The sequence below is a fragment of the Dryobates pubescens genome, chromosome 19, assembly GCF_014839835.1.
Source record: "Dryobates pubescens isolate bDryPub1 chromosome 19, bDryPub1.pri, whole genome shotgun sequence".
NCBI classification, from domain to species: Eukaryota; Metazoa; Chordata; class Aves; order Piciformes; family Picidae; genus Dryobates; species Dryobates pubescens.
Genome location: NC_071630.1, coordinates 2,351,667 through 2,482,774, shown reverse-complemented (window position 1 = coordinate 2,482,774; position 131,108 = coordinate 2,351,667). Strand labels below are relative to the sequence as shown.

The following is a 131,108-nucleotide window of genomic DNA, read 5'->3' as shown; positions in this document are numbered from 1 at the left end:
CCCTCCCTCAGCCCTGGATCCCCTCCCTCAGCCCTGCAGACCCCAGCTGGAGCCCTGGATCCCCTCCCTCAGCCCTGCAGACCCCAACTGAAGCCCTGGATCCCCTCCCTCAGCCCTGCAGACCCCTGCTGGAGCCCTGGATCCCCTCCCTCAGCCCTGCAGACCCCAGCTGGAGCCCTGGATCCCCTCCCTCAGCCCTGCAGACCCCAACTGAAGCCCTGGATCCCCTCCCTCAGCCCTGCAGACCCCTGCTGGAGCCCTGGATCCCTCCCTCAGCCCTGCAGACCCCAGCTGGAGCCCTGGATCCCCTCCCTCAGCCCTGGATCCCCTCCCTCAGCCCTGCAGCCCTGGATCCCCTCCCTCAGCCCTGGATCCCCTCCCTCAGCCCTGCAGCCCTGGATCCCCTCCCTCAGCCCTGCAGACCCCAGCTGGAGCCCTGGATCCCCTCCCTCAGCCCTGCAGACCACAGCTGGAGCCCTGGATCCCCTCCCTCAGCCCTGCAGACCCCAACTGAAGCCCTGGAGCCCCTCCCTCAGCCCTGCAGACCCCAGCTGGAGCCCTGGATCCCCTCCCTCAGCCCTGCAGACCCCAGCTGGAGCCCTGGATCCCCTCCCTCAGCCCTGCAGACCCCAGCTGGAGCCCTGGATCCCCTCCCTCAGCCCTGCAGACCCCAGCTGGAGCCCTGGATCCCCTCCCTCAGCCCTGCAGACCCCAGCTGCAGCCCTGGATCCCCTCCCTCAGCCCTGCAGCCCTGGATCCCCTCCCTCAGCCCTGCAGCCCTGGATCCCCTCCCTCAGCTCTGCAGAAAGCAGAAATCTTAGCCCCCCAGAACCATTTCTGCTGGCAAAGAGCTCCAAGAAGCCTGGAGCCACCTGGGCTGCTGGGAAGGGTCCCTGGCCCTGGCAGGGAGGTTGGAGCTGGATGATCTTTGAGGTCCTTTCCAACCCAACCCATTCTGTGAACTGGTGAAGTCTGAGTCCAGCTTCAACCTAAACCTCCCCCGCTGGCCACCAGCCCCTGGCCCCCAGGGCCATGGCCACAGGGCTCTGGGACACCTCCAGCCATGGGGACTCCACCACCTCCCTGGGCAGCCTCTGCCAGGCCCTGACCCCTCTCTGGCACCACAGGAATTGTTCCTCCTCTCCAACCTCAGCCTCCCCTGGCACAGCTCCAGGCCAGGTCCTCTCCTTCCATCCCCTGAGCCTGGGGAGCAGAGCCCAAGCCCCAGCTGGCTGCAGCCTCCTCTGAGGGAGCTGCAGAGAGCAAGGAGGTCTCCCTCAGCCTCTTCTGCCCCACACCAAACCCCCCCAGGGCCCTCAGCTGCTCCTCCCAGCAGAGCTGCTCCAGCTCCCCACTCCTCTCTGTGGCCCTTAGCCCCACACTGCTGCTGCCACCTGAAGGGTTGCCACATCCCCCTGCCCTCCACCTTCCTGCTGGGGCCAGGGGGATGCTTAGGGGACTTGAGAGCCCTGGGGGGGTGCAGGCTGCAGAGGAGAAGGCTGAGAGGGAGCTGAGCAATGGCCATCAAGAGCTGAGGGCTGGGGGGCAGGAAGGGAGGGCCAGGGCCAGCCTCTGCTCACTGTGCCTTGGGGCAGCACAAGAGGCAAGGGCTGGAAACTGCAGCCCAGGAGCTTCCAGCTCAGCAGGAGGAAGAACTTCTTGGCTGGGAGGCTGCTAGAGGCCTGGAGCAGGCTGCCCAGAGAGGCTGTGGAGCCTCCTGGTGTGGAGAGCTTCCAACCCACCCCCCCCTGGATGCCTTCCTGTGTGGACTCCCCTGGGTGCCCCTGCTCTGGCCAGGGGTGGGGCTTGGAGTGGATGATCTCTGCAGGTCCCTTCCAAGCTCTACCCTCCTGTGACTGATTCCCTGTGCAGCTGCCCACCCCAGCCCCAGCTGCCAATCCCCCTGGGAGCCTCACAGAGCATCCTGGAGGGTTCCCCTCCCAGGCCAAGCCCCCCATCCCCCCCCCAGCCTACAGGGTGCAGGAGAGGCAGCAGCTGCCTTACCCTGCCAGAGAGCTCCTTGGACCTTCAGCCACCACCACCCATGGGCAGCCCTGCCCTTGGCAAACACAGCCCTCCCCCTGCCAGGCCCTGAGCAGGCTGGGGCCCTTCCTCAGGTGCCCCTAGGGCTGGCAGAGGCTGCAGAACCTTCTCCCTGAGGGCAGCTGCCAGCATGTGTGGGCAGTGCCACCCCCTCCAGCAGCCCAGGCACAGCCCTGGGCAATTCCTGCTCTCAAGGCTTCCTGTAAGGCTCTGCCCAGGCTGGGAGAGCAGCCCTGGGGAAGGGGCCAGAGAGCATCCCAGGGGCTGCAGCTGCCTGCTCTGCTCCAGCTGCACCCCAGGGACTCTTTCCTCTTCTCTTTGGTTCTGCTTCCCTGCACTGGGATGGGAGCTGCTCCTGCCAGGGCTGGAGTTGACAGCTGGGGGATTTCTTCCCAGGCTCAGGGGGCAGCAGGAGAGACAATGGCCTGAGGCTGTGCCAGGGGAGGCTTAGGCTGGGGAGGAGGAGCAGTTCCTTTGGTGCCAGAGTGCTCAGGGACTGGCACAGGCTGCCCAGGATCCCTCTCAGCCTTCTCCTCTGCACACTGAGCACCCCCAGGGCTCTCAGCCTCTCTCCACAGGGCAGAGGCTCAAGTCCCCTAAGCATCCCCCTGGCCCCAGCAGGAAGGTGGAGGGCAGGGGGATGTGGCAACCCTTCAGGTGGCAGCAGCAGTGTGGGGCTAAGGGCCACAGAGAGGAGTGGGGAGCTGGAGCAGCTCTGCTGGGAGGAGCAGCTGAGGGCCCTGGGGGGGTTTGGTGTGGGGCAGAGGAGGCTGAGGGAGACCTCCTTGCTCTCTGCAGCTCCCTGAGAGGAGGCTGCAGGGAGGTTGGGGCTTGGGCTCTGCTCCCCAGGCTCAGGGCACAGAAGGAGAGGACCTGGCCTGGAGCTGTGCCAGGGGAGGCTGAGGTTGGAGAGGAGGAACAATTCCTGTGGTGCCAGAGAGGGGTCAGGGCCTGGCAGAGGCTGCCCAGGGAGGTGGTGGAGTCCCCAGGGCTGGAGGTGTCCCAGAGCCCTGTGGCCATGGCCCTGGGGGCCAGGGGCTGGTGGCCAGGGCGGGGTTGGGTTGGAGGTTGGGTTCAGTCTTAGAGGTCATTTCCAACCCAATCAGTTCTGTGGTTCCATGACAAGAGCAAACAGGCCCAGGGTGGGTGAGGGGCTGGGGAGGGGAGGGGCTGGAGAGGTGAGGGGATGGAGAGGTGAGGGGCTGGGGAGGGGATGGAGAGGTGAGGGGCTGGAGAGGTGAGGGGATGGGGAGGTGAGGGGATGGAGAGGTGAGGGGATGGAGAGGTGAGGGGATGGGGAGGTGAGGGGCTGGGGAGGGGATGGAGAGGTGAGGGGCTGGGGAGGGGATGGAGAGGTGAGGGGCTGGAGAGGTGAGGGGATGGGGAGGTGAGGGGATGGAGAGGTGAGGGGATGGAGAGGTGAGGGGATGGGGAGGTGAGGGGATGGAGAGGTGAGGGGATGGAGAGGTGAGGGGATGGGGAGGTGAGGGGATGGAGAGGTGAGGGGAGGGGGAGGTGAGGGGCTGGAGAGGTGAGGGGCTGGAGAGGTGAGGGGATGGGGAGGTGAGGGGATGGAGAGGTGAGGGGATGGGGAGGTGAGGGGCTGGGGAGGTGAGGGGCTGGGGAGGGGCTGGGGAGGGGAGGGACTGGGGAGGGGAGGGGATGGGGAGGTGAGGGGATGGGGAGGGGAGGGGATGGGGAGGGGAGGGGATGGGGAGGGGATGGGGAGGGGATGGGGAGGTGAGGGGCTGGGGGTGTGAGAGGCTGGGGAGGGGAGGGGATGGAGTTGTGAGGGGATGGAGTGGTGAGGGGATGGAGAGGTGAGGGGCTGGAGGGGTGAGGAGCTGGAGATGAGCTCTGCTGTGCAGCAGGGCAGGCACAGGAGGTTGTGGTCAGTCCCAGGCCATGAGCCCAAAGCACAGCACCCAAGCAGAGGGAGCCAGGGAAGCCCTGGAGATAGCCAAGGTGAAGCTCAAGAGGGCTCTGAGCACCCTGAGCTAGGTGAGGATGTCCCTGCTGACTGCAGGGGGGGGGAGGGTTGGCCTGGATGACCTCTGGAGGTCCCTTCCAACCCAAAGCCCTTCTGTGAAGAGCACTTCTGAGGAAACAAAGGGAAGGAGAACTGAGCAAGAGGGAAGCAGGCAGCACAGAGGGTGCTGAGGAACTGCATCAGAATGAAAGCAGGCAGGGCAGTGAGGAGGGCCTGACCACCTTGGAGGTCACATCCTGCCTCTGCAGACTGGGGGCTGGGGCAGCCCCTTCCCCATTCTGCCTAAGGAGGACCTGGGAGGAGGCTTTTGGAGGTTCCTCCTAGCACCCAAAGCTGCTCTGGGGTAGAAAAGCAGAAGATACCAGGAAGAGGGTTGGGTTGTTTGGGTTTATTCTCATGCTGTACCTTCAGCTGTAGCAGGAATGAGGAAGGAGCTAGGAGCAACCTGAGCCAAGAGTCACGGTGCTGAGCTGCAGCCAGAGCAGGGAGAGCAGCAGCACAGGGAGGGGATTCTGCCCCTCTGCCCTGCTCTGCTCAGAGCCCCCCTGCAGCACTGCATCCAGCCCTTGGGGGTGCCAGGGGGTGCCAAGGTGCCCAGAAGCCAGCCCTGGGCCCTGGCAGCCCAGAGCCAGCTGAGTGCTGAGCTGCAGCCAGAGCAGGGAGAGCAGCAGCACAGGGAGGGGATTCTGCCCCTCTGCCTTGCTCTGCTCAGCTGCTGCAGAGGCTCCAGAGGAGGCCACAGAGATGCTCAGAGGCTGCAGAGCCTCCCCTGTGAGGCCAGGCTGGGAGGGTTGGGGCTGTGCAGCCTGCAGCAGAGAAGGCTGCAGGCAGAGCTCAGAGCAACCTTGCAGGAGCTGCAGGGCTGCAGGAGAGCTGGGGAGGGACTGTGGGCAAGGGCTGGGAGTGCCAGGAGCAGGGAGAATGGCTTGGAGCTGGCAGAGGGCAGAGGGAGAGTGGAGAGGAGGAAGGAATGGTTGGCAGGGAGGCTGGGGAGAGCCTGGCCCAGGCTGCCCAGGGAGGCTGTGGCTGCCCCCTGCCTGGAGGTGCTGAGGCCCAGGCTGGATGAGGCCTTGAGCAGCCTGGGCTGTGGGGAGGGGTCCCAGGGCATGGCAGGGGGCTGGAGCTGGCTGAGCTCTCAGCTCCCTTCCACCCCAAGCCAGTGTCTGAATGAATCCCTGCCTGAAGCTGTGCTGCAGCCACTCAGAGCCTTCTCTCTGCAGCTCTGAAGGAGGGCAGGCAGCTCACCTGTGAGGAGGTTGACCTGAGCAGCATCAGGGCCATGCTGAACAGCAAGGATGGCAGTGACTACCTGCAGATCTCCCCAGCTGGGCTGCAGGTAGGCTGCCACTGCAGCATCTCCACCTGCAAAGGAGTCTGAGCTGAGGCAGCGGCAGAGCCCTGGGCAGCTGCCAGCCGGCGTGGGCAAGAGGGACCACACAGAGGCCACTGTGCAGAGCTGGGGCTGGAGCCCCTGGGCCCTCACACACAGCTCCAGATGTGAGCCTCAGCACACCCTCAGTGGCTGCTGGTGCCCCCAGCTGGGTGCTGAGCCTGGCAGGCTGGGAGCTGTGGCTCTGCCTCGCCCCCAGAGGGGCGTCCTGCTGCCGGCTCCGCCGTGCAGCAAGCTGCGGGGGTGCAGGCAGCCTTGGGGACAGCTCAAGGCAGGCTCAGCAGCCTGGCCAGGTGCCAGACGGGTGCCATGGCCCCAACCTTTGGCTGCTCACTGCCAGCCATCAGCTGGCAGCTCGGCTTGCTGCTCCAGATCAGATTGCAGGGGCCAAAGGGCCAGCTCCCAGCCTCCCCGGGAGCAAGCGGCTCCCACCCACTGCAGCTCTGCCTGGGCTGAGCTCAGGCAGGAGCCTGAGCTGTGCACAGGGGCAAGGTCCTCTCAGGTGGAAGGAGCCCACATGAGTCACGCCAGGAGGACTGCTCCCAGGCACACAGCAGCACAAACAAGGTGCAAGGAGAGCCAGGACTGTGCCCTTGGCTGGCTGGGAGAGCTGGGGCTGTGCAGCCTGCGGGGGAGAAGGCTGCAGGCAGAGCTCAGAGCTGCAGTTCAAGGGCAGCAGCACAGGGAGGGGATTCTGCCCCTCTGCCCTGCTCTGCTCAGAGTCCCCCTGCAGCACTGCCTCCAGCCTTGGGGGTGGCCAAGGTGCCCAGGAGCCAGCCCTGGGCCCTGGCAGCCCAGAGGCAGCTGAGTGCTGAGCTGCAGCCAGAGCAGGGAGAGCAGCAGCACAGGGAGGGGATTCTGCCCCTCTGCCCTGCTCTGCTCAGAGCCCCCCTGCAGCACTGCCTCCAGCTCTGGGGCCCCCAGCACAAGGAGGACCTGGAGCTGCTGCAGAGGCTCCAGAGGAGGCCACAGAGATGTTGAGAGGCTGCAGAGCCTCCCCTGTGGGGCCAGGCTGGGAGGCTTGGGGCTGTGCAGCCTGCAGGGGAGAAGGCTGCAGGCAGGGCTGAGAGCTGCAGCTGCAGAGCTGCAGGGCAGCTGCAGGCAGGCTGGGCAGGGACTGCTGAGAAGGGGCTGTGGGGATAGGCCCAGGGGCAATGGTTTGGAGCTGGAGCAGGGCAGAGTTAGGTTGGAGCTGAGGAGGAAGCTGTGCAGAGGGAGGCTGGGGAGAGCCTGGCCCAGGCTGCCCAGGGAGGTGGTGGAAGCCTCCTGCTCAGCCCTGGAGGTGTTTGCAGCCAGGCTGGAGGTGGCTGTGAGCAACCTGCTGTGGGCTGAGGTGTCCCTGCCCAGGGCAGGGGGCTGGGAGCTGGCTGAGCCTTGGGGTCCCTTCCAGCCCTGGGCTTCTATGACTCCAGCTGTAGACATCTGCTGAGGTTCTCTTGCCCCTGCTGAGGCTCCCAGCTCCAAGCTGCCTTGTGGGAGCTCTGCCACCTCTCCTCAGTGGGGCTGGCAGCTCTCACACTGCTCTGATGCAGTCCTCCTCTCCTGGGGAGCCTTGGGCTCACAGAATCACCCTGGTTGGAGAAGGCCTTTGAGACCACCAGGTCTGCCAGGGCCATCCTACCACAGAGCCTTCAGCACCGCCTCTGGATGGCTGTTAAACACACAGAAGCACAGGACCAGAGGAATGCTGAGGTTGGAAGAGACCTTGGAGGTCACCAAGCCCAGAGCTCACACTGCCAGCCCTGCTGCTGAGCCAGCACCACTGAGCCACCTCCCTCAGCACCACATCCAGGCAGCTTCTAAGCCCCTCCAGGGCTGGGGACTGCACCACCTCCCTGGGCAGCCTGGGACAGGCTTTCAGAACCCTTGCTGGGGGGGAGGTTGTTCCTGATGCCCAACCTCAGCCTCCCCTGTGCCCTCTTCTCCTGTCACTTGTTGCCTGTGAGGAGAGACCAACCCCTGACCACTCTGGCAGCAAAGGAATTGTTCCTCCTCTCCAACCTCAGCCTCCCCTGGCACAATTTAAGGCCAGTTCCTCTCCTACCATGGCCCCCAGCCCCTGGCCCCCAGGGCCATGGCCACAGGGCTCTGCAACCCCTCCAGCCATGGGGACTCCACCACCTCCCTGGGCAGCCTCTGCCAGGCCTTGACCCCTCTGGCACCAAAGGAATTGTTCCTCCTCTCCAACCTAAGTCATTTCCTCTCCTGTCCCCTGAGATCAGAGAGCAGAGCCCAAGCCCCAGCTGGCTGCAGCCCCCTCCCAGGGAGCTGCAGAGAGCAAGGAGGTCTCCCTCAGCCCCAGCTCCCTCAGCTGCTCCTCCCCAGCCCTCTTCCTCAGACCCTTCCCCAGCTTGGTTGCCCTTCTCTGGCCCTTCCCAGTGCCATGGCACTGGTTGGTATGGCCCAGAGCAGTCCAAACCTCACCCAACCACCTCCTCTCTCCTGCCCAAGGCAACCAGTGCCAGCCTCAGGAGCTGGCTCCTTGGAGCCAGAAGTGACCTCTGGCTCTGGAGATGGCCTCAGCCTCCCCTTGATGCAGAGGTCTTGGGCCATGACTGTACTGAGGGAGAGAATGAAAGGGCAGGGGAGGAGGAGGAAATGTGTTTGGCACTGCAGGAAGCTGAACTTTCTCACATGGAAAGCAAAGCAGCAGGAAATGAGGAGCAGATGTGTGGCTCCCAGGGGGCAGGCAGCAGCTCCCGGCTGGGAAGTCCCAGGGCAGCCTGGGCCTCGTGTTTGTGAGGTCATCAGAGGGGGCAGAGAACATCAGCCCAAGCTTTCACTTCTCTGAGCACCACAGCTTCCTCCTCCCCAACATCCCCCCCCTCTCCCCAAACCCCCCCTGCTGGAGAGCAGCTGGCACCCAGCGCTGCCAGCCCAGCCCCAGCCATGCCCTGGGCTCAGCCCCAGCAGGGTGGGCAGCAGGGGCAGGGAGGGGATTCTGCCCCTGAGACCTCCCTGCAGTGCTGGGGCAGCTCTGGAGCCCTCAGCACAGACAGGGACCTGCTGGAGGTCCTGCAGGAGGTCACAGCAGCACTGGGAGGGCTGGAAGGGCTCTGCTGTGAGGCCAGGCTGAGAGAGCTGGGCTTGGGCAGCCTGCAGAAGGCTCCAGGGACACCTTCTGGTGGCCTTGCAGTGCTACCCCTGCTGGCATCCCCTTGCTGGCATCCCCTTGCTGGCATCCCCTTGCTGGCATCCCCTTGTTGGCATCCCCTTGCTGGCATCCCCTGGGCTCCTGACACAGAAGCTGTCAGATGCCTGAGAGTCTCCTATAGAAATGTCTCAGTTCTGGACTACTGCATCCAGCCCTGGAGCCTCTGTGCCAGGAAGGCTCTGGAGGGGCTGGAAGGTGTCCAGAGCAGGGCCAGGAGGCTGAGCAGAGGGCTGGAGCTGCTCTGCTCTGAGCACAGCCTGAGAGAGTTGGGGTTGTGCAGGCTGCAGAGGAGAAGGCTCCAGGGAGACCTTCTGGTGGCCTTCCAGGAGCTGCAGGGGGCTGCAGGAAAGCTGGGGAGGGACTTTGGAGGGGGTCAGGGAGGGATAGGGCTGGGGATAGTAGAAGTGGGGAGCTGGAGATTGGCTGTGAGGAAGAAGCTCTTCCCCAGGAGGAAGACAACCCTGACAGCTGTGTGATTCTATGGCACCCCAGCCCTGCAGAGCATCCAAGCAGCTCCTCCTGCCAAGCCCTGGCCATGGGCACAAGCCAGGGACGCAGAGCAGCGACAGCAAACAGCCCCAGGAGCCCACAGGCTGTTCCATGGAGTGGCCCAAAACCCACAGCAGGGATGGGCAGGGCAGGGCACCAAAGCCAGGCAGACACCTGAGGCTCTCAGCCCTCCTGAAGCCTCAGCTGAGAGGGCAGGGGGTCCCCAGGCCTCCTCCTTGTGCCTCAGGCTCTCTGCACCCCACGCTGCAAAGAGGAGGTCTCCTCAGCCTCTGCTCCTGCCCAGGCTCAGAGCACCAGGGGATGGGGTTGGGCTTGGAAGGGAGCTCAGAGCTGAGCCAGCCCCAGCCCCCTGCCATGCCCAGGGACCCCTCCCCCCAGCACAGGCTGCTCAGGGCCTCATCCAGCCTGGGCCTCAGCACCTCCAGGCAGGGGGCAGCCACAGCCTCCCTGGGCATCTAATAGCTGATATCACCTAGCATCTAATAGTATCATCTAATAGCTGATATCATCTAATAGCTAACAGTATCATCTAATAGCTGATATCATCTAATGTCTAATAACAGCACCTAATAGCTGATATCACCTAATATCTAATAGTATCATCTAATAGCTAATATCATCTAATAGCTGATATCATCTAATATCTAATAGTATCATCTAATAGTTGATATCATCTAATATCTAATAGTATCATCTAATAGCTAATATCATCTAATAGCTGATATCATCTAATATCTAATAGTATCATCTAATAGTTGATATCATCTAATATCTAATAGTATCATCTAATAGCTAATATCATCTAATAGCTGAAATCATCTAATATCTAACAGTATCATCTCATAGCTGATATCATCTAATATCTAATAGTATCATCTAATAGCTGATATCATCTAGTATCTAATTGTATCATCTAATAACCTCATCCTACCCTCTAATATCTAACCTCCCCTAACCTCTAACAAACCCAACACTACCTAACGCCATCTAGTTGCTAATAACCAGTGAGCTCCCCTCTCCAGGCTGCCACACGCCCCCTGAGAGCTGATGTCTTCCAACAGCTAATAATATCTCCGCCCCACCCCCACCCCCATCAGCTCATAGCTGATAAGATCCAATGTCTGCAGCGTCTAACATCATCTAATGTCTCCTCCTACCTGACCACAGCCGATGAGCTCTCCTAGCTCCAGCCTCAAACCCACACCTCCGACCCCCTCCCCAAGCTGCGCTGCTTCAGGCTGAGCTGGGGGCTGCCGTTCAGGGCAGAGCCCAAGTGCCGGAGCCAAGCCCCCCCTCAACCAGGGACCCCCTCCCCAAGCTGCGCTGCTTCAGGCTGAGCCGGGGGCTGCCGTTCAGGGCAGAGCCCAAGTGCCGGAGCCAAGCCCTCCGCCTCAACCAGGGACCCCCTCCCCAAGCTGCGCTGCTTCAGGCTGAGCTGGGGGCTGCCGTTCAGCGCTGAGCTCAAGTGCCGGAGCCAAGCCCCCCCTCAACCAGGGACCCCCTCCCCAAGCTGCGCTGCTTCAGGCTGAGCCGGGGGCTGCCGTTCAGCGCTGAGCCCAAGTGCCGGAGCCAAGCCCCCTCCCCCTCAACCAGGGACCCCTCCCCAAGCTGCGCTGCTTCAGGCTGAGCCGGGGGCTGCCGTTCAGGGCAGAGCCCAAGTGCCGGAGCCAAGCCCCCTCCCCCTCAACCAGGGACCCCCTCCCCAAGCTGCGCTGCTTCAGGCTGAGCCGGGGGCTGCCGTTCAGCGCTGAGTCCAAGTGCCGGAGCCAAGCCCCCTCCCCCTCAACCAGGGACCCCTCCCCAAGCTGCGCTGCTTCAGGCTGAGCCGGGGGCTGCCGTTCAGCGCTGAGCCCAAGTGCCGGAGCCAAGCCCCCTCCCCCTCAACCAGGGACCCCCTCCCCAAGCTGCGCTGCTTCAGGCTGAGCTGGGGGCTGCCGTTCAGCGCTGAGTCCAAGTGCCGGAGCCAAGCCCCCCACCACCACCAGGGACCCCTCCCCAAGCTGCGCTGCTTCAGGCTGAGCCGGGGGCTGCCGTTCAGCGCTGAGCCCAAGTGCCGGAGCCAAGCCCCCCCCCCTCAACCAGGGACCCCTCCCCAAGCTGCGCTGCTTCAGGCTGAGCCGGGGGCTTCCGTTCAGCGCTGAGCCCAAGTGCCGGAGCCAAGCCCCCTCCCCCTCAACCAGGGACCCCCTCCCCAAGCTGCGCTGCTTCAGGCTGAGCCGGGGGCTGCCGGTCAGGGCAGAGCCCAAGTGCCGGAGCCAAGCCCCCTCCCCCTCAACTAGGGACCCCTCCCCAAGCTGCGCTGCTTCAGGCTGAGCTGGGGGCTGCCGTTCAGCGCTGAGTCCAAGTGCCGGAGCCAAGCCCCCCACCACCACCAGGGACCCCCCCCCCCCAGCTGCGCTGCTTCATACTGAGCCGGGGGCTGCCGTTCAGGGCAGAGCCCAAGTGCCGGAGCCAAGCCCTCCGCCTCAACCAGGGACCCCCTCCCCAAGCTGCGCTGCTTCAGGCTGAGCCGGGGGCTGCCGGTCAGGGCAGAGCCCAAGTGCCGGAGCCAAGCCCTCCGCCTCAACCAGGGACCCCTCCCCAAGCTGCACTGCTTCAGGCTGAGCCGGGGGCTGCCGTTCAGCGCTGAGCCCAAGTGCCGGAGCCAAGCCCCCTCCCCCTCAACCAGGGACCCCTCCCCAAGCTGCGCTGCTTCAGGCTGAGCCGGGGGCTGCCGTTCAGGTCTGAACCGCGGGTTGCCGGTCAGGGCAGAGCCCAAGTGCCGGAGCCAAGCCCCCTCCCCCCCAGGGACCCCCTCCCAGGGGGTTAGGGGAGCAGCGGCAAGCGGCAGAGCAAGGGCTGCCACCAGGAGCGTGCAGGGCAGCGGGGCAGCTGCCGCCGGGAAGCGGCGAAGGATGTGCTGCTTCCCCTGGGCGCTCACAGGATGCCTGAGCAGCAGCAAACCCACCCAGAGAGCCGCCAGGGCTGGCCCCTCGCTGCCCCCCAGCCCCAAGGTGACAGGGGACAAGAGGAGGAGCCACGGGGCCCTGCCTGCTCTTCCCACACCTGGAGTCCTGTGCCCAGCTCTGGGCTCCTCAGGTTAGGAAAGAGGTTGAGATGATGCTGGAAGGTGTCCAGGGAAGGGCAACAAAGCTGGGGAGGGGTCTGGGGCACAAGGCTGGGGAGGGCTCTGGGGCACAGCCCTGGGAGGAGAGGCTGAGGGAGCTGGGGTTGCTTAGCCTGGGGAAGAGGAGGCTCAGGGGAGACCTCATTGCTCTCTGCACCTCCCTGGAAGTTGCTCTGTGAGCAGAGCTGGAAGGGCCTCCGTGCGCTGCTGCAGCAGACATTGCCATCCTGTGGTGGCTCCTTCCCCACTTCTGCTTCTGCCCTGCAGTTCCTGAGCAAAGCCTCTGCCCAGCTGGAAGGGATTCCACACCTCGGGGGGATGCCCTGGCTGTGGGGAACCTGCACCTGGTAGAGGTGGAGCAGGGCTACCAAACAAAGAGCTGGGAGGCTTGGCTGAGCCAGCTGCAGGCTGTGAGGCCATGCAGAGCCTTGGGCAGGGAGGAAGCTGCTGAGGCTGAAGCAGGAGGAGAGCAGAGCCCTGCAGCTGGGCAGGAAGAGCAAACTGCAGCAGCAGAGGCTGGGAGGGGATCTGCTGCAGAGCAGCCCCCAGGAGAAGGAGCTGGGAGTGCTGCTGGGCAGCAAGGGCTGCAGGGCACAGCAATGAGCCCTGGGGGCCAGGAAGGCCAAGGGGGTCCTGGGGGGCACTCAGCAGAGTGTGGCCAGCAGGGCCAGGCAGCTTCTCCTCCCCCTCTGCTCTGCTCTGGGGAGGCCTCAGCTGGAATCCTGCCTCCAGCTCTGGGCTCCCCAGCTCCAGAGGGACAGGGAGCTGCTGCAGAGAGGCCAAGGCAGGGCTGCAAGGCTGCTGAAGGGACTGCAGCACTGCCTGGGCAGGAGAGGCTGAGAGCCCTGGGGGGGTGCAGGCTGCAGAGGAGAAGACTGAGAGGGAGCTGAGCAATGGCCATCAAGAGCTGAGGGCTGGGGGGCAGGAAGGGAGGGCCAGGGCCAGCCTCTGCTCACTGTGCCCTGGGGCAGCACAAGAGGCAAGGGCTGGAAACTGCAGCCCAGGAGCTTCCAGCTCAGCAGGAGGAAGAACTTCTTGGCTGGGAGGCTGCCAGAGGCCTGGAGCAGGCTGCCCAGAGAGGTTGTGGAGTCTCCTGCTCTGGAGCCTTCCCAGCCCTGTCTGGATGTGTTCCTGTGCCCCCTGGGCTGGGTGCTGTGCTCCTGCTCTGGCAGGGGGCTGGCACTGGCAGCTCTCCAGAGGTCCCTTCCAACCCCACTTCTCCTGAAATGTCCTGTCCTGATGGTGTGCTGGATTACAGCCCCCAAGGGGCCAAGCTTGTATCTAGAGTCAGTTAGAATGAAGAAGTTGTTGGCCAGGAGGGTGGTGAGAGCCTGGCCCAGGCTGCCCAGGGAGGTGGTGGAAGCCTCCTCCTGATGCCTGGAGGTGTTTGCAGCCAGGCTGGAGGTGGCTGTGAGCAACCTGCTGTGGGGTGAGGTGTCCCTGCCCATGGCAGGGGCTTGGAGCTGACTGAGCCTTGAGCTCCCTTCCAGCCCTGCCAGCCCTGGGGTTCTGTGATCTCCAGAGGTCCTTTCCAGCCCCTGGCATCCTGTGAGCCCCAGAGGCTGGGCTTCTCCCATGGGGCAGCAGCAGGCACCTCCTGGGGGAAGGCTGATGGGTGGAGGGAGCAGGCTCGGAGCCATGTGGAGGAAGATGACTTCAGCTCTGGGCTGCATGGAGGACTTCAGGGCTGCTGTGGTCCCTTCCTGCTGCCTGAGCACAGGCACACAGATAACCATCTCCACCCTGAGGCCCAGGGACTTTCACTGCAGGACAATGAGCTGGCTGAGAGCTTCAAACAGGAGCTTTCCCCTGCTGCCTGTTTGTGTTGCTCTGCAGGGGGATTTCCCCCTCTCCATCCCCCCCCTCTTCTCTTTGCCCACAGCTGGCTGCTCTCCAGGCTTGTGCTCCCCAGCAGGACAAACAGCTCTGAGCTGTGCCCAGGGGCAGGCTGGGGAGGAAGCTGCAGCAAGCCTTAGGAAGAGTTCCTTCTCCTGACTGCCAGCTGAAGGATCTTGAGGCAAGGCCATTTCTGGGAAGGAATAAATCAAGCCCCCAGGAAGTGCATGGCCAGCAGCCAGCCCTGGGCACCCAGCCACGGTCTGAGGCTCAGCAGCAGCTGAGGGGGTTCAGATGAAGCACCTCCAAGAGCAACCCTGTCCCACCTCCTGCACTGGCATGTCCTGGTCTCTCCTTCAGGCCCCTAGCAGGTCCCACTTCTCCAGAGCACATCACACCACATTTCATGGATCCATGGATGGGGGTTGGGTTGGAAGGGACCCCAAAGCTCAGCCAGCTCCAGCCCCCTGCCATGCCCAGGGACCCCTCCCCCCAGCCCAGGCTGCTCAAGGCCTCATCCAGCCTGGGCCTCAGCACCTCCAGGCAGGGGGCAGCCACAGCCTCCCTGGGCAGCCTGTGCCAGGCTCTCCCCAGCCTCCCTGCCAACCATTCCTTCCTCCTCTCCACTCTCCCTCTGCCCTCTGCCAGCTCCAAGCCATTCTCCCTGCTCCTGGCACTCCCAGCCCTTGCCCACAGTCCCTCTCCAGCTCTCCTGCAGCCCTTCAGCTCCTGCAAGGTTGCTCTCAGCTCTGCCTGCAGCCTTCTCTGCTGCAGGCTGCACAGCCCCAAGCCTCCCAGCCTGGCCCCACAGGGGAGGCTCTGCAGCTTCTCAGCATCTCTGTGGCCTCCTCTGGAGCCTCTGCAGCAGCTCCAGGTCCTCCTTGTGCTGGGGGCCCCAGAGCTGGAGGCAGTGCTGCAGGGGGGCTCTGAGCAGAGCAGGGCAGAGGGGCAGAATCCCCTCCCTGTGCTGCTGCTCTCCCTGCTCTGGCTGCAGCTCAGCACTCAGCTGCCTCTGGGCTGCCAGGGCCCAGGGCTGACTCCTGGGCACTTTGCCACCCCCAAGGCCTCCTCCTGCAGGCTGCTCTCAGCCCCTCCTGCCCCAGCCTGGCTCTGTGCTTGGCATTGCCCTCAGCCAGCTGCAGGACCTTGACCTTGTTGGACTTCCCTAGGCCAGGATTAAATACACTGCAGAGAAGCAGTTGGGAGCTGCTGGGAGCTGTTGAGAGCCTCTGTGGTTTCCTGTAGAGATATTCACCCTCTGACTTCTGCCCCCAAAGGGCTGTCCAGGCCTGGCCCAGGCTGCCCAGGGCAGTGGTGGAGCCTCCATGCCTGGAGGGCTTCCAGAGCCATGGAGCTGTGGTGCTGAGGGCCAGGGTTTGGTGGTGCCCTGGCAGTGCTGGGGTCAGGCTGGGACTCCACGGTCTGAAAAGCCTCTTTCAACCTAAACAGTCCTGTGAGTCTGAGACTTCCCTGCAGCAGGTCTGTGCAGCACAGAGCTGTCCCTGTCCTGCCCTCAGGGGAGCAGTGCTGGCTGCTCCTGGGGCTGGTTGTAGCAGGTGGGATATAAATAAGCAGGGCTGTGACCTGCGCCCGGCGCTGGCAGGGTGCAGGACGCTGACTCTGACTCACGCTTCCCAGCATTGTCTGGGGCAGACCTGTGGCACTCTCAGGATCCTCCTCAGCCTCCTGCCTCTCTCCCTGAGCTTTCCCCTAGCCTGGAGGGACTTCCCCAGGGAGATTCCAATCAGAGCTGGAAGTGCTGATGCACTGCCCTTCCGACGTGCCCTGCTGCATCCCTGGCAGAGGATCACAGAGCTGGCAGGGCTGGGAGGGACCCCGAGGCTCAGCCAGCTCCAAGCCCCTGCCCTGGGCAGGGACACCTCAGCCCACAGCAGGTTGCTCACAGCCACCTCCAGCCTGGCTGCCAACACCTCCAGGGCTGAGCAGGAGGCTTCCACCACCTCCCTGGGCAGCCTGGGCCAGGCTCTCACCACCCTCCTGGCCAACAACTTCTTCCTCACAGCCAATCCCCAGCTCCCCACTTCTCCTTTTGCTCCATCCCCCCCAGTCCTGGCCCTCCCTCACCCCCTCCAAAGTCCCTCCCCAGCTTTCCTGCAGCCCCCTGCAGCTCCTGGAAGGCCACCAGAAGGTCTCCCTGGAGCCTTCTCCTCTGCAGCCTGCACAACCCCAACTCTCTCAGGCTGTGCTCAGAGCACAGAGCAGCTCCAGCCCTCTGCTCCCCCTCCTGGCCCTGCTCTGGGCACCTTCCAGCCCCTCCAGAGCCTTCCTGGCACAGAGGCTGCAGAGCTGGGCACAGAGCTGCAGCTGTGGGCTCAGCAGAGTGGAGCAGAGAGGCAGAATCCCCTCCCTGGCCCTGCTGGCCACACTCCTGCTGCTGCAGCCCAGGCTAGGGTCATGCTGGGCAGGAGGAAGTGAGCTGCTGGAGTCCCAGAATGGGAGAGCTTGGAAGGGACCTCCAGAGATCATCCAGCCCAAGCCCCCTGCCAGAGCAGCATCACCCAGGGCAAGGCACACAGGAACACATCCAGGGAGGGTTGGAAGCTCCAGCACCTCCAGAGCTTGCCTGTATCAGATCTGGACCCGGCCAGGCAGTTTTCTCTGCCTCAGGGCAGCACAGGCTGATCACTGACAGCTGCTCTATGCCTTTGGGAAGCTTTTTGCCCCCCAGAAACTCATCTCAAGCCCCTGAGGATGTGACCAAGGGAGACAGAAACAACCTCGGAGTGATGCCACTGCGGCTTGAGCACAGATGGGCTGCCAGGACCTCGTCCCGGACCCTTCACCCTTGGCTCCCGGGGGCGGGCAAGGAGCAAACCCCGCAAGCCACCGAACCACCGCGAGAGAGCCGGGCGGGGAGCCGGGGTGGAGAGCCGGAGGGGGTGTGGGGAACCGGGGGGCGAGAGCCAGTGAGGGAGCCGGGGGGGAAGGAAGGAGCCGGGGGGGGAGAGTCGGGGAGCCAGTGAGGAAGCCGAGGGGGAGCCAGTGAGAGAGCCGGGGAGTGAGCCAGTGAGAGAGCCGGGGAGAGAGCCAGAAAGCCGGGGGGGGGGGAGCCGAGGAGCCAGTGAGGGAGCCGGGGAGTGAGCCGGGGAGTGAGCCGGGGAGAGAGCCAGAAAGCCGGGGGGGCGGGAGCCGAGGAGCCAGTGAGGGAGCCGGGGAGTGAGCCGGGGAGAGAGCCAGAAAGCCGGGGGGGCGGGAGCCGAGGAGCCAGTGAGGGAGCCGAGGGTGCCCAGGCAGCACTACCCAACACCCTCGGCCCTGGCTCGGCAGCGCCATGAGCGGGGAGCGGCGGCGGCGCCGGGCCGGGCCGGGGCGCTGAGCCAGGTTCGTGTAGCGCCGGGCGGAGAGCGGCGCTCAGCGCTGTCAGGATGGCCGAGCGGTCTAAGGCGCTGCGTTCAGGTCGCAGTCTCCCCTGGAGGCGTGGGTTCGAATCCCACTTCTGACAACCGGCGAATCTTTTGCGGCGCAGCCCTCTGCGGGCGTTAATTAGTTAATTGCCGTTAATTGCTTTTAATTACGGGAGGGTGGGGGGTGGATGGGGCCCCGCCCGCTCCGAGCTAAAACGAAGCCCTGTGGGGGCGGCGCAAAACAGAGCTGTCAGAAGTGGGATTCGAACCCACGCCTCCAGGGGAGACTGCGACCTGAACGCAGCGCCTTAGACCGCTCGGCCATCCTGACCCGCCGCGTGTGGGGTCCCTCGCCGCCCGCCCCTCACCGCGCTCCGGTCGCTCCCCGGGGGCCTGGGTGGGGCTGGGGCGGAGCTGGGCCCGGCCCGGGCGGGGCTGGAGCCCTCCGCCTCTGAGCGCCGCCGGGGAGCTGCGAGGGAAGCAGCCTCGGCCGTGCCCGCGGGGAAGTGCTGCGATCCCTGGAAAGGCGGCGGAGCGGCTCGCTCTAGAGGGCATCTCCAGGCGCAAGGACGAGAAGAGGCTCCTGGGGAGCGGCCAGCACGGCTGTACCCAGGGGAGATGCTGCCTGCTTCATCCGAGAGCCTTCCGCAGGAAGGAGCGGGGGATGCCGTCTGCCTTGGCTTCAGGCGGGCTTTTGACGCTGGCTCCCGCAGCATCCTGCTGGAACAGCTCAGGAAACGTGGCCCGGAGGGGTTGCTCCCCGAGGCGGGTTGCAGAGCTCAGAGGGTTGGGGTCGGTGGCACAGAGTCAGCCTGGGAGGCCTGGGGCCGGTGCTGTTCCCCAGGGGGCAGTGCTGGGGCCCGGCTTTGTTCATTGACGACCCGGAGGAGAGCATCGAGGGGGACCCTCGGGGAGCTCAGTGACGATGCCGCACTGCGGGGGGAGGGGGTCTGGCACCCCCCCCAGGCTGTGCTGGCAGAGCTGGGTGCAGGCAAACCTCCTGAGGTTCAATAAGGACAAGGGCAGGGTCCTGCAGCTGGGGAGGAATAAGAGCAGGCAGAGGTCAGGGGCTGCCCTGTGGGGGGGAGTTGAAATTGCTCCCCAGCTAGTTTGGAGCAAACTACATCCCCACCCCACCCCAAAAAATAAATCACCAGGCTGAGCTCAGCTCGGGGTGGAAGCAAATGAAGCTCTCCTGGACAAGCAAACTAAAACCCAGAGATGTGACAGGCAGTGAGTGTGTGCAGAGTCCAGAGCCAGCCAAGGCTGGGAGAGAGCTCAGAGCTCATCCAGTCCAACCTAGCAGCCAGCACCACCCAACCAACCCAGCTGGGCCTGGCAGATAAGGGCAGGCAGATGTCTGCTGGGGCTTGGGGAGGGCCTTGGACACAAGCTCCAGACCTGCCTGGATGTGTTCCTGTGTGATCTGCTCTGGGTGACACTGCTCTGGCAGGGGGGAGCTTGGGCTGGGTGATCTCCAGAGGTCCCCTTCCAACCACTGTGCTCCCCCTGGAGAAGCTGTGGCTGTCCAAGCACAAGGTCCCTTCCCTTCCCTTCCCTTCCCAAACCTTCCCTTCCCTTCCCAAACCTTCCTTTCCCTTCCCAAACCTTCCCTTCCCAAACCTTCCCTTCCCTTCCCTTCCCAAACCTTCCCTTCCCTTCCCTTCCCTTCCCAAACCTTCCCTTCCTTTCCCTTCCCTTCCCAAACCTTCCCTTTCCTTCCCAAACCTTCCCAAACCTTCCCAAACCTTCCCTTCCCAAACCTTCCCATCCCAAACCTTCCCTTCCCTTCCCAAACCTTCCCTTCCCAACCTTCCCTTCCCTTCCCAAACCTTCCCTTCCCTTCCCAAACCTTCCCAAACCTTCCCTTCCCTTCCCAAACCTTCCTTCCCAAACCTTCCCTTCCCAAACCTTCCCTTCCCAAACCTTCCCTTCCCAAACCTTCCCAAACCTTCCCAAACCTTCCCTTCCCAAACCTTCCCAAACCTTCCCAAACCTTCCCTTCCCTTCCCTTCCCTTCCCAAACCTTCCCTTCCCTTCCCAAACCTTCCCTTCCCAAACCTTCCCTTCCCTTCCCAAACCTTCCCTTCCCAAACCTTCCCTTCCCAAACCTTCCCTTCCCAAACCTTCCCTTCCCAAACCTTCCCAAACCTTCCCTTCCCTTCCCAAACCTTCCCAAACCTTCCCTTCCCAAACCTTCCCTTCCCAAACCTTCCCTTCCCTTCCCAAACCTTCCCAAACCTTCCCTTCCCTTCCCAAACCTTCCCTTCCCAAACCTTCCCTTCCCTTCCCAAACCTTCCCTTCCCTTCCCAAACCTTCCCTTCCCAAACCTTCCCTTCCCAAACCTTCCCTTCCCTTCCCAAAACTTCCCTTCCCTTCCCTTCCCTTCCCTTCCCTTCCCTTCCCTTCCCTTCCCTTCCCTTCCCAAACCTTCCCTTCCCTTCCCAAACCTTCCCTTCCCAAACCTTCCCTTCCCTTCCCAAACCTTCCCTTCCCTTCCCAAACCTTCCCTTCCCAAACCTTCCCTTCCCTTCCCAAAACTTCCCTTCCCTTCCCTTCCCTTCCCTTCCCTTCCCTTCCCTTCCCTTCCCAAACCTTCCCTTCCCAAACCTTCCCTTCCCAAACCTTCCCAAACCTTCCCTTCCCTTCCCAAACCTTCCCTTCCCAAACCTTCCCTTCCCAAACCTTCCCAAACCTTCCCAAACCTTCCCAAACCTTCCCTTCCCAAACCTTCCCTTCCCAAACCTTCCCTTCCCAAACCTTCCCTTCCCTTCCCAAACCTTCCCTTCCCTTCCCAAACCTTCCCTTCCCAAACCTTCCCTTCCCTTCCCTTCCCTTCCCTTCCCAAACCTTCCCTTCCCTTCCCTTCCCTTCCCTTCCCTTCCCTTCCCTTCCCTTCCCTTCCCTTCCCTTCCCTTCCCTTCCCTTCCCTTCCCTTCCCTTCCCAAACCTTCCCAAACCTTCCCAAACCTTCCCTTCCCTTCCCAAACCTTCCCTTCCCAAACCTTCCCTTCCCTTCCCAAACCTTCCCTTCCCAAACCTTCCCTTCCCTTCCCTTCCCAAACCTTCCCTTCCCAAACCTTCCCTTCCCTTCCCAAACCTTCCCTTCCCAAACCTTCCCTTCCCAAACCTTCCCTTCCCAAACCTTCCCTTCCCCTTCCCCTTCCCCTTCCCCTTCCCCTTCCCCTTCCCCTTCCCCTTCCCCTTCCCCTTTCCCTTCCCCTTCCCCCCTTCCCTTCCCCAGTGGTGCACTGCAGGGGCTCAGTGCTGCTCCATTCCTCCTTAACATCTCCACTAATGGCCTGGAGGATGAGCAGGGCACAGCCTCATCAGACTGGCACAGCCTCAGCGTGTGAGCAGCAGCAGCTGATGCTCCAGAGGGTGGTGCTGACATCCAGGGGGAGCTGGGCAGGCTGCAGGAATGTGCCAGCAAGAACATCCCCCCAGCTGAGGGTGGGGAAACACCAGCACAGGTTGTCCAGAGCTGTCCTCCCCCTGGATATACTCCAGTGCCCTGAGCAACCTTGATGGAGTCAGAGATGGGAAGGCTCTGGAGGGGCTGGAAGGTGTCCAGAGCAGGGCCAGGAGGCTGAGCAGAGGGCTGGAGCTGCTCTGCTCTGAGCACAGCCTGAGAGAGTTGGGGCTGTGCAGGCTGCAGAGGAGAAGGCTCCAGGGAGACCTTCTGGTGGCCTTCCAGGAGCTGCAGGGGGCTGCAGGAAAGCTGGGGAGGGACTTTGGAGGGGGTGAGGGAGGGCCAGGACTGGGGGGGATGGAGCAAAAGGAGAAGTGGGGAGCTGGAGATTGGCTGTGAGGAAGAAGTTGTTGGGCAGGAGGGTGGTGAGAGCCTGGCCCAGGCTGCCCAGGGAGGTGCTGGAAGCCTCCTGCTGATGCCTGGAGGTGTTTGCAGCCAGGCTGGAGGTGGCTGTGAGCAACCTGCTGTGGGCTGAGCTGTCCCTGCCCAGGGCAGGGGCTTGGAGCTGGCTGAGCCCTGGGGTCCCTCCCAGCCCTGCCAGCTCTGGGGTTCTGTGTCCCTGTTCAGTGCAGTGGGGTTGGCCTGGATGACCTTGAGAGGTCCCTTCCAAGCCTAACCAGTCTGGGATTTGATTAAGCTGCATTCTGCTCCAGGGCCCTCAGCAGAAGCAGGACATGGACCTGGCTGGGGCTGGAGGAGGCCATGAACGTGATCCAAGGGCTGGAAGGGCTCTGCTGTGAGGCCAGGCTGGGAGAGTTGGCCTTGGTCAGCCTGCAGAAGAGAAGGCTCCAGGGTCACCTTCTGGTGGCCTTGCAGTGCTGGAAGAGGCTCTAAGGAAGCTGGGGACAGAGTATGGGGCAGGGCCACTTGTGCCAGGCCAAGGGAGGATGGTTTGGACTGCAAGAGGGAGATGGAGAGTGAGGAGAAGTGAGAAATGTTTGACCCTGAGGGTGGGGAGAGCCTGGCCCAGGCTGCCCAGGGAGCTGGGAGCTGCCCCCATGGCTGCAAGCAGCCCAGGTGAGGTGGTTTGGGGCTGTGAGCAGCCTGGGCTGGGGGGAGGGGGTCCCTGCCCATGGCAGGGGCTTGGAACTGGATGACCCTCCCACGAATCTGTGGTGTGCAAAGTTCTGCCCCTGCAGAGGAAGAGCTGGGACAGCCCCTGGGGTGCTGCCGGGCTCCAAGATGGACAGGAGCTGCAGAGAAGCCCGGGGGGGGCCTGGGCTGCCTGGGGCAGAGCAGGGACAGGAGGGGGTCCTGGCAATGGCAGGGCTGCCCCAGGAGCGCTGGCCGCGGAGCTGGCTGCCGTGCCCGGCTCCCCAGGGCTGATGGAGAGGCCCCGGGCAGCCCAGCGGGGCGGAGGGACCGCAGCATCCCCGGGAGGAGGCGCCGGGTGCCAGCCCGGTGCGCCCCGCCCGGGGAGGGCAGGCGGGGAGGAGCCCCGGGGCCGCGCCGTGCCCGTCCCGCCGCCGATGCCCCGCGGCATGGCAGGGCTGCCCGGAGCGCCGCGCAGCCCCAGCGGCTCCCCGCCAGCCTCCCTGCCCGCCCTGGATGTCGCCTTCCTCCTCTCGCCCCTCGGGGGGCTGATGGTCGCCCAGGTGGTGAGTGCCGGGGAGGGGGGCAGCGGGAGAGGGGCACCAGGGGCCGCCGGAGCGCGCCCCCGACTCTGACTCTTCACTGCCTGGGCTGGAAAGAGGTTACCCTCTGGCTGCCGTCCCCATCCCACCCTCACTGCCTCACCCCAGCTCATCTCTAACCCTGGGACACTGCAGCCCCTCCCCTCCCCTCCCCTCCCCTCCCCTCCCCTCCCCTCCCCTCCCCTCCCCTCCCCTCCCCTTCCCTTCCCCTTCCCTCCCCCTCCCCCTCCCCTTCCCTTCCCCTTCCCAACCCTTCCCTTCCCAAACCTTCCCTTCCCTTCCCTTCCCTTCCCTTCCCTTCCCTTCCCAAACCTTCCCTAACCTTCCCTTCCCAAACCTTCCCTAACCTTCCCCTTCCCTCCCTTCCCTTCCCTTCCCTTCCCTTCCCTTCCCTTCCCTTCCCTTCCCTTCCCTTCCCTAACCTTCCCTTCCCTAACCTTCCCTTCCCTTCCCTTCCCAAACCTTCCCTTCCCTTCCCAAACCTTCCCTTCCCAAACCTTCCCTTCCCTAACCTTCCCTTCCCTAACCTTCCCTTCCCAAACCTTCCCTTACCTTCCCAAACCTTCCCTTCCCTTCCCAAACCTTCCCTTCCCAAACCTTCCCTTCCCTTCCCAAACCTTCCCTTCCCTTCCCTTCCCAAACCTTCCCTTCCCTTCCCAAACCTTCCCTTCCCTCCCCTCCCCTCCCCTTCCCCTGCAGCCTGTGCACATGAGGTGGGAGTTGAGCTGCAGGTGGTGCCACAAGTGTCCTGCGCTGCTGTGTGCACCCCCACGGCCCTGGGGACCCTCTTTGCTCATCCCCTCAGCCTGGGGGGCAGTGCTGGGGGGGTGTGGGGGGGCAGTGGGATGTGCCCTGAGCAGGGTCTGGCTGCCTGCTGCAGCAGATCCCAGGCCTCGGGCAGGGCTGAGGTGGTTGTGCCCTGGGAAGCCCTGGGGCAGGATGCTGCCAGGGGATGTTCTGCAGAGCACAAGAGGCAAGGGCTGGAAAGTGCAGCCCAGGAGCTTCCAGCTCAGCAGGAGGAAGAACTTCTTGGCTGGGAGGCTGCCAGAGGCCTGGAGCAGGCTGCCCAGAGAGGTTGTGGAGTCTCCTGCTCTGGAGCCTGTGCAGCCCTGCCTGGATGTGTTCCTGTGCCCCCTGGGCTGGGTGCTGTGCTCCTGCTCTGGCAGGGGGCTGGCACTGGCAGCTCTCCAGAGGTCCCTCCCAGCCCCTGGCACCCTGGGAGCCTCTGCTGCCTTTGCTGTCCTGCTGGTCTTGGCTGCTGTGCTGGATTAAAACCCCCAAGGGGCCAAGCTTGCTTCTAGAGTCAGTTTGGATGAAGAAGTTGTTGGGCAGGAGGGTGGTGAGAGCCTGGCCCAGGCTGCCCAGGGAGGTGGTGGAAGCCTCCTGCTCAGCCCTGGAGGTGTTTGCAGCCAGGCTGGAGGTGGCTGTGAGCAACCTGCCCTGGGGTGAGGTGTCCCTGCTCATGGCAGGGGCTTGGAGCTGGCTGAGCCCTGAGCTCCCTTCCAGCCCTGGGGCTTCTGTGATTCTTTGGTGTGAGGCTGCTGGAGCCTGGGGCAGGCTGCCCAGGGAGGTTGTGGAGTCTCCTTCCTTGGAGAGCTTCCAGCCCCCCCTGGCTGTGTGCCCTGCCCTGGGTGCTGCTGCTGTGGCAGGGGGCTCGGACTGGGTGAGCTCCAGAGCTCCCTTCCAGCCCCTCATACCCTGGGAGCTGGGATCCTGTGATAAGGAAAGGGAGACCACAGAGTGGGAGAGCTTGGAAGGGACCTCTGGAGGTCACCCAGCCCAAGCCCCCTGCCAGAGCAGCATCCCCCAGGGCAGGGCTCCCAGGAACACATCCAGGGGGGGGTTGGAAGCTCCCCGGAGCCAGGAGTCTCCCCCAGCCTCCCTGGGCAGCCTGCCCCAGGCTGCAGCAGCCTGGAGGGGCAGAGCTGTTCCCTGCTCCCTCCGTGGAGCCTCCCCTGCCTCATGTGGAGCCCCCCTGCCCCCTGCCCCCTCCTCTGCCCTCACCTCCCCAGCTCCCAGCTGGGGCTGTGCCATCCGCCGCCCTCCCCCGGCTCCTGCCCGGCGCTCTCCGGGGGAGCTGCGGCTCTGCTGCCCCCGCGGGCGGCCGCCTGGCACGAACCACCTCCCGCTGCCAGGGCGCTGCCAGGGCGCTGCCAGGGCGCTCCCGGACCTGTTTCTGCTCCCTCCCCCTCCTTCCTTCCCGGGGCATGTTTGCGATCACGAGCGCTGGGAAGGGGTGGGATGGCACAAGGAGGCTTTGTCGGGGCCGCCCCGCAGCAGGGCAGCACAAAGGCTGCGCTGTTTGCGCCGTGCCAACGAGCGGGGCGGGATGGCACCGGGAGGCGGCAGCCCCCCCGGCCCGGCCCCGCTCCCCCCCCCTGCCCGCGCCGCGGGCACGGGGAGCTCTGCTCCCGCTGCCAAGGGGGCAGGAGAGCTCCCGAGGGGGCTGGGGGCTCGGCTTGGCGCTGCCCAGAGAGGTGCCAGGGCCGGCTGGGCACCGGAATGCGGCGCAGCTGCGCGGGGGGCAGCTGCCCACCCAGCACCCTCCCACTCAGCACCTGTCCACCCAGCACCTTCCCCACCCAGCACCTTCCCCCCCAGCACCCTCCCCCCCCAGCACCCTCCCCCCCCAGCACCTTCCCCCCCAGCACCTCCCCCCCCAGCACCCTTCCCCCCCCAGCACCTTCCCCCCCCAGCACCTTCCCCCCCAGCACCTTCCCCCCCAGCACCCTCCCCCCCCAGCACCCTTCCCCCCCCAGCACCTTCCCCCCCCAGCACCCTCCCCCCCCCCAGCACCCTTCCCCCCCAGCACCTTCCCCCCCAGCACCTTCCCCACCCAGCCTGGCTGTGGGCATCTCCTGGTGACATTGGGTGGTGCTGGGGGCACCTTCTCCCCCCATGGGCACCTCCTGGTGACATTGGGTGGTGCTGGGGACATGTTCTCACCCCATGGGCATCTCCTGGTGGCATTGGGTGGTGCTGGGGGCACCTTCTCAGTCAGCCTGGTTGTGGGCACCTGCAGGAACCTCTCCACCTGAATGCTTTCTCCATCTCCCTCATGAGGAGAGCCTGAGGGAGCTGAGGGCTCTGGGGCTGGGAGCAGCCTGAGGGAGCTGAGGGCTCTGCAGCAGCCTGAGGGAGCTGAGGGCTCTGGGGCTGGGAGCAGCCTGAGGGAGCTGAGGGCTCTGGGGCTGGGAGCAGCCTGAGGGAGCTGAGGGCTCTGGGGCTGGGAGCAGCCTGAGGGAGCTGAGGGCTCTGGGGCTGGGAGCAGCCTGAGGGTGAGCTCCTTGCTGGTGCTGAAGCTGTGCAGGGTGATGCCCAGAGCCAGGCTCTGCTGGGGGCTGCCCAATGCCAGCACCAGGGGCAGTGGTGGAAGCTGAGGCAGAGGAAGCTCCATGGCAAGAGGAGGAAGAATTCTTTCCCTGGGAAGGTGCCAGGGGCCTGGAGCAGGCTGCCCAGGGGGGCTGTGGAGCCTTCCTCTGCGTGGAGCTATCCAACCCCCACCTGGATGTGTTCCTGGGGGCCCTGCCCTGGGTGCTGCTGCTCTGGCAGGGGGGGGGTTGGCCTGGGGGAGCTTTGGAGGCCCCCTCCAGCCCCTAACCCTCTGTGCCTCTGTGCTCTGCCCCCCCAGGTGCTGGGCTTGCTGGTGTGGGCCCTCATCGCCGACACAACCTTCTACCTCCACGCTGCCTACGGCTGGGTGATGTTTGTCTCCATCTTCTTCTGGGTCCTGACTCTCCTCCTCTTCATCACTTACCTCCTGCAGCTTCAGCTCAAGTGCTATGTCATCCCCTGGCCCCTGGTGGTATGTGGCCAAGAAGGGGCAGGGAGGAAAGTGGGAAACATCCTGGGGAGCTCCTCAGAGAGGAGCAGCAGGGCTGCAGGGTGTCCTGGGCTGGTGGAACAAAGCCCTCCCTGCCCTTTGCTGCTGGGGAGATGCTCAGAAGGGAGCTGCAGGGTGTCCTGGGCTGGTGGAATAAAGTCCTCCCTGTCCTTTGCTGCTGGGGAGATGCTCAGAGAGGAGCAGCAGGGCTGCAGGGTGTCCTGGGCTGGTGGAACAAAGCCCTCCCTGCCCTTTGCTGCTGGGGAGATGCTCAGAAGGGAGCTGCAGGGTGTCCTGGGCTGGTGGAATAAAGTCCTCCCTGTCCTTTGCTTCTGGGGAGATGCTCAGAGAGGAGCAGCAGGGCTGCAGGGTGTCCTGGGCTGGTGGAACAAAGCCCTCCCTGCCCTTTGCTGCTGGGGAGATGCTCAGAGGGGAGCTGCAGGGTGTCCTGAGCTGGTGGAACAAAGTCCTCTCTGCCCTTTGCTGCTGGGGAGATGCTCAGAGAGGAGCAGCAGGGCTGCAGGGTGTCCTGGGCTGGTGGAACAAAGTCCTCTCTGCCCTTTGCTGCTGGGGAGATGCTCAGAGAGGAGCAGCAGGGCTGCAGGGTGTCCTGAGCTGATGGAACAAAGCCCCTCTCTGCCCTTTGCTGCTGGGGAGATGCTCAGAGAGGAGCTGCAGGGCTGCAGGGTGTCCTGGAGCTGGTGGAACAAAGTCCTCTCTGCCCTTTGCTGCTGGGGAGATGCTCAGAGAGGAGCAGCAGGGCTGCAGGGTGTCCTGGGCTGGTGGAACAAAGTCCTCTCTGCCCTTTGCTGCTGGGGAGATGCTCAGAGGGGAGCTGCAGGGTGTCCTGGGCTGGTGGAACAAAGCCCTCTCTGCCCTTTGCTGCTGGGGAGATGCTCAGAGAGGAGCTGCAGGGTGTCCTGGGCTGGTGGAACAAAGTGCAGAGGACTGATTTCCATCAGTCCAGGACAGCCTGGAGCCTTGGGAGCTGCTCAGAGAGGAGCAGGTGCCTGCCCCTGCACACCTGCACTGCTTCATCCTACTCCTCCATCACTCAGAGGATGCTCAGCACAGAGAGCTCTTTGTCAGGGCAGAAGGCTGCAGCCACCACGTCAGTGCTGCAGGCCTGCTGCCAGCCACAACCCCTCAGCACAGCCTGGGGGGGCACTCAGTGAGATGCCAGCCTGGGGCTGGGCACTGCCTGGGGGGTAGAAGAGACACTGAGGTGGGCTGGGAATTGGTTACAGAGTGCTGAGAGTGGTGGTCAGTGGTGCCAAGTCCAGCTGGAGAGCTGTGACCAGTGGAGGCCCCCAGGGGTCAGTGCTGGCTCTGGGCCTGTTCAGCATCTTCAGCAGTGCCACTGGTGAGGGGACAGACAGACAGACAGAGGCTGCTCAGCAAGGCTGCTGAGGATCCCAAGCTGGGAGGCTTGGCTGAGGCAGCTGCAGGCTGTGAGGCCATGCAGAGCCTTGGGCAGGCTGAGAGCTGGGCAGGGAGGAAGCTGCTGAGGCTGAAGCAGGAGGAGAGCAGAGCCCTGCAGCTGGGCAGGAAGAGCAAACTGCAGCAGCAGAGGCTGGGAGGGGATCTGCTGCAGAGCAGCCCCCAGGAGAAGGAGCTGGGAGTGCTGGGGGGCAGCAAGGGCTGCAGGGCACAGCAATGAGCCCTGGGGGCCAGGAAGGCCAAGGGGGTCCTGGGGGGCACTCAGCAGAGAGTGGCCAGCAGGGCCAGGCAGCTTCTCCTCCCCCTCTGCTCTGCCCTGCCCTGGGGAGGCCACAGCTGGAATCCTGCCTCCAGCTCTGGGCTCCCCAGCTCCAGAGGGACAGGGAGCTGCTGCAGAGAGGCCAAGGCAGGGCTGCAAGGCTGCTGAAGGGACTGCAGCACTGCCTGGGCAGGAGAGGCTGAGAGCCCTGGGGGGGTGCAGGCTGCAGAGGAGAAGGCTGAGAGGGAGCTGAGCAATGGCCATCAAGAGCTGAGGGCTGGGGGGCAGGAAGGGAGGGCCAGGGCCAGGCTCTGCTCACTGTGCCCTGGGGCAGCACAAGAGCCAAGGGCTGGAAACTGCAGCCCAGGAGCTTCCAGCTCAGCAGGAGGAAGAACTTCTTGGCTGGGAGGCTGCCAGAGGCCTGGAGCAGGCTGCCCAGAGAGGTTGTGGAGTCTCCTGCTCTGGAGCCTGTGCAGCCCTGCCTGGATGTGTTCCTGTGCCCCCTGGGCTGGGTGCTGTGCTCCTGCCCTGGCAGGGGGCTGGCACTGGCAGCTCTCCAGAGGTCCCTTCCAGCCCCTGGCACCCTGGGAGCCTCCACTGCCTTGAACTTCCCCTCCTCATGGTGGTTGTGCTGGGTTAAACCCCCGGCCAGGGGCACAGCTCGCCTCCAGAGCCTGTGCCTTTGCTTGCTCAGCTTCTCCCTGGGGTGAGGGTGGGGGGGGGGACACACACCCCACCACCACCCTGAACCTTCATCCCAGAGCTCAGAAGCTGCCCTCTGCCTTCCCCCAGCTGATGATCTTCAACCTGGTGGCCACGGTGCTGTACCTGACAGCCTTCGTGACCAGCGCGGCCGCCGTGCAGCCAACCTCCTGGCGCCAGTGGGACTACAACCGCAGGGCTGCCGCCGCCGTGAGTCACAGGGGGGCGCCAGGCCAGGCCTGCCGGGGCAGGGGGGGCTCTGCCAGCCTGGGCAGAGGGGCAGAGGCCAACAGGATGGCACCGATCAAGGGGGAGCTGCTGGAGCCCCCAGCCCTGCAGGCGGAGCCCAGAGGGTGGTGGTGAATGGTGCCGCAGCCAGCTGGCAGCCAGGCACCAGTGGGGTGCCCCAGGGAGCAGTGCTGGGCCCCAGCCTGATCAATATCCTCATTGATGAGCTGGAGGAGGGCATTGAGTCAGCCATCAGCAAAGGTGCAGCTGACAGCAAGCTGGGGGCAGGAGCTGAGCTGGGAGAGGGCAGCAGAGCTCTGCAGAGGGACCTCAACAGGCTGGGCAGAGGGGCAGGGGCCAAGGGCAGGAGATTGAACACAGCCAAGTGCCAGGGGCTGCACTTTGGCCACAGCAACCCCAGGCAGTGCTGCAGGCTGGGGGCAGAGTGGCTGAGAGCAGCCAGGCAGAGAGGGACCTGGGGGGGAGTGGTGGAGAGCAGCTTAACAGGAGCCAGCAGTGTGCTCAGGGGGCCAAGAAGGCCAAGGGCAGCCTGGCCTGCAGCAGGCAGAGTGTGGCCAGCAGGAGCAGGGAGCTGATCCTGCCCTGTGCTCAGCACTGCTCAGGCCACACCTGGAGTCCTGTGTCCAGCTCTGGGCTCCTCAGGTCAGGAAAGAGGTTGAGCTGCTGGAAGGTGTCCAGAGAAGGGCAACAAAGCTGGGGAGGGGTCTGGGGCACAGCCCTGGGAGGAGAGGCTGAGGGAGCTGGGGTTGGAGCCTGCAGAAGAGGAGGCTCAGGGGAGACCTTCTTGCTCTCTGCAACTGCCTGCAGGGAGGTTGGAGCCAGGTGGGGGTTGGGCTCTTCTCCCAGGCCCCCAGCCCCAGAACAAGAGGCCACAGCCTCAAGCTGTGCCAGGGGAGGTTTAGGGCTGGAGGGGAGGAAGAAATTCTCCCCAGGCAGAGAGCTTGGCCCTGGGGCTGTGCTGCCCAGGGTGGGGGGTGGTGGAGTCCCCAGCCCTGGGGGCGTTCAAGACGAGCCCGGGTGAGGCACTCAGGGCCAGGGCTGGGCTGTCCGTGGGTGACCTGGGAGCTCTGTCCCGGGCCGGCTGATTGACTCCGCGCTGCTTCCCCCCTCCGCCAGTTCTTCGCCTGTGTGGTGATGATCAGCTATGGGCTCAGCAGCTTCTTCAGCTTCCGTGCCTGGAAGGGGCTGGGCAGCAACGCGGCCAGCAGCCAAGTGAGCGACCGAGCCTGAGGGCAGCGCCTGCGCCGCGGGCAGCCGGGCTCCTGCCTGCCCCCTGCCTGCCCCCCGGGCAGCCGGGCTCCTGCCTGCCCCCCGCCTGCCCCCCGGGCAGCCGGGCTCCTGCCTGCCCCCTGCCTGCCCCCCGGGCAGCCTGCCCCCTGCCTGCCCCCTGCCTGCCCCCCGGGCAGCCGGGCCCCTGCCTGCCCCCCGGGCAGCCGGGCTCCTGCCTGCCCCCTGCCTGCCCCCCGGGCAGCCTGCCCCCTGCCTGCCCCCTGCCTGCCCCCCGGGCAGCCGGGCTCCTGCCTGCCCCCCTGCCTGCCCCCCGGGCAGCCGGGCCCCTGCCTGCCCCCCGGGCAGCCTGCCCCCTGCCTGCCCCCTGCCTGCCCCCCGGGCAGCCGGGCTCCTGCCTGCCCCCCTGCCTGCCCCCCGGGCAGCCGGGCCCCTGCCTGCCCCCCGGGCAGCCTGCCCCCTGCCTGCCCCCCGGGCAGCCTGCCCCCTGCCTGCCCCCCGGGCAGCTGGGCTCCTGCCTGCCCCCTGCCTGCCCTGCCTGCCCCCCAGGGCCCGCCCGTGGAGCCGGCAGCGCTGGGCAGCGGGGAGGCAGCTCTGTGGTGCCCGAGGATGCTCCCAGCCGCTGCGCCCCGCGGGTGGCACCGGACCTGGACTCAGCAGCTGGAGGCTGAGGCTCAGCACCTGGACTCAGCAGCTGGAGGCTGAGGCACAGGACCTGGACTCAGCAGCTGGAGGCTGAGGCTCAGCACCTGGACTCAGCAGCTGGAGGCTGAGGCTCAGCACCTGGACTCAGCAGCTGGAGGCTGAGGCTCCTGCTCCTCCCCTGGGGGTTTGCTCCTCCAGCTCCCTGCCCAGAGCAGCTGTGCCCAGGGCACCTGGCCAGCCTGGCAGCCTGCCCCCACTAACACCCGCTAACCCGAGCCTGGGCTCCTGCCTCTGCTCCTCTGCAGCTGCAACTAACAGCATTCAGGGACAAGGCTCTGGGGAGACCTCCCTGGGGCCTCCCTTCTGCCCAGGGGGGGCTGGGAGCCTCCCTTCTGCCCAGGGGGGGCTGGGAGCCTCCCTTCTGCCCAGGGGGGGGGTTGGGAGCCTCCCTTCTGCCCAGGGAGGGTTGGGAGCCTCCCTTCTCCCCAGGGGGGGGGTTGGGAGCCTCCCTTCTGCCCAGGGGGGGGTTGGGAGCCTCCCTTCTGCCCGGGGGGTGCTGGGGAGCCTTCCCCTCTGGAGGTACTCAAGACCTGCCTGGCTGAGCTCCTGTGTGAGCTGCTCCAGGTGACCCTGCTGGGGCAGGGGGGGGGTGGGACTGGAGGAGCTCTCCAGCTCCCTTCTGTGACTGCAGAGGGGTCAGGAGGGTTGGGGCAGGGGGGCACAGCCTGCTGCAGCTGGCCCTGGCCCCTGCAGAGGGGTCAGGAGGGTTGGGGCAGGGGGGCACAGCCTGCTGCAGAGGGGTCAGGAGGGTTGGGGCAGGGGGGCACAGCCTGCTGCAGCTGGCCCTGGCCCCTGCAGGGGGCTTGGGCTGATGACCCTTTAAGGTGATAGAGGCAGAGGATGGGTGAGGGGGGGGAAGGGACCTTAGAGCTCATCCAGTCCCACCCCCACTGCCAGGGGCAGGGACCCCTCCCCCCAGCCCAGGCTGCTCAGGGCCTCCTCCAGCCCGGCCTGGGAGCACCTCCAGGCAGGGAGGTCCCTGCCGGCCCCAGCCCTTGGGTGAGGCTCTGGAAGCCCAGCAGAGGAAGCAGCCCCAGCTCCTCCTGCCCTGGCTCCTGACACTTGGAGGCACACATCTGAGGCTCTCAATAAAAACCTCTCCCTGCAGCCAGCCCTGGAGTCTCCTGAGGGCAAGTTTGTCCTGGGGGGAGGTGGCACTGAGCAGGCAGCAGAGGGGCCCCTGGCAGAGGGGACTGTGCCCACTGCCACCACCGTGGGGAGGGGAGGGGGGGGGGGGAGGGAAAGGGGAGAGGAGGAGAGGGGAGGGAGGAAAGGAGAGGGAGAAGGGAGGGAGAGGAGGAAGGAAGGGAGGGGAGCGGAGGGGAGGGAGGAAAGGGAAGGGGAGGGAGGAAAGGGAAGGGGAGGGAGAAAAGGGGAGGGAAGGGAGGAGAGGGAAGGGGAAGGAGAGGAGGGAGGAAGGGGAAGGAGGAGAGGGGAGGGGAGGGGAGGGGAGGGGAGGAGAGGGGAGGGGAGGGGAGGGGAGGGGAGGGAAGGGGAGGGGAAGGGAGGGGAAGGGGAGGGGAAGGGAGGGGAAGGGAGGGGAAGGGAGGGGAAGGGAGGGGAGGAGAGGGAGGGGAGGAGAGGGAAGGGAGGAGGAAAGGGAGGGAGAGAGGGGAAGGGAAGGGAGGGGAGGAGAGGGGGGGAGGAAAGGGAGGGAGGAAAGGGAGGGAGGAAAGGGAGGGAGAGAGGGGAGGAAAGGGAGGGAGGAAGGGGAGGAAAGGGAAGGGAGGGTGAGAAGGAAAGGAAGGGAGGGAAGGAAGGGAGGGAGGGAGGGAAGGGAGGGAGGGAGGGAGGAAAGGGAGGGAGTAAGGGGAGCAAAGGGAGGGGAGCAAAGGGAGGGGAGCAAAGGCAGCCCCCAGGGACTTGCTGTGGCCATCCCCCCCCTTGCAGTGCTTCACCTACCCCCAGAGAGGGAAGCAAGCAGCACACAGAGGCCGCAGCCCAGGCTGCAAGAGCAGGAGGGAGGAGCCCAGGCTTGGCTGTGCTGCTCCCCAGGGCTCAGCACCACACACAGCACCACCTCTGAACCCCCTCTCAGCCAGGGCCACAGTGCAGAGGACTTCCTTCCAAAGGGAAGAGAGTTTGCTTGGCCCCCAGAGCTCCCCAAGGGCAGGGAGGACTTTGTGCCAGCAGCTCAGGGAGAGCCCTGAAGCCCTCTCTGAGCCTCTCCCCAGGAGGGTTCCTCCTCCCCCCCCTTGGCTCTGCACCACAAGGGGCCAGGGGATGGAGGCAGAGGCTCAGCTGAAGCTGCAGGAGCTGTGAAGAGGGTGTGGAGGAAAAGAAGGGAGCAGCTGGGCATCAAGACCCCCCCCCAGCCCTGCCAACCCCAAGGCCTTTCTGCCTGGGGGCCAGGGGTGGCCTTCAAAGGCCAAACCCAAGCCTGCAAAGGGCCCTGGGGAAGGCAGCCAGGGGCAGGGCCCCAGGAGAAGGGTCACAGGCTGGGGGTTGGCAGAAGCAAGGGCCAGGCAGGCACAGCAGCTCTGCCCTCCACACCCTCCTGGCAGCAGCTAGGAAAGAGGTGAGAGGCTGGCAGCAGCTCATGAAGAGAGGAGAAAGGAGCTCATAAAGGGAGGTGGAAGGAGCTCATAAAGAGAGGTGAAAGGAGCTCATAACCAGAGGTGGAAGGAGCTCATAACCAGAGGTGGAAGGAGCTCATAACCAGAGGTGGAAGGAGCTCATAGAGGTGGAAGGAGCTCATGACCAGAGGTGGAAGGAGCTCGTGACCAGAGGTGGAAGGAGCTCATGACCAGAGGTGGAAGGAGCTCATAACCAGAGGTGGAAGGAGCTCATAGAGGTGGAAGGAGCTCATGACCAGAGGTGGAAGGAGCTCGTGACCAGAGGTGAAAGGGGCTGGCAGCAGCTCATAACCAGAGGTGGAAGGAGCTCATGACCAGAGGTGGAAGGAGCTCATGACCAGAGGTGGAAGGAGCTCATGACCAGAGGTGGAAGGAGATCATAACCAGAGGTGGAAGGAGCTCATGACCAGAGGTGGAAGGAGCTCATGACCAGAGGTGGAAGGAGCTCATAACCAGAGGTGGAAGAGGCTGGCAGCAGCTCATAACCACAGGTGGAAGGAGCTCATAACCAGAGGTGGAAGGAGCTCATAACCAGAGGTGGAAGAGGCTGGCAGCAGCTCATAACCAGAGGTGAGAGGCTGGCAGCAGCTCATAACCACAGGTGGAAGGAGCTCATAACCAGAGGTGAGAGGCTGGCAGGAGCTCATAAACAGGTGAAGGGAGTGCAGGAGCTGGGGAAAAAAGAGGTGAAAGAGCTCATAAAAAGAGGAGAGCAGGGCTGCTGCCAAGTTCCTGCTGGGCAGAGTGCCCTGGGGCTCCAGCAGGAGATGTTTCCCCCTGGGCACAGCCAGGCACTGGAAGCAGCTCCCAGGGCCAGCAGTGGAGCTGCCTGGGCTGGGCCCTCCCCAGCCCCAGCTTGCCAGGCTGCAGGGCAGCTGACTGCAGCTCCCCCAGCCCCTGGGGAGCTTGGCCCAGCTGCTCCTTGGGGTCCCTTCCAGCCCTGCCTGGCTCCCTGGGGCACAGCAGCCACCAACATGCCCCTGGCAGGCTGCTTAAACCCAAGGCAGCTTCACCAAGCCCCAGGGGCCAGGGCTGGAGGAGCTCTGCAGCTCCAAGAGCCCCAGGGAGCTCCTCTGAGCTGCCCCAGGACCTGAGCTGTGCCCTGGGAGCAGAGCAGCCTCCTGCAGCTCCTCTGTGCTGCCCCAGGACCTGAGCTGTGCCCTGGGAGCAGAGCAGCCTCCTGCAGCTCCTCTCAGCTGCCTCAGGACCTGAGCTGTGCCCTGGGAGCAGAGCAGCCTCCTGCAGCTCCTCTGTGCTGCCCCAGGAGCTGAGCTGTGCCCTGGGAGCAGAGCAGCCTCCTGCAGCTCCTCTGTGCTGCCCCAGGACCTGAGCTGTGCCCTGGGAGCAGAGCAGCCTCCTGCAGCTCCTCTGTGCTGCCCCAGGACCTGAGCTGTGCCCTGGGAGCAGAGCAGCCTCCTGCAGCTCCTCTGTGCTGCCCCAGGACCTGAGCTGTGCCCTGGGAGCAGAGCAGCCTCCTGCAGCTCCTCTGTGCTGCCCCAGGACCTGAGCTGTGCCCTGGGAGCAGAGCAGCCTCCTGCAGCTCCTCTGAGCTGCCCCAGGACCTGAGCTGTGCCCTGGGAGCAGAGCAGCCTCCTGCAGCTCCTCTGTGCTGCCCCAGGACCTGAGCTGTGCCCTGGGAGCAGAGCAGCCTCCTGCAGCTCCTCTCAGCTGCCCCAGGACCTGAGCTGTGCCCTGGGAGCAGAGCAGCCTCCTGCCCCAGCACAGAGGGTGTCAGCAGCAAGCTGGCAGAGGACACCAAGGTCTGGGGAGGGTTGGTCTGCACCAGGGCAGGGAGGCTCTGCAGAGGGCCTGGGACAGCTTGGAGCCATGGGGCAGTGCCCAAGGGATGAGCTGCACCAGGGCCAAGGGCCAGGGCCTGCACCTGGGGCACAACAACCCCAAGCAGTGCTGCAGGCCTGGGGCAGTGTGGCTGGAGAGCTGCTGGCAGGAAGGGACCTGGGGGCTCTCATGGCCAAGCAGCTGAACAGCAGCCAGCAGTGTGCCCAGGGGGCCCAGAGAGCCAAAGGCTTCCTGGCTGGGCTCAGCAATGCTGTGTCCAGAGCAGCAGGGAGGGGATTGTGCCCTGGGGCTCAGCTCTGGGCACCTCAGGGTCCAGCTCTGGGCACCTCAGCCCAAGAGAGCTGTGGAGGTGCTGGAGCCAGGGCAGAGCAGGGCAGGGAAGCTGGGAAGGGCCTGGGGAAGAAATCTGCTGGAGAGAGCCTGAAGGAGCTGGGGATGGTCAGGGAGAGACAGAGGAGGCTGAGGGGAGACCTCACTGCTGCCTGCAGCTCCCTGAGAGGAGGCTGTGGAGAGGCTGCTGCTGGGCTCTGCTCAGAGGGACCTGGTGCCAGAAGAGAGGCAATGGCCTCAGGCTGCAGCAGGGCAGGGTCAGACTGGGCAGGAGGCAGAGTTGTTCCCAGCAGGAGTGCTCAGGGCCTGGAAAGTGCTGCCCAGGGAGGTGGTGGAGTCCCCAGGCCTGGCTGTGTTTCAGGGTGGTTTGGCTGTGGTGCTTGGGGCTGTGGTGCTTGGGGCTGAGCCTTGCAGAGCAGGCTCCTGGGTTGGACTTGGGTGCTCCTGAGGCTCTGCTCCAGCCTGGGTGGTTTTGTGCTGCACTCCTGGCTGCACCCCAGAGCCTGCCAGCCAGCACCCAGCTCTCCAGCAGCACAGAGCAGAGCAGCTGAGGACCCCCTGAAGACCTCTGTGGCCAGCCCCTCTCCCCAGGGCCAAGGCAGCTGTGGCACTGCAGCAAAGGCAGGCAGCAGGGCAGAGCCAGGCCAGCTTTGGGCTTCTCCTGGTTGCTGAAGGCAGGGGGGGGAGGCCTGGGGGGTGAACAAAAGGCAACCAGAGAAGTGTGCACAGCAAGGAGCAGTCAGGTTTATAGAGCAACCAAGAGCTGAGTCAGCTGTAGGGGGCTGGTGCCCACAGCACAGCAGGGCTCCCAGCTGGAGAGGGGAAGCAGTGCACAGACTCTTCTAGGAGGAGGATACTGAGGATTTGGTTAATGAAGTCACCACCAAGCCACTGCTCAAGTCCAGGCTTCGACCTTCTTTTTCCTGCAAGGGGAGGAGAGGGGAGGAGAGGGGAGGAGAGGGGAGGAGAGGGGAGGAGAGGGGAGGAGAGGGGAGGAGAGGGGAGGAGAGGGGAGGAGAGGAAAGAAGGAGAAGGGAGGAGGAAGGAGAAGGGAGGAGGAAGGAGAAGGGAGGAGGAAGGAGAAGGGAGGAGGAAGGAGAAGGGAGGAGGAAGGAGAAGGGAGGAGGAAGGAGAAGGGAGGAGGAAGGAGAAGGGAGGAGGAAGGAGAAGGGAGGAGGAAGGAGAAGGGAGGAGGAAGGAGAAGGGAGGAGGAAGGAGAAGGGAGGAGGAAGGAGAAGGGAGGAGGAAGGAGAAGGGAGGAGGAAGGAGAAGGGAGGAGGAAGGAGAAGGGAGGAGGAAGGAGAAGGGAGGAGGAAGGAGAAGGGAGGAGGAAGGAGAAGGGAGGAGGAAGGAGAAGGGAGGAGGAAGGAGAAGGGAGGAGGAAGGAGAAGGGAGGAGGAAGGAGAAGGGAGGAGGAAGGAGAAGGGAGGAGGAAGGAGAAGGGAGGAGGAAGGAGAAGGGAGGAGGAAGGAGAAGGGAGGAGGAAGGAGAAGGGAGGAGGAAGGAGAAGGGAGGAGGAAGGAGAAGGGAGGAGGAAGGAGAAGGGAGGAGGAAGGAGAAGGGAGGAGGAAGGAGAAGGGAGGAGGAAGGAGAAGGGAGGAGGAAGGAGAAGGGAGGAGGAAGGAGAAGGGAGGAGGAAGGAGAAGGGAGGAGGAAGGAGAAGGGAGGAGGAAGGAGAAGGGAGGAGGGAGGAGAAGGGAGGAGGGAGGAGAAGGGAGGAGGGAGGAGAAGGGAGGAGGGAGGAGAAGGGAGGAGGGAGGAGAAGGGAGGAGGGAGGAGAAGGGAGGAGGGAGGAGAAGGGAGGAGGGAGGAGAAGGGAGGAGGGAGGAGAAGGGAGGAGGGAGGAGAAGGGAGGAGGGAGGAGAAGGGAGGAGGGAGGAGAAGGGAGGAGGGAGGAGAAGGGAGGAGGGAGGAGAAGGGAGGAGGGAGGAGAAGGGAGGAGGGAGGAGAAGGGAGGAGGGAGGAGAAGGGAGGAGGGAGGAGAAGGGAGGAGGGAGGAGAAGGGAGGAGGGAGGAGAAGGGAGGAGGAAGGAGAAGGGAGGAGGAAGGAGAAGGGAGGAGGAAGGAGAAGGGAGGAGGAAGGAGAAGGGAGGAGGAAGGAGAAGGGAGGAGGAAGGAGAAGGGAGGAGGAAGGAGAAGGGAGGAGGAAGGAGAAGGGAGGAGGAGAGGAGAGGAAGGAGAAGGGAGGAGGAGAGGAGAGGAAGGAGAAGGAGGAAGGAGAAAGGAGAAGGGAGGAGGAAGGAGAAAGAAGAAGGAGGAAGGAGAAAGGAGAGGAAGGAGGAGAAAGAAGAAGGGGGGGGGAGAAAGGGGGGGGAGAAAGGGGGGGGAGAAAGGGGGGGGAGAAAGGGGGGGGGAGAAAGGGGGGGGGAGAAAGGGGGGGGAGAAAGGGGGGGGAGAAAGGGGGGGGGGAGAAAGGGGGGGGAGAAAGGGGGGGGAGAAAGGGGGGGGAGAAGGAAGCCTTGACTCCTGAAGTGCTTGCCAGAAGCAGAGTGAAGCTCACAGAGGACACTGCAGGCACTGCTTGCCTGGGGGCTGAGTTACCAACTGGCCAGGCCCAAAGGCTGGGGAGGACTGGAGGTAACCCCAGCTGGGCACCAGAGGTGCTCCCCAGGGCTCAGTGCTGGGGCCAGGTCCATTCTGTGTCTCCATCAACGATCTGGGGGATCAGTGACCCTCCTGGCCCTGCTCTGGGCACCTTCCAGCCCCTCCAGAGCCTGCCTGGCACAGAGGCTGCAGAGCTGGACACAGAGCTGCAGCTGTGGGCTCAGCAGAGTGGAGCAGAGAGGCAGAATCCCCTCCCTGCTGCTACCTACTGTCACAGCACAGCATGCTCCTGAGCAGCCCTGCTTCAGCACAGGGTTTGCAGATGGCTTCTAGAGGACCTTTCCCCCCTGGGCTGCTCAGGGAGTCTCAGAGCTTGCTTTGGGCTTTAGTTATTTTTCTTTGGGGTTTAATGACTTTTTTTTCCCTCTCAGCCAATCCAAAATGAGAGGAGGCCACAGAGAGGCTCAGAGGCTGCAGAACCTCCCCTGTGGGACCAGGCTGGGAGGGTTGGGGCTGTGCAGCCTGCAGGAGAAGGCCCTGGGGGTGCCAGGGGGTGCCAAGGTGCCCAGGAGCCAGCACTGGGCCCTGGCAGCCCAGAGGCAGCTGAGTGCTGAGCTGCAGCCAGAGCAGGGAGAGCAGCAGCACAGGGAGGGGATTCTGCCCCTCTGCCCTGCTCTGCTCAGAGCCCCCCTGCAGCACTGCCTCCAGCTCTGGGGCCCCCAGCACAAGGAGGACCTGGAGCTGCTGCAGAGGCTCCAGAGGAGGCCACAGAGATGCTCAGAGGCTGCAGAGCCTCCCCTGTGGGGCCAGGCTGGGAGGCTTGGGGCTGTGCAGCCTGCAGGAGAGAAGGCTGCAGGCAGAGCTCAGAGCAACCTTGCAGGAGCTGCAGGGCTGCAGGAGAGCTGGGGAGGGACTGTGGGCAAGGGCTGGGAGTGCCAGGAGCAGGGAGAATGGCTTGGAGCTGGCAGAGGGCAGAGGGAGAGTGGAGAGGAGGAAGGAATGGTTGGCAGGGAGGCTGGGGAGAGCCTGTCCCAGGCTGCCCAGGGAGGCTGTGGCTGCCCCCTGCCTGGAGGTGCTGAGGCCCAGGCTGGATGAGGCCTTGAGCAGGCTGGGCTGGGGGCAGGGGTCCCTGGGCATGGCAGGGGGCTGCAGCTGGCTGAGCTCTGAGCTCCCTCCCAACCCAACCCCATCCATGGCTCTCTGAATGTGAGGCTGGTGCCAGGCAGAGCCTCACCACCCCCAGAGCCCCTGTGCCAACCAAGCCAGAGCAGGGGAAGCCAACTCACAGCTCTGTAATCCAGGAACATCTCCTTGAAAGCCAGGAAGTCAGTGAAGGTGAGCAGCATGTCAAAGATGTCTCCTGCCATCTCCTCCTGGTGCTGCCTGCAGGGGGGAGGCAAGCAGCAGAACAGAGAGGTGGCAGAGACAGCTGGCATGGGGACAGGGGGGGAGGGGAGAGGGGGGAGGGGGGAGGGGGAGGGAAGGGCAGGGCAGAGGGAAGGAGGGCAGGGCAGAGGGAAGGAGGGCAGGGCAGAGGGAAGGAGGGCAGGGCAGAGGGAAGGGAGGGCAGAGGGAAGGAGGGCAGGGCAGAGGGAAGGAGGGCAGGGCAGAGGGAAGGAGGGCAGAGGGAAGGAGGGCAGGGCAGAGGGAGGGAGGGCAGGGCAGAGGGAAGGAGGGCAGGGCAGAGGGAAGGAGGGCAGGGCAGAGGGAAGGAGGGCAGGGCAGAGGGAAGGAGGGCAGAGGGAAGGAGGGCAGGGCAGAGGGAGGGAGGGCAGGGCAGAGGGAGGGCAGGGCAGAGGGAGGGCAGGGCAGAGGGAAGGAGGGCAGAGGGAAGGAGGGCAGAGGGAAGGAGGGCAGAGGGAAGGAGGGCAGAGGGAAGGAGGGCAGGGCAGAGGGAAGGAGGGCAGGGCAGAGGGAAGGAGGGCAGGGCAGAGGGAAGGAGGGCAGGGCAGAGGGAAGGAGGGCAGAGGGAAGGAGGGCAGGGCAGAGGGAAGGAAGGCAGAGGGAAGGAGGGCAGAGGGAAGGAGGGCAGGGCAGAGGGAAGGAGGGCAGAGGGAAGGAGGGCAGGGCAGAGGGAAGGAAGGCAGAGGGAAGGAGGGCAGGGCAGAGGGAAGGAGGGCAGGGCAGAGGGAAGGAGGGCAGAGGGAGGGAGGGCAGGGCAGAGGGAGGGGAGGGCAGGGCAGAGGGAGGGGAGGGCAGGGCAGAGGGAGGGAGGGCAGGGCAGAGGGAGGGAGGGCAGAGGGAAGGAGGGCAGGGCAGAGGGAGGGAGGGCAGAGGGAAGGAGGGCAGGGCAGAGGGAGGGCAGGGCAGAGGGAGGGCAGGGCAGGGCAGAGGGAGGGAGGGCAGGGCAGAGGGAGGGCAGGGCAGGGCAGAGGGAGGGCAGGGCAGAGGGAAGGAGGGCAGGGCAGAGGGAGGGCAGGGCAGAGGGAGGGCAGGGCAGAGGGAGGGAGGGCAGGGCAGAGGGAGGGAGGGCAGGGCAGAGGGAGGGCAGGGCAGAGGGAAGGGAGGGCAGGGCAGAGGGAAGGGAGGGCAGGGCAGAGGGAAGGGAGGGCAGGGCAGAGGGAAGGGAGGGCAGGGCAGAGGGAGGGCAGGGCAGAGGGAAGGAGGGCAGGGCAGAGGGAGGGCAGGGCAGAGGGAAGGAGGGCAGGGCAGAGGGAGGGAGGGCAGGGCAGAAGGAAGGAGGGCAGGGCAGAGGGAGGGAGGGCAGGGCAGAGGGAAGGGAGGGCAGGGCAGAGGGAAGGGAGGGCAGGGCAGAGGGAGGGAGGGCAGGGCAGAGGGAAGGGAGGGCAGGGCAGAGGGAAGGGAGGGCAGGGCAGAGGGAGGGAGGGCAGAGGGAGGGCAGGGCAGAGGGGCAACAGCAGCATTTGAAGAGCAGTCCCTGTTACTGTGGAGAGCTCAGGACATGCAGAGAGCTCTAGAGGGAGCTGTGAGGGCCTGGAACAGCTCTGGAGAGAGGCTGAGAGCCCTGGGGGTGTGCAGGGGAGAAGGCTGAGAGGGACCTGAGCAATGTCTGTCAAGAGCTGAGGGCTGGGGGGCAGGGTGGAGGTGCCAGGCTGCAGGTGCCAGGCTCCCTGGGACCAAGAGGGAGGAGCTGCAGCCCAGGAGGTTCCACCTCAACATCAGCAGAAGCTGCTTTGGTTGTGAGGCTGCTGGAGGCCTGGAGCAGGCTGCCCAGAGAGGCTGTGGAGCCTCCTCTGGAGGCTTTCAAGCCCCCCCCCCGGCTGTGTCCCTGTGTGCCCTGCCCTGGGTGGTCTCCAGAGGTCCCTTCCAAGCCCTCCCATGCTGGGACTCTGATGTCTGGCTGTGGGAGAGGCAGAGGGGGGAGGTCACTCAGCTGCCTGCAGGCAGAGCTTTGGCTCTTCCCCCCCCCTGAAAGCAAAACCTCCTTGCAAAGGGAGAGCTGCCAAAGCCTGGCTGGCAGCCCCAGGAGGAGGCTTGCAGGGGGCAGGCCTGGGGCAGGAGCAGAGCAGGGACTCACTGCAAGGCCATGGTGAAGGCAGCCATGCTGAAGCCAGGGAGCCAGGCCAGCAGCTTCCCCTCGATGTACTTCTCCACCAGAGAGATCTGAAAGAGCAAAGCAAGCACCCAGGCAGCAAACCCAGCCCCTGGGGGACCAACCCAGCCCCTGGGGGACTAACCCAGCCCCCCCCAGGGGCAAACCCAGCCCCTGGGGGACCAACCCAGCCCTTGGGGGACAAACCCAGCCCCTGGGGGACAAACCCAGCCCCTGGGGGACTAACCCAGCCCCCACCTAAGGACAAACCCAGCCCCCCCCCAGGGACAAACCCAGCCCTTGGGGGACTAACCCAGCCCCTGGGGGACTAACCCAGCCCCTGGGGGACAAACCCAGCCCCTGGGGGACTAACCCAGCCCCCACCTAAGGACAAACCCAGCCCCCCCCCAGGGACAAACCCAGCCCCCCCCCAGGGACAAACCCAGCCCTTGGGGGACTAACCCAGCCCCCCCCAGGGGCAAACCCAGCCCCTGGGGGACTAACCCAGCCCCTGGGGGACTAACCCAGCCCCCCCCAGGGGCAAACCCAGCCCTTGGGGGACAAACCCAGCCCCCCCCTAGGGGCAAACCCAGCCCTTGGGGGACAAACCCAGCCCCCCCCTAGGGGCAAACCCAGCCCCTGGGGGACAAACCCAGCCCCCACCTAGGGACTAACCCAGCCCCACCTAGGGACAAACCCAGCCCCCCCTAGGGGCAAACCCAGCCCTTGGGGGACAAACCCAGCCCCCCCTAGGGGCAAACCCAGCCCCCCCTAGGGGCAAACCCAGCCCTTGGGGGACTAACCCAGCCCCCCCCTAGAGGCAGACCCAGCCCCCCCTAGGGACAAACCCAGCCCCCCCCCAAGGGACAAACCCAGCCCTTGGGGGACTAACCCAGCCCCCCCCTAGGGACAAACCCAGCCCCTGGGGGACTAACCCAGCCCCCCCCAGGGGCAAACCCAGCCCTTGGGGGACAAACCCAGCCCCCCCCTAGGGACAAACCCAGCCCCCCTAGGGAGCAAACCAAGCCCAGCCCCCACCAGGGAGCAAACCAAACCCAGCCCCCCCTGGGTGCAAACCCAACCCAGCCCCAGAGGAGCTGCAGGAGGCTGCTCTGCTCCCAGGGCACAGCTCAGGTCCTGGGGCAGCACAGAGGAGCTGCAGGAGGCTGCTCTGCTCCCAGGGCACAGCTCAGGTCCTGGGGCAGCACAGAGGAGCTGCAGGAGGCTGCTCTGCTCCCAGGGCACAGCTCAGGTCCTGAGGCAGCTCAGAGGAGCTGCAGGAGGCTGCTCTGCTCCCAGGGCACAGCTCAGGTCCTGGGGCAGCTGAGAGGAGCTGCAGGAGGCTGCTCTGCTCCCAGGGCACAGCTCAGGTCCTGGGGCAGCACAGAGGAGCTGCAGGAGGCTGCTCTGCTCCCAGGGCACAGCTCAGGTCCTGGGGCAGCTGAGAGGAGCTGCAGGAGGGGGTTGGGGTTACTTTGGGGTTGCAGGAGAAGGCAGCAGGTAGGGAATCTCTGCTCCACATCCACTCAGTGCTTTCAGCTGGGGGGAGGGGAACCCAGGAGCTGAGCCCAGCCCTCAGCCACAGAGAGAAGCCAAAGCCAGGGGCAGGCTCTCACCCCCAGCCCAAGCCCCAGAGGAGGGCCCAGGCTCTTACATAGTCATTGAAGATGGCTGTGTAGATGAGCTTGTTCTCCTCTGAGTCATCAAACTCCTGGTAGTGCTTCTCCAGGAAGCTCCTCTGCAGCATCTGGAAGTCCTCATCTGGGCCACAACAGAAAGGGCAGCAGCCCCAAGGCAGAGTTTGCTGCCCCACACAAAGCCCCCCCCCCAGGCAGCAGCCCCCCTCTGCTGCCCTGCTGGCAGCCCAGGGGCAGAGCTGGCACAGCCCCACTGCAGCTGTGCTGAGGCAGCACTGGGAGGCTGCTCTCCCCCTCCCTGAGGTGGAAAGTGAAGGGAAAGAGCCCAAAGCAGCCCTCAGGGGGCAGCTCCCAGCTCCACTTGCAGCTGGCTGAGGACCCTTTGGTGCAGCTGTGGGAGGGAGGGAGCCAGGAGGAAGGCTGGGGGAGAGGTGCTCAGCTTCCTTGATCCCAGGGGTGAGCCTTCAGCAGCCTGACTGTGAGAGGGAGCCTGGATGAAGGCTGGGGGAGAGGTGCTCAGCCTCCTTGCCCCAGGGGTGAGCCTTCAGCAGCCTGACTGTGAGAGGGAGCCAGGAGGAAGGCTGGGGGAGAGGTGCTCAGCTTCCTTGCCCCCAGGGGTGAGCCTTCAGCAGCCTGACTGTGGGAGAGGACCAGGATGAAGCTGGATGAAGGTTGGGAGAGGACCAGGATGAAGCTGGATGAAGGTTGGGAGAGGACCAGGATGAAGCTGGCAGCTCAGCACTGAACACAAAGAGGTTGGGGGAGAGGTGCTCAGCTTCCTTGCCCCCAGGGGTGAGCCTTCAGCAGCCTGACTGTGGGAGGGAGCCTGGATGAAGGCTGGGGGAGAGGTGCTCAGCCTCCTTGCTCCAGGGGTGAGCCTTCAGCAGCCTGACTGTGAGAGGGAGGCAGGAGGAAGGCTGGGGGAGAGGTGCTCAGCTTCCTTGCCCCAGGGGTGAGCCTTCAGCAGCCTGACTGTGAGAGGGAGGCAGGAGGAAGGCTGGGGGAGAGGTGCTCAGCTTCCTTGCTCCCAGGGGTGAGCCTTCAGCAGCCTGACTGTGGGAAGGAGCCAGGAGGAAGGCTGGGGGAGAGGTGCTCAGCTTCCTTGCCCCCAGGGGTGAGCCTTCAGCAGCCTGAGCTTCCCAAACACCACCCTCCCCAGAAGAGAATCAGCTCTGGGAGAGCTGCTCCAGGCTCAGCTACAGCCCCCAAGGCTGTGAGGAAAAGCACAGCCCCCCTGGGAAGGAGGTGCTCAAAGAGGGGGCCTGAGGCTCAGGGAGCAGGGGGCCTGTGCTGGCAGCTTGGGAACCTGCCAGGGGCTGCTGATCCCCAGCTGGCAGCAGGTGCCCTGGGGGCCCAATGGCTGAGGGCCTCCTGGCCTGGGGGGAGAAGAGTGGAAGCAGCAGGACCAGGGAAATGATTGTCCCTCAGGGCCAGGCACTGCTGAGGCCACAGCAGCAAGGCTGAGTCCAGGCTGGGGACCCTCACTGCCAGCAGGAGCCTGAGGAGCTGAAGCAGGGCAAGGAAGGTGGGGAAGGGGCTGGGGAGGAGCAGCTGAGGGCCCTGGGAGGGGTTGGTGTGGAGCAGAGGAGGCTGAGGGAGCCCTGACAGAGTCATGGAATCATTAGGGCTGGGCAGAAGCTCTGCAACCACTGAGTCCAACCTTAAACCCTGCCCCCAGGGCCATGGCCACAGGGCTCTGCAGCCCCTCCAGCCATGGGGACTCCACCACCTCCCTGGGCAGCCTCTGCCAGGCCCTGACCCCTCTGGCACCAAAGGAGTTGTTCCTCCTCTCCAACCTCAGCCTCCCCTGGCACAACCCCAGGCCAGGTCCTCTCCTTCTGTGCCCTGAGCCTGGGGAGCAGAGCCCAAGCCCCAGCTGGCTGCAGCCTCCCCCCAGGGAGCTGCAGAGAGCAAGGAAGTCTCCCTCAGCCTCCTCTGCTCCACACCAAACCCCCCCAGGGCCCTCAGCTGCTCCTCCCCAGCCCTCTTCCCCAGCCCCTTCCCCACCTTGCTTGCCCTTCCCTGGCCCTGCTCCAGCCCCTCAGGCTCCTGCTGGCAGTGAGGAGCCCAGAGCTGAGCCCAGGGCTCAAGCTGTGGCCTCCCCAGTGCCCACTCCAGGGGCACCATCCCTGCCCTGCTCCTGCTGCCCACCCCAGTGCTGCTCCAGGCCAGGCTGCTGGTGGCCTTCCTGCCCCCCCTGGCCACCCCCTGGGCTGCCCTGCAGCTGCTGCCCCCCAGCACCCCCAGCTCCTTCTCTGCTGGGCACTTTGCAGCCTCTCTGCCCCCAGCCTGGAGCCTCCCTGGGGTGGCTGGGAGCCAAGAGCAGGACCCAGCCCTTGGCCTGGTTGAACCTCACACAGCTGCCCTCAGCCATGGGTCCAGCCTGGTCAGGTCCCTCTGCAGAGGCTTCCTACCCCCAACCCTGCCACCCAGCTTGGTGTCACCTGCAAGCTGAACCTGAGGGAGCAGCCCCCAGGCTTCAGCCTGGCCAGAGGGCCCTGCAGAGCCCTCCAGCAGAGTCAGCTGCAAGAGTTTGGAGTCCTCTGCAAGCTGAGGCTGCCCTCAAGCCCCTCAACCCCTTGAAGGGAGCTGCAGGAGAGGCTGGAACAGCCCCAGACAGCTCCCTGGGAGGCCTCCCAAGCCTCTCCTGCTGCTGGGTTAAGTGGGGGCAGAGAGCTGTGGAGCCTCAGCAGCCCTCTGCTGTGCCTGCAGCACTCAGCAGCCCTGGGGGCTGCCAGGAAGCAGGCTCTGGGGCTCTGCAGCCTGCACTCCTCCCCAGCCCCCCACCTTGAGGGCTCAGAAGCCCCTGCAGAGCTTACCCATGATGATAGCCTCCAGGTAGCCAACAACTGCATCAAACTCTGCCTCAGAAGGGGGAGAGCTGCCAAGGCAAGGCAGAAAGGGAAGCATCACCACCTGGGCCAGCCCCAGCAGAGGCCCCCAGCAGGGACAGCAGAAGTGCAGAGCTGCCCAGCTGGGAAGGGAGCTCCAGAGCTCAACCACTCCAACCTCCCCCCCTGGCCAGAGCAGCACCACCCAGGGCAGGCTGCCCAGGAAGGCAGCCAGGGGGGGGTGGATTTAAAAGGCTCCACAGCAGGAGACTCCACAGCCCCCCCCTGGGCAGCCTGCTCCAGGGCTCTGGGACTCTCCCTGGAAGGTTTCTCCTCAGGCTGAGCTGCAACCTTCTCTGTCCAGGCTTGAAACCACTCTTCCTTGGCTCACTGCTGTGCAGCACCCAAAGGAGCTTGGCCCCCTCCAGCCTGCCCCCCAGCCCTCAGCTCCTGAGAGACATTGCTCAGATCCCTCTCAGCCTCCTCCTCTGCACCCTGCACACCCCCCCAGGGCTCTCAAGTCCCCAGATCATCCTCCTGGCTCTCCCCTGGCCTCTCCCCAGCAGGTCTCTGCCTCTCTGGGACTGGGGAGCCCAGGAGTGGACACAGCATCCCAGGTGAGGTCTCCCCCAGGGCAGAGCAGAGGGGCAGCAGAACCTCCCCAGCCCTGCTGGCCACACTCTGCTGAGTGCCCCCCAGGCTCCCCTTGGCCTTCCTGGCCCCCAGGGCTCATTGCTGTGCCCTGCAGCCCTTGCTGCCCAGCAGCACTCCCAGCTCCTTCTCCCTGGGGGCTGCTCTGCAGCAGGGCAACCTCCAACCTGCCCTGGGGCCTGCTGCTGCTCCTTCAGCCTGCAAAGCAATCCAGGCACTGAGGAGCCTCAGGCCTGCAGCTTTGGAAGGCCAGGCTGGAGGTGGCTGTGAGCAGCCTGGATGCCCCTGGAGGCCTTTGCCAAGCCAAACCCTTCTGTGTGTTTGGGGAGGAGCAGAGGAGGCTGAGGGAGACCTCCTTGCTCTCTGCAGCTCCCTGGGAGGAGGCTGCAGCCAGCTGGGGCTTGGGCTCTGCTCCCCAGGCTCAGGGCACAGAAGGAGAGGACCTGGCCTGGAGCTGTGCCAGGGGAGGCTGAGGTTGGAGAGGAGAAAAGAGATGAGGTGGGAGAGAGGTCAGGGCCTGGCAGAGGCTGCCCAGGGAGGTGGTGGAGTCCCCATGGCTGGAGGGGCTGCAGAGCCCTGTGGCCATGGCCCTGGGGGCCAGGGGCTGGTGGCCAGGGGGGGGTTGGGTTGGTGCTGGCCTGGTTGCTCCTGGAGGCCCTTTCCCAGCCCCCTGCTGTGGCTGCAGTCCTGAAGCAGTGCCCATCCCATGCTTTGCCTGGCAGGCTCAAAGCAGAGCCTGGAGGAATTGCTGCCCCTTGGCCTGTGCTGGGAGGCTGAGAGCTGAAGCTCAGGGCAGCTCTTCTTTGGAGGGGGCCAAGGAGAGGCAGCTGCCCCCAGCCAGCCTCCTGTCCTTGCAGGGCAGTGGAAGCCCCTGGGGCCTGGAGGCCTCAGTGGGATGCTCAGGGGCTGTGCTGCTGCTGCTGTGCCCTCTGCTGCCAGAGCAGCTTTGCCAGGCCCTTGCCTGGGGTCTGCTGCCCTCCCAAGGCTGAACAGATCAGAGGTGCTGCTGGAGCACCCCTGGGTGATTGGGCTCCTGCCTGCCAGCCAGCATCTGACACCCAGAGCAGCCTGCCAGGGGCTGAAGGGCTGCAGGGGAGCTGGGGAAGGACTCTGGGCAAGGGCTGGGAGTGCCAGGAGCAGGGAGAATGGCTTGGAGCTGGCAGAGGGCAGAGGGAGAGTGGAGAGGAGGAAGGAATGGTTGGCAGGGAGGCTGGGGAGAGCCTGGCACAGGCTGCCCAGGGAGGCTGTGGCTGCCCCCTGCCTGGAGGTGCTGAGGCCCAGGCTAGATGAGGCCTTGAGCAGCCTGGGCTGGGGGGAGGGGTCCCTGGGCATGGCAGGGGGCTGGAGCTGGCTGAGCTCTGAGGTTTGGGGTGGGAAAGGCCTCCAGGAGCATCCAGCCCAGCACCAACCCAACCCTCCCCCAGGCCACCAGCCCCTGGCCCACAGTGCCATGGCCACAGGGCTCTGCAGCCCCTCCAGCCATGGGGACTCCACCACCTCCCTGGGCAGCCTCTGCCAGGCCCTGACCCCTCTGCCACCAAAGGAATTGTTCCTCCTCTCCAACCTCAGCCTCCCCTGGCACAACTCCAGGCCAGGTCCTCTCCTTCTGTGCCCTGAGCCTGGGGAGCAGAGCCCAAGCCCCAGCTGGCTGCAGCCTCCTCTCAGGGAGCTGCAGAGAGCAAGGAGGTCTCCCTCAGCCTCCTCTGCTCCACACCAAACCCCCCCAGGGCCCTCAGCTGCTCCTCCCCAGCCCTCCTCCCCAGCCCCTTCCCCACCTTGCTTGCCCTTCCCTGGCCCTGCTCCAGCCCCTCAGGCTCCTGCTGGCAGTGAGGAGCCCAGAGCTGAGCCCAGGGCTCAAGCTGTGGCCTCCCCAGTGCCCACTCCGGGGGCACCATCCCTGCCCTGCTCCTGCTGCCCACCCCAGTGCTGCTCCAGGCCCCCCTAGGCACCCCCTGGGCTGCCCTGCAGCTGCTGCCCCCCAGCACCCCCAGCTCCTTCTCTGCCAGTCAGGCTCCAGCCTGGAGTGCTCCTGGGGTGGCTGTGAGCCAAGAGCAGGACCCAGCCCTTGGCCTTGTTGAACCTCATCCCCTTGGCCTCAGCCTTGCATCCAGCCTGGCCAGGGCCCTCTGCAGAGCCTCCCACCCCTCCAGCAGATCACCACTGCCAGCCAGCTTGGTGTGCTCTGCAGAGAGCCTGAAGGTGCCCTGATCCCCTCAGCCAAGTCCTTGCTCAGGGTATCAAGGGGAGCTGCCCCCAGCACTGAGCCCTGGGGAACACCACTGGTGCCCAGCTGCCACCTGGAGTCCACTCCAAGCCCCACCACTCTTTGGGCCTTGCCATCCAGGCCCAGTCTCTCCTTCAGCTCCAGGATGGGAGACCAGAAATGCTCTTGAAAAGGAGAAACCCTGAAGTGAAAACAAAGCCAACCCCTCCCCAGCCTCCTCCCAGGCCTTTGTTCTGCCCCCTCAGCCAGAGCTGCCTGGTGCTGCCCTCACTCTGGCTGTGTGTGGCTGGACTTCACCTTAACCCTCATCTTACTCCTCCCTGGAGCTCTTCAGCTCCTGAGAGGCAGAACCTGCCTCCTGCAGCATGGTTTGAAGCCACTGGGATGCTCACATGCCCCTTGAGGTGTTTAAAGGAGGCAGCTCCCAGCAAGCCTGGCAGAGGAGGTGCCATACTCACGTGGCTACCACCAAGTTCTCTTCCTCAGAGGCTGCCATGGTCACTGCATCAGTGCTGGAGGGGAGGCAGACTGCTGTCCTGCTGCTCTCAGGGCTTACTTCTCGCTGGAGGAAATGCTAAGGAACACAGAACCAGACAATCATTGATGATGGAAAAGGCCTCTGAGGTCAGCCAGGCCAACCTCCAGCCCAACCCCCCCCGGCCACCAGCCCCTGGCCCCCAGGGCCATGGCCACAGGGCTCTGCAGCCCCTCCAGCCATGGGGACTCCACCACCTCCCTGGGCAGCCTCTGCCAGGCCCTGACCCCTCTCTGGCACCAAAGGAATTGTTCCTCCTCTCCAACCTCAGCCTCCCCTGGCACAGCTCCAGGCCAGGTCCTCTCCTTCTGTGCCCTGAGCCTGGGGAGCAGAGCCCAAGCCCCAGCTGGCTGCAGCCTCCTCCCAGGGAGCTGCAGAGAGCAAGGAGGTCTCCCTCAGCCTCCTCTGCTCCACACCAAACCCCCCCAGGGCCCTCAGCTGCTCCTCCCCAGCCCTCTTCCCCAGCCCCTTCCCCACCTTGCTTGCCCTTCCCTGGCCCTGCTCCAGCCCCTCAGGCTCCTGCTGGCAGTGGGGAGCCCAGAAGTGCAACCCCTCCAGCCATGGGGACTCCACCACCTCCCTGGGCAGCCTCTGCCAGGCTGGCACCAAAGGAATTGTTCCTCCTCTCCAACCTAACCATGGCACTTAGCACTCATGCAAATTCAGCTGTTAAACTGCCCTGCACTTACAGAACACAGAATCAGCCAGGCTGGAAATGTCCTCAGAGCTCATCCAGTCCAACCTAGCAGCCAGCACCACCCAACCAACCCAACCATGGCCCTGAGTTCCTCAGCTAGGCTCTTACTGAGCACCCCCAGGGATGGGGACTCCACCACCCCCCTGGGCAGCACATCCCAAGGGCCAAGCTCTCCTCACCTCCAGCCTAAACCTCCCCTGGCACAGCTTGAGACTGTGTCCTCTTGTTCTGGTGCTGCTTGCCTGAGAGAAGAGCCCAACCCCCAGCTGGCTGCAACCACAGATCAGGAGGGACTCCTTGTTCCATTTCAGTACCATGCTCTCCCAAAGTTACTGCTGCTTCTTTCCTGCAATGACCCAAACTCTCTAGGGGCTTTACCTCCTCAGAGGGCAGCCTCAGCACTCCCATCCCCTGCAGCCAGCCTCTGTGAAGGGGTTTCAGGTGACCCTTCACATCTTTCCTCCTGAAGCATCTATGCCTGACAACCCTACCACGCCACAAGGCAACGCTGAAGATGCCAGCCGGGTCCACTACGTGCTGGCGAGCTCTCAGGCCGGGCTTTGGCCCTCCCCTGCGGCCCTGCTGGGCTGTGTGCGGCCCAGGCCCCCAGGCCGCGGCGGTGAGCAGCTGCAGCCAGGACAGGGCCCGCAGCGCCCCGGGGCCGCTGAGGCAGGCCAGCTGCCTTAAGGGACACCCTGCTGCCACCACCCTTCCTGGGTTCCACCCGGCCGGGGGTGGGAGCGAGCTCCAAGGCATCAGCCGGCGGCAGAGGCGCAGCCTCCCCGCGCTCAGCCCCGGCTCCTGCGGGACCCTCACCAGCCCCTCCTCAACGCCACGCAGACAAGCGGGCCCTCCCTGCCCCGCTCCGGGAGGCGGCGGGCGACGCGCCCTCGGCAGACCTCCCGCTTCCCGAGGAACAGGAGCCTGGGGCTTGCCTCACCTCCCGCCGGGCCCGGAGCTGGGCCCAGGCCTCGGCCCTGCCCGCGCCGCCTTCCCCGCCGCCCTGGGAACGCTTTCCTCCGCCCCCTCTCCCCTCGCAGCCAATCGGAGAGCAGAGAAGGCCGCGCGGAGCCCGCCCACACGCCCGAAGGCCCAATGGGAGAGCGCGGCCAGGCTGGGCGGGAAGCCTGGCGGCTGGGACGCCTTAACCCTCGCCCCGGCGCCATGGCTGCAGCTAGGCCTCCTCTCACGGAGCGGGGCCGGAAGGGCTGAGTGCAGCGGGGGGCTACCCACCTAGCTGGGCCTGATTTGGGGGCACCCCAGGCATCGGCCCTTCCCGGCGCCTTGGAAACGCTTTCCTCCCGCCCCCTCGCAGCCAATCGGAGAGCGGAGGCGGCCGCGCGGAGCCCGCCCACACGCCCGAAGGCCCAATGGGGGAGCGCGGCCGGGCCGGGCGGGAAGCCTGGCGGCTGGGACAGGTTAACCCTCTCCCTGTCGCCATGGCTGCAGCGAGGCCTCCTCTCACGGAGCAGGGCCGGGAGGGCTGTGGGCAGCGGGGGGCTACCCACCTAGCTGGGCCTGATTTGGAGGCACCCCAGGCCTCGGCCCTGCCCGCCGCCCTGGGAACGCTTCCTCCCGCCCCCTCTCCCCTCGCAGCCAATCGGAGAGCAGAGACGGCCGCGCGGAGCCCGCCCACACGCCCGAAGGCCCAATGGGGGAGCGCGGCCGGGCCGGGCGGGAAGCCTGGTGGCTGGGACAGGTTAACCCTCTCCCTGTCGCCATGGCTGCAGCGAGGCTTCCCCTTACGGAGCAGGGCCGGGAGGGCTGAGGGCAGCGGGGGGCTACCCACCTAGCTGGGCCTGATTTGGAGGCACCCCAGGCCTCGGCCTTGCCCGCCGCCCTGGAAACGCTTTCCTCCGCCCCCTCTCCCCTCGCAGCCAATCGGAGAGCGGAGGCGGCCGCGCAGAGCCCGCCCACGCGCCCGAAGGCCCAATGGGAGAGCGCGGCCGGGCTGGGCGGGAAGCCTGGCGGCAGGGACGCCTTAACCCTCTCCCTGTCTCCATGGCTGCAGCGAGGCTTCCCCTCACGGTGCAGGGCCGGGAGGGCTGAGGGCAGCGGGGAGCGACCCACCTAGCTGGGCCTGGGAGCCTCTGAGCCTGGGAAACTCAGTACCCTTGAGTTAGCAAAGGCAGAAGGTGAAAGGAGTCCATCTGGAACCCTCTCACAGCTTCTCTTTAGGTTGGGAGGAAGCAAATAGTGCTCAGCAGGAAGCAGCAGCCTCAGCTCTGCTCTGTTCATAGCACCAGAAGGATAACAAATGGTTTTGAAAGCATCCATTGGAGCTTGAGAGTTCCCTACCACAGCCTCTGTTTGCCTTGGGAGCAGCTCTGGAGGAAGAGACTTCGGTGAAGTGATTGCTGAGCTGCTCCCTAGGAGCCAGCAGTGCCTCCTGCAGGCCCCAGGCAGCTGTGTGCTGGGCTGCAGCCAGAGCAGGGTGGGCAGAGGGCAGCAGAGGGCATCCTGCCCCTGGGCTCTGCTCAGCCCTCCCCTCCAGCCCTGCCTCCAGCTCTGCTGTCCCCAGCAGCAGGAGGCCACAGAGCTGTGGAGGGAGGCCAGGGGAGGCCACAGAGATGCTGCCAGGGCTGGAGCAGCTCTGCTGGGAGCACAGGCTGAGGGAGCTGGGGCTGTGCAGCCTGGGGAGGAGAAGGCTCCAGGGGGAGCTCAGAGCTGCTGCCAGGAGCTGAAGGGATCCTGCAGGGAGGCTGCAGAGAGACTTTTGCTGAGGGGATCTGGAGCCAGGCCAGGGGGGAAGGGTTTGGAGCTGAGGCAGAGCAGGGTCAAGAGTGGAGCTGAGGCAGAAGTTGTTCAGCAGGAGGGAGCTGAGGCTCTGGCCCAGGCTGCCCAGGGAGGCTGTGGCTGCCTCCTGCCAGGCTGGATGAGGCCTGGAGCAGCTGAGCCTAGCTGGGAGCTGGCCCTGGCCCTGGGGGCTGCTGCCAAGCAGGGGAAGGGTTTGGGGTCGCAAAGCTTTTCCTTTGTCCTACTCTTAGTTTCTCCAACCCAGCACCACCTCTGCAGGGTCTTGGACGAGAGAGGCTGGGAAGCTGGTGCCAAAGCAGCAGAAACCTCCACTGCTGCTTTTTGTGCTCCTTTGGCTGCTGTGGCAGGAACCCAGGGGCTGCCTGCTGAGAGCTGCATCCTCAGCAGGACAAAACCATCCCAGGAGCTGCACTTCCACTGGGCCAGAGGTCCCTACCCTGGGAAAAAAACCAACCCCCAACAAACCTCCCACCCCCACCATCCAGTGTGGCCCCAAACCTGCTGAGAGCAAGGGGGGCAAGCAAGGAGGTGAAGGAGCAGGGCAGGGGGCAAGCAAGGTGGGGAAGGAGCAGGGCAGGGGGCAAGCAAGGTGGGGAAGGAGCAGGGCAGGGGGCAAGCAAGGTGGGGAAGGAGGAGAGCAGGGGGCAAGCAAGGTGGGGAAGGAGCAGGGCAGGGGGCAAGCAAGGTGGGGAAGGAGGAGGGCAGGGGGCAAGCAAGGTGGGGAAGGAGGAGGGCAGGGGCAAGCAAGGTGGGGAAGGAGGAGGGCAGGGGGCAAGCAAGGTGGGGAAGGAGCAGGGCAGGGGGCAAGCAAGGTGGGGAAGGAGGAGAGCAGGGGGCAAGCAAGGTGGGGAAGGAGGAGGGCAGGGGGCAAGCAAGGTGGGGAAGGAGTCACAGCAGGGGCAAGCAAGGTGGGGAAGGAGGAGGGCAGGGGGCAAGCAAGGTGGGGAAGGAGGAGAGCAGGGGGCAAGCAAGGTGGGGAAGGAGGAGAGCAGGGGGCAAGCAAGGTGGGGAAGGAGGAGAGCAGGGGGCAAGCAAGGTGGGGAAGGAGGAGAGCAGGGGGCAAGCAAGGTGGGGAAGGAGGAGAGCAGGGGGCAAGCAAGGTGGGGAAGGAGCAGGGCAGGGGGCAAGCAAGGTGGGGAAGGAGGAGGGCAGGGGGCAAGCAAGGTGGGGAAGGAGTCACAGCAGGGGCAAGCAAGGTGGGGAAGGAGTCACAGCAGGGGCAAGCAAGGTGGGGAAGGAGGAGGGCAGGGGGCAAGCAAGGTGGGGAAGGAGGAGAGCAGGGGGCAAGCAAGGTGGGGAAGGAGGAGAGCAGGGGGCAAGCAAGGTGGGGAAGGAGGAGAGCAGGGGGCAAGCAAGGTGGGGAAGGAGGAGAGCAGGGGGCAAGCAAGGTGGGGAAGGAGGAGAGCAGGGGGCAAGCAAGGTGGGGAAGGAGGAGGGCAGGGGGCAAGCAAGGTGGGGAAGGAGGAGGGCAGGGGGCAGGCAAGGTGGGGAAGGAGGAGAGCAGGGGGCAAGCAAGGTGGGGAAGGAGGAGAGCAGGGGGCAAGCAAGGTGGGGAAGGAGGAGGGCAGGGGGCAAGCAAGGTGGGGAAGGAGGAGGGCAGGGGGCAGGCAAGGTGGGGAAGGAGGAGGGCAGGGGGCAAGCAAGGTGGGGAAGGAGGAGGGCAGGGGGCAAGCAAGGTGGGGAAGGAGGAGAGCAGGGGGCAAGCAAGGTGGGGAAGGAGCAGAGCAGGAGGCAAGCAAGGTGGGGAAGGAGTCAGAGCAGGGGCAAGCAAGGTGGGGAAGGAGTCACAGCAGGAGGAGGCTGAACCCAAATTGCTTCAAGTGAACAGAACTCTCTCCCCCTCCAACCCCCCCCCCAAAATAAAACACACAACCACAACCAAACCCCCAAACCTGGTTAAAAAAACAACAAAAGAGCTTTGATGAGACTTGAAAACAAACCAGCCAAGGCCCCAGAATTATCAAATCAATTCCAGGCCTTGCCCTTAAGGATTGAAGTTGTGAGGAATTCCCTCCTGGAAACGAGATCCACGCCACCCCCATCCCCCCCCCCCCCCAAAAAAAAAACCCACCCCAACCCCTCCAAACCCACTCCAACCCCCCCCCAAAGATGGGGGAGGGGGGGCTTCTGAAGTTTAAAAAGCATCCTTAATGGAAAAGAAAAAACCAACCCGGCCCAGAAGGGGCTTCGGGATCCCTCCCCACCCCCTGCCCCCGGGGGCAAGGGAGCTGGGAGCCGGCTCCGCGCCGCCCTCCTCGGGCTGGCTCCGGAGCGGCTGCCACCCCGCGGGAGGCTTCCAGCGAGCGGGGGAAGATCTTCCATCAGCCCTTCTCTTTGTTCGGTTCAAGGGGCCGAGCAGAGAGGCCGGAGAGCAGGAGCTGCGGGTGGCTGCCCCGGAGCCGCCGCTTGGCTGCGCCGCAGCCGCCGCAGCCCCGGCGGGGGCGATGCTGGGGGGCGAGAGGGAAGGGGCAGGAAGAGAGACGCCGCTCCCGCGCCCGGGGCTGGGGGGGAGGCTTGCTCGGAGGAACCGAGAGCCGGCAGCACAGGCTGAACCTCTGGCACCAGCTCCTCCTCGCTGGGGCCCCGTGGCTGGCAGGCTGAGGTGGCATCGCGGAAGGGGGCAGCCCGCGGCTACGGGAGGCAAGAGAGGCTGGGGGTGGGTTTGCCCCCCACCACCACCACCCCGCCGCCCTCTTTCTGGTTGGAGTTTGCCTCAAAACAAAACCAAGAAGAAAAGGAAAGCAAAAAAACAAACACCACCACACCCCAACCCAACCCCCTCCCCAAGGAGGCAAAGTCCTGCGGTGTTCCTCCTCCCCCTGTGTCATGAGATGTGGGAGATCTGTCTGACGCGGGTCTGGATCTCCTGGCGACACAAAGGGCAGGTCTCCAGCTGCAAGGCACACTCCATGCACAGGTCACTGCAGCAGCAGGGGGAGAAAAAGCAGCTGAAGGGGGCTGCATTGAGAGCAGGGCAAATTAAACCCCCCCACCCCCCACCCCCAGCCCCTGCCTCCCCTCCCCCCCCAAGCATCGAAGCAGCTTGCTTGGCCGGCTGGACACACTCTGCAGGGAGCTCTGTCTGTCGCCCGGGGAGGGGAGGGGAGGAAATCTGCTCAGGTCTAGGGGGAGGGCAGCAGTGGGAAGCTCTTCACCTCAGCCTGTCAGCTCCTTCCAAGCAGGGCTGCTGCCCTTTCTGCTGGGGCAGCTGAGCAAGACAAGCAGGGGCTGCATCTGCTCTAACCTCCAGCCTACGCCTGCCCCTCCTTGGGGAGGTTGAGGCTGGGAGGATGGAAACACATGGGGCACAACTTGTTGCTCACATCCAAACTCAGCCTGCTCTGCTCTCACTTCAAACCACTGCCCCTGGGCCTGGCCCTGCAGGGACAGTTCCTCTGCAGCCTTCTTGCAGCATCCTTCAGGTCCTGGAGGGCTCTCCCTGGAGCCTTCTCTTCTCCAGGTTCAACAACCCCAACTCCCTCGGCCTGGCCCCACAGGAGGGCCACAAAGGGCCAGAGGAGGCCACAGAGATGCTCAGAGGGCTGCAGAGCCTCCCCTGTGGGGCCAGGCTGGGAGGCTTGGGGCTGTGCAGCCTGCAGGAGAGAAGGCTGCAGGCAGAGCTCAGAGCAACCTTGCAGGAGCTGCAGGGCTGCAGGAGAGCTGGGGAGGGACTCTGGTCAAGGGCTGGGAGTGCCAGGAACAGGGAGAATGGCTTGGAGCTGGCAGAGGGCAGAGGGAGAGTGGAGAGGAGGAAGGAATGGTTGGCAGGGAGGCTGGGGAGAGCCTGGCACAGGCTGCCCAGGGAGGCTGTGGCTGCCCCCTGCCTGGAGGTGCTGAGGCCCAGGCTGGATGAGACCTTGAGCAGGCTGGGCTGGGGGGAGGGGTCCCTGGGCATGGCAGGGGGCTGGAGCTGGCTGATCTTTAAGGTCCCTTCCAAGCCATTCCATGAAGGCTTCCCAGCTGGTTCTGCTCAGTGATGCTTTCAGGCCTGAGGCCAGCAGAGCCCTGGGGGTGTTGCAGGCTCCTGTTTGGGCTGAGCAGGATCTGCCTCTGCCAGCAGTGCCTGTGGGGCTGGTGGGGCTTGGTGGCAGCTGGAGCTGTGCAGTGACTCAGGGGGCTGGCACTAGGTGATCCTGGAGGCCCCTTCCATCCTAAACCCTTCTGCTGAAGTCAGGCTTTGATGAACTCTTTGATGAGCTCTGTCCCTGCCCATGGCAGGGGGTTGGGAAGGGAAGGATCTTGGAGGCCCCTTCCAACCCAACCCCATCTGATGGAGTCAGGCTTTGATGAGCTCTGTCCCTGCCCAGGGCAGGGGGCTGGCACTGGGTGATCTTGGAGGCCCCTTCCAACCCAACCCCTTCTGATGAGCTCTGTCCCTGCCCATGGGTGGGGGCTGGCACTGGGTGATCTTGGAGGCCCCTTCCAACCCAACCCCTTCTGATGAGCTCTGCCCCTGCCCATGGGTGGGGGCTGGCACTGGGTGATCTTGGAGGCCCCTTCCAACCCAAACCCTTCTGATGAGCTCTATCCTTGCCCAGGGCAGGGGGCTGGGAAGGGAAGGATCTCGGAGGTCCCTTCCAACCCAACCCCATCTGATGGAGTCAGGCTTTGATGGGCAGGGGGCTGGGAAGGGATCTTGGAGGCCCCTTCCAACCCAACCCCATCTGATGGAGTCAGGCTTTGATGACCTCTGTCCCTGCCCAGGGCAGGGGGCTGGCACTGGGTGATCTCAGAGGCCCCTTCCAACCCAACCCCATCTGATGGAGTCAGGCTTTGATGAGCTCTGTCCCTGCCCAGGGCAGGGGGCTGGCACTGGGTGATCTTGGAGGCCCCTTCCATCCTAAACCCTTCTGCTGAAGTCAGGCTTTGATGAGATCTGTCCCTGCCCAGGGCAGGGGGCTGGCACTGGGTGATCCTGGAGGTCCTTTCCAACCCAACCCCTTCTGATGAGCTCTGTCCCTGCCCAGGGCAGGGGGCTGGCACTGGGTGATCCTGGAGGTCCTTTCCAACCCAACCCCTTCTGATGAGCTCTGTCCCTGCCCAGGGCAGGGGGCTGGCACTGGGTGATCTCGGAGACCCCTTCCCACCCAACCCCTTCTGCTGAAGTCAGGCTTCGATGAACTCCTTGCTGAGCCCTGTCCCTGCCCGTGGGTGGGGGCTGGCACTGGGTGACCCTGGAGGCCCCTGCCAGCCCAGCCCCGTGGCTGTGAGGGTAAGTTCTGCCCCCCTGGGGGCGGGAGGGCCGTACCTGTGCCCGCAGGGCCGCAGCTCGGTGTCGGCCAGCTCGTCGCAGCAGAGCGTGCAGCAGTTCTCCCGGATGCTCACCTGCCTCAGCAGCGCCAGGCGCCGGTGTCTGCGGGGGGACAGGCACCTGGCAGCTCCCCAGCACGCAGCCAGCGCCCTGCCCAGCGCCCCCATGGCTGGCAGAGCCCTCAGGCCCCAGCAGCTCCCACCTGGCACCACAGACCTCCGGACCAAGCCCCGGCGCCCACACGTCCCAGCCCCTCCTGAACGCCCCCAGGGGTGGGGACTGCAGCACCCTCCCCCGGGCAGCACATCCCTAGGGGCAAACAACTCTCTCTGGGAAGAGCTTTCTCCTCCCCTCCAGCCCTAAACCTCCCCTGGCACAGCTTGAGACTGTGGCCTCTTGTTCTGGGGCTGGGGGCCTGGCAGAAGAGCTCAACCCCCACTTGGCTCCAACCTCCCTGCAGGGAGTTGCAGGGAGCAAGAAGGTCTCCCCTGAGCCTCCTCTTCTGCAGGCTCCAACCCCAGCTCCCTCAGCCTCTCCTCCCAGGGCTGTGCCCCAGACCCCTCCCCAGCTTTGTTGCCCTTCTCTGGACACCTGCCAGCAGCTCAACCTCTTTCCTGACCTGAGGAGCCCAGAGCTGGACACAGGACTCAAGGGGTGGCCTGAGCAGTACTGAGCACAGGGCACAAGCTTAGGCTGGAGGAGAGGACACTCAGCAGACCTCAGAGCAGCCCCAGTCTGGGCTACCCAATATCCACATTCCTGCTATTGTCTCTGTTCCACTAGGTTCAGTTCTGGGCTCCTCACTGCCAGCAGGAGCCTGAGGAGCTGGAGCAGGGCCAGAGGAGGGCAAGCAAGGTGGGGAAGGGTCTGGAGAAGAGGGCTGGGGAGGAGCAGCTGAGGGCCCTGGAGGGGTTTGGTGTGGAGCAGAGGAGGCTGAGGGAGACCTCCTTGCTCTCTGCAGCTCCCTGAGGCAGGCTGGAGAGGAGAAGGCTCCAGGGAGACCTTCTGGTGGCCTTCCAGGAGCTGCAGGGGGCTGCAGGAAAGCTGGGGAGGGACTTTGGAGGGGGTGAGGGAGGGCCAGGGCTGGGGGGGATGGAGCAAAAGGAGAAGTGGGGAGCTGGAGATTGGCTGTGAGGAAGAAGTTGTTGGGCAGGAGGGTGGTGAGAGCCTGGCCCAGGCTGCCCAGGGAGGTGGTGGAAGCCTCCTGCTGATGCCTGGAGGTGTTTGCAGCCAGGCTGGAGGTGGCTGTGAGCAACCTGCTGTGGGGTGAGGTGTCCCTGCCCATGGCAGGGGCTTGGAGCTGGCTGAGCCTTGGGGTCCCTTCCAGCCCTGACCATTCTCTATCTTGCTGTGGGGTTTGTGCTCTGATCCTGCCCTGCAGTGAGCAATGGAGGTCTGAGCCCCTGAAAGGTAACTTTGCTGAGCAGAGGTTTTGGAGCAGGCTGGGAGGTGGTGGAGTCTCCATCCCTGGAGGGGTTGCTGAGCCCTCTGGCCATGGTCTGATGGCCAGGGGGGAGGTTGGGCTGCTGGCTGGACTCCACCATTCACAGAATACTTTGGCTTGGAAGGGAGCTCAAGGCTCAGCCAGCTCCAACCCCCTGCCATGGGCAGGGACCCCTCCCCCCAGCCCAGGCTGCTCAAGGCCTCACCCAGCCTGGCCTGGAACCCCTCCAGGCAGGGGGCAGGGATCTCAAGAGGTGAAACAGCTGCAGGCTTCTGTGGTGCCAGGAGTGCACAGGTCAGAAGCCAAGGAAGGGGTTTGCTGCTCTGCATGCAGAGGCTGCAGGCAGGCAGGAGGAGGCTTACCTGGGCAGGATGATTTTCTCTTCTGCTGTCAGGAAGGCATAGTCATTGAAAGTACTGAACTTCAGTGCTGGGGGGTACTTGAAAGGCTTTGCCCCAAAGTTGAACTCACATTGTTGGTAGGACATGAAGCTGGCTGCAGCAAAGAAGCCAGATCTGCAACAGGGTGGACAGCAGGAGTTGGAGAAGGGCTTCAGCAAGCCCTCAGCTTCATGCCCCTCAGCACAGGCAGGACCTGGAGCTGCTGCAGAGGCTCCAGAGGAGGCCACAGAGATGCTCAGAGGCTGCAGAGCCTCCCCTGTGGGGCCAGGCTGGGAGGCTTGGGGCTGTGCAGCCTGCAGCAGAGAAGGCTGCAGGCAGAGCTGAGAGCTGCTGCAGGCAGAGCTGAGAGCTGCAGCTGCAGAGCTGCAGGGCAGCTGCAGGCAGGCTGGGCAGGGACTGCTGAGAAGGGGCTGTGGGGATAGGCCCAGGGGCAATGGTTTGGAGCTGGAGCAGGGCAGAGTTAGGTTGGAGCTGAGGAGGAAGCTGTGCAGAGGGAGGCTGGGGAGAGCCTGGCCCAGGCTGCCCAGGGAGGTGGTGGAGGCTCCATCCCTGCAGCCCTTCCAGCTCAGCCTGGCTGTGTCCCTGGGCAGCCTGCTGCAGCTGGAGCTGGCCCTGCTCCCTGCAGGGGGCTTGGGCAGGAAGCCCTTGGAGGCTCCCTGCCAGCCCAGGGCCAGCTGTGCAGACTGAGCCTTCCCCTGTGAAATGATCAACAGAAAACAGGAGCTCCTCTGGAAGCTCCTCTGGAAGCTCCTCTGGAAGCTCCTCTGGAAGCTCCTCTGGAAGCTCCTCTGGAAGCTCCTCTGGAAGCTCCTCTGGAAGCCTGTTCCCCCTTTGCTCCAGGCTCAGTCCATCCCCAGCAGAAAGCCCCCAGCTGGTCCCAGTGCTCATTTGGGAGCCCTGCAACTGCACTCTTCCCCCTTTTGCTTCTCACTCCCTCCCAAGGAGCTTTCCCTGGGGGGCAAAGCTGCTTGAGGATGGCCTCAGGTCAGCAGCAAGCAGCAAGTGCCACCTCCAGAGAGAGCCTGCAGCTGACTCCAGGCCTTGCCTGGCAGGCAGGGGGCTGGCCCTGCAGAGGAGCAGTACTTACACAGCAGAGGAGAACACTTGCTTCTCAGCAGGCAGCTGGTTGCCATTCAGATAGAAGATCATCTGCTTTTCCTGCAGGTCCAGGAGGAATCCTATTGTGTCCCCTTCCAGGGCAAAACAGAAGAGGGTTTAAGGCCTTCACTTGGCTGCAACTGCCACCAGCTGCAAGAGGCACTGCCTGGGGGGGGTCCTGTGTCTCACCACAGGAGCAAAGAATGGGTTGGGTGCAGGTCCACTGAGGCAAAACTCATCCTGCCCTGTGCCCAGCACTGCTTAGGCCACAGCTGGAGGCCTGAGTCCAGCTCTGGGCTCCTTGAGTCAAGAAAGATGGTGAGGTGCTGGAAGGGGGCCAGGGAAGGGCAACCAAGCTGGGGAGGGGGCTGGGGCACAGCCCTGGGAGGAGAGGCTGAGGGCACCAGGCCAGGCCTGCTGGGGCAGGAGAGCTCTGCAGAGGGACCTCAACAGGCTGGGCAGAGGGGCAGAGGCCAAGGGCAGGAGATTGAACACAGCCAAGTGCCAGGGGCTGCACTTTGGCCACAGCAACCCCAGGCAGTGCTGCAGGCTGGGGGCAGAGTGGCTGAGAGCAGCCAGGCAGAGAGGGAGCTGGGGGGAGTGGTGGAGAGCAGCTGAACAGGAGCCTGCAGTGTGCCCAGGGGGCCAAGAAGGCCAAGGGCAGCCTGGCCTGGAGCAGGAAGAGTTGTGGCCAGCAGGAGCAGGGAGCTCATCCTGCCCTGTGCTCAGCACTGCTCAGGCCACAGCTGGAGTCCTGTGTCCAGCTCTGGGCTCCTCAGGTCAGGAAAGAGGTTGAGCTGCTGGAAGGTGTCCAGAGAAGGGCAACAAAGCTGGGGAGGGGTCTGGGGCACAGCCCTGGGAGGAGAGGCTGAGGGAGCTGGGGTTGGAGCCTGCAGAAGAGGAGGCTCAGGGGAGACCTCATTGCTCTCTGCAACTCCCTGCAGGGAGGTTGTAGCCAGGTGAGGGTTGGGCTCTTCTCCCAGGCACCCAGCCCCAGAACAAGAGGACACAGCCTCAAGCTGTGCCAGGGGAGGTTTGGGCTGGAGGTGAGGAGAAAGTTCTCCCCAGCCAGAGAGCTTGGCCCTGGGGATGTGCTGCCCAGGGAGGTGGTGGAGTCCCCAGCCCTGGAGGTGTTCAGAAAAGGCTTGGATGTGGCACTTGGAGCCATGGCTGGGTTGTCAGGAGGTGCTGGGTGAGCTCTGAGGTCTTTTCCAACCCTCTTGATTCTCTGATTCTATCAAAAGCAGACCCAGGATCTCATTTGGGCTAAGTCTAACAGGGAGTGGAAATCACAGAATGGTTTGGCTTGGAAGGGAGCTCCAAAGCTCAGCCAGTCCAGGACCCTGCCCCCAGCAGGGCCATCCCCAGCTGCAGCAGGCTGCCCACAGCCCTCTCCAGCCTCACCTTGAGGCTGTCCAGGGCTGGAGCCTCAAGCACCTCCCTGGGCAGCCTGCTGCAGGGCTCCAGCAGCCTCCTGGGGCAGAGCTTGTTCCTCACATCCAATCCCAACCTGCTCTGCTCTCATCCCAAACCTCTGCCCCTGGGCCTGGCCCTGCAGGCCTTTGGGCAGACTGAGAAGGAACTGCTTACAAAAGCACAGAGGAAGAAGAACTGCTGCTGCAGGCAGGAACTGAAGGAAAAACAAAGAAAGGATGGAAGAGTAAAACCAGAATGGAAATGATTCTGGTCCTGAGGAAGAAGTTGTTGGCCAGGAGGGTGGTGAGAGCCTGGCCCAGGCTGCCCAGGGAGGTGGTGGAAGCCTCCTGCTCAGCCCTGGAGGTGTTTGCAGCCAGGCTGGAGGTGGCTGTGAGCAACCTGCTGTGGGGTGAGGTGTCCCTGCCCGTGGCAGGGGCATGGAGCTGGCTGAGCCTGGAGCTCCCTTCCAGCCCTGGGGCTTCTGTGATCCTTTGGTGTGAGGCTGCTGGAGCCTGGGGCAGGCTGCCCAGGCAGGTTGTGGAGTCTCCTTCCTTGGAGAGCTTCCAGCCCCCCCTGGCTGTGTGCCCTGCCCTGGGTGCTGCTGCTGTGGCAGGGGGCTCGGACTGGGTGAGCTCCAGAGCTCCCTTCCAACCCCTAACCTCCTGGGAGCCTGGGATTCTACTCTGCCTTTGGGAAGGGGGGAAAAAAAAGGCCTTTCAGGAGGAAGGTTCCCTTCCCACAGGCTGTGGAACAGGAGCCTGAGGCCACTCAGCCATTGCTGACCCTTCAGCAGCATGGGCAGCCGGCAGGGCCAGCTCGGCTCCACCTCCGCCCTTGCGGGGGGACCCCCTGCAGCCCCCCCGGGGCGGGACAGAGAGCAGGGGGGGAGGGGCTGGGTACCTTCTTTCCAGCAGGGGTGGGAGTGCGGCTTGCTCCTGGCGTTGTACCAGATCAGCTGCCGGCAGCCGTCGTAGGCGCAGGAGTATTCATCGTCGCCGATGCCGTAGCCCTCCTGCGGGGGAGAGCCGAGCCCTGCAGCCCCCCTGCCGCGGCCCGGCGCCGCCAGGCAGCCTGCCCCCCGCCCCCCCGGGCGCCCTTCCGCTCCCCAGCGCTTTCGGTTCCACAGCAAAAGCAGTTGGGCTGGCGGCGGGGGAGAGGGAACAACCGAAATGCAGTTCCCCGAGAGCGCTGCCCCCTCCTCGGTCAGCTCCCAGGTCCCTCTTCTGTTAGCTCCCAGCGCAGCTCCCTCCTCCCTCGGCTCCCTGCTCCCTCCTCTGGCAGCTCCCAGCGCTGCTCCCTCCTCACTCAGCTCCCTGCTCCCTCCTCTGGCAGCTCCCAGCGCAGCTCCCTCCTCCCTCGGCTCCCTGCTCCCTCCTCTGGCAGCTCCCAGCGCTGCTCCCTCCTCCCTCGGCTCCCTGCTCCCTCCTCTGGCAGCTCCCAGCGCTGCTCCCTCCTCCCTCGGCTCCCTGCTCCCTCCTCTGGCAGCTCCCAGCGCTGCTCCCTCCTCGGTCAGCTCCCAGCTCCCTCCTCGGTCAGCTCCCAGCGCTGCTCCCTCCTCCCTCAGCTCCCTGCTCCCTCCTCTGGCAGCTCCCAGCGCTGCTCCCTCCTCCCTCAGCTCCCTGCTCCCTCCTCTGGCAGCTCCCAGCGCTGCTCCCTCCTCACTCAGCTCCCAGCTCCCTCCACAGACGAGGCCACAGAGATGCTCAGAGGCTGCAGAGCCTCCCCTGTGGGGCAGGCTGGGAGGGTTGGGGCTGTGCAGCCTGCAGGAGAGAAGGCTGCAGGCAGAGCTCAGAGCAACCTTGCAGGAGCTGAAGGGCTGCAGGAGAGCTGGGGAGGGACTGTGGGCAAGGGCTGGGAGTGCCAGGAGCAGGGAGAATGGCTTGGAGCTGGCAGAGGGAGAGTGGAGAGGAGGAAGGAATGGTTGGCAGGGAGGCTGGGGAGAGCCTGGCCCAGGCTGCCCAGGGAGGCTGTGGCTGCCCCCTGCCTGGAGGTGCTGAGGCCCAGGCTGGATGAGGCCTTGAGCAGGCTGGGCTGGGGGGAGGGGTCCCTGGCCAGGGCAGAGGCTTGGAGCTGGCTGAGCTCTGAGGTCCCAACCCATTCTGTGAGTGTGTGACAAGAGGGCAAGCAAATGGTGACCTGTGTCAGTGAGTGCCTGAGGGCCTGCAGCTCCTTCTAACTGCTTCCTTCCCAGAGCAGACAGAAGCCACTGCTGGGGGCTGAAGGATCTCCAAGGAGAGAGGAGGAGAAGAAATCAGAAGAGAGAAGCAGCCTTCTGCCCTTAGCTTCCAGCCAGCAGCAAGCAGACAAGAAGCTGCCAGACACACACGGCTGCTGTGGGCAGTGCCAGGCTGCTGTGGGCAGTGCCAGGCTGCAGCACTGACAACAAAGCCTCTTCTCTTTTGGGCTCCCCAGCCCCAGAGAGACAGAGACCTGCTGGAGAGAGGCCAAGGGAGAGCCAGGAGGAGGATCTGGGGGCTTGAGTCTCTGCCCTGTGAGGAGAGGCTGAGAGCCCTGGGGGGGTGCAGGCTGCAGAGGAGAAGGCTGAGAGGGAGCTGAGCAATGGCCATCAAGAGCTGAGGGCTGGGGGGCAGGAAGGGAGGGCCAGGGACAGGCTCTGCTCACTGTGCCCTGGGGCAGCACAAGAGCCAAGGGCTGGAAACTGCAGCCCAGGAGCTTCCAGCTCAGCAGGAGGAAGAACTTCTTGGCTGGGAGGCTGCCAGAGGCCTGGAGCAGGCTGCCCAGAGAGGTTGTGGAGTCTCCTGCTCTGGAGCCTGTGCAGCCCTGCCTGGATGTGTTCCTGTGCCCCCTGGGCCGGAGTCTCTGCCCTGTGGAGAGAGGCTGAGAGCCCTGGGGGTGCTCAGTGTGCAGAGGAGAAGGCTGAGAGGGATCTGAGCAATGTCTGTCAATAGCTGAGGGCTGGGGGGCAGGGTGGAGGGGACCAAGCTCCTTTGGGTGCTGCACAGCAATGAGCCAAGGAGCAATGGATGCAAACTTGGCCACAGAAGGCTCCACCTCAAGAGGAGAAGAAAGTTGTTTGGGGTGAGGCTGCTGGAGGCCTGCAGCAGGCTGCCCAGAGAGGCTGTGGAGCCTCCTGGTGTGGAGAGCTTCCAACCCCCACCTGGATGCCTTCCTGTGTGGACTCCCCTGGGTGCCCCTGCTCTGGAATGACCTCTGGAGGTCCCCTGCAGCCCTCCAAGGTTCTGTGGCTCTCTGATCCTCGCAGCCCTGCCCTGGCTGGCAGCGCAGAGCCCTCGGGAGGCAGCCGCCAAGCACCGGAGAGGAACCGGAGAGCTGCCTGCGGCAGCCCAGCCCCAGAGGCAGGGCACTGGCTGGGTGGCAGCCCCCTACCCCCACCCCCACACTCACATGGTTGAGGAACTTGCTGTCTTTGGTGGCCCAGCCGATCTGCATCACCCCCGAGGTGATGACCGTCACCTCGTAGTACCAGAGCCCAGAGTCCACGCAGAAGGTGCAGCGAACGCTCTCGAAGGAGGAGGCATCGCAGCGGGCCTGGGGGGGCAGCCAGCAGGGCCTCAGGGCCGGCCCAGCCACGGCCCCAGCCGGCCCCTGCCGGCCCACAGGCGCTGCAGGCCCCCCCAGCGCCCCCTGCTCCCGGCAGCAGCTCTCGGGGGAGCCCCGGGGCTGGAAGCGGCCCCGAAGGGAAGCAGCAGGGAATGGACAGGAAGCTGCAGGGCAAACCCCCAGCCAGCCCAGGCAGCAGGGCTCAGCTCAGGGCCCTGCCCTCCCTCCCTCCCTCCCCTGCTTCCCCCTCCTCCCCTGCGTCCCTCCCCTCCCCTACTTCCCCCCTTCCCCCTTCCCCTTCACTCCTTCTTCCCCTCTCCTTCCCTCCTTCCTCCCTCCCTCCCCCCCTTCCCCTCCTTCCTCCCCTCCCCTGCTTCCACCCTTCCCCTTCATTCCTTCTTCCCCTCTCCTTCCCTCCTTCCTCCTTCCCCCCCTTCCTCCCCTTTCCTCCTCTTCCCTCCTTCCTCCCCTCCCCTGCTTCCCCTCTTCCCCTTCATTCCTTCTTCCCCCTCTCCTTCCTCCCCTGCTTCCTCTCTTCCCTCCTTCCTCCTTCCCCCCCTTCCTCCCCTTTCCTCCTCTTCCCTCCTTCCTCCCCTCCCCTGCTTCCCCTCTTCCCCTTCATTCCTTCTTCCCCTCTCCTTCCTCCCCTCTCCTCCCCTGCTTCCCCCCTTCCCCCCTCTCCTCCCCTGCTTCCCCCCTTCCCCCCTCTCCTTCCCTCCTTCCTCCCTTCCCTTCTTCTTCCCCTCTCCTTCCCTCCTTCCTCCCTTCCCTCCTTCCCCTTCACTCCTTCTTCCCCTCTCCTTCCCTCCTTCCTCCCTTCTCTCCTTCCCCTTCCCTCCTTCCCCTTCCCCCCTTCCCTCCTTCCCCTGCCCCCCCTTCCCTCCTTCCCCCCTTCCCTCCTTCCCCTTCCCCTTCTCTCCTTGTTGCCCTCTCCTTCCCTCCTTCCTCCCTTCTCTCCTTCCCCTTCCCCCCTTACCTCCTTCCCCTTCCCCCCTTCCCTCCTTCCCCTTCCCCTTCACTCCTTCTTCCCCTCTCCTTCCCTCCTTCCTCCCTTCCCTCCTTCCCCTTCCCTGCCTCCTCCTGGTAGTGAGCTGACTCCTGAAGGCCAGAGGCAGTCAGTGTTGATTCACCTGGGAGCAGCCAAACAGAATGCAAACCCCCAGGGCTGAGGCAGACCTCCTGCAGCTGGGAGCCCCTCCAGCCCAGCCAGCACAAACCAAAAGGGATTCTCCCTTGGCACCAACTTGAGCCAAAGCCCAGTGCAGACTCAGCAGCCTCTGCTGCTGCCTCAGCTCAGACTCCTTTGCAGGTGGAGAAGGTGCAGTGGGAGCCTACCTCCAGTCCATGTGGGGAGATCTTCAGGTATTCACTGACATCATTGCTGTTCAGCATGGCCCTGATGTTGCTCAGGTCAACCTTCTCATAGGTGAGCTGCCTGCCCTCCTTCAGGACTGCAGAGAGAAGGCTCTGAGTGACTGCAGCACAGCTTCAGGCAGGGATTCATTCAGACACTGGCTTGGGGTGGAAGGGAGCTCAGAGCTCAGCCAGCTCCAGCCCCCTGCCATGCCCAGGGACCCCTCCCCCCAGCCCAGGCTGCTCAAGGCCTCATCCAGCCTGGGCCTCAGCACCCCCAGGCAGGGGGCAGCCACAGCCTCCCTGGGCAGCCTGTGCCAGGCTCTCCCCAGCCTCCCTGCCAACAATTCCTTCCTCCTCTCCCTCTGCCCTCTCCCAGCTCCAAGCCATTCTCCCTGCTCCTGGCACTCCCAGCCCTTGCCCACAGTCCCTCCCCAGCTCTCCTGCAGCCCTGCAGCTCCTGCAAGGTTGCTCTGAGCTCTGCCTGCAGCCTTCTCCCCTGCAGGCTGCACAGCCCCAAGCCTCCCAGCCTGGCCCCACAGGGGAGGTTCTGCAGCCCTCTGAGCATCTCTGTGGCCTCCTCTGGAGCCTCTGCAGCAGCTCCAGGTCCTCCTTGTGCTGGGGGCCCCAGAGCTGGAGGCAGTGCTGCAGGGGGGCTCTGAGCAGAGCAGAATCTCCCTTCCATACAGCTCCACCACACTGCTGCATTTATCTGCCCCCTCTGTCTTCCCCCTGCAGAGGAGTGAGTGATGCCAATCACAGGCAGGGTTATTTGGGCAGGCAGTGCTCACACAGAGCACACAAAGGGTCCTGCTCCATCTGCCTGCAGCAGGGAGTGCTCTGAACCGAGTCCATCCCTCTGTTATACCTACACAGATTGTCCAAACTCCACTGGGCACAGAAGCCAACCTGGCGTTTTAAATAGTCTGAGTTCTCTGTCCACTTCTCCAGCAGCACCAGCTGCTCACTGATGCACGACTCAGAGACTGTCAGCTTGTTCTCACCTGCAAGGCAAGGGGGGGCAGAGAGAGGGAAAGCAAAGAGAACAAGCAGCGTTGGGATAAAGTGGAACCAGGCTGAGGCACCAAACAGCCAGCCCGGCCCCAAACAGCTGGCTGGCTCAGCCCCACACAGGCAGCTGGGGCACTAAACAGAGGCTTAGCCCCACACAGCTAGCTCAGCCCCACACAGGCAGCTGGGGCACCAAACAGAGGCTTAGCCCCACACAGCTGGCTCAGCCCCACACAGGCAGCTGGGGCACCAAACAGTGGCTTAGCCCCACACAGGCAGCTGGGGCACCAAACAGAGGCTTAGCCCCACACAGCTGGCTCAGCCCCACACAGGCAGCTGGGGCACCAAACAGAGGCTTAGCCCCACACAGCTGGCTCAGCCCCAAACAGGCAGCTGGGGCACTAAACAGAGGCTTAGCCCCACACAGCTGGCTCAGCCCCACACAGGCAGCTGGGGCACTAAACAGAGGCTTAGCCCCACACAGCTGGCTCAGCCCCACACAGGCAGCTGGGGCACTAAACAGAGGCTTAGCCCCACACAGCTAGCTCAGCCCCACACAGGCAGCTGGGGCACTAAACAGAGGCTTAGCCCCACACAGATAGCTCAGTCCCAAACACTTAGCTCAGCCCTAAACTGCCAGCTCAGTCCCAAGCTGGTAGCTGGGGCACCAAACAGAGGCTTAGCCCCACACAGCTGGCTCAGCCCCACACAGGCAGCTGGGGCACTAAACAGTGGCTTAGCCCCACACAGCTGGCTCAGCCCCACACAGGCAGCTGGGGCACTAAACAGAGGCTTAGCCCCACACAGCTAGCTCAGCCCCACACAGGCAGCTGGGGCACTAAACAGTGGCTTAGCCCCACACAGCTGGCTCAGCCCCACACAGGCAGCTGGGGCACTAAACAGTGGCTTAGCCCCACACAGCTGGCTCAGCCCCACACAGGCAGCTGGGGCACCAAACAGAGGCTTAGCCCCACACAGCTGGCTCAGCCCCACACAGGCAGTTGGGGCACTAAACAGAGGCTTAGCCCCACACAGCTAGCTCAGCCCCACACAGGCAGCTGGGGCACTAAACAGAGGCTTAGCCCCACACAGCTGGCTCAGCCCCACACAGGCAGCTGGGGCACTAAACAGAGGCTTAGCCCCACACAGCTGGCTCAGCCCCACACAGGCAGCTGGGGCACCAAACAGAGGCTTAGCCCCACACAGATAGCTCAGCCCCACACAGGCAGCTGGGGCACTAAACAGAGGCTTAGCCCCACACAGCTGGCTCAGCCCCACACAGGCAGCTGGGGCACCAAACAGTGGCTTAGCCCCACACAGCTAGCTCAGTCCCAAACACTTAACTCAGCCCTAAACTGCCAGCTCAGTCCCAAGCTGGTAGCTGAGGCACAAACTGGCAGCTGGGGCACCAAACAGGCAGCTCAGCCCCACACAGGCAGCTGGGGCACTAAACAGTAGCTTAGCCCCACACAGATAGCTCAGCCCCACACAGGCAGCTGGGGCACTAAACAGTGGCTCAGCCCCACACAGGCAGCTGAGGCACTATACAGTAGCTGAGCCCCACACAGCTGGCTCAGCCCCACACAGGCAGCTGGGGCACTAAACAGAGGCTTAGCCCCACACAGCTGGCTCAGCCCCACACAGGCAGCTGGGGCACCAAACAGAGGCTTAGCCCCACACAGATAGCTCAGCCCCACACAGGCAGCTGGGGCACTAAACAGAGGCTTAGCCCCACACAGCTAGCTCAGCCCCACACAGGCAGCTGGGGCACTAAACAGTGGCTCAGCCCCACACAGGCAGCTGAGGCACTATACAGTAGCTGAGCCCCACACAGCTGGCTCAGCCCCTCACAGGCAGCTGGGGCACTAAACAGTGGCTCAGCCCCACACAAGTAGCTCAGTCCCAAACACTTCTAGCTGAGGCACCACACAGCCAGCTCAGCCCCAGACAGGCAGCTTAGGCACAAGCAGTTAGCTCAGTCCCAAAGAGGCAGCTGAGGCACAAGCAGTTAGCTCAGCCCCAGACAGGTTAGTTACAGTTAGCTTATCCCACACAGGTAGCTTAGCCACAACCAGCTAGCTTAGTCCCAAACCAGCTAGCTCACACACACACAGGCAGCTCAGGCACACACAGCTAGCTTGGTTACAGTCAGCTTAGGCACAAACAGTTTAGTCACAGTCTGCTTAGTCCCAAACAGTTAGCTCAGCCCCAACCAGGCACAAACACTTAGCTTAGTTACAGGGAGCTCAGCCCCACACAGCCCAGCTCAGCCCCACACAGCCCAGCTCAGCCCCAACCAGGCACAAACACTTAGCTTAGTTACAGGGAGCTCAGCCCCACACAGCCCAGCTCAGCCCCAGCCAGGCACAGTTAGCTTAGTTACAGGGAGATCAGCCCCACACAGCCCAGCTCAGCCCCAGCCAGGCACAGTTAGCTTAGTTACAGGGAGCTCAGCCCCACACAGCCCAGCTCAGCCCCAGCCAGGCACAGTTAGCTTAGTTACAGGGAGCTCAGCCCCACACAGCCCAGCTCAGCCCCAACCAGGCACAAACAGCTTAGTTACAGGGAGCTCAGCCCCACACAGCCCAGCTCAGCCCCAGCCAGGCACAAACACTTAGCTTAGTTACAGTTAGCTCAGCCCCACACAGCCCAGCTCAGCCCCACACAGCCCAGCTCAGCCCCAGCCAGGCACAAACACTTAGCTTAGTTACAGTTAGCTCAGCCCCACACAGCCCAGCTCAGCCCAGCCCCACACAGCCCAGCTCAGCCCCAACCAGGCACAAACACTAAGCTTAGTTACAGGGAGCTCAGCCCCACACAGCCCAGCTCAGCCCCAGCCCCACACAGCCCAGCTCAGCCCCAACCAGGCACAAACACTAAGCTTAGTTACAGGGAGCTCAGCCCCACACAGCCCAGCTCAGCCCAGCCCCACACAGCCCAGCTCAGCCCCAACCAGGCACAAACACTTAGCTTAGTTACAGGGAGCTCAGCCCCACACAGCCCAGCTCAGCCCCAGCCAGGCACAAACACTTAGCTTAGTTACAGGGAGCTCAGCCCCACACAGCCCAGCTCAGCCCCACACAGCCCAGCTCAGCCCCAACCAGGCACAAACACTTAGCTTAGTTACAGGGAGCTCAGCCCCACACAGCCCAGCTCAGCCCCAGCCCCACACAGCCCAGCTCAGCCCCAACCAGGCACAAACACTAAGCTTAGTTACAGGGAGCTCAGCCCCACACAGCCCAGCTCAGCCCCAGCCCCACACAGCCCAGCTCAGCCCCAACCAGGCACAAACACTAAGCTTAGTTACAGGGAGCTCAGCCCCACACAGCCCAGCTCAGCCCCAGCCCCACACAGCCCAGCTCAGCCCCAACCAGGCACAAACACTTAGCTTAGTTACAGGGAGCTCAGCCCCACACAGCCCAGCTCAGCCCCAGCCCCACACAGCCCAGCTCAGCCCCAACCAGGCACAAACACTAAGCTTAGTTACAGGGAGCTCAGCCCCGCCCAGCCCCACACAGCCCAGCTCAGCCCCAACCAGGCACAAACACTAAGCTTAGTTACAGGGAGCTCAGCCCCACACAGGTAGCTCAGCCCCAACACAGCAATCACAGAAGGCTCTGGGCTGGAAGGGAATTCCAGAGCTCCTCCAGTCCAACCCCCTGCACCCAGCAGGGCCATCCCCAGCTGGAGCAGGTTGCTCAGAGCCCTGTCCAGCCCCACCTGGAATACCTCCAGGGCTGGAGCCTCAAGCAGCTCCCTGGGCAGCCTGTGGCAGTGTTGCAGAACTTGTTCCTCACATCCAATCCCCATCTGCTCTGCTCTCATTTCAAGCCACTGCCCCTGGGCCTGGCCCTGCAGGCCTTCAGGATCAGTCCTTCTGCAGCCTTCTTGTAGCCTTCTTCAGGTCCTGGCAGGCTGCTCTGAGGTCTCCCTGGAGCTTCCTGTTCTCTAGGGCTCAACAGCCCCAACTGTCCCAGCCTGGCCCCAGGGCAGAGGTTCTGCAGCCCCCTGAGCATCTCTGGGGCCTCCTCTGGAGCCTCTCCCTCAGCTCCAGGTCTCTCTTGTGCTGGGCTCCCACAGCTGGCCCCAGCCCTGCAGGGGAGGTCTCCCCAGAGCAGAGCAGAGGGGCAGGATCCTCTCTCTCCAGCTCTGGCCACCCTGCTCTGGCTGCAGCCCAGGCTGCCCTTGTCCTCCTGTGCTGCCAGTGCCCAGTGCTGGCTCCTGCCCAGCTGCTCCCCCTCCCAGTGTATCACTTCTCAGCACAGAGCCCAGCAAGAGCTCCTCTCCAGCTCTCTGACAGAGATTTCTTTCCTTTCAGGCAACAAAGGTCTGATGTCAGAAGCCTCTGTGCAGCAAGTGCTAAGCTGAGAAGGCCCCTGGCAGCCAGCAGATCTGTGGGTCTGTGTGTGGGATGCCATTAAAGCAAGGAATGTTCTGTGCTGCCTGCAAGCAGCTCACTTCCTCCTGCCCAGCATGAGCCTAGCCTGGGCTGCAGCAGCAGGAGCGTGGCCAGCAGGGCCAGGGAGGGGATTCTGCCTCTCTGCTCCACTCTGCTGAGACCACAGCTGCAGCTCTGGGTCCCCACCTCTGACAGAGGCTTCCTTCAGTGGCAAAGGCCTCATGGCAGAACTCCTTCAACAGCAATTCCTGACAGGGGAGGCCTGTGGGGAGCTTCAGCAAGGACCTGAGGGGTTTGGAGGGGCAGAGTGATGTCACCACAGCAATAAATCAGAGTCCCTGAATGGGAGGGGTTGAGAAGGGACCTCTGGAGCTCACCCAGTCCAAGCCCCCTGCCAGAGCAGCAGCACCCAGGGCAGGGCACACAGGAACTCATCCAGGGGGGGCTGGAAGCTCTCCAAGGAAGGAGACTCCACAACCTCCCTGGGCAGCCTGCCCCAGGCTCCAGCAGCCTCACACCAAAGAATCACAGAAGCCCAGGGCTGGGAGGGAGCTCCAGGCTCAGCCAGCTCCAAGCCCCTGCCATGGGCAGGGACAGCTCACCCCACAGCAGGTTGCTCACAGCCACCTCCAGCCTGGCTGCAAACACCTCCAGGCATCAGCAGGAGGCTTCCACCACCTCCCTGGGCAGCCTGGGCCAGGCTCTCACCACCCTCCTGGCCAACAACTTCTTCCTCACAGCCAATCTCCAGCTCCCCACTTCTCCTTTTGCTCCATCCCCCCCAGTCCTGGCCCTCCCTCACCCCCTCCAAAGTCCCTCCCCAGCTTTCTTGCAGCTCCTGGAAGGCCACCAGAAGCTCTCCCTGGAGCCTTCTCCTCTGCAGCCTGCACAACCCCAACTCTCTCAGGCTGTGCTCAGAGCAGAGCAGCTCCAGCCCTCTGCTCCCCCTCCTGGCCCTGCTCTGGACATGCTCCAGCACCTCCAGAGCCTTCCTGGCACAGAGGCTGCAGAGCTGGGCACAGAGCTGCAGCTGTGGGCTCAGCAGAGTGGAGCAGAGAGGCAGAATCCCCTCCCTGGCCCTGCTGGCCACACTTCTGCTGCTGCAGCCCAGGCTAGGGTCATGCTGGGCAGAAGGAAGTGATCTGCTGGAGTCCCAGAATGGGAGAGCTTGAAGGGACCTCCAGAGATCACCCAGTCCAACCCCCTGCCAGAGCAGCATCACCCAGGGCAGGGCACACAGGAACACATCCAGGGGGGGTAAAGGCTCTCCAGGGAAGGAGACTCCACAACCTCTCTGGGCAGCCTGCCCCAGGCCTCCAGGAGCAAAGTTTTCCTTTCTGTTCCCCTTGGCACCTCCCCTGCTCCAGCTCTGCACCCCTTGCCCCAGCAGTGGCCATCCCTGAGCAGAGCCTGGCCAGAGATCTCTCTGCCTGTGCTTCCCCCACTGCAGTCTCTCGTGCTCAGGAGCTGCCAGGCAGGCAGCAGCAGGGCCGGGGCAGGGCAGACAGGCGGCAGGGAGCGGCAGGGCTGGCAGGCAGCAGGGCCGGGGCAGGGCCGGGGCAGGCAGGGCCGGGGCAGGCAGGGCCGGGGCAGGCAGGCGGCAGGGCAGGGCAGGCGGCAGGGCAGGGCAGGGCCGGGGCAGGGCAGGGCCGGGGCAGGCAGGGCCGGGGCAGGGCAGGCAGGCGGCAGGGCAGGCAGGGCCGGGGCAGGGCAGGCAGGCGGCAGGGCAGGCAGGGCAGGCAGGCGGCGGGGCAGGCGGCGGGGCAGGCAGGCGGCGGGGCAGGCAGGCGGCGGGGCAGGCAGGCAGGCGGGGCAGGGCAGGCAGGCGGGGCAGGGCAGGCAGGCGGCAGGGAGCGGCAGGGCAGGCAGGCGGCAGGCAGCGGCAGGGCCGGGGCAGGGCAGGCAGCGGCAGGGCCGGGGCAGGGCAGGCAGGCGGCAGGCAGCGGCAGGGCCGGGGCAGGGCCGGGGCGGGCAGGCAGCAGCAGGCAGCAGCAGGGCCGGGGCAGGGCGGGCAGGCGGCAGGCAGCAGCAGGGCCGGGGCGGGCAGGCAGCAGCAGGCAGCAGCAGGGCCGGGGCGGGCAGGCAGCAGCAGGCAGCAGCAGGGCCGGGGCGGGCAGGCAGCAGCAGGCAGCAGCAGGGCCGGGGCGGGCAGGCAGCAGCAGGGCCGGGGCGGGCAGGCAGCAGCAGGCAGCAGCAGGGCCGGGGCGGGCAGGCAGCAGCAGGCAGCGGCAGGGCCGGGGCGGGCAGGCAGCAGCAGGCAGCAGCAGGGCCGGGGCGGGCAGGCAGCAGCAGGCAGCAGCAGGGCCGGGGCGGGCAGGCAGCAGCAGGCAGCAGCAGGGCTGGGGCGGGCAGGCAGCAGCAGGCAGCAGCAGGGCCGGGGCAGGGCGGGCAGGCGGCAGGCAGCAGCAGGGCCGGGGCGGGCAGGCAGCAGCAGGCAGCAGCAGGGCCGGGGCGGGCAGGCAGCAGCAGGCAGCAGCAGGGCCGGGGCGGGCAGGCAGCAGCAGGCAGCTGCAGGGCCGGGGCGGGCAGGCAGCAGCAGGCAGCAGCAGGGCCGGGGCAGGGCAGGCAGCAGCAGGCAGCAGCAGGGCCGGGGCGGGCAGGCAGCAGCAGGCAGCAGCAGGGCCGGGGCGGGCAGGCAGGCAGCGGCAGGGCAGGCAGCGGCAGGCAGCAGCAGGGCCGGGGCGGGCAGGCGGCAGGGCCGGGGCGGGCAGGCAGGCGGCAGGGCCGGGGCAGGGCAGGCGGCAGGCAGCGGCAGGGCCGGGGCAGGGCAGGCAGGCGGCAGGCAGGCGGCAGGGCCGGGGCAGGGCAGGCAGGCGGCAGGGAGCGGCAAGGCTGGCAGGCAGCAGGGCCGGGGCAGGGCCGGGGCAGGGCAGGCAGGCGGCAGGGCCGGGGCAGGGCCGGGGCAGGGCGGGCAGGCGGCAGGGAACGGCAGGGCCGGGGCGGGCAGCCCCAGGCTGGTACTCACTTGTCTGTGCAAACTTCTCCAGGGCTATCAGTGCAAAGAGCATCACTGTGGGGTGGGACTGGAAGTGCTGAAGGGGAGAAAGAAGAGAAGTTACTCAGGGGCTGCCCAGCAGGGGTGGGCAGAGCTGTGCAGAGTCTGACACAGAATGCTCCAGGGGCATCCAGAGCCTTTCCAGGCTGGTGGCCTGAGCAGATCAGGCTGCTCAGGGCTCTGACTACTGCTTCTCCCCCGGGAGGGAGATCCCAGAGGCTCCCTGCAGGCTCAGCTTTCTGCCCTCTGTGCTGCCAGGATTTGCTAAGCACAGAATCACAGAGCCTGGAAGGGACTGTGCCAGAGCAGGGCACCCAGGGCAGGGCACCCAGGAGCACATCCAGGGGAGGGTTGGAAGCTCTCCACACCAGGAGGCTCCACAACCTCTCTGGGCAGCCTGCTCCAGGCCTCCAGCAGCCCCACACCAAACAACTTCCTCCTCCTGTTGAGGTGGAGCCTCCTGGGCTCCAGCTTATCTTTGCTGGGCCTTGTCTTGTGCCTGGGCACCACCCCAAGGAGCCTGGCACCTTCTCCCTGGCACCTCCATCCTACCCCCCACCCCTCAGATGTTCACAGACATTGCTCAGGTCCCTCTCAGCCTTCTCCTCTCCACCCCCAGGGCTCTCAGCCTCTCTCCACAGCAGAGCTGCTGCAGGTCCCTTCATCATCCTCACAGCTTCCCCTGGGCTGTCCCTTGCTGTTCACAACCCCCAGAGCTAAGAACTTGCAGGGCATGGACACACAGAGAAGCTCTTACCAAGCTCTGCAGCAGGTACTCCAAGATGCCAGGGCTGAGCAGACCTATGCTGGCAGGACCTGGGGGAAGAGGAAGGAAAACCATTTCACACAGCCATGGAGAGCAGCACCAGAGCCAGCCTCAAGCAGGGAGAGCCAAAGGAGCAAGCAACTGAAAGGAGACCCCAGGAACCCTGCAGCAAGGCAGGAGCAGTCCTCAGGGCTCCCTCTCCAACCCTCCTGCAGCCCTCAACTCCAGCCCCAGGGGCAGGGCACAGCCCTCTGCAGCTGGCCTGCTGCAAAGAGCCCCTGGAGGCCTGCAGGGAAGAGGCCACCAGGCTCTGCCTCCCACTGGGCACTGCCAGAGGCACAGCAACAGGGCCAGGAGGCTGAGCAGAGGGCTGGAGCTGCTCTGAGCACAGCCTGAGAGAGTTGGGGTTGTGCAGGCTGCAGAGGAGAAGGCTCCAGGGAGACCTTCTGGTGGCCTTCCAGGAGCTGCAGGGGGCTGCAAGAGAGCTGGGGAGGGACTTTGGAGGGTGCCAGGGAGGGCCAGGACTGGGGGGGATGGAGCAGAAGGAGAAGTGGGGAGCTGGAGATTGGCTGTGAGGAAGAAGTTGTTGGCCAGGAGGGTGGTGAGAGCCTGGCCCAGGCTGCCCAGGGAGGTGGTGGAAGCCTCCTGCTCAGCCCTGGAGGTGTTTGCAGCCAGGCTGGAGGTGGCTGTGAGCAACCTGCTGTGGGGTGAGGTGTCCCTGCCCATGGCAGGGGCTTGGAGCTGGCTGAGCCTTGGGGTCCCTCCCAGCCCTGGGCTTCTGAGCTCCTCTCTTTGTCTCAGGCCACATGGGAGGCAGAGCCAAATCAATAAGCACTTAATGGCTGACTGCTATTGATTTGTGGCCTTGCCAGCCCTTTGCCCCTCCAGCAGGAGGTGGCAGAGCAGGGCCCAGGCCAGCCTGGGGCAGCTCTGCCATGCCTTACCTGCCAGCTTCTCTGCCAAGCAGCCCAGCACCGCCGTGGTGTTGCGGTGCCTGGCAGGGTGAGCGGCGTCCTGGCAAGCAGCAGCTCCGCTCAGGTTCAGGATCTCTGTGAGCTTCTGCAGGGCATCCTGGAAAACACAACAGTGGGCAGGCTCCTCAGGGCCACTGCCAGCTGCAGCTGGGCCCCCAGCTCGGCACAGCAGGGCCCAGCAGAGGCCTGGCTGCCCTCAGCGCCGCGGGCAGGCTGTGCCTCGAGGGAGGGGAGCGGAGGGGGAGGCAGGGGATGGGCTGGGAAGGAGCTGCCAAGGGCAGCAGCCAGCCCCAGCCCCTGCAGCCAGCAGGGACATCCTCCCCTGCAGCAGGCTGCTCACAGCCTTCCCAAGCCTGACCTTCAATACCTCCAGGGCTGAGGCCTCAAGCACCTCCCTGGGCAGCCTGCTGCAGGGCTCCAGCAGCCTCCTGGGGCAGAGCTTGTTCCTCACATCCAATCCCAACCTGCTCTGCTCTCATCCCAAACCTCTGCCCCTGGCCCTGCAGGCCTGTGGGGACAGTCCCTCTGCAGCCCTCTTGCAGCATCCTTTAGGTCCTGGAAGGTTGCTCTGAGCTCTACCTGGAACCTTCTCTTCTCCAGGCTCAACAACCCCAACTCCCTCAGCCTGGCCCCACAGGAGGGCTACAAAGGGCCAGAGGAGGCCACAGAGATGCTCAGAGGGCTGCAGAGCCTCCCCTGTGGGGCCAGGCTGGGAGGGTTGGGGCTGTGCAGCCTGCTCTGCTCTCATCCTGCACTGCTCCTGGCCCTGGCCCTGCAGGCCTGTGGGGACAGTCCCTCTGCAGCCTTCCTGGAGCCCCTTGCAGGTACTGAAGGCTGCTCTGAGGTCTGCCTGGAGCCTTCTCTTCTCCAGGCTCTTCTCCCAGGCACCCAGCACCAGAACAAGAGAACACAGCCTCAAGCTGTGCCAGGGGAGGTTTGGGCTGGAGGGGAGGAGAAAGTTCTTTCCAGAGAGAGTTGTTGGCCACTGGGCTGTGCTGCCCAGGGGGGTGGTGGAGTCCCCACCCATGGAGGTGTTCAAGGGGGGATTGGATGTGGCCCTTGGAGCCATGGTGGAGTTGTCAGGAGGAGCTGGGTGCCAGGCTGGCCTTGGTACTCTCTGAGGTCTCTTCCAACCTTACTGACTCTGTGAAAGCCTTGCCTGGGCTGCATGGGAGCAGCAGAGGCCCCAGCTGCAGCTCCCTGTGTGCAGACAGGGACTGCAGGAGGAGAGCAACCACCCTCTGGGCACAGCCCCAGCAGGCAGCTGAGGCCAAGCCCCTCACAGCTAACTCCTCAGGGCACCTCCAAGGGAAGTCAAGAGGGCTCTGAAGAAACCAACCCTTTGACTTCCAGGTCCACTGCAGAGCCAAGCAGCTACATCCCAACTCTCCCTCACCCCCAGCCCCCCCACCAGGGGCACTGACAGAGGTCCCCAGGTGCTGCATTCTCTTCCCCAGCAGGCAAAGCCTCAGCTCACAGCTTGGCTTTCCAAACCACTTTGCAGTTCCTCTGACAACCCTCAGCAAGCACTGAGCTCACTCAGGAGACTCAGGGGAGGCCTAGGGAAAACTTGCTTTGAACCTGGCCAGAAGGCTCTGGGGACCCTCAGCACAAGGAGGACCTGGAGCTGCTGCAGAGGCTCCAGAGGAGGCCACAGAGATGCTGAGAGGCTGCAGAGCCTCCCCTGTGGGGCCAGGCTGGGAGGCTTGGGGCTGTGCAGCCTGCAGGAGAGAAGGCTGCAGGCAGAGCTCAGAGCAACCTTGCAGGAGCTGAAGGGCTGCAGGAGAGCTGGGGAGGGACTGTGGGCAAGGGCTGGGAGTGCCAGGAGCAGGGAGAATGGCTTGGAGCTGGGAGAGGGCAGAGGGAGAGTGGAGAGGAGGAAGGAATGGTTGGCAGGGAGGCTGGGGAGAGCCTGGCCCAGGCTGCCCAGGGAGGCTGTGGCTGCCCCCTGCCTGGAGGTGCTGAGGCCCAGGCTGGATGAGGCCTGGAGCAGCCTGGGCTGGGGGGAGGGGTCCCTGGGCATGGCAGGGGGCTGGAGCTGGCTGCGCTCTGAGCTCCCTTCCCACCCAACCCATTCTGTGAGTCTATGACTCTCCAGGTGCCAGCAGCACCCCACAGCCTCCCTGGGCAGCCTGTGCCAGGCTCTCCCCAGCCTCCCTGCCAACAACTTCTTCCTCCTCTCCAGCCTCAACCTCCCCTCTCCCAGCTTTGATGAATTGTTTGATGCTAGAAGCCCTGCAGTGACAAACAGCAGACACCAAAGTCTGCCCAGGGACTCCACCTTGCACTTCTCAGCCCTTTAGAGTCACAGAACCCCAGGGCTGGCAGGGAGCTCAGGGCTCAGCCAGCCCCAAGCCCCTGCCATGGGCAGGGACACCTCACCCCACAGCAGGTTGCTCACAGCCACCTCCAGCCTGGCTGCAAACACCTCCAGGCATCAGCAGGAGGCTTCCACCACCTCCCTGGGCAGCCTGGGCCAGGCTCTCAGCACCCTCCTGGCCAACAACTTCTTCCTCACTTCTCTTTGCTGAAGAGCAGAGCCTTGCCCCCCCCCCCCCCCCCCCGCTGAAACCCTTCCCCTCCCCACACCCCCAGCAGCTACCACAGGGAGCTGAGGCTGAGCCCCAGCTGCAGGCAGAGGCTTTGGACTCACTTTTGTTGGCAGTGGACATTCATCAAGGAGCAGAGTTATGACAGCTGGTCCCAGGGGGTCTTCTAATGGGATAACTCTAATTAGAGACTGGACAACCTCCAACCAACCTTCATCTGTCAACCACAAAGCAGAAGGCAGGCTCAGAGTCGAGGCTGGCAGGGGCTGAAGGCTTGCACAAGACATTCAGCAGGAGCTGCAGGCTGGGAAAGGCCCCAGCAGGACCCCAGCTGAGGCTGGGGAGAGATCAGGGCCAAGCAAACCAAACCCCAGCAGCTCCCCCCTGGTACCTCAGGGGCTTGGCTTGGAGGGAGGGAAGAAGGTAAAACTCAGAAGAGCTTTAGAGCAGCTTGGGGCAGAGTGAGGAGCTCTGGGGGTGGGCAGCAGCCTGGGCCAGGCCAGGGGGGGGGGTCAGAGGTTCCTTCCTTCCTGAAATGGGCTGGAAGGGACCTCAAAGCTCAGCCAGCTCCAAGCCCCTGCCATGGACAGGACACCTCCCACCAGCCCCAGCTTGCTCAAGGCCTCAGGGGACCTTCAGCTCCCACTCAGCACCACCATGGGCAACTGCTCTGCTCCAGGGGGGGACTCAGTGCCCAAGGGCAGCTCTTGAGAGCTGCATCCACAATGACACTGAAGAAATGCAACCATGGAAGGGTTGGGAGGGAGCTCCAAAGGGCATCCAGCCCAACCCCCCTGCAGTCAGCAGGTTGCTCCTAGGTCAGGCTGCTCACAGCCTTGTCCAGCCTGGCCTCCCACAGCTGCAGGGATGAGGCCACAGCTCCCTCCCTGGGCAACCTGCTGCAGGCTTCCTCCTGGGGCTGAGAGCTGGGCAGGGAGGAAGCTGCTGAGGCTGAAGCAGGAGGAGAGCAGAGCCCTGCAGCTGGGCAGGAAGAGCAAACTGCAGCAGCAGAGGCTGGGAGGGGATCTGCTGCAGAGCAGCCCCCAGGAGAAGGAGCTGGGAGTGCTGGGGGGCAGCAAGGGCTGCAGGGCACAGCAATGAGCCCTGGGGGCCAGGAAGGCCAAGGGGGTCCTGGGGGGCACTCAGCAGAGTGTGGCCAGCAGGGCCAGGCAGCTTCTCCTCCCCCTCTGCTCTGCCCTGCCCTGGGGAGGCCACAGCTGGAATCCTGCCTCCAGCTCTGGGCTCCCCAGCTCCAGAGGGACAGGGAGCTGCTGCAGAGAGGCCAAGGCAGGGCTGCAAGGCTGCTGAAGGGACTGCAGCACTGCCTGGGCAGGAGAGGCTGAGAGCCCTGGGGGGGTGCAGGCTGCAGAGGAGAAGGCTGAGAGGGAGCTGAGCAATGGCCATCAAGAGCTGAGGGCTGGGGGGCAGGAAGGGAGGGCCAGGGCCAGCCTCTGCTCACTGTGCCCTGGGGCAGCACAAGAGCCAAGGGCTGGAAACTGCAGCCCAGGAGCTTCCAGCTCAGCAGGAGGAAGAACTTCTTGGCTGGGAGGCTGCCAGAGGCCTGGAGCAGGCTGCCCAGAGAGGTTGTGGAGTCTCCTGCTCTGGAGCCTGTGCAGCCCTGCCTGGATGTGTTCCTGTGCCCCCTGGGCTGGGTGCTGTGCTCCTGCTCTGGCAGGGGGCTGGCACTGGCAGCTCTCCAGAGGTCCCTTCCAGCCCCTGGCACCCTGGGATCTTGTTCCTCCATCCCATCTAAACCTCCTCTGCCAGCCAGCACCAGAGCACTCTTCTTGAGTTGCCTCAAGCAACTTGGACCTCAGAGGAGCTGCCTCAGCTTGGCCCCTGCCTGCTGGCCCACAGGCACTCTGCTGCCCTCAGGAACAGCCTTTGCTGCTCCCTGAGGGGCCAAGGGCTTACCCTGGCCAGCAGACAACAATCCACACGGGAGAGCTGAAGCTGCCAAGGCACAGATCTGGGTGGAGCAGACAGCAGCTCCCTTGGAAGAGTAAATAAAGGCAGAGTCTGCCCCTGGCCCCAAGAGCTGGGAGCCTTGGAGCCCCCTTTCAGCAAGGGCCAGGCCCATGCAAGCCCCAGAGTGGGGCTGGAGCAGTGCCAGCACCCCCTCCCCACCCCCAGGTTACTCCACTGCTCTGAACACCTCCCCAGGGTGGTTACTGCCACCCAAAAGTCCTTTCCCCAGCAGCAGAACCAAGGCTGCCAAGGGAAAAGTTCAGCCAAGCCTCACTCTTGGTGCAGGGCTGGAGCTGGGAGAACATCAACCTGCTGAGAGCCCCCAGCCTGCTGCTGAGAGCCCCCAGCCCTCCTGCTGAGAGCCTGGCACAGCCAGGGCTCAGGCCTGCAGCAGTGCTTGGGGACAGGGCTGGCACAGCCAGAGCAGGAAAGGTGATGGAGGGAAGGATCCAGCCAGAGGGCACCTGGGCAGGCTGCAGAGCTCAGCCCAAGCCAAGCTCCTCCAGGCCAACAAGGCCAAGGGCAAGGTCCTGCAGCTGGCTGAGGGCAGTGCCAAGCCCAGAGCCAGGCTGGGGCAGGAGGGGCTGAGAGCAGCCTGCAGGAGAAGGCCCTGGGGGTGCCAGGGGGTGCCAAGGTGCCCAGGAGCCAGCACTGGGCCCTGGCAGCCCAGAGGCAGCTGAGTGCTGAGCTGCAGCCAGAGCAGGGAGAGCAGCAGCACAGGGAGGGGATTCTGCCCCTCTGCCCTGCTCTGCTCAGAGCCCCCCTGCAGCACTGCCTCCAGCTCTGGGGCCCCCAGCACAAGGAGGACCTGGAGCTGCTGCAGAGGCTCCAGAGGAGGCCACAGAGATGCTGAGAGGCTGCAGAGCCTCCCCTGTGGGGCCAGGCTGGGAGGCTTGGGGCTGTGCAGCCTGCAGCAGAGAAGGCTGCAGGCAGAGCTCAGAGCAACCTTGCAGGAGCTGAAGGGCTGCAGGAGAGCTGGGGAGGGACTGTGGGCAAGGGCTGGGAGTGCCAGGAGCAGGGAGAATGGCTTGGAGCTGGCAGAGGGCAGAGGGAGAGTGGAGAGGAGGAAGGAATGGTTGGCAGGGAGGCTGGGGAGAGCCTGGCACAGGCTGCCCAGGGAGGCTGTGGCTGCCCCCTGCCTAGCGGTGCTGAGGCCCAGGCTGGATGAGGCCTTGAGCAGCCTGGGCTGGGGGCAGGGGTCCCAGGGCATGGCAGGGGGCTGGGGCTGAGCTCTGAGCTCCCTTCCAGCCCAGCCCATTCTGTGGCTCTGTGAATAAAAGCTGATGCCCAGGGCCAGCAAAAGCCAAGCCCAAGGCTTGTGCTGCCTCCCAGCACTGGGGCCCATGGGTGCCTGCCAGGGCCCCCCACACCCCAGGGCTGTTTCTGCCTCTCTGCAGCAGCCATCCTCAGTGCCTCAGGGCTTGATGCCATCCCAGTGGCTTTGTGGCCACCTCTGGGCTGCTTCTGGGGCCTGGGAAACCCTCAGGGAAAACTCCAGGAGTTCAGTGAAGCTCAGAGCTGTGCTTGGGACCCCCCCAGAGCAGATCCTGGGCTGCACTGCAGACAGAGGGGGAGGGCAGGGGCGTGGGGGTGGGGGCCTGGGGCTGCAGTGCCCACCACAGGGCCCTGAGGTACCTGTTTCTGCCATCTCATGCAAGGTGATCATGGAATATGGAGGCTCCTGGTCACTGCAAGAGACAGCACAGAGGTCACAAATGCAGGCAGAGTCAGCACCAGCATGCACTGAAGGAACAAAGGAGGCAACAGCAAGGCACTGAAGGGACAAAGGGGCAAGGAAGGGCCTGCAGCACTGCCTGGGAGGGCTGGCAGAGGGCTGGGGAGCAGCAGAGAGCAGCAGAGGCTGAGCCCCCCAGGGCTCTCTGCTGGGGGCAGTGCTCCTGGGCATCTCTGCCACCAACAGAGACACTGAGCACAGCCTCAGCAAGGCTGCAGCTGGCACCAGGCAGGGAGGTGCTGTGGAGCCAACTGCAGTGCCCAGCCTGGCCTCCCACAGCTGCAGGGATGAGGCCACAGCTCCCTCCCTGGGCAACCTGCTGCAGGCTTCCTCCTGGGGCTGAGAGCTGGGCAGGGAGGAAGCTGCTGAGGCTGAAGCAGGAGGAGAGCAGAGCCCTGCAGCTGGGCAGGAAGAGCAAACTGCAGCAGCAGAGGCTGGGAGGGGATCTGCTGCAGAGCAGCCCCCAGGAGAAGGAGCTGGGAGTGCTGGGGGGCAGCAAGGGCTGCAGGGCACAGCAATGAGCCCTGGGGGCCAGGAAGGCCAAGGGGGTCCTGGGGGGCGCTCAGCAGAGTGTGGCCAGCAGGGCCAGGGAGCTTCTCCTCCCCCTCTGCTCTGCCCTGGGGAGGCCACAGCTGGAATCCTGCCTCCAGCTCTGGGCTCCCCAGCTCCAGAGGGACAGGGAGCTGCTGCAGAGAGGCCAAGGCAGGGCTGCAAGGCTGCTGAAGGGACTGCAGCACTGCCTGGGCAGGAGAGGCTGAGAGCCCTGGGGGGGTGCAGGCTGCAGAGGAGAAGGCTGAGAGGGAGCTGAGCAATGGCCATCAAGAGCTGAGGGCTGGGGGGCAGGAAGGGAGGGCCAGGGAAAGCCTCTGCTCACTGTGCCCTGGGGCAGCACAAGAGCCAAGGGCTGGAAACTGCAGCCCAGGAGCTTCCAGCTCAGCAGGAGGAAGAACTTCTTGGCTGGGAGACTGCCAGAGGCCTGGAGCAGGCTGCCCAGAGAGGTTGTGGAGTCTCCTGCTCTGGAGCCTGTGCAGCCCTGCCTGGATGTGTTCCTGTGCCCCTGGGCTGGGTGCTGTGCTCCTGCTCTGGCAGGGGGCTGGCACTGGCAGCTCTCCAGAGGCCCCTCCCAGCCCCTCACACCCTGGGAGCTGTGAGGCTGTGAACCAACTGCACCTAAAGTGCAGGCAGAGAGAGAATCTGGGAAGCCTTTAACAAAAGGAAGTCCTGCAGGCTACAGCTGTAGAGCTGAAACCCAGCTGGGATTTAAAGTCTTCCTGTACCTCCCACTCAACCTCTGCTTGTCTCCAACAGGTGAGATCAGAAGGCTGATCCACAGCTGCCCCTCAAAAAGCTCCACAGAATGGCTTAGGCTCAGGAGGAGTCATTAGCAGAGCTCCCCAGAGGAAGGATAAAGTTTATGTGTCAGAGGCCACAGAACCCCAGGGCTGGCAGGGCTGGAAGGGACCCCAGGGCTCAGCCAGCTCCAAGCCCCTGCCCTGGGCAGGGACACCTCACCCCACAGCAGGTTGCTCACAGCCACCTCCAGCCTGGCTGCAAACACCTCCAGGGCTGAGCAGGAGGCTTCCACCACCTCCCTGGGCAGCCTGGGCCAGGCTCTCACCACCCTCCTGCCCAACAACTTCTTCCTCACAGCCAATCTCCAGCTCCCCACTTCTCCTTTTGCTCCATCCCCCCCCATTCCAGGCCCTCCCTGGCACCCTCTAAAGTCCCTCCCCAGCTTTCCTGCAGCCCCCTGCAGCTCCTGGAAGGCCACCAGAAGGTCTCCCTGGAGCCTTCTCCTCTGCAGCCTGCACAACCCCAACTCTCTCAGGCTGTGCTCAGAGCAGCTTCAGCCCTCTGCTCCTCCTAACTCCTTCAGGTGCAAAGCAGCAGCTGCACAGCAGCTCCACCAAGCAGCATTTGCCCTTCACAAACTCAACCCTTTCCTCCCAGGAAGCAGACAGCTCTAGAGAGGAGAGCTCCAAAAACAGCTGTGAGCTGTGGGTTAAGTCTGCCAGGCTGGGAGGGTTGGGGCTGTGCAGCCTGCAGCAGAGAAGGCTGCAGGCAGAGCTGAGAGCTGCAGCTGCAGAGCTGCAGGGCAGCTGCAGGCAGGCTGGGCAGGGACTGCTGAGAAGGGGCTGTGGGGATAGGCCCAGGGGCAATGGTTTGGAGCTGGAGCAGGGCAGAGTTAGGTTGGAGCTGAGGAGGAAGCTGTGCAGAGGGAGGCTGGGGAGAGCCTGGCCCATGCTGCCCAGGGAGGTGGTGGAGGCTCCATCCCTGCAGCCCTTCCAGCTCAGCCTGGCTGTGTCCCTGGGCAGCCTGCTGCAGCTGGAGCTGGCCCTGCTGCCTGCAGGCCTTGGCCAGGAGGCCCTTGGAGGCTCCCTGCCAGCCCAGGGCCAGCTATGCAGCTGTGCATGCTTCAGGTTGGAAGGGACCTCTCAAGGGCATCTAACCCAACCCCCCTGAGCTCAGCAAGGACCTCTGCAGCTCCAGCAGCTGGCTCAGAGCCCCCAGCCAAGCTCACCAGGAAGGGATCCAGGCCTGGGGCAGCCCCTGCCTCCCTCTGACTTGCTGTCAAACACTTCTCCCTTCCCTCCACCTCCCTCTTCCACTTCAAACCATCTCCCCCTTGGGCCTGGCGCCACAGGGCCTGCTCCAAACTCTGTCCCCAGCTTTCTGGAGAGTCCCTTCCAGCCCTGCAAGGCCAGCGGGGGGCAAGGAGGGGCGGCCGGGGGAGGGGGAGGGCAGGGGCGGCCGGGGGAGGGGGAGGGCAGGGCAGGAGCGGCCGGGGCAGGGGGGGGGCAGGGGAGGGGCGGGGCGGCCGGGGGAGGGGGGGGGGGCAGGGGAGGGGCGGGGCGACAGGGGGAGGGCAGGGGGAGGGGCGGGGCGGCAGGGGCAGGGGCAGCAGGGGCAGGGGAGGGGCGGCAGGGGCAGGGGAGGGGCGGCAGGGGGAGGGGAGGGGCGGCAGGGGGAGGGGAGGGGCGGCAGGGGGAGGGGAGGGGAGGGGCGGAGCGGGGCGGCAGGGGGAGGGCAGGGGAGGGGCGGCAGGGGGAGGGCAGGGGGAGGAGCGGGGCGGCAGGGGGAGGGCAGGGGAGGGGAGGAGCGGGGCGGCAGGGGGAGGGCAGGGGAGGGGAGGAGCGGGGCGGCAGGGGGAGGGCAGGGGAGGGGAGGAGCGGGGCGGCAGGGGGAGGGCAGGGGCGGGGCGGCAGGGGGAGGGCAGGGGAGGGGAGGAGCGGGGCGGCAGGGGGAGGGCAGGGAGGGGCGGAGCGGCGGCGGCAGGGGCGAGGGCAGGGGGAGGGGCGGAGCGGGGCGGCAGGGGAGGCAGGGTAGGGGCAGAGCGGGGCGGCAGGGGCGAGGGGCAGGGGAGGGGAGGAGCGGGGCGGCAGGGGGAGGGCAGGGGAGGGGCGGAGCGGGGCGGCAGGGGGAGGGCAGGGGAGGGGAGAGCGGGGCGGCAGGGGAGGGCAGGCAGGGGCGGCAGGGGGGAGGCAGGGGATGGGGCGGAGCGGGGCGGCAGGGGGGAGGGCAGGGGAGGGGAGGAGCGGGGCAGCAGGGGGAGGGCAGGGCAGGGGCGGCAGGGGGAGGGCAGGGGAGGGGCGGAGCGGGGCGGCAGGGGGAGGGCAGGGGAGGGGAGGAGCGGGGCAGCAGGGGGAGGGCAGGGCAGGGGCGGCAGGGGAGGGGCAGGGCAGGGGCGGCAGGGGGAGGGCAGGGGCGGGGCGGCACGGGGAGGGCAGGGGAGGGGCGGCCCCGGCGCAGCAGCCACTTACTTATCGACCAGCGTGCGAATCACCGCCAGGGTGTCCAGCACCAGCCCGTCCACGTTCTGCTTTTTCCTCCGGGGCTCGTGGGGCCCTCGCCCCCTCCTGGGGGGTCGGACGGGGTCCCGGGGGTGGCTGCGGGCCTCGGGGGCCTGCGCCCGGCCGCCCTCCGCCTGGCGGCCGCGGGAGGCTCCGGCTCCGCCGCCGCCGCCGCCCTCCTCGGCCGCGCTGTCGTCGCGGCAGACGCAGGAGTTGCCCATCCTGCCGACCCCCGGCGCGGCCGGCCGGGGCGGGAGGCGGTGCCCGAGGGTCGGCAGCAGCCCTTGGAGAAGGCTTCCGCTAGCGTGGAGCGCAGCCGCGGCCGCTACGATCATCTAGGAGGCCGGAGGGGCCGAGCCCGGGGCGCGGGGGGCGCCGGCAGGCTGCTGCCGCATCGCCGCCGCCCGCCGGGGCCGGGGGCAGCCTCAGCTTCCGCCGGCCGGGGCCGCGGCGGGCATGGGGCAGCCAGCGAGGAGGGGTGGGGGGGCTGCAAAAGAAACCCAGCACAGGGGTCAGCGCTGCAGCCCCCCGGGTCCTGCAAAGCCTCAGCACGGGGCCCTGGGGCGGCTCAGGAGGGAAGGGACCCTCAGAGGTCATCGCCCAGTGCCGACGAGGGGCAGGGAGCCCTCCCCCCAGCCCAGGCGGCTCAGGGGAGGGCAGCTGAGGAGCTGTGAATGACCACCCCTGCGGCTGGCATGGATCCATGGAGGGGGTGGGTTGGAAGGGAGCTCAGAGCTCAGCCAGCTCCAGCCCCCTGCCATGCCCTGGGACCCCTCCCCCCAGCCCAGGCTGCTCAAGGCCTCATCCAGCCTGGGCCTCAGCACCCCCAAGCAGGGGGCAGCCACAGCCTCCCTGGGCAGCCTGGGCCAGGCTCTCCCCAGCCTCCCTGCCAACCATTCCTTCCTCCTCTCCACTCTCCCTCTGCCCTCTGCCAGCTCCAAGCCATTCTCCCTGCTCCTGGCACTCCCAGCCCTTGCCCACAGTCCCTCCCCAGCTCTCCTGCAGCCCTTCAGCTCCTGCAAGGTTGCTCTGAGCTCTGCCTGCAGCCTTCTCTCCTGCAGGCTGCACAGCCCCAAGCCTCCCAGCCTGGCCCCACAGGGGAGGCTCTGCAGCCTCTCAGCATCTCTGTGGCCTCCTCTGGCCCTTTGTAGCCCTCCTGTGGGTCCAGGCTGAGGGAGTTGGGGTTGTTGAGCCTGGAGAAGAGAAGGCTCCAGGCAGAGCTCAGAGCAACCTTCCAGGACCTGAAGGATGCTGCAAGAGGGCTGCAGAGGGACTGTCCCCACAGGCCTGCAGGGCCAGGGGCAGAGGTTTGGGATGAGAGCAGAGCAGGTTGGGATTGGATGTGAGGAACAAGCTCTGCCCCAGGAGGCTGCTGGAGTCCTGCAGCAGGCTGCCCAGGGAGGTGCTTGAGGCCTCAGCCCTGGAGGTATTGAAGGTCAGGCTTGGGAAGGCTGTGAGCAGCCTGCTGCAGGGGAGGATGTCCCTGCTGGCTGCAGGGGCTGGGGCTGGCTGCTGCCCTTGGCAGCTCCCTTCCCACCCAACCCCTTCTGTGCTCCTCTGTTACACACAGACTCCCTGAGCAACAGCCAAACCCCAACCCCCCCCCCCCCAGCACCTCTGAACTGAGACCATCTGAGAGCATCTGAGCCACACAGCCCTGCCTGGAGCCTGCCTCAAGGCTGCTCTGCAGCTCCTGGCCTGGCCACAGGGGATCTGCCTTGGCCCCAAAGCCAAGGGAGGAGCAGGAACATCCACACACACACACCCCCCAGGGACCCCCAGGACCCAAAGGGACCTTGGGAACCCAGCAGCAGGACACCCAAGGGACCCCTGAGCAACTCACCTGAGGTGGGAAGAGCTGGGGGCTGGGAGGGGGCCTCGGGCAGAGCTGGGCTGGGGGGGGGGGAGCTCAGGCAGAGCCGGCCCAGGGGGGCTGGGCTGGGGGGGGGGGGGGCCTCTGGGCTGGCTCCAAGTGCTGTGAGAGAGCAGGGGAGGGGGCAGAGCCCTGAGGCACCCTGCAGCCTTCAGGTGGGGGGCAGCAGCAGCCTGTCCTCACGGCCGGGTCTGCTCGCACCTCGGGAAGCCAGAGACAGAGGCTGCCTGCAGGCACAAAAGGAGACAAGAAGTCACTCTGAGGGGTCCCATCCGCCCCCTGCAGCCAGCCCACCCAGCCCCAGGGGGGCTGCAGCCCCCCTCAGCCCTCGGCAGGCACGTCAGAGGGCACCCTGCCCCCTGCCAGGCGGAGGTGGAGAGCTGGCTGGGCAGAGGCCAGCCTGGATTCACAGCCCTGGCACCCCCCAAACACCGCAGCGGCAGAGCTGTGCCCCAGCGGCTCCCGCCGGAGGGCAGCAGGCAGGAGGGAAGGAGCTGCTGCAGCTCAGCCTCCAGCAGGGAGGGCACAAAGGGAAGGGCAGCAGGCTGCCAAACTTGGATAGGGCAAGGGAGAAGAGACACAGCCCTGAGGTGCAGAGCTCAGCTGGGCAGCACCTGGCCCTGACTGCAGGGGGGTGGAAGGGAGCTCAGAGCTCAGCCAGCTCCAGCCCCCTGCCATGCCCAGGGACCTCTCCCCCCAGCACAGGCTGCTCAGGGCCTCATCCAGCCTGGGCCTCAGCACCTCCAGGCAGGGGGCAGCCACAGCCCTCCCTGGGCAAGCGAGGCTGGGAGCACCTCAGGGCAGGTCAGGGGTGACTGCAGGGATGCAGGCAGCCCCCAGGGCCCCAGGCTGGCAGCTGGGGGAGGGGGGAGATGCCCCTGGGGCAAGCTCTGCACAGGCTGCTGAGGCTCCAGCCCTGCAGACACTGCAGAGCACTCTGGCTGTGGCCCTGGGCAGCCTGCCCCAGCTGGAGCTGTCCCTGCAGGGCCTTGGCCAGGAGGCCCTTGGAGGCTCCCTGCCAGCCCAGGGCCAGCTGAGGAGCTGGGAACTACCACCCCTGCAGCTGGCATGGACCCATGGAGGGGTTGGGCTGGAAGGGAGCTCAGAGCTCAGCCAGCTCCAGCCCCCTGCCATGCCCTGGGACCCCTGCCCCCAGCCCAGGCTGCTCAAGGCCTCATCCAGCCTGGGCCTCAGCACCTCCAGGCAGGGGGCAGCCACAGCCTCCCTGGGCAGCCTGTGCCAGGCTCTCCCCAGCCTCCCTGCCAACCATTCCTTCCTCCTCTCCACTCTCCCTCTGCCCTCTGCCAGCTCCAAGCCATTCTCCCTGCTCCTGGCACTCCCAGCCCTTGCCCACAGTCCCTCCCCAGCTCTCCTGCAGCCCTTCAGCTCCTGCAAGGTTGCTCTGAGCTCTGCCTGCAGCCTCCTCTGCTGCAGGCTGCACAGCCCCAAGCCTCCCAGCCTGGCCCCACAGGGGAGGCTCTGCAGCCCTCTCAGCATCTCTGTGGCCTCCTCTGGAGCCTCTGCAGCACCTCCAGGTCCTCCTTGTGCTGGGGGCCCCAGAGCTGGAGGCAGTGCTGCAGGGGGGCTCTGAGCAGAGCAGGGCAGAGGGGCAGAATCCCCTCCCTGTGCTGCTGCTCTCCCTGCTCTGGCTGCAGCTCAGCACTCAGCTGCCTCTGGGCTGCCAGGGCCCAGTGCTGGCTCCTGGGCACCTTGGCACCCCCTGGCACCCCCAGGGCCTCCTCCTGCAGGCTGCTCTCAGCCCCTCCTGCCCCTGGGCTTGGCACTGCCCTCAGCCAGCTGCAGGACCTGGCTCTTCTCAAGCCCTTTCTCTGCTCCTTGCTGAGCTCCTGCAGCTCTGCCCTGGCAGCCTGCTGGGGGCAACTCCTCCTCCCCTTCCCCACAGCTGTCAGCCACCTCTTGCTTTCCTGGAGGCCCCTTCAGCTCTGTGCCCTCCCCAAGGGTCCCTTCCCCTCCTTCAAGCCCCCAGAGAGCTGCCCCAGAGCTGCTGAACCCCAGCAGGAGCTGCAGCCCTTCACCCAGAGCAGGCAGGAGCCCAAGGGGGTGCAGGGGGAAGGGAGCACTGCCTGGGTTCCTGCTCCTGGCTCCTCCTTGGGCACTGCTCAGTGCTGTGATCAGGGGAGGTGATGCCAAGGGGGAGTTTCCAGGCAATTAAAGACAATTCACCTGGGAAACTGAGCCTCCCAGGAGGCCACACTGAGATCTGAGGCCAAACCCTCAGCTCCAAGCCCTGAGCAACGAAGCAGAGAGAGCTGCTTGGCCTCCAGCAGGGTGAGAGGACTACAGGCTCCAGGGGGTGAGTTAATGCCCTGCTGGTTCTGCTGCTTGGAGCAACCAAGCTTCTTCTGCCCTCACCTGAAGCACAGCCAGGGGAAGCCAAACTTCTCCTGCAGGAGGAGGCCTTGGGGGTGCCAAGGTGCCCAGGAGCCAGCACTGGGCCCTGGCAGCCCAGAGGCAGCTGAGTGCTGAGCTGCAGCCAGAGCAGGGAGAGCAGCAGCACAGGGAGGGGATTCTGCCCCTCTGCCCTGCTCTGCTCAGAGCCCCCCTGCAGCACTGCCTCCAGCTCTGGGGCCCCCAGCACAGGGAGGACCTGGAGCTGCTGCAGAGGCTCCAGAGGAGGCCACAGAGATGCTGAGAGGCTGCAGAGCCTCCCCTGTGGGGCCAGGCTGGGAGGCTTGGGGCTGTGCAGCCTGCAGCAGAGAAGGCTGCAGGCAGAGCTCAGAGCAACCTTGCAGGAGCTGAAGGGCTGCAGGAGAGCTGGGGAGGGACTGTGGGCAAGGGCTGGGAGTGCCAGGAGCAGGGAGAATGGCTTGGAGCTGGCAGGGGGCAGAGGGAGAGTGGAGAGGAGGAAAGAATGGTTGGCAGGGAGGCTGGGGAGAGCCTGGCACAGGCTGCCCAGGGAGGCTGTGGCTGCCCCCTGCCTGGAGGTACTGAGGCCCAGGCTGGATGAGGCCTTGAGCAGCCTGGGCTGGGGGGAGGGGTCCCTGGGCATGGCAGGGGGCTGGAGCTGGCTGAGCTCTGAGCTCCCTTCCAGCCCAACCCAGTCTGTGCTTGTCCAGGGCCATCCCAGCTCAAGGCTCTGATCTCTTTGCCCTGCTGTGGTCAGCAGCAGAGGGGGAAGCAGCAGCAGCCACTGAGTGCCAGCAGGGCTGGGTCCCTCTCTGTGCTCTGACTGTGGGGGGCAGGTTTCAGCCTGCTGCACCCTGCTCTGCTTCCTCTTTTCACTTCCCATCAGTGAGGCTGCCACAGCAACCCCCAGGTTGCAGCACGGATTGCAAGAGACCTTCTTCACTTCCCCACCTCATCCTGTGCCCAAAGGGGGCCTGGCAGAGAGCCTCCTACCCTGCCAAGCCTCCCCTGGGTACCTCTGGCTGCAGGCAGCACTGCTCAGGGCTCCTCCTCTTCAGCAAGACCTGGAGGGGCTGAGAGCTGGGCAGGGAGGAAGCTGCTGAGGCTGAAGCAGGAGGAGAGCAGAGCCCTGCAGCTGGGCAGGAAGAGCAAACTGCAGCAGCAGAGGCTGGGAGGGGATCTGCTGCAGAGCAGCCCCCAGGAGAAGGAGCTGGGAGTGCTGCTGGGCAGCAAGGGCTGCAGGGCACAGCAATGAGCCCTGGGGGCCAGGAAGGCCAAGGGGGTCCTGGGGGGCACTCAGCAGAGTGTGGCCAGCAGGGCCAGGCAGCTTCTCCTCCCCCTCTGCTCTGCTCTGCCCTGGGGAGGCCTCAGCTGGAATCCTGCCTCCAGCTCTGGGCTCCCCAGCTCCAGAGGGACAGGGAGCTGCTGCAGAGAGGCCAAGGCAGGGCTGCAAGGCTGCTGAAGGGACTGCAGCACTGCCTGGGCAGGAGAGGCTGAGAGCCCTGGGGGGGTGCAGGCTGCAGAGGAGAAGGCTGAGAGGGAGCTGAGCAATGGCCATCAAGAGCTGAGGGCTGGGGGGCAGGAAGGGAGGGCCAGGGACAGGCTCTGCTCATTGTGCCCTGGGGCAGCACAAGAGCCAAGGGCTGGAAACTGCAGCCCAGGAGCTTCCAGCTCAGCAGGAGGAAGAACTTCTTGGCTGGGAGGCTGCCAGAGGCCTGGAGCAGGCTGCCCAGAGAGGTTGTGGAGTCTCCTGCTCTGGAGCCTGTGCAGCCCTGCCTGGATGTGTTCCTGTGCCCCCTGGGCTGGGTGCTGTGCTCCTGCTCTGGCAGGGGGCTGGCACTGGCAGCTCTCCAGAGGTCCCTTCCAGCCCCTGGCACCCTGGGATCTTGTTCCTCCATCCCATCTAAACCTCCTCTGCCAGCCAGCACCAGAGCTCTGCCCTGCTCTGCCCTGGGGAGCAGCCAGAGGAGCTGTGCAGGATGCAAACCACTGCCTGCAAACCTCCTGGAGGAGCTTCCCACAAGCCCCAGAGAGGTGGTGGTGGGAAGAGACCTCTCAGATGGTGGAGCCCAACCCTTCCCCCAGCCCTGCCAGGCCACCAGTGCCCCTCAGCTCCAGCCCTCCACAGCCTTTAAACCCCTCCAGGGCTGGAGGCTCCACCACTGCCCTGGGCCAGACCTTGGCAGCCCTCAAGGGGAAGAAATTGTTCCTCAAGGCCAAGGTGACCCTCCCCTGGGGGGACCTGAGGCCATTCCCTCTGCTCCTAGCACTTGGTCCTTGGGAGAAGAGCCCAGCCCCAGCTCACTCCAACCTCCCCTCAGGGAGCTGCAGAGGGCAATCAGAGCTCCTGAGGCTGGAGCAGGGCTCTGAGACCACCAAGGCCAACCTGGGACCCAACAGCACCACAGGGACCAGCCCTGGGCTCTGAGTGCCCCAGGGAGCAGCCCTCTGAGACCACCAAGGCCAACCTGGGACCCAACAGCACCACAGGGACCAGCCCTGGGCTCTGAGACCACCAAGGCCAACCTGGGACCCAACAGCACCACAGGGACCAGCCCTGGGCTCTGAGACCACCAAGGCCAACCTGGGACCCAACAGCACCACAGGGACCAGCCCTGGGCTCTGAGACCATCAAGGCCAACCTGGGACCCAACAGCACCACAGGGACCAGCCCTGGGCTCTGAGTGCCACAGGGAGCAGAGCTCTGAGACCACCAAGGCCAACCTGGGACCCAACAGCACCCCAGGGAGCAGCCCTGGGCTCTGAGTGCCCCAGGGAGCAGCCCTCTGAGACCACCAAGGCCAACCTGGGACCCAACAGCACCACAGGGACCAGCCCTGGGCTCTGAGTGCCCCAGGGAGCAGCCCTCTGAGACCACCAAGGCCAACCTGGGACCCAACAGCACCCCAGGGACCAGCCCTGGGCTCTGAGTGCCATAGGGAGCAGAGCTCTGAGACCATCAAGGCCAACCTGGGACCCAACAGCACCACAGGGACCAGCCTGGGACCCAACAGCACCACAGGGACCAGCCCTGGGCTCTGAGTGCCACAGGGAGCAGAGCTCTGAGACCACCAAGGCCAACCTGGGACCCAACAGCACCCCAGGGAGCAGCCCTGGGCGCCGAGAGCCACATCCAGCTGATGGACAGCAGATCAGGGAGGCCAGGGGCAGGCCCCAGGGGCAGGGACCCACAGCAGCCACATCCCAAGGGAGTGGACAGGGCAAGGGGGGGCCAGCAGCAGGAAGGAGCTTCTGCTGAGCAGGCTGCAGCAGAGAACAAAGCCCCACAGAGCAGCAGAGGCCAGGGTTAGAGCAAACAGATCAATGCTTTGCACTTGGAGAGATGCAACAGAAGATAAAACACAACAACCACTGAGGCAGCAGCTGAAGCTCTTCAGTGAATGCCAGGGCACAGCCCTGCAGAGACCCTGCCTGCAGAGCAGCCCTGGAGCAAAGGCCTTGGGGGTGCTGGGGCAGGAAAAGCTCAGCAGCAGCCAGCAGGGAGCACTTGCAGCCCAGAGAGCCAAGCAGAGCCTGGGCTGCAGCAGCAGAAGTGTGGCCAGCAGGGCCAGGGAGGGGATTCTGCCTCTCTGCTCCACTCTGCTGAGCCCACAGCTGCAGCTCTGTGCCCAGCTCTGCAGCCTCTGTGCCAGGAAGGCTCTGGAGGGGCTGGAAGGTGTCCAGAGCAGGGCCAGGAGGGGGAGCAGAGGGCTGGAGCTGCTCTGCTCTGAGCACAGCCTGAGAGAGTTGGGGTTGTGCAGGCTGCAGAGGAGAAGGCTCCAGGGAGACCTTCTGGTGGCCTTCCAGGAGCTGCAGGGGGCTGCAGGAAAGCTGGGGAGGGACTTTGGAGGGGGTGAGGGAGGGCCAGGACTGGGGGGGATGGAGCAAAAGGAGAAGTGGGGAGCTGGAGATTGGCTGTGAGGAAGAAGTTGTTGGCCAGGAGGGTGGTGAGAGCCTGGCCCAGGCTGCCCAGGGAGGTGGTGGAAGCCTCCTGCTCAGCCCTGGAGGTGTTTGCAGCCAGGCTGGAGGTGGCTGTGAGCAGCCTGCTGTGGGGTGAGGTGTCCCTGCCCCATGCCCATGGAAGAAGTTGCTCCCCAGGAGGGTGGTGAGAGCCTGGCCCAGAGGAAGGCAGAGCTGAAGTGAGGAGCAGGAGAGGCAACAACTAAAGGCAGCAAAGCAAAGCAATTCCCTGGGGGGACAAAAGGGCAGGAAGATGACAAAGCTGAGTGCTGAGTGGAGCTGGAGGGGGAGGGGAAGCCACAAACCCTCTTTAGGTGGGGAAGGAGAGACACAGGATGGGGGGGAAAAGAACCCCCCAAAGCCAGCAGCACCCTGAGGACAGTGCAGGGGCTCCAAGGCTGAAAGCACTGAGGAGAAGAGGAGGAGGAAAAAGCAGCTCCTGGGGCTGTGCTTCCCCATGGAGCAAAGTTCCACTCTGTGAGAAATGGTGATAGGAGCCAGGCCAGGCAGCAAAGAGACCTCTGGGCCCAGGCCAGGCACCAGAGGGACTCAGCAGAAGGTTTTGCAACAGCAGAACAGAAAATGAAAGCCGAAGGGACTGCAGAATCAGCAGAGGCACAGAGGGGGTTGGGCTGGGAGGGACACTGCCCCCAGCCCAGCAAGGCCTGGGGGTGCTGGGTGCCAGGAAGCTGGAGGTGAAGCCCAGCTTGAATCCCAGCTGGGGCCTGCCCTTGGCTCACAACCACCCCAGGAAGGCTCCAGACTGGGGGCAGAGAGGCTGCAAAGTGCCCAGCAGAGAAGGAGCTGGGGGTGCTGGGGGGCAGCAGCTGGAGAGGAGCCCAGGGGGTGCCCAGGGGGGGGCAGGAAGGCCACCAGCAGCCTGGCCTGGAGCAGCACTGGGGTGGGCAGCAGGAGCAGGGCAGGGATGGTGCCCCCGGAGTGGGCACTGGGGAGGCCACAGCTTGAGCCCTGGGCTCAGCTCTGGGCTCCTCACTGCCAGCAGGAGCCTGAGGGGCTGGAGCAGGGCCAGGGAAGGGCAAGCAAGGTGGGGAAGGGGCTGGGGAAGAGGGCTGGGGAGGAGCAGCTGAGGTCCCTGGGGGGTTTGGTGTGGGGCAGAGGAGGCTGAGGGAGACCTCCTTGCTCTCTGCAGCTCCCTGGGAGGAGGCTGCAGCCAGCTGGGGCTTGGGCTCTGCTCCCCAGGCTCAGGGCACAGAAGGAGAGGACCTGGCCTGGAGTTGTGCCAGGGGAGGCTGAGGTTGGAGAGGAGGAACAATTCCTTTGGTGCCAGAGGGGTCAGGGCCTGGCAGAGGCTGCCCAAGGAGGTGGTGGAGTCCCCATGGCTGGAGGGGTTGCAGAGCCCTGTGGCCATGGCCCTGGGGGCCAGGCTTTGGTGGCCATGGTTGGGGTTGGGTTGGTGCTGGACTCAGTCCTGGAAGAGCTTCTCCACCCCAAAGCCTTCTGTAAGTCTCTGCTGCTGCTGCAGAGCAGAACCAGCAGCATCGCATCAGAGGAAGCCCAAGGGCACAACTCTGATGGGTGAGCTACAAACAGGGCAGAGGGCAGCTCCAAAGGGCTGCCCGGGAGAGCTGCACACCCCAGGGGCAGTCAGGGCTCCTGCTCTGCATGCCCTGAGCCAGGAGAGCGCAGCAGGGCCCTGTCCAACCTATTGTCCCAGCGGACGAGAGGCAGGAGCGAGGCAGAGAGCCGCTCTTGACAGCTCCCTCCACCTCCCGGGGCTGGCTCCGGGAGCCGGAAAACGCGCTGGGCGGAGAGATCTGTACCCCGAGGGCGCTTCCCAGCGGGAGCTGAACACCCGAGGGCTCAGCACCAAACCCTTCCGAGCGATCCTCGGCTCCCGGCGGGGCCCAGGGCACCGCCACGTCCTCCGGCCCCTGCCCCCCGCAGCCCCGCTCGCACCGCCCCGCCGGAGCCCAGCCCTCGTTTTGCAAGTCATACAGGTACCAGGCGGAGCCCCCAGCACCGGGGCCGCCCCCTCCGGAAGCCCTAACCGCTCACCGGCCCGGCTAAGCCCCGGGGCACCCTCGGGCCCCCCTAAGTTCGGCAGCTTCCTTCTGCGAGCTCTTGACTTCCACACCCCGCTCCCCGCCCAGCTCCTGCCAGCCCCGGGCCTAGCCGCCCGGCCCCGGGAGCGCTCCCGGCAGCCCGGCGGGCAGAGGGCGAGCGGGGCCGGCCCATGCCCCGCCGCCCGCTTCCGCTGGCTCCCTCCCGCCCGCCCGCCGCGGCGCGATGCCCCGGGGCGCCGAGGCACCCCCCGCGGGACGAAGGGCGGCGGCGGGAGCGCGGGCGGCTGCCTCAGCCCTCCCCGGGCGGCGCTGGCCCCGCTCCCGGCCCCCACTCCACCCCGACCGGGACCCTGTCCCGCCGGCGGCGGCACGCGTGTCTGCCGAAGGCGCGCAGAGAAGGGCCGGGACCAGCATCGCGCACTCCCCTCCTTAACCCAAGGCCGCGGCTCGCCGCACCGGGTCCGCCGCCGCCAACCGGAGCCCTGAGCCGCCGCTGCCCCTTCCCCTCGGCACCAGCCCGCCGCCCGTCCCGCGGCACCGGCCCAGCCCAGCCCGCCCCGCCGCCGCCCCAGTGGCAGTACGCGCCCTGCTCCGCTTCGCCTCACCTCTGCCGTAGCGGGAACCCGCAGGGTCGCCGCGGGGGCCCCCCCCCGGCCGCCAGACCCGGCCCAGCGGCTCCGCTCCTTTGTGCCGCGGCGGCGCTCGGCGGAAAGATGGAGGCGCCCCGCGGCCCCGCCCCGCCGCGCCTGGCCGCGCCCCCCGCCGTCTCCCGGGCGACCCCGGCCCCGCCCCCGGGCTCCGCCCCGGCTCCCGCGCTTCGCCCAATGGAGGCTCGGGGTCGCCCTGACGTCACCCGTCACTCGAGGCTCCCGCCTTCTGTAAGAGCGGCGAGGATTGGCTACGTTAGGGGAGGGGGTCGGTTGAGGAAGAGCTCTCTCGGTTGGCTTCTGAGGGCGGAAGAGGCGGGGCCAGAGGCAGCGGCCAGCGAACCGGAACGGGCCGTGCGAGGGGATCAATGGCGGCGCGCTGCTCCGGGCTCTGCCTCTCGCTGTAGCGGGCCGGCGGCCGCGGTACGTGCTGGCGGCAGCCCGAGCCCCGGGCCGGCCGGAGTTTGCCGCGGGGACCGGGGGCACTGCGAACGCGGCGGGGGAAGTCGTTGCGGCTGGCCTGCGAGGCCCTTCGGGAGCGGTGTGGGAAAGGGCCGGGCCGGGCCCTGCGAGCGCGGCGGGCCGGGTCGGGCCGCGGGTGGAGGCTACTCCCGGAGCGAGCAAGTGAAGGGAAGGTCAAGAGAAGAGGCCACGGTGAGGGCTCGGCGGCGCCGGAGAGGAGCTAGGTCCCGGCCCCGCAAGGCCAGGCCTGCGCCCGGGAAGCTCGGCCGTCCGCAGCGTTCTCGGGCACCGGTGGAGCCGGTGCTGGATCCCGGGAGCTGGCCTCTGGCTGAGCAGACCGCGGCGGGGAGCGGCTCTTCAGCGCCTGCTCGGGGCTGGCTTCAGGCGCTGTGAGGCGCCGCGGAGCCGCCGCAGCCCTGGCCGAGGTTGGAGCAGCGCTGGGTTAGGAGCTCCGTTGGTCAGGGCAGGGCTGGGGGGGGTGGGTGGGTTGGGAGCCTCACCTGGGGCCCCGGGACGCTGTCTCGGCGCCGGATCCGCTCCAGCCTAGCGGGTGGCAAGAGCTGTGAACTGGATTTGATGCTGGGAGTGTCCTATCGGGGTGGAGTTTGCAGCTGGGACACCAACTTCAGCGTGTGGCTGGCTGGAAGGTGCTCAGCAGAGGGAGGCAGAGAAGGTAGTCGCCAAACACACACTCGCCAGAGGGAGAGACAGATGGTGGTTGCTTTGTTTGGTCTGAAAGGCTCCGTGTGTGTGTGTGGTTTAGCTGGGAGGAGGGCAAGCAATGCAGAGAGCAAGTGACCTGTGAGGTGGTCCTGCTGTGTTAGGGCTGGGGGTTTTGTGCCCCACCTGGGTGCTGCAGGATGTGGTTGGCAGTGAGGCTGAAGTGGTGTTTGATCAGGCCCCAGCTGCCAGGCTTGGTGCTGCAAATGCTGGAGCTGTGTGGCAAGGCAGAGCTCAGAGCCATGGAGCCCAGCCACCCCCCTCATTCCACCCAGCACCACAGCTCTGCCTCTTGGAAACACCCTCCAGGGATGGGGGGAGAGTCAAACCCCCCCCTCCCTGAGGAGCCTCTTCCACTCTTTGAGGCCCCTTGCCCCCATCTGAGCTCTTAGCTCCCAGTTAAGGCTCAAACCACCACCAAGTCCAACCTCTCACCCAGCATCTCATGACTCCTGAGCCTTGGCTTCATGGATTGGATCCATGGCCAACATGAGCAGGCCTTCAACAAGGGCCAGGGCCTGCACCTGGGGCACAACAACCCCAAGCAGTGCTGCAGGCCTGGGGCAGTGGGGCTGGAGAGCTGCTGGCAGGAAGGGACCTGGGGGTGCTGATGGCCAAGCAGCTGAACAGCAGCCAGCAGTGTGCCCAGGGGGCCCAGAGAGCCAAAGGCTTCCTGGCTGGGCTCAGCAATGCTGTGTCCAGAGCAGCAGGGAGGGGATTGTGCCCTGGGGCTCAGCTCTGGGCACCTCAGGGTCCAGCTCTGGGCACCTCAGCCCAAGAGAGCTGTGGAGGTGCTGGAGCCAGGGCAGAGCAGGGCAGGGAAGCTGGGAAGGGCCTGGGGAAGAAATCTGCTGGAGAGAGCCTGAGGGAGCTGGGGATGGTCAGGGAGAGACAGAGGAGGCTGAGGGGAGACCTCACTGCTGCCTGCAGCTGCCTGAGAGGAGGCTGTGGAGAGGCTGCTGCTGGGCTCTGCTCAGAGGGACCTGGTGCCAGAAGAGAGGCAATGGCCTCAGGCTGCAGCAGGGCAGGGTCAGACTGGGCAGGAGGCAGAGTTGTTCCCAGCAGGAGTGCTCAGGGCCTGGAAAGTGCTGCCCAGGGAGGTGGTGGAGTCCCCAGGCCTGGCTGTGGTGCTTGGGGCTGTGGTGCTTGGGGCTGAGCCTTGCAGAGCAGGGCTCTGGGTTGGACTTGGGTGCTCCTGAGGCTCAGCTCCAGCCTGGGTGCTTCTGTATCTTAAACCCCCTGGTGTCTGAGTGGCCTGGCTGAGCCAGAGGGCAGGGGGGTTGCCCTTGCAGCCTTTAGTCCCCAGATGCTGCTGGGTCCCTCTCTTGTCAGTGTGGCTTTGGGACCTTTCTGTCCCCATCCTGTTGGAGCTCTTTCCTTCCCTCTCCATGTGGGCAGGCTGGGCTGGCTCAGGAGAAGCAGCAGCAGCTCTGTCTTGCCTGCACAGCACCTGGGGAGGGAACCTGCCCTGGGTTGAGGAAGGACATTCCTCAGTGGCAGGGAAAGTGATGGAGCAGAGCATCCTGGGGGCAGTCCCTGCACACCTGCAGGATGGCCAAGGGCTCAGGCCCAGCCAGCAGGGAATTAGGCAGGGCAGGTCCTGCCTGAGCAACCTGAGCTCCTTCCATGCCCAGGGCACTGCCTGGTGGCTGTGGGGCAGGCTGTGGATGTGGTCTGCCTGGACCCCAGCAAGGCCTTTGCCACCATCCCCCACAGCAAGCTCCTGGCCAAGCTGTCAGCCCCTGGCTGGGACAGCAGCTCTGAGCTGGGTGAGGAACTGGCTGGAGGCTGAGCCCAGAGAGTGGTGGTGAATGGTGCCACAGCCAGCTGGCAGCCAGGCACCAGTGGTGTGCCCCAGGGAGCAGTGCTGGGCCCCAGCCTGATCAATATCCTCATTGATGAGCTGGAGGAGGGCATTGAGTCAGCCATCAGCAAATGTGCAGCTGACAGCAAGCTGGGAGCAGATGTTGGTCAGTTAGAGGGCAGAAGGGCTCTGCAGAGGGACCTTGCCAGGCTGGGCAGAGGGGCAGAGGCCAACAGGATGGCATTCAACAAGTCCAAGTGCCAGGGGCTGCACTTTGGCTACAGCAACCCCAGGCAGAGCTACAGGCTGGGGGCAGAGTGGCTGAGAGCTGCCAAGCAGAGAGGGACCTGGGGGTGCTGATTGACAGCTGCCTGAACAGGAGCCAGCAGTGTGCCCAGGGGGCCAAGAAGGCCAAGGGCAGCCTGGCCTGCAGCAGGAACAGTGTGGCCAGCAGGAGCAGGGAGCTCATCCTGCCCTGTGCTCAGCACTGCTTAGGCCACACCTGGAGTCCTGTGTCCAGCTCTGGTCCCAGAGCTGGAGGCAGTGCTGCAGGGGGGGGCTGGGCAGGGCAGGGAGGGGCAGGGCTGGGCTGGGCTGGGCAGGGCTGGGCAGGGCTGGGCTGGGCTGGGCAGGGCAGGGCTGGGCAGGGCAGGGCAGAGCAGGGCTGAGCTGGGCAGGGCTGAGCTGGGCTGAGCTGGGCTGGGCTGGGCTGAGCTGGGCAGGGCTGAGCTGGGCAGGGCAGAGCAGGGCTGAGCTGGGCTGGGCAGGGCTGGGCTGGGCTGGGCAGGGCAGGGCAGAGCAGGGCAGGGCAGGGCAGGGCTGAGCTGGGCAGGGCTGAGCTGGGCAGGGCAGAGCAGGGCTGAGCTGAGCTGGGCTGGGCAGGGCTGGGCTGGGCTGGGCAGGGCAGGGCTGAGCTGGGCAGGGCTGAGCTGGGCAGGGCAGGGCAGGGCTGAGCTGGGCAGGGCTGAGCTGGGCAGGGCAGGGCAGGGCTGAGCTGGGCAGGGCTGAGCTGGGCAGGGCAGGGCAGGGCTGAGCTGGGCAGGGCTGAGCTGGGCAGGGCAGAGCAGGGCTGAGCTGAGCTGGGCTGGGCAGGGCTGGGCTGGGCTGGGCTGGGCAGGGCAGGGCAGGGCTGAGCTGGGCAGGGCAGGGCTGAGCTGGGCAGGGCAGGGCAGGGCTGAGCTGGGCAGGGCTGAGCAGGGCTGAGCTGGGCAGGGCTGAGCTGGGCAGGGCAGAGCAGGGCTGGGCTGGGCTGGGCTGGACAGGGCAGGGCAGAGCAGGGCTGGGCTGGGCTGGGCAGGGCTGAGCAGGGCCAGGCAGGGCAGAGCTGGGCAGGGCTGGGCTGGGCTGAGCTGGGCTGGGCAGGGCTGGGCTGGGCTGGGCAGGGCAGGGCAGAGGGGCAGAATCCCCTCCCTGTGCTGCTGCTCTCCCTGCTCTGGCTGCAGCTCAGCACTCAGCTGCCTCTGGGCTGCCAGGGCCCAGGGCTGGCTCCTGGGCACCCCCTGGCCACCCCCCAGGGCTGGAGGCAGTGCTGCAGGCGGGGGGCAGGGCAGAGGGGCAGAGGGGCAGAATGCCCTCCCTGCCCTCCCCGCTCCCGGCGCACGCCCAGCCGCCTGCCAACCCCTCCTGCCCTGTGCCAGCTGTGCCATCCGGGGGCCCCGCTGCCCCTCTTTCCCCCCCTCCCCAGGCCAGGCTGTGGCAGCATGGAGGGGGGGGACGGCAGCGCCGAGCTGGTGATCAACAAGAGGTTCGTGTCGGAGGCGGAGCTGGCCGAGCGGCGCCGCCGGCGGCAGGAGGAGTGGGAGAAGGTTCGGAAGCCTGAGGACCCAGAAGGTAGGTAGGGGGCTGGGCCTGGGGGGTGGGGAGGGGGTGGGGAGGGGTGGGGGGCGCGCTGTGCTGCCCTCCCCCTCCCCTGGTGCCTTGCAGAGTGCCCCGAGGAGGCCTACGACCCTCGCTCCCTCTACGAGCGGCTGCAGGAGCAGAGGGAGAGGAAGCAGCAGGAGTTCGAGGAGCAGTTCAAATTCAGTGAGCACCACGAGAGGGGGAGGGGGAGGGGAGGGGGAAGGGGGGGCCCCTGTGGTGAAGCTGTCGCCCTCCTTCCGCCCCCCCCCAAAACAAACCCCCACCGCTGCAGGGGCTGTGCTCAGGGGCTGGGGGGAGAGCCTGGGGGGCTGGGGGCTGGGGGTTGGGGCAGGGGGGCTGTGGACTGAGCTTGGGGGGCTGTGGGAAGAGGCTGGGGGGCTGTGGGCAGGGCCTGGGTGGCTCTGGACAGGGGCTGGGGACTGTGGGGAGAGCCTGAGGGGCTGTGGGCAGGGCCTGGGTGGCTCTGGACAGGGGCTGGGGGCTGGGGGCTGAGCTTGGGGGGCTGTGGGCAGGGCATGGGTGGCTCTGGACAGGGGCTGGGGGCTGTGGGGAGAGCCTGAGGGGCTGTGGGCAGGGCATGGGTGGCTCTGGACAGGGGCTGGGGGCTGTGGGGAGAGCCTGAGGGGCTGTGGGCAGGGCCTGGGGGGCTCTGGACAGGGGCTGGGGGCTGTGGGGAGAGCCTGAGGGGCTGTGGGCAGGGCCTGGGGGGCTCTGGACAGGGGCTGGGGGCTGTGGGGAGAGCCTGAGGGGCTGTGGGCAGGGCCTGGGGGGCTCTGGACAGGGGCTGGGGGCTGTGGGGAGAGCCTGAGGGGCTGTGGGCAGGGCATGGGGGGCTCTGGACAGGGGCTGGGGGCTGTGGGGAGAGCCTGAGGGGCTGTGGGCAGGGCCTGGGGGGCTCTGGACAGGGGCTGGGGGCTGTGGGGAGAGCCTGAGGGGCTGTGGGCAGGGCCTGGGGGACTCTGGACAGGGGCTGGGGGCTGAGCTTGGGGGGCTGTGGGCAGGGCCTGGGGGGCTCTGGACAGGGGCTGGGGGCTGTGGGGAGAGCCTGAGGGGCTGTGGACAGGGCCTGGGGGGCTCTGGACAGGGGCTGGGGGCTGTGGGGAGAGCCTGAGGGGCTGTGGGCAGGGCCTGGGTGGCTCTGGACAGGGGCTGGGGGCTGGGGGCTGAGCTTGGGGGGCTGTGGGCAGGGCATGGGGGGCTCTGGACAGGGGCTGGGGGCTGTGGGCTGAGCTTGGGGGGCTGTGGGCAGGGCCTGGGGGGCTCTGGACAGGGGCTGGGGGCTGTGGGGAGAGCCTGAGGGGCTGTGGGCAGGGCCTGGGGGGCTCTGGACAGGGGCTGGGGGCTGTGGGGAGAGCCTGAGGGGCTGTGGGCAGGGCCTGGGGGGCTCTGGACAGGGGCTGGGGGCTGTGGGGAGAGCCTGAGGGGCTGTGGGCAGGGCCTGGGGGGCTCTGGACAGGGGCTGGGGGCTGTGGGGAGAGCCTGAGGGGCTGTGGGCAGGGCCTGGGGGGCTCTGGACAGGGGCTGGGGGCTGTGGGGAGAGCCTGAGGGGCTGTGGGCAGGGCCTGGGGGGCTCTGGACAGGGGCTGGGGGCTGTGGGCTGAGCTTGGGGGGCTGTGGGCAGGGCATGGGGGGCTCTGGACAGGGGCTGGGGGCTGGGGGCTGAGCTTGGGGGGCTGTGGGCAGGGCATGGGGGGCTCTGGACAGGGGCTGGGGGCTGTGGGTTGAGCTTGGGGGGCTGTGGGCAGGGCCTGGGTGGCTCTGGACAGGGGCTGGGGGCTGAGCTTGGGGGGCTGTGGGCAGGGCCTGGGTGGCTCTGGACAGGGGCTGGGGGCTGGGGGCTGAGCTTGGGGGGCTGTGGGCAGGGCATGGGGGGCTCTGGACAGGGGCTGGGGGCTGGGGGCTGAGCTTGGGGGGCTGTGGGCAGGGCATGGGGGGCTCTGGACAGGGGCTGGGGGGCTGTGGGCTGAACTGGGTGGCTCTGGACAGGGCCTGGGGGGCTGGGGGTTGGGGCTGGGGAGCTGTGGGGAGAGCCTGGGGGGCTGTGAGCTGGGGCTGGGGGGCTGTGGGGAGAGCCTGGGTGGCTCTAGGCTGGGGCTGGGAGGCTCTGGGCAGGCCCTGGGGGGCTCTGGGCTGGGGCTGGGGCAAGCAGCCAGCAGGCCCCAGGCAGAGGGCTTCAGCTGCTGCCAGGGTGAGTGGCTGTGCCCTGGGCACAGTGCTGCCCAGGCTGCCCCTGCTGGTGTCCCAGGGACCCTCAGCCACCCCCCAGGCTTCAGGCAGCTCTGTTGGTAGCTCCTGAGCTGCAGAGGCTGTGGCTGCCCAGGGGGAGCTGCTGGAGCCCCCAGCCCTGGAGGCTGAGCCCAGAGGGTGGTGGTGAATGGTGCCACAGCCAGCTGGCAGCCAGGCACCAGTGGGGTGCCCCAGGGAGCAGTGCTGGGCCCCAGCCTGATCAATATCCTCATTGATGATCTGGAGGAGGGGATGGAGTCCCTCAGCAGTGAGTTTGCAGCTGACAGCAAGCTGGGGGCAGGAGCTGAGCTGGGAGAGGGCAGCAGAGCTCTGCAGAGGGACCTCAACAGGCTGGGCAGAGGGGCAGGGGCCAAGGGCAGGAGATTGAACACAGCCAAGTGCCAGGGGCTGCACTTTGGCCACAGCAACCCCAGGCAGTGCTGCAGGCTGGGGGCAGAGTGGCTGAGAGCAGCCAGGCAGAGAGGGACCTGGGGGGGAGTGGTGGAGAGCAGCTGAACAGGAGCCAGCAGTGTGCCCAGGGGGCCAAGAAGGCCAAGGGCAGCCTGGCCTGCAGCAGGCAGAGTGTGGCCAGCAGGAGCAGGGAGCTGATCCTGCCCTGTGCTCAGCACTGCTCAGGCCACACCTGGAGTCCTGTGTCCAGCTCTGGGCTCCTCAGGTCAGGAAAGAGGTTGAGCTGCTGGAAGGTGTCCAGAGAAGGGCAACAAAGCTGGGGAGGGGTCTGGGGCACAGCCCTGGGAGGAGAGGCTGAGGGAGCTGGGGTTGGAGCCTGCAGAAGAGGAGGCTCAGGGGAGACCTTCTTGCTCTCTGCAACTGCCTGCAGGGAGGTTGGAGCCAGGTGGGGGTTGGGCTCTTCTCCCAGCCCCAGAACAAGAGGCCACAGCCTCAAGCTGTGCCAGGGGAGGAGAAAGTTCTTCCCAGAGAGAGTTGTTGGCCCTGGGGCTGTGCTGCCCAGGGAGGGTGGTGGAGTGCCCATGGCTGGAGGTGCTCAGGAGGGGGCTGGATGTGGCCCTGGCTGCCATGCTGTAGCCAGGGGCTCTGTGGTGCCAGCTTGGGCTCGGTGCCCTCCAAGGTCTCTTCCAGCCCCGGTGGTGCTGCGGGGCTGGCTGGGAGCTGCCTGCCCTGGGGGGGGCTGGCTGCCAGCCATGCTTGCTGGGCTGGCTCCCTGGCAGCAGGGGGCTGCTTCCCAGCTGGCTGTGGCTGCTCAGGCTGCCTCCTTCTCCCCTGCAGAGAACATGGTGAGGGGCCTGGACGAGGAGGAGACGCACTTCCTGGACGAGGTGTCGCGGCAGCAGGAGCTGCTGGAGAAGCAGCGCAGGGAGGAGGAGCTGAAGGAGCTCAAGGAGTACAGGATATCCTTTGCTGCCTGCCTGCAGGGGCAGGGGAGGGCCTGGGCCCCCCCTTTGGGCCTGCCCCTGCCAGCCTTCTGCTTTCCAGGCTCTCCCCACAGCCTCCCTGGGCAGCCTGGGCCAGGCTCTCCCCAGCCTCCCTGCCAACCATTCCTTCCTCCTCTCCACTCTCCCTCTGCCCTCTGCCAGCTCCAAGCCATTCTCCCTGCTCCTGGCACTCCCAGCCCTTGCCCACAGTCCCTCCCCAGCTCTCCTGCAGCCCTTCAGCTCCTGCAAGGTTGCTCTCAGCTCTGCCTGCAGCCTTCTCTCCTGCAGGCTGCACAGCCCCAAGCCTCCCAGCCTGGCCCCACAGGGGAGGCTCTGCAGCCTCTCAGCATCTCTGTGGCCTCCTCTGGAGCCTCTGCAGCAGCTCCAGGTCCTCCTTGTGCTGGGGGCCCCAGAGCTGGAGGCAGTGCTGCAGGGGGGCTCTGAGCAGAGCAGGGCAGAGGGGCAGAATCCCCTCCCTGTGCTGCTGCTCTCCCTGCTCTGGCTGCAGCTCAGCACTCAGCTGCCTCTGGGCTGCCAGGGCCCAGGGCTGGCTCCTGGGCACCTTGGCACCCCCTGGCACCCCCAGGGCCTCCTCCTGCAGGCTGCTCTCAGCCCTTCCTGCCCCAGCCTGGCTCTGGGCTTGGCACTGCCCTCAGCCAGCTGCAGGACCTTGCCCTTGGCCTTGTTGGCCTGGAGGAGCTTGGCTTGGGCTGAGCCCTGCTGAGGTCTCAGCAGAGCAGGGCAGCAGGGGCCAGTCCCTTCCCTCCTTGCAGCTGGAGCTGCTCTTGCTGTCCCCTCCAGAAGGCTCTGGAGCCCAGGGGGAAGCCTGAGCCCAGCCCTGAAGCTGGTGGTGCTGGGAGGGACCCCTGGGTCAGTGCTGTCAGCCTGAGGCTTCCCTCAGTGCCCTCCAGCCCTTCCCTGCTGCTCCTTAACCCTTCACTCACAGCACTCTCACCAAGGTGGGAGCCAGCATGGACCCCAAGAAGGAGGCTGAGAAGAAGCTGCCTGTGAAGGCAGTGGAAAGCAAGAACAAATTCTCTCAGGCCAAGCTGCTGGCAGGAGCTGTGAAGCACAGAAGGTTGGTTTCACACCTCCCCAAGTGCAGGGGGAGCAGGGAACAGGGGGCCAGGGCAGAAAGGCCTGCAGGGAAGGAGCTCTGCCAGCCTTGGGCCTGCTGGGGGGAGGGAAGGAGGGAAAACCCAACCCTGTGTCTGCAGGGATTGGCTGGGGAGCAGCCCTGGAGCAAAGGCCTTGGGGGTGCTGGGGGAGGAGAAGCTCAGCAGCAGCCAGCAGGGAGCACTTGCAGCCCAGAGAGCCAAGCAGAGCCTGGGCTGCAGCAGCAGAAGTGTGGCCAGCAGGGCCAGGGAGGGGATTCTGCCTCTCTGCTCCACTCTGCTGAGCCCACAGCTGCAGCTCTGTGCCCAGCTCTGGAGCCTCTGTGCCAGGAAGGCTCTGGAGGGGCTGGAAGGTGTCCAGAGCAGGGCCAGGAGGCTGAGCAGAGGGCTGGAGCTGCTCTGCTCTGAGCACAGCCTGAGAGAGTTGGGGTTGTGCAGGCTGCAGAGGAGAAGGCTCCAGGGAGACCTTCTGGTGGCCTTCCAGGAGCTGCAGGGGGCTGCAGGAAAGCTGGGGAGGGGCTTTGGAGGGGGTGAGGGAGGGCCAGGACTGGGGGGGATGGAGCAAAAGGAGAAGGGGGGAGCTGCTCCTGCCCTCAGCTTTGGGGCTGCCCCTGAAGGAGAGGTCAGACACCCAAGGTCCCTGTGCAGGGGAAGCTCTTAGCTGCTCTGGCAGGGGCAGCAAAGGCTTGCTGCTGGAGATGCTCACACCCAGGCACTCAGCACAGCTCAGGCTGGGAGGCTTCTGTCTGTGTGGATGCCTCAAGGATGCAGGATGGGCAGAAAGAGACTGAGCAGTGCCCAAGGAGGAGCCAGGAGCAGGAACCCAGGCAGTGCTCCCTTCCCCCTGCACCCCCTTGGGCTCCTGCCTGCTCTGGGTGAAGGGCTGCAGCTCCTGCTGGGGCTCAGCAGCTCTGGGGCAGCTCTCTGGGGGCTTGAAGGAGGGGAAGGGACCCTTAGGGAGGGCACAGAGCTGAAGGGGCCTCCAGGAAAGCAAGTGGTGGCTGACAGCTGTGGGGGAAGGGGAGGAGGAGTTGCCCCCAGCAGGCTGCCAGGGCAGAGCTGCAGGAGCTCAGCAAGGAGCAGAGAAAGGGCTTGAGAAGAGCCAGGTCCTGCAGCTGGCTGAGGGCAGTGCCAAGGCCAGAGCCAGGCTGGGGCAGGAGGGGCTGAGAGCAGCCTGCAGGAGGAGGCCTTGGGGGTGCCAGGGGGTGCCAAGGTGCCCAGGAGCCAGCACTGGGCCCTGGCAGCCCAGAGGCAGCTGAGTGCTGAGCTGCAGCCAGAGCAGGGAGAGCAGCAGCACAGGGAGGGGATTCTGCCCCTCTGCCCTGCTCTGCTCAGCTCAGAGCCCCCTTGCAGCACTGCCCCCAGCTCTGGGGCCCCCAGCACAAGGAGGACCTGGAGCTGCTGCAGAGGCTCCAGAGGAGGCCACAGAGATGCTGAGAGGCTGCAGAGCCTCCCCTGTGGGGCCAGGCTGGGAGGGTTGGGGCTGTGCAGCCTGCAGCAGAGAAGGCTGCAGGCAGAGCTCAGAGCAACCTTGCAGGAGCTGAAGGGCTGCAGGAGAGCTGGGGAGGGACTGTGGGCAAGGGCTGGGAGTGCCAGGAGCAGGGAGAATGGCTTGGAGCTGGGAGAGGGCAGAGGGAGAGTGGAGAGGAGGAAGGAATGGTTGGCAGGGAGGCTGGGGAGAGCCTGGCACAGGCTGCCCAGGGAGGCTGTGGCTGCCCCCTGCCTGGAGGTGCTCAGGACCAGGCTGGATGAGGCCTTGAGCAGGCTGGGCTGGGGGCAGGGGTCCCTGGGCATGGCAGGGGGCTGGAGCTGGCTGAGCTCTGAGCTCCCTTCCAGCCCAACCCCTCCATGGGTCCATGCCAGCTGCAGGGGTGGTAGTTCCCAGCTCCTCAGCTGGCCCTGGGCTGGCAGGGAGCCTCCAAGGGTCTCCTGGCCAAGGCCCTGCAGGGACAGCTCCAGCTGGGGCAGGCTGCCCAGGGCCACAGCCAGAGTGCTCTGCAGTGTCTGCAGGGCTGGAGCCTCAGCAGCCTGTGCAGAGCTTGCCCCAGGGGCATCTCCCCCCTCCCCCAGCTGCCAGCCTGGGGCCCTGGGGGCTGCCTGCATCCCTGCAGTCATCCCTGGGGTGCTGCCAGGCTCGGGGTAGCAGTGCAGGAGGGCTCCCAGGGCCTGCCTGTGCCTCCCAGGCCAGCAGCTGATGCTTGGCTCCCCCTGGGCTGCTGGCTGCCCCCCAGGGGCCAGCAGGCTGAGGTGCTGGGGGGGCTGCTGCTGGCACTGAGGCAGGCTGGGGGCTGCTCCCAGGGCTTTGGGGGGGTTGCCCCTCTGAGGACCAGGACCCTTCCTGATTTGTTTCCACAGCTCAGAGGCTGGCAACAGTGTGAAGAGGTTGAAGCTAGACCCTGACCACGAGGAGAAGAGCCAAGGTAGGTGCCTGCAGGGTGGGGGCTGAGGTCTGAGAGGGGGTTTGCTCCTCTGGCTCCTTCCTGCTGCTCAGCACAGCCTGCAGCTGGCCTGTGGCAGAGGGGCTCCCAGCTGGTGCCTCTGGCTGGATCCTGCCTTCCCCTGTGCCAGCAGAGCTGGGTGCCAGCTGCAGCCCTGCTGAGGCTGCCTCAGTCCCAGGGGCCAGCACTGTGTTCATCAGCTCTGGTCCCAGCACCTCCCCTCCCCAGGGTCCCCCCTGCTCACTGCTCTGCATCTGCCCCCTGGGCTCTTCAGAGTCACAGAGCCCCAGGGCTGGGAGGGAGCTCAGGGCTCAGCCAGCTCCAAGCCCCTGCCCTGGGCAGGGACACCTCAGCCCACAGCAGGTTGCTCACAGCCACCTCCAGCCTGGCTGCAAACACCTCCAGGGCTGAGCAGGAGGCTTCCAGCACCTCCCTGGGCAGCCTGGGCCAGGCTCTCACCACCCTCCTGCCCAACAACTTCTTCCTCACAGCCAATCTCCAGCTCCCCACTTCTCCTTTTGCTCCATCCCCCCCAGTCCTGGCCCTCCCTGGCACCCTCCAAAGTCCCTCCCCAGCTTTCCTGCAGCCCCCTGCAGCCCCTGGAAGGCCACCAGAAGGTCTCCCTGGAGCCTTCTCCTCTGCAGCCTGCACAACCCCAACCCTCTCAGGCTGTGCTCAGAGCAGAGCAGCTCCAGCCCTCTGCTCCCCCTCCTGGCCCTGCTCTGGACACCTTCCAGCCCCTCCAGAGCCTTCCTGGCACAGAGGCTGCAGAGCTGGGCACAGAGCTGCAGCTGTGGGCTCAGCAGAATCATTGCAGGGTCAGGGCTGGCAGGGAGCTCAGGGCTCAGCCAGCTCCAGCCCCTGCCGTGTTCAATGTCTTTATTGATCATCTGGGTGAGGAGAGCTGAGTCCTCCAGCAGCAAGTCTGCAGAGGACACCAAGCTGGGGGCAGGAGGGGAGCTGCTGGGGGCTCTGCAGGGGGAACCTTGCCCCCAGCTCTCTGCAGCCTCCCCTCTGACTGTGGCTTCTCCTCTCCCCTCCTTCCCTCCCTCCTCCTCCCTCCCTCCCTCCTCCCTCCCTCCCTCCTCCCTCCCTCCCTCCTTCCTTCCCTCCCTCCTTCCCTCCCTCCCTCCTTCCCTCCCTCCCTCCTTCCCTCCCTCCCTCCTTCCCTCCCTCTTCTTCCCCCCTCCCTCCCTCCCCCCTCTTTCCCCCCTCCCTCCCTCCCCTCTTTCCCCCCTCCCTCCCTCCCCCTCTTTCCCCCCTCCCTCCCTCCCCCTCTTTCCCCCCTCCCTCCCTCCCCCTCTTTCCCCCCTCCCTCCCTCCTCCTTCTTTCCCCCCTCCCTCCCTCCTCCTTCTTTCCCCCCTCCCTCCCTCCCCCCTCTTTCCCCCCTCCCTCCCTCCCCCTCTTTCCCCCTCCCTCCCTCCCCCTCTTTCCCCCCTCCCTCCCTCCTCCTTCTTTCCCCCCTCCCTACCTCCCCCCTCTTTCCCCCCTCCCTCCCTCCCTCCCCTTCCCCCCTCCCTCGCTCCCCCCTCTTTCCCCCCTCCCTCCCCCCTCTTTCCCCCTCCCTCCCCCCTCTTTCCCCCCTCCCTCCCTCCTCTCCCCCCTCCCTCCCTCCCTCCCTCTCTTTCCCCCCCCCCCCCCTCCCCCCTCTTTCCCTCTCCTCTCCCCGCAGACAAAGCCTCCTGCGTGGCCCTGGGCGGGGGCTCCCTGGGGGGCTCCCTGGGGGGGTCCCTGGGGGGCTCGGCGGTGCACTGCCCCTCGGCGGCCGTCTGCATCGGGATCCTGCCGGGGCTGGGAGCCTACTCGGGCAGCAGCGACTCGGAGTCCAGCTCGGACAGCGAGGGCACCATCACCTCCACCGGCAAGATCGTCTCCTCCGTCTTCCGCAGCGGCGGCTTCTTCGACGGGCCCTAAGGCCCCGCCCCGCGCCCCGCCCCGCGCCCCGCCCCTCGCCCCGCCCCGCCTCTGCCGCGGCCCCGGGGGGAGGCTGCCGGATGCTGCCCTCCGCCCTCCAACCTTTCTCCCTCCCCCCACTGCCCTGGGCTCCCACAGCAGCTCCCTGCAGCTCGCCTGGAGCTGGGAGATTTCTTTTCTCCCCTCCCTGCCTTCCCCCTCCCCTCCCCTCCCTGCCTTCCCCCTCCCCTCCCCTCCCCTCCCTGCCATCCCCCTCCCCTCCCTGCCTTCCCCCTCCCCTCCCATCCCCTCCCTGCCATCCCCCTCCCCTCCCTGCCTTTCCCCTCCCCTCCCCTCCCTGCCTTCCCCCTCCCCTCCCCTCCCTGCCTTCCCCCTCCCCTCCCCTCCCCTCCCTGCCTTCCCCCTCCCCTCCCTGCCTTCCCCCTCCCCTCCCTGCCTTCCCCCTCCCCTCCCTGCCTTCCCCCTCCCCTCCCTGCCTTCCCCCTCCCCTCCCTGCCTTCCCCCTCCCCTCCCTGCCTTCCCCTCCCCTCCCCTCCCTGCCTTCCCCCTCCCCTCCCCTCCCCTCCCTGCCTTCCCCCTCCCCTCCCTGCCTTCCCCCTCCCCTCCCTGCCTTCCCCCTCCCCTCCCTCCCTGCCTTCCCTCCCCCTCCCACCCCCCCTTCCCTCCCTTCCCGCCCTCCCCACCCCTCCCCTCCCCTCCCTCCCTGCCTTCCCTCCCCCTCCCCTCCCTCCCTGCCTTCCCTCCCCCTCCCCTCCCTCCCTGCCTTCCCTCCCCCCTCCCCTCCCTCCCTGCCTTCCCTCCCCCTCCCCCTCCCCTCCCCCCCCTCCCCCTCCCCCAATCTCTCCCTCCTGAGCCCAGGGGGAAGGAAAGGCTTCAATCAGCCCGAGGGGGCTGAGGGAGGGAGGAGAGAGCTTTGCTCTGGGCCAACCCTTCCAGCCAGGGCCCAGAACCTCCCTGGCCCCACAACTTTGTACAAGACTTTTAACAGGCACAAAAGAGCCCCCAGCCCCCCACCCCCAGCCCACCCCAACCCCCCCCCAGCAGCAGCAGCAGAGGGAACCCCAACCAGCCACCCACCAGCCCTGGGAGGGGAAGCAGAGGAGCCTGGCAGGGAGAGCCTGGGTGTTGCCTTGCTGGCACTTGGGGATCCCTTTGTGATGGCAGAGGGGAGAGCTGGGGGCACAGCAGGAGCCCAGCAGAGGGGGGAGTGGGGCTCTGCCACCCCCCTGGGGGGCAAAGTGCTGCTGGTCCATCATTAAAGACACTCTGAATGCACCTCCCCCCTGCCTGCCTCACTTGGCTCCTGCTTTATGAGCTGCCTCTGCCATGCCCAGCTGCTGGGAGCAGATCCTGCTGCTGCCCCAAGCAGTTCCTGCCTGCAGCCAGCAGCCCTGCAGAGCTGGGGGAGGCACAGCCCAGGTCCTGGGGCAGCTCAGAGGAGCTGCAGGAGGCTGCTCTGCTCCCAGGGCACAGCTCAGGTCCTGGGGCAGCACAGAGGAGCTGCAGGAGGCTGCTCTGCTCCCAGGGCACAGCTCAGGTCCTGGGGCAGCTGAGAGGAGCTGCAGGAGGCTGCTCTGCTCCCAGGGCACAGCTCAGCTCCTGGGGCAGCACAGAGGAGCTGCAGGAGGCTGCTCTGCTCCCAGGGCACAGCTCAGGTCCTGGGGCAGCTGAGAGGAGCTGCAGGAGGCTGCTCTGCTCCCAGGGCACAGCTCCTGTGCTGGGGCAGCTGAGAGGAGCTGCAGGAGGCTGCTCTGCTCCCAGGGCACAGCTCAGGTCCTGGGGCAGCACAGAGAAGCTGCAGGAGGCTGCTCTGCTCCCAGGGCACAGCTCAGGTCCTGGGGCAGCACAGAGGAGCTGCAGGAGGCTGCTCTGCTCCCAGGGCACAGCTCAGGTCCTGGGGCAGCTCAGAGGAGCTGCAGGAGGCTGCTCTGCTCCCAGGGCACAGCTCAGGTCCTGGGGCAGCTCAGAGGAGCTCCCTGGCGCTCTTGGAGCTGCAGAGCAAATCCAGCCCTGGCCCCTGGGGCTTGGTGAAGCTGCCTTGGGTTTAAGCAGCCTGCCAGGGGCATGTTGGTGGCTGCTGTGCCCCAGGGAGCCAGGCAGGGCTGGAAAGCACAGCAGGCAGAGTGCCAGGCTGGAAGGGACCCCAAGGAGCAGCTGGGCCAAGCTCCCCAGGGGCTGGGGGAGCTGCAGTCAGCTGCCCTGCAGCCTGGCAAGCTGGGGCTGGGGAGGGCCCAGCCCAGGCAACTGCACTGCTGGCCCTGGGAGCTGCTTCCAGTGCCTGGCTGTGCCCAGGGGGAAACATCTCCTGCTGGAGCCCCAGGGCACTCTGTCCAGCAGGAACTTGGCCCCAGCAGCCCTTGGACCAAGGGAGTCTCCATCCTGCTGGCAGCCTCCCTCTGTGCCCTGCTTCATGGTGCTAAGGCCTCCCCTGAGGCTTCTCTTGAGGCTGAACCATCTCAGCTCTCAGCCTTTCATAGCCTCACAGGTTGGAGAAGCTCTCCAGGGTCCTCCAGGCCAGCACCAACCCAACCCCCCCCAGGGCCATGGCCACAGGGCTCTGCAACCCCTCCAGCCATGGGGACTCCACCACCTCCCTGGGCAGCCTCTGCCAGGCCCTGACCCCTCTGGCACCAAAGGAATTGTTCCTCCTCTCCAACCTCAGCCTCCCCAGGCACAGCTCCAGGCCAGGTCCTCTCCTCCTGTCCCCTGAGCCTGGGGAGCAGAGCCCAAGCCCCAGCTGGCTGCAGCCTCCCCCCATGGAGCTGCAGAGAGCAAGGAGGTCTCCCTCAGCCTCCTCTGCTGCAGCTCCCTGGGCACCAGGAGGGGCTCACAGGATGTTGGGGGTTGGGAGGGACCTCTGTGGGGGTTGCTGTTGCCCCACTCAAGCCTCTGCTTCCCTCTGCTTCCCAGGAGCTCCTGGGGAAGGCCTTTAGCTGCCCCAAGGCTCTGGGTCTCTGCTGCTGGCACAGCCTGGCACAAAGCACAGAGCTGGCACAGCCTGGCACAAAGCACAGAGCTGGCACAGCCTGGCACAAAGCACAGAGCTGCCCCAGCTCATCCCTTCAGCCTTGCTCCCAGCCACCTCCCTGCAGGCAGAAGCCATCTGATGCTGAAGCACTGAAGGGCAGAGGGCCAAGCAGGGACACAGAGCCTGCCAGGGAGGGAGGCCAGACCAGAGCTGCTGGAAGCAGCAGCTGTGGCACTAACCCTGCCCCAGGGCCCCCAGGCAGGGGAGCAGCTGGCTCCAGCCAGCCAGGGCTGCAGCAGGATGGGGGCTGCTTGCTTTGGCTGAGGTCCTCTGAGGTCATTCATAGAGTGAGAGAATGAGTTGGGTTGGCTTGGAAGTGCCCAAGCCCCCTGCCATGCCCAGGGACCCCTGCCCCCAGCCCAGGCTGCTCCAGGCCTCATCCAGCCTAGGCCTCAGCACCTCCAGGCAGGGGGCAGCCACAGCCTCCCTGGGCAGCCTGGGCCAGGCTCTCCCCAGCCTCCCTGCCAACCATTCCTTCCTCCTCTCCACTCTCCCTCTGCCCTCTGCCAGCTCCAAGCCATTCTCCCTGCTCCTGGCACTCCCAGCCCTTGCCCACAGTCCCTCCCCAGCTCTCCTGGAGCCCCCTTCAGCTCCTGGAAGGCCACCAGAAGGTCTCCCTGGAGCCTTCTCCTCTGCAGCCTGCACAACCCCAACTCTCTCAGGCTGTGCTCAGAGCAGAGCAGCTCCAGCCCTCTGCTCCCCCTCCTGGCCCTGCTCTGGACACCTTCCAGCCCCTCCAGAGCCTTCCTGGCACAGAGGCTGCAGAGCTGGGCACAGAGCTGCAGCTGTGGGCTCAGCAGAGTGGAGCAGAGAGGCAGAATCCCCTCCCTGGCCCTGCTGGCCACACTTCTGCTGCTGCAGCCCAGGCTCTGCTTGGCTCTCTGGGCTGCAAGTGCTCCCTGCTGGTGCCTCCCAGCCCCACACTCTCAACCCCTTCCATCCCAGCCCCTTCCTCCCCAGCCAGCAGAGCCTGGTTTGAAATCTCCAGGGGGGTGGTTCTTTATTCACCTGAGTATAACAAATGCAACACAGAGAGGATGTAAAAAGGCCCAGGGGAGCAGGGCTGGCACAGCACAGACACCAGAGCCAGGGGCAGGAGGGTGGGCAGCACTTGGCTGCCTTCTTGGGGGGATAAATCCAACCAGCCAGGTTCTGCTCATCAGAGGGATCTGGTTTGTCCTTTTGTTCCTCCCTGCCCCACTGCAGTGAGCCAAAGGACATCCAGCCCTGGAACAGGAGCAGAGAGGGCAGGGAGGACCTGGGGGGACTGGGCAGGAGCTGGCCTGGGCAGCAGGGCCTGGCTGGGGGGCAGGGCCTGGGCTGCTGCATGCCTGCCCCCCTTACCCCCCCCCCCCCGTGGGCTGGGGCTGTACAAAGGGACCCCCGGGGCTGCCCTGGGGGGAGGCTGGAGAAGGTAGCAATTAAATTAAGGAGTACAAAGTGTGGCAGCAGGGAGGAGAACTCCTCTGCTGCAGGCAGGGGGAGCCAGCAGGCTCCAGCAGCTGGCAGAGGGCAGGGCCTGGGCTCGGCTCTAGGCTGGCTCCGAGTTGATGGGGGCCAGGTTCTGGTGCTTGAAGTACTGCACGACCTGCTGGGGCAGCTCTGCCAGCACAGCCTTGGCCAGGGTCTCCTTGGGAGCCTGAGGGGAGAGGAGAGACACAGCAGAGTCAGAGCCCACCCCAGTGCTGCCTGTGCTGAGCCCCAGACCCAGCCTGTGCTGAGCTCCAAGCTCCAGCCTGTGCTGAGCCCCAGCCCCTGCCTGTGCTGAGCCCCAGCTCCTGCCTGTGCTGAGCCCCAGCCCCTGCCTGTGCTGAGCCCCAGCCCCAGCCTGTGCTGAGCCCCAAGCTCCAATCTGTGCTGAGCCCCAGCCCCAGCCTGTGCTGAGCCCCAAGCTCCAATCTGTGCTGAGCCCCAGCTCCTGCCTGTGCTGAGCCCCAAGCACCAATCTGTGCTGAGCCCCAGCCCCAGCCTGTGCTGAGCCCCAAGCACCAATCTGTGCTGAGCCCCAGCCCCAGCCTGTGCTGAGCCCCAAGCTCCAATCTGTGCTGAGCCCCAGCCCCTGCCTGTGCTGAGCCCCAGCCCCTGCCTGTGCTGAGCCCCAGCCCCTGCCTGTGCTGAGCCCCAAGCTCCAATCTGTGCTGAGCCCCAGCCCCAGCCTGTGCTGAGCCCCAAGCTCCAATCTGTGCTGAGCCCCAGCCCCTGCCTGTGCTGAGCCCCAAGCTCCAATCTGTGCTGAGCCCCAGCTCCTGCCTGTGCTGAGCCCCAAGCACCAATCTGTGCTGAGCCCCAGCCCCAGCCTGTGCTGAGCCCCAGCCCCAGCCTCTGCTGACCCCCAAGCTGTGCTGACCCCCAGCCCTTCAGCATGCCTGTAGCTCTCTGCTGGATTCTCTCCAGCAGATCTCTGCCTCTTTTGAACTCAAGCACCCTAGGAAGCTAACAGACCCCAGCCAGAGATCCCCCCAGGATCATGGCAGGAGTTGGAAGGGACCTCTGGAGGTCATCCAGACTAAGAAACCTGCCAGGGCAGGAGCACAGCACCCAGCCCAGGGGGCACAGGGACACATCCAGGCAGGGCTGCACAGGCTCCAGGGCAGGAGACTCCACAACCTCTCTGGCAGCCTCCCAGCCAAGAAGTTCTTCCTCCTGCTGAGCTGGAAGCTCCTGGGCTGCACTTTCCAGCCCTTGGCTCTTGTGCTGCCCCAGGGCACAGTGAGCAGAGCCTGGCCCTGGCCCTCCCTGCCTGCCCCCCAGCCCTCAGCTCTTGATGGCCATTGCTCAGCTCCCTCTCAGCCTTCTCCTCTGCAGCCTGCACCCCCCCAGGGCTCTCAGCCTCTCCTGCCCAGGCAGTGCTGCAGTCCCTTCAGCAGCCTTGCAGCCCTGCCTTGGCCTCTCTGCAGCAGCTCCCTGTCCCTCTGGAGCTGGGGAGCCCAGAGCTGGAGGCAGGATTCCAGCTGTGGCCTCCCCAGGGCAGAGCAGAGCAGAGGGGGAGGAGAAGCTGCCTGGCCCTGCTGGCCACACTCTGCTGAGCGCCCCCCGGCCCCCCTTCCCCCCGGCCCCCCTTCCCCCCGGCCCCCTTCCCCCCGGCCCCCTGCCGGCGCTCACGCTGCGGAAGTCTCGGAAGGGCACGAACTGGACGATGTCCCTGAGGGCTTCCTCCCCGCTCTGGGTGCGCAGCACTCGGCTGTCCCCGTCCAGGAACTCCATGGCCGCGAAGTCGGCGTTGCCCACCCCGACGATGATGATGGACATGGGCAGCCGGGAGGCCTGCACCACCGCCTGCCGCGTCTCCTCCATGTCGCTGATCACCCCGTCCGTGATGATGAGGAGGATGAAGTATTGCTGCGGAGGGGGAGGGAAGGGCGGGGCGGAGGGGGAGAGCCATTAGGGGCCATTGTCCTCGGGTGGAGGGCGACGGGGAGGGGAGGGCCACGGGGAGAGGAAGGCGACGGGGAGAGGAGGAGGATGGGGAGAGGAGGAGGATGGGGAGAGGAAGGGGAAGGGGAGAGGAAGGGGATGGGGAGAGGAAGGGGAAGGGGAGAGGAAGGGGAAGGGGAGAGGAAAGGGCAGGAGGAAAAGGGGGAGGGGGGAAGGGGAGAGGAAAGGGGAAGGGGAGAGGAAAAGGCAGGGGGAAGGGGGAGGAAGGGGAAGGGGGAGGAAGGGGAAGGGGAGAGGAAAGAGAAGGGGAGAGGAAGGGGATGGGGAGAGGAAGGGGATGGGGAGAGGAAAGGGAAGGGGAGAGGAGGGCGAAGGGGAGGGGAAGGGGAAGGAGAAGGGGAGAGGAAGGGGAAGGGGAGAGGAAGGGGAAGGGGAGAGGAAGGGGATGGGGAGAGGAAAGGGAAGGGGAGAGGAAAGGGATGGGGAGAGTCTGACAGGGTCTGACAGGGATGGGTCTGACGGGGGAGCTGGCGGGGGGGGCTATGGGAGGCTGGCGGGGGCGGTGTCGGGGGCTGTCAGGGGCGGGGCTGACAGGGGCGGGGCTGACAGGGGCGGGGCTGACAGGGTGGGGGCTATCGAGGGGGCTGTCGGGGGGGGTTGTCAGGGGCAGGGATGGGGGGGCGGCTGTCGGGGAGGGGCTGACAGGGGAGGGGCTCTGAGAGGAGGGGCTGGCAGGGGAGGGGCTGACAGGGTGGGGGCGATCGGGGGAGGGGCTGGCCGGGTCGGGGCTGTCAGGGGAGGGGCTGTCAGGGGCGGGGCTGGCAGGGGAGGGGTTGACAAGGGAGGGGCTGGCAGGGTGGGGGCTGTCGGGGGGCTGTCCGGGTGGGGGCTGTCCGGGTGGGGGCTGTCGGGGGTGGGGGCTGTCAGGGGAGGGGCTGTCCGGGTGGGGGCTATCGGGGGAGGGGCTGGCAGGGTGGGGGCTGTCGGGGGGCTGTCCGGGTGGGGGCTCGCCGGGTGGGGGCTATCGGGGGAGGGGCTGTCAGGGGAGGGGCTGTCCGGGTGGGGGCTATCGAGGGAGGGGCTGTCAGGGGAGGGGCTGTCGGGGGAGGGGCTGTCAGGGGAGGGGCTGTCGGGTGGGGGCTGTCGGGTGGGGGCTGTCGGGTGGGGGCTGTCAGGGGAGGGGCTGTCGGGGGCGGGGGCTGTCAGGGGAGGGGCTGTCGGGTGGGGGCTATCGAGGGAGGGGCTGTCAGGGGAGGGGCTGTCAGGGGAGGGGCTGTCAGGGGAGGGGCTGTCGGGTGGGGGCTGTCAGGGGAGGGGCTGTCGGGTGGGGGCTGTCGGGTGGGGGCTGTCGGGGGGGGTTGTCAGGGGCAGGGATGGGGGGGCGGCTGTCGGGGAGGGGCTGACAGGGGAGGGGCTCTGAGAGGAGGGGCTGTCAGGGGAGGGGCTGTCAGGGGCGGGGCTGGCAGGGGAGGGGTTGACAAGGGAGGGGCTGGCAGGGTGGGGGCTGTCGGGGGGCTGTCCGGGTGGGGGCTGTCCGGGTGGGGGCTGTCGGGGGTGGGGGCTGTCCGGGTGGGGGCTGGCCGGGTGGGGGCTATCGGGGGAGGGGCTGGCAGGGGAGGGGCTGTCCGGGTGGGGGCTATCGAGGGAGGGGCTGTCAGGGGAGGGGCTGTCGGGGGCGGGGGCTGTCAGGGGAGGGGCTGTCGGGTGGGGGCTGTCGGGGGCGGGGGCTGTCAGGGGAGGGGCTGTCGGGTGGGGGCTGTCAGGGGAGGGGGCTATCGGGGGAGGGGCTGTCAGGGGAGGGGCTGTCGGGTGGGGGCTGTCCGGGTGGGGGCTGTCGGGGGAGGGGCTGTCCGGGTGGGGGCTATCGAGGGAGGGGCTGTCGGGGGCGGGGCTGTCGGGGGCGGGGCTGTCCGGGGCGGGGCTGTCCGGGTGGGGGCTGTCGGGTGGGGGCTGTCGGGGGAGGGGCTGTCGGGGGTGGGGGCTGTCGGGGGCGGGGCTGTCGGGGGCGGGGGCTGGCAGGGGAGGGGCTGGCAGGGGCGGGGCTGTCGGGTGGGGCTGTCGGGTGGGGGCTGTCGGGTGGGGGCTGTCGGGGGCGGGGGCTGTCGGGTGGGGGCTGTCAGGGGAGGGGCTGTCGGGGGCGGGGCTGTCGGGGGCGGGGGCTGTCCGGGTGGGGGCTGTCGGGGGCGGGGGCTGTCAGGGGAGGGGCTGTCAGGGGAGGGGCTGTCGGGTGGGGGCTGTCGGGTGGGGGCTGTCGGGGGCGGGGGCTGTCGGGGGCGGGGGCTGTCGGGGGAGGGGCTGTCAGGGGAGGGGCTGTCGGGGGCGGGGGCTGTCAGGGGAGGGGCTGTCGGGGGAGGGGCTGTCGGGGGCGGGGGCTGTGACTCACGGCCGCCGCCTGCTGCTGCGCTGCCTGCTGGGCGAAGCGAGCGACGTGGTTGACGATGGGGGAGAAGTTGGTGGGGCCGTAGAAGCGGATGTGGGGCAGGCAGGCCGAGTAGGCTTGGACGATGCCCTCCACGCCTGCGGGCGGAGCGCAAGGAGCAGAGGCCTCAGCACCGGCCCCCGGCCCAGCAGCGCAGGATGCGGCCGGCGGGAGGAGAGCTCCGCGGGCAGGGACTGGGAGGGAGCTCGGAGCTCAGCCAGCCCAACCTAGCAGCCGGCAGCACCCAGCCGCGGCCCTGGCAGCCTCAACCAGGCTCACCCCAGCTGTCTGCGACCTACCAAGAGCTGTCAGCTGCTGCCACAGCCCAGCCCTGCCTCAGCCAGGGCTGCCAGCAGCCACTAAATATAGCCCAGGAGCAGCCCAGCATCAGCTGCAGCCAGGCAAGAGGCAGCCCCAGCCTGGAGGAGACAGCACCCAGAGCAGGCAGGGTGGCTTTGCTTGCCTCCCCTCAACACAAGCCTGACCTTTCAGGCTGGGAGAGTTAGGCTAGGCTACACTAGGCTAGAATTAACCAGGCTGGGAGGGAGCTCAGAGCTCAGCCAGCCCAACCTAGCAGCCAGCAGCACCCAGCCATGGCCCTGAGAGCCTCAGCCAGGCTCTGGCTGAGCACCCCCAGGGCTGGGGACTCCGCCACCCCCACCCCTGGGCAGCACAGCCCCAGGGCCAAGCTCTCTGGCTGGGGAGAATTTCTTCCTCCCCTCCAGCCCTAAACCTCCCCTGGCACAGCTTGAGGCTGTGGCCTCTTGTTCTGGGGCTGGGGGCCTGGGAGAAGAGCCCAACCCCCACCTGGCTCCAACCTCCCTGCAGGGAGTTGCAGAGAGCAAGAAGGTCTCCCCTGAGCCTCCTCTTCTGCAGGCTCCAACCCCAGCTCCCTCAGCCTCTCCTCCCAGGGCTGTGCCCCAGACCCCTCCCCAGCTTTGTTGCCCTTCTCTGGACACCTTCCAGCAGCTCAACCTCTTTCCTGACCTGAGGGCCCCAGCCCTGGCCCCTGCACTGCAGGTGTGGCCTCTCCCAGCACATTCAGCCCAAGCCTCTGAGCCATCCCTGCAGGCTCAGCACCAAACCCTCAGCCCCAGCTCCACAGCTGCTGGGACATCCCCCCCCAGGGCTGGGGACTGCAGCACTGCCCTGGGCAGAGCATCCCAGTGGCTCAGGAGCCTCCCTGGGCAGCAGCATCTCTGCTGTCTGGAGATGCCATGGACCAGGCAGAAGTCAGCCTAGAGCTGCTTGAGAGGGTCTGGAGATGTCAGGGATCAGCCTGGAGTCAGCCTAGAGCTGTTTGAGAGGCTCTGGAGATGTCATGGACCAGCCTGGAGTCAGCCTAGAGCTGTTTGAGAGGCTCTGGGGATGCCATGGACCAGCCTGGAGTCAGCCTAGAGCTGTTTGAGAGGCTCTGGAGCTGTTTGAGAGCCTCTGGGGATGCCATGGACCAGCCTGGAGTCAGCCTAGAGCTGTCTGAGAGGGTCTGGAGATGTCATGGACCAGCCTGGAGTCAGCCTAGAGATGTTTGAGAGGCTCTGGAGATGTCATGGACCAGCCTGGAGTCAGCCTAGAGCTGTTTGAGAGCCTCTGGAGCTGTTTGAGAGGCTCTGGGGATGCCATGGACCAGCCTGGAGTCAGCCTGGAGCTGTCTGAGAGGCTCTGGGGATGCCATGGACCAGCCTGGAGTCAGCCTGGAGCTGTTTGAGAGCCTCTGGAGCTGTTTGAGAGGCTCTGGGGATGCCATGGACCAGCCTGGAGTCAGCCTGGAGCTGTTTGAGAGGCTCTGGGGATGTCAGGGACCAGCCTGGAGTCAGCCTAGAGCTGTTTGAGAGGCTCTGGGGATGCCATGGACCAGCCTGGAGTCAGCCTGGAGCTGTTTGAGAGGCTCTGGGGATGCCATGGACCAGCCTGGAGTCAGCCTGGAGCTGTTTGAGAGCCTCTGGAGCTGTTTGAGAGGCTCTGGGGATGCCATGGACCAGCCTGGAGTCAGCCTGGAGCTGTTTGAGAGCCTCTGGAGCTGTTTGAGAGGCTCTGGGGATGCCATGGACCAGCCTGGAGTCAGCCTGGAGCTGTTTGAGAGGCTCTGGGGATGCCATGGACCAGCCTGGAGTCAGCCTAGAGCTGTTTGAGAGGCTCTGGGGATGCCATGGACCAGCCTGGAGTCAGCCTGGAGCTGTTTGAGAGGCTCTGGGGATGCCATGGACCAGCCTGGAGTCAGCCTGGAGCTGTTTGAGAGCCTCTGGAGCTGTTTGAGAGGCTCTGGGGATGCCATGGACCAGCCTGGAGTCAGCCTGGAGCTGTTTGAGAGGCTCTGGAGCTGTCTGAGAGGCTCTGGGGATGCCATGGACCAGCCTGGAGTCAGCCTGGAGCTGTTTGAGAGGCTCTGGAGCTGTCTGAGAGGCTCTGGGGATGCCATGGACCAGCCTGGAGTCAGCCTGGAGCTGTTTGAGAGCCTCTGGAGCTGTTTGAGAGGCTCTGGGGATGCCATGGACCAGCCTGGAGTCAGCCTGGAGCTGTTTGAGAGGCTCTGGGGATGTCAGGGACCAGCCTGGAGTCAGCCTAGAGCTGTTTGAGAGGCTCTGGGGATGCCATGGACCAGCCTGGAGTCAGCCTGGAGCTGTTTGAGAGGCTCTGGGGATGCCATGGACCAGCCTGGAGTCAGCCTAGAGCTGTTTGAGAGCCTCTGGAGCTGTTTGAGAGGCTCTGGGGATGCCATGGACCAGCCTGGAGTCAGCCTGGAGCTGTTTGAGAGCCTCTGGAGCTGTTTGAGAGGCTCTGGGGATGCCATGGACCAGCCTGGAGTCAGCCTGGAGCTGTTTGAGAGGCTCTGGGGATGCCATGGACCAGCCTGGAGTCAGCCTAGAGCTGTTTGAGAGGCTCTGGGGATGCCATGGACCAGCCTGGAGTCAGCCTGGAGCTGTTTGAGAGGCTCTGGGGATGCCATGGACCAGCCTGGAGTCAGCCTGGAGCTGTTTGAGAGCCTCTGGAGCTGTCTGAGAGGCTCTGGGGATGCCATGGACCAGCCTGGAGTCAGCCTGGAGCTGTTTGAGAGGCTCTGGAGCTGTCTGAGAGGCTCTGGGGATGCCATGGACCAGCCTGGAGTCAGCCTGGAGAAGCTTTGAGAGGCTGTGGGGAGCTGAGGCTGAGTCCCTGCCCTGGTGCCCCCCAGCAGCTTGCAGGAGGAGCAGCTGCTGGTAGGGCACAGCAGAGCCAGCAGCACCCAAGGTGGCTCTGAGGCTGCCTGGACCCAGCTGCTTTCCCCCCTGGGCCTCCCTGCTCCCTCCCCAGGGCTCTCTGCTTGCCCTGCCTGCGGCCCCAGCCCCCCAGCCCTGCTCCCCCTGCCTCAGAGGGGACCTCCAGCACCTGCCTGAGCTGGGGGGGGAGGCAGCAAGGCAGAGCCTGCAGGCACCTGAGGGCTTCCTGAGGCCTTACCTGAGCAGAAGGGGTTGGTGGGGTTGAAGTTGATGGCAAACTCGTGGGAGACCTGTGGAGAAGGAAAGGCTGAGCTGAGCAGCTGCCCAGGCCTGGGGAGGGGGCAGCAGCACTTCCCAGCCCCCTGCCAGCCCAAGGGGCTGCCAGCAGGAGCAGGCTCAGGGGCTGAGCAGCGTTGCAGGGGGAGGGGAGGGAGGAGTTCTCTCCTCTCCCCAGCCTGCAGCCAGCTGAGAGCCTGATTCTGCTGCACAGGTTGGGCCACAGGGCTCCCCACTGCCTCCCCAGGGGGCAAGCAGAGGGTGAGGAGCCCCAGGCTCAGCCAGCTGGGACACCAGCCTGGGCCCCAGGAGAAAGGATTTGCTCACAGCCCCCTCCAGCCTGGCTGCAAACACCTCCAGGGCTGAGCAGGAGGCTTCCACCACCTCCCTGGGCAGCCTGGGCCAGGCTCTCACCACCCTCCTGCCCAACAACTTCTTCCCCACAGCCAATCTCCAGCTCCCCACTTCTCCTTTTGCTCCATCCCCCCAGTCCTGGCCCTCCCTCACCCCCTCCAAAGTCCCTCCCCAGCTTTCCTGCAGCCCCCTGCAGCTCCTGGAAGGCCACCAGAAGGTCTCCCTGGAGCCTTCTCCTCTGCAGCCTGCACAACCCCAACTCTCTCAGGCTGTGCTCAGAGCAGAGCAGCTCCAGCCCTCTGCTCCCCATCCTGGCCCTGCTCTGGACACCTTCCAGCCCCTCCAGAGCCTTCCTGGCACAGAGGCTGCAGAGCTGGGCACAGAGCTGCAGCTGTGGGCTCAGCAGAGTGGAGCAGAGAGGCAGAATCCCCTCCCTGGCCCTGCTGGCCACACTTCTGCTGCTGCAGCCCAGGCTCTGCTTGGCTCTCTGGGCTGCAAGTGCTCCCTGCTGGCTGCTGCTGAGCTTCTCCTCCCCCAGCACCCCCAAGGCTGCCACCAGGAGCCCAAAACTGCTTCCTCCCCCTGCTGTGCCAGCAAGAGCAGAGGATCTTCCCTTCAGCTCAGCAGGATGAAGCCTTCCAGCTCTGAGGGATCCCTGGCCAGGCCTCCCAGCCCAGCTTGAGACCTTTCTTGGCCTCAACTCACAGAGCCCCAGGGCTGGGAGGGAGCTCAGGGCTCAGCCAGCTCCCAGCCCCTGCCCTGGGCAGGGACCCCTCACCCCACAGCCCCTCCAGAGCTGAGCACAGAGGCTCCTGAGCTCAGGGGGTGTCAGAGTCCCAAGCCCCAAGGCTGCTTTCTCCTCCTTGGCAGGGTGGAGGTTTGCTGAGCCAGGGAGGGGAATGGCCTCAGGAGCTGGCAAAGGCAGTGCCCCCCTCAAGCCCCAGGAGAGGCAGAAGGTCCTCCTGAGGCTGCAGAAGCCAAGAGCCCTCTGGCCCAGGCCCTGCAGTGCCCCTGAGCCCTGTGTGGAGAGCAGCAGGAAGGGCTTGGGGAGGGGGAAACAGCAACCAAAGCAAGCAGAGCAAGGTTCAGCTCCCCCTCCTGCTGCCCAGGCAGTGCCAGCCCAGTGCCAGCCCAGCCCTGGCAGCTCTGCTGCTGCCCAGGCAGTGCCAGCCCAGTGCCAGCCCAGCCCTGGCAGCTCTGCTCCTGCTGCCCAGGCAGTGCCAGCCCAGTGCCAGCCCAGCCCTGGCAGCTCTCCTGCTGCCCAGGCAGTGCCAGCCCAGTGCCAGCCCAGCCCTGGCAGCTCTCCTGCTGCCCAGTGCCAGCCCAGTGCCAGCCCAGCCCTGGCAGCTCTCCTGCTGCCCAGGCAGTGCCAGCCCAGAGCCAGCCCAGCCCTGGCAGCTCTCCTGCTGCCCAGGCAGTGCCAGCCCAGAGCCAGCCCAGCCCTGGCAGCTCTGCTCCTGCTGCCCAGGCAGTGCCAGCCCAGCCCTGGCAGCTCTGCTCCTGCTGCCCAGAGCCAGCCCAGCCCTGGCAGCTCTCCTGCTGCCCAGGCAGTGCCAGCCCAGTGCCAGCCCAGCCCTGGCAGCTCTGCTGCTGCCCAGTGCCAGCCCAGAGCCAGCCCAGCCCTGGCAGCTCTCCTGCTGCCCAGTGCCAGCCCAGAGCCAGCCCAGCCCTGGCAGCTCTCCTGCTGCCCAGAGCCAGCCCAGTGCCAGCCCAGCCCTGGCAGCTCTGCTGCTGCCCAGGCAGTGCCAGCCCAGTGCCAGCCCAGCCCTGGCAGCTCTGCTCCTGCTGCCCAGGCAGTGCCAGCCCAGTGCCAGCCCAGCCCTGGCAGCTCTGCTGCTGCCCAGTGCCAGCCCAGAGCCAGCCCAGCCCTGGCAGCTCTCCTGCTGCCCAGAGCCAGCCCAGTGCCAGCCCAGCCCTGGCAGCTCTCCTGCTGCCCAGTGCCAGCCCAGTGCCAGCCCAGCCCTGGCAGCTCTCCTGCTGCCCAGGCAGTGCCAGCCCAGTGCCAGCCCAGCCCTGGCAGCTCTGCTGCTGCCCAGAGCCAGCCCAGAGCCAGCCCAGCCCTGGCAGCTCTCCTGCTGCCCAGTGCCAGCCCAGAGCCAGCCCAGCCCTGGCAGCTCTGCTGCTGCCCAGGCAGTGCCAGCCCAGCCCTGGCAGCTCTCCTGCTGCCCAGGCAGTGCCAGCCCAGTGCCAGCCCAGCCCTGGCAGCTCTGCTGCTGCCCAGGCAGTGCCAGCCCAGTGCCAGCCCAGCCCTGGCAGCTCTCCTGCTGCCCAGGCAGTGCCAGCCCAGCCCTGGCAGCTCTCCTGCTGCCCAGGCAGTGCCAGCCCAGCCCTGGCAGCTCTGCTGCTGCCCAGGCAGTGCCAGCCCAGTGCCAGCCCAGCCCTGGCAGCTCTGCTGCTGCCCAGGCAGTGCCAGCCCAGCCCTGGCAGCTCTCCTGCTGCCCAGTGCCAGCCCAGTGCCAGCCCAGCCCTGGCAGCTCTGCTGCTGCCCAGGCAGTGCCAGCCCAGCCCTGCAGACCCCCCCAGGGCTTCACCTTCCAGTCTGGAGGGAGCTGGGCACCGAATCCCAGGGCAGGGAACATCTTATCCCTGGCAGAGAAGAGCAGAGGCTGAAGGTCACCCCCAGGAGCAGGACTGCAAGGCTCTGGCTGTGGCACTCCCCCCTCCTCCTCATCCTCCATGGGGGACCCAGTGGTGACCCAGGGAGCACACAGAGGGGACACAGAGGGGAGCCAGAGGGGAGACCCAGAGGGGACCCAGAGGGGAGACCCAGAGGGGAGCCAGAGGGGAGACCCAGAGGGGAGACCCAGAGGGGAGAGCCAGAGGGGAGACCCAGAGGGGAGCCAGAGGGGAGTCAGAGGGGAGCCAGAGGGGAGCCAGAGGGGAGACCCAGAGGGGAGAGCCAGAGGGGAGACCCAGAGGGGGACCAGAGGGGGACTCAGAGGAGAGCCAGAGGGGAGCCAGAGGGGAGACCCAGAGGGGGACCCAGAGGGGAGAGCCAGAGGGGACCCAGAGGGGAGTCAGAGGGAGACCCAGAGGGGAGACCCAGAGGGGAGCCCCAGAGGGGGACCCAGAGGGGAGCCCCAGAGAGGAGACCCAGAGAGGAGACCCAGAGGGGGACCCAGAGGGGGACCCAGAGGGGGACCCAGAGGGGAGCCAGAGGAGGACTCAGAGGGGAGACTCAGAGAGGAGACCCAGAGGGGGACCACAGGGGGACCACAGGGGGACTCAGAGGGGACCCAGAGGGGAGACCCAGAGGGGAGAGCCAGAGGGGACCCAGAGGGGAGAGCCAGAGGGGACCCAGAGGGGAGTCAGAGGGAGACCCAGAGGGGGACCAGAGGGGAGAGCCAGAGGGGACCCAGAGGGGAGACCCAGAGGGGACCCAGAGGGGAGTCAGAGGGAGACCCAGAGGGGGACCCACAGGGGAGCCAGAGGGGAGACCCAGAGAGGAGAGCCAGAGGGGGGACCCAGAGGGGAGAGCCAGAGGGGAGCCAGAGGGGAGCCAGAGGGGAGAGCCAGAGGGGAGACCCTGAAGGGAGAGCCAGAGGGGAGAGCCAGAGGGGACCCAGAGGGGAGACCCAGAGGGGAGAGCCAGAGAGGAGAGCCAGAGGGGAGAGCCAGAGGGGAGACCCAGAGGGGACCCAGAGGGGAGACCCAGAGGGGACCCAGAGGGGAGACCCAGAGGGGAGAGCCAGAGGGGAGACAGAGGGGACCCAGAGGGGAGACCCAGAGGGGACCCAGAGGGGAGCCAGAGAGGAGACCCAGAGGGGACCCAGAGGGGGACCCAGAGGGGGACCAAAGGGGGACTCAGAGGGGAGCCAGAGGGAGACTCAGAGGGGACCCAGAGGGGAGCCAGAGGGGAACCAGAGGGGAACCAGAGAGGAGCCCCTAGGGGCAGGCAGGGAGCCCCAGGGGCAGGCAGGGACCCCCAGGAGCAGGCAGGGAGTCCCCAGGGGCAGGCAGGGATGCCCCAGGGGCAGGCAGGGAGCCCCAGGGGCAGGAAGAGAACCCCCAGGGGCAGGCAGGGAGCCCCAGGGGCAGGCAGGGAGCCTCCAGGGGCAGGCAGGGATGCCCAGGGGCAGGCAGGGAGCCCCCAGGGGCAGGCAGGGAGCCTCCAGGAGCAGGCAGGGATGCCCAGGGGCAGGCAGGGAGCCCCCAGGGGCAGGCAGGGAGCCTCCAGGAGCAGGCAGGGATGCCCAGGGGCAGGCAGGGAGCCCCAGGAGCAGGTAGGGAGCCTCCAGGAGCAGGCAGGGACCCCCAGGGGCAGGCAGGGAGTCCCCAGGGGCAGGCAGGGAGCCCCAGGGGCAGGCAGGGAGCCCCCAGGGGCAGGCAGGGATGCCCTAGGGGCAGGCAGGGAACCCCCAGGGGCAGGCAGGGAGTCCCAGGGGCAGGCAGGGAGCCTCCAGGAGCAGGCAGGGAGTCGCCAGGGGCAGGCAGGGACCCCCAGGGGCAGGCAGGGACCCCCAGGGGCAGGCAGGGAGTCCCCAGGGGCTGGCAGGGAGCCCCAGGGGCAGGCAGGGATGCCCCAGGAGCAGGCAGGGACCCCCAGGAGCAGGCAGGGAGTCCCCAGGGGCAGGCAGGGAGCCCCCAGGGGCAGGCAGGGAGTCCCCAGGGGCAGGCAGGGACCCCCAGGGGCAGGCAGGGATGCCCTAGGGGCAGGCAGGGAGCCCCAGGGGCAGGCAGGGAGCCCCAGGAGCAGGCAGGGAGCCCCAGGGGCAGGCAGGGATGCCCTAGGGGCAGGCAGGGAGCCCCAGGAGCAGGCAGGGAGCCTCCAGGGGCAGGAAGAGAACCCCCAGGGGCAGGCAGGGAGCCCCAGGGGCAGGCAGGGAGTCCCCAGGGGCAGGCAGGGAGCCCCCAGGGGCAGGAAGAGAACCCCCAGGGGCAGGCAGGGAGCCCCAGGGGCAGGCAGGGAGTCCCCAGGGGCAGGCAGGGAGCCCCAGGGGCAGGCAGGGATGCCCCAGGGGCAGGAAGAGAACCCCCAGGGGCAGGCAGGGAGTCCCCAGGGGCAGGCAGGGAGCCCCAGGGGCAGGAAGAGAACCCCCAGGGGCAGGCAGGGAGTCCCCAGGGGCAGGCAGGGAGTCCCCAGGGGCTGGCAGGGAGTCCCCAGGGGCAGGCAGGGAGCCCCAGGGGCAGGCAGGGATGCCCCAGGGGCAGGCAGGGATGCCCTAGGGGCAGGCAGGGAGCCCCAGGGGCAGGCAGGGATGCCCCAGGGGCAGGCAGGGAACCCCCAGGGGCAGGCAGGGATGCCCTAGGGGCAGGCAGGGAGCCTCCAGGAGCAGGCAGGGAGTCCCCAGGGGCAGGCAGGGAGCCCCAGGGGCAGGCAGGGAGTCCCCAGGGGCAGGCAGGGACCCCCAGGGGCAGGCAGGGATGCCCTAGGGGCAGGCAGGGAGCCCCAGGGGCTGGCAGGGAGCCCCCAGGGGCAGGCAGGGACCCCCAGGGGCAGGCAGGGAGTCCCCAGGGGCAGGCAGGGAGCCCCCAGGGGCAGGCAGGGATGCCCCAGGGGCAGGCAGGGAGCCCCCAGGGGCAGGCAGGGAGCCCCCAGGGGCAGGCAGGGACCCCCAGGGGCAGGCAGGGGGGCAGAAGGGGGGCTGCTCACGAGTCATAGTCCTGGATGATCTGCCCCACGGCCCAGAGGGCTGCCAGGTACTCGTTGGTGCCCAGGGGGTTGATGTAGTGCAGGGAGGAGGGGTCCCGAGGGTTGCCGTTGGAGGCAGTGAAGTCGATGCCGACCTGGGGGGAGGGGGAGGGGGAGGGGGAGGGGGAGGGGGAGAGGGAGAGAGAAGCATCCAGCCCCTGAGAGCAGCACCACCACCACCCCCAAAGCCCCCAGGGGCTCTGAACAGCCCCCAGCCCCTCAGTGTCCTTCTGGGGGTGAGGGTCCCCCCAAGCCCGACCCCCAGGCTGCCCCCCAAGCCCCCCAGGAGCTCTCTCTGAATGACCTCCAGCTCCTCAGTGTCCTCTGGGGGTGAGGGTCCCCCAAGCCCGACCCCCAGGCTGCCCCCC

At 66.0% G+C, this 131,108-nt stretch overlaps 4 protein-coding genes and 2 non-coding genes across 6 annotated transcripts; 3 read left to right on the top strand and 3 right to left on the bottom strand.

Moving 5' to 3' along the window:
- Positions 1-17,409: 17,409 nt before the first annotated feature.
- On the top strand, positions 17,410-17,492 carry TRNAL-CAG (transfer RNA leucine (anticodon CAG)). The gene has a single exon. It is a non-coding gene; the product is annotated as a tRNA-Leu (tRNA).
- A 150-nt stretch (positions 17,493-17,642) lies between these two features.
- TRNAL-CAG (transfer RNA leucine (anticodon CAG)) lies at positions 17,643-17,725 on the bottom strand. The gene has a single exon. It is a non-coding gene; the product is annotated as a tRNA-Leu (tRNA).
- Positions 17,726-22,348: 4,623 nt separating this feature from the next.
- On the top strand, positions 22,349-30,204 carry PLLP (plasmolipin). The gene is made up of 4 exons (XM_054170244.1): positions 22,349-22,465; positions 26,133-26,306; positions 28,816-28,935; positions 30,091-30,204. Exons 1-4 carry the CDS (start codon positions 22,349-22,351, stop codon positions 30,202-30,204), a joined length of 525 nt encoding a protein of 174 aa, XP_054026219.1.
- Positions 30,205-34,094: 3,890 nt separating this feature from the next.
- On the bottom strand, positions 34,095-49,544 carry ARL2BP (ADP ribosylation factor like GTPase 2 binding protein). Its single transcript, XM_054170285.1, has 6 exons — positions 49,451-49,544; positions 46,106-46,167; positions 43,304-43,410; positions 41,635-41,720; positions 39,439-39,539; positions 34,095-34,153 (listed from the first exon to the last, which is right to left on the bottom strand). Exons 1-6 carry the CDS (start codon positions 49,486-49,488, stop codon positions 34,095-34,097), a joined length of 453 nt encoding a protein of 150 aa, XP_054026260.1. The 5' UTR covers positions 49,489-49,544.
- A 6,250-nt stretch (positions 49,545-55,794) lies between these two features.
- On the bottom strand, positions 55,795-87,989 carry RSPRY1 (ring finger and SPRY domain containing 1). The gene is made up of 14 exons (XM_054170237.1): positions 87,625-87,989; positions 83,764-83,816; positions 80,265-80,377; positions 77,582-77,708; positions 76,629-76,687; positions 75,842-75,908; positions 68,339-68,470; positions 67,449-67,564; positions 65,958-66,101; positions 63,492-63,603; positions 61,165-61,267; positions 60,039-60,191; positions 58,230-58,334; positions 55,795-55,902 (listed from the first exon to the last, which is right to left on the bottom strand). Exons 1-14 carry the CDS (start codon positions 87,987-87,989, stop codon positions 55,806-55,808), a joined length of 1,746 nt encoding a protein of 581 aa, XP_054026212.1. The 3' UTR covers positions 55,795-55,805.
- Positions 87,990-103,201: 15,212 nt separating this feature from the next.
- On the top strand, positions 103,202-112,464 carry PSME3IP1 (proteasome activator subunit 3 interacting protein 1). Its single transcript, XM_054170248.1, has 6 exons — positions 103,202-103,341; positions 103,435-103,533; positions 106,846-106,968; positions 107,937-108,069; positions 110,462-110,526; positions 112,218-112,464. Exons 1-6 carry the CDS (start codon positions 103,212-103,214, stop codon positions 112,457-112,459), a joined length of 792 nt encoding a protein of 263 aa, XP_054026223.1. The 5' UTR covers positions 103,202-103,211; the 3' UTR covers positions 112,460-112,464.
- Positions 112,465-131,108: the final 18,644 nt, after the last annotated feature.

Coding starts and splice junctions, on each gene's coding strand:
- PLLP (XM_054170244.1), top strand. CDS start 22,349: ATGGCAGGGCTGCCCGGAGCGCCGCGCAGCCCCAGCGGCTCCCCGCCA. Junction 22,466..26,132: donor GGCTGATGGTCGCCCAGGTG/GTGAGTGCCGGG, acceptor CTGCCCCCCCAG/GTGCTGGGCTTGCTGGTGTG. Junction 28,936..30,090: donor ACCGCAGGGCTGCCGCCGCC/GTGAGTCACAGG, acceptor CCCCTCCGCCAG/TTCTTCGCCTGTGTGGTGAT.
- ARL2BP (XM_054170285.1), bottom strand. CDS start 49,488: ATGGCAGCCTCTGAGGAAGAGAACTTGGTGGTAGCCAC. Junction 46,168..49,450: donor GAGAACTTGGTGGTAGCCAC/GTGAGTATGGCA, acceptor TTGCCTTGGCAG/CTCTCCCCCTTCTGAGGCAG. Junction 43,411..46,105: donor CCTGGAGGCTATCATCATGG/GTAAGCTCTGCA, acceptor GTTGTGGCCCAG/ATGAGGACTTCCAGATGCTG.
- RSPRY1 (XM_054170237.1), bottom strand. CDS start 87,989: ATGATCGTAGCGGCCGCGGCTGCGCTCCACGCTAGCGGAAGCCTTCTC. Junction 67,565..68,338: donor GTGGAGTTTGGACAATCTGT/GTAGGTATAACA, acceptor TTCTCTCTGCAG/TCCTGAAGGAGGGCAGGCAG. Junction 61,268..63,491: donor CCACCCCTGCTGGAAAGAAG/GTACCCAGCCCC, acceptor TTGCCCTGGAAG/GGGACACAATAGGATTCCTC.
- PSME3IP1 (XM_054170248.1), top strand. CDS start 103,212: ATGGAGGGGGGGGACGGCAGCGCCGAGCTGGTGATCAACAAGAGGTTC. Junction 106,969..107,936: donor GGAGCTCAAGGAGTACAGGA/TATCCTTTGCTG, acceptor CCTTCACTCACA/GCACTCTCACCAAGGTGGGA. Junction 108,070..110,461: donor GGAGCTGTGAAGCACAGAAG/GTTGGTTTCACA, acceptor TTGTTTCCACAG/CTCAGAGGCTGGCAACAGTG.